Source organism: Gopherus flavomarginatus, chromosome 5 (assembly GCF_025201925.1).
Source record: "Gopherus flavomarginatus isolate rGopFla2 chromosome 5, rGopFla2.mat.asm, whole genome shotgun sequence".
NCBI lineage: Eukaryota > Metazoa > Chordata > Testudines > Testudinidae > Gopherus > Gopherus flavomarginatus.
In genome coordinates, this window is record NC_066621.1 from 150,399,306 (window position 1) to 150,543,484 (window position 144,179).

At 43.1% G+C, this 144,179-nt stretch overlaps 1 protein-coding gene across 5 annotated transcripts; it reads right to left on the reverse strand.

Moving 5' to 3' along the window:
* Positions 1-29,660: 29,660 nt before the first annotated feature.
* Positions 29,661-80,584, reverse strand: TMEM260 (transmembrane protein 260). Of its 5 annotated transcripts, XM_050952567.1 has the most exons (17): positions 80,418-80,584; positions 70,949-70,980; positions 70,043-70,194; positions 58,945-59,064; positions 52,277-52,454; positions 48,473-48,586; positions 45,697-45,876; positions 41,684-41,724; positions 40,581-40,664; positions 39,965-40,082; positions 39,564-39,736; positions 37,705-37,876; positions 35,659-35,807; positions 33,323-33,499; positions 32,120-32,173; positions 31,403-31,493; positions 29,661-30,304 (listed from the first exon to the last, which is right to left on the reverse strand). In XM_050952567.1, the coding sequence occupies exons 1-17, from the start codon at positions 80,560-80,562 to the stop codon at positions 30,032-30,034; spliced, it is 2,253 nt and encodes a 750-aa protein (XP_050808524.1). In that variant the 5' UTR covers positions 80,563-80,584; the 3' UTR covers positions 29,661-30,031. The 5 variants fall into 5 exon arrangements, with proteins under 5 accessions (XP_050808524.1, XP_050808526.1, XP_050808525.1 ...); XM_050952569.1 differs by lacking the exon at positions 58,945-59,064; XM_050952568.1 differs by lacking the exon at positions 40,581-40,664.
* Between the last annotated feature and the right edge of the window lie 63,595 nt (positions 80,585-144,179).

The window sequence follows — 144,179 nt, forward strand, 5'->3', positions numbered from 1 at the left end:
AGCATATTCAGAGCAATCTCCTCCCCCAAATACTTACCCTGCAGTGGCAGGGCCTCTCAAAGCAAGTAGAAGGGGCCTGGTTTCACTATGTGATGCAGGGTCTTTCCCTTTTAGAGAGAAGCTTGAAGTTTCTGCTGTCTCCTCCCACTACACTGGAGAGTTCCAGCCAGCGGACATCACATCACAAAGCTCCTTTCCCATCTGAAAGGGGGGCCTTGGGAGAAACCCATGTGCCCTCTTCACTCTCTGCAGACAAGAGATACACTATCCCGGTCTCAGCCTTGCCAAGGTGTGACAGCTGGCAGATACATTTTGCTGGCCACCTCCACAGCTAAAAGCATGCATGGCATCAGTGTGAGCTAAAGAGCCACGCTCTCCTAGATAAGGCTGTAATAAACTCACATCCTCTGCAGATTGGGTACAGAGGGGGACCTGCAACACATGCTCACCAGCACTCTACAAAGGCATTTTGGGTTTCCTTCGTAATATACACCCCAGAACACATGGCTCGCTTGTAGTTCACAAGATCCCCTAGCCTCCATCCCTGGGAAATTAGAGGCTGCCACATGAAGAGGAAGCTTTCAGACTGTGTACATGCACACACACGGCACTCTGGGATGCAAGCTGCAGGGAAAGCCCAGCTAGCCGTATGTTTTTGAAGAAAGAGACCTGCAGGACTCAGGCAAGTGGGTGTTGGGTACTGCCGGGCTAGGAGGAGCCAACACACCCAGATCCCATAAACAAAGGGGAAGACAGTTTTCCCACAGAGCTGGAGCTGGAAGGAAGCTCCTATGAAGATCCATCACAGAAGGCAGAGGGAGATGGAGGAAGAGACAGAGTCCTGTGCTAGGAGGGATGAGGTCAAGGAGATTGGAGCCACCGTAGGCTCTGGGAAGCACCCACATTTGGGGGTGATTATCCAAGTCCAAGGCAATTTTCTGAAGTTCATCCTTCACTAATACATGTGGCCTTTTGCTTCACACAATACAGGTGTTTTATGGAAATTGTCACAGCCTGGCTCAAATGATCATTGCCATCATCACAGTCTTTCTATACCTGTGTTTCTTTGGAGCTGGGTTACAGGCAGTTTTGATTTCTATGGGTCCACGGGAAGCCGAGACATCCATTTCCTTTTAGCTCACAATCTTTAATATCTTTCTCCTCTCAACACCCGTCAGGGCAGTACAGCCACCCTCATTTTAGAGGCAGGAACTGAGTCACACAAAGGCTAAGCAATTTGGCCAAGATCTCACAGGAAGTGTATGGTGGAAAAGGGAAGTAAACCCAGATCTCCCAAGACCCACACTAGAGCCCTAACCACTGGATCATCCTTCCTCTTTATAAAACATCTCTACTGTCTACTACTAATGCATCTATTCTCAGGCAGCTAATTCCCAATGTTTCTCTTTCATGAGAGAATTCACAATGGAAAAGAATAGAATCACCAGGAGGCCGGTAGCTATTCAAATTCCTCACAAGAAGACAAATGATTAATTACCAAACTCCATTTGATTGTTGACTTTGTTTCCTTCCCTGCTATTTTAGGAATACACTTTTTCAAATTCAAACACATTTTCCTTCCTATTTATATATTCATGTCTGTCTAATATCACCCTTGCATTGCAATCAACATTCCTTTATTCTTTATAATTTGAATACTAGTTTGTGCGAACACTAGTAAAAAGATCGTATCTGCAGCTTTTCATTCTGTGCACACACACAAAAAAACCACAACAACCCTAACCAGCATTAAGTGGATTGTTTGCAAAATCATTTTTGTTCTAAAATGTAATCAACTATATTGGATGCAATGTTTGTATGTGGAAAATAATATAAAAAATAGGGTTTGGGGCCTCCTATTTCCATAAAAAACTATTTTATGGCATTTATAAATATTAGTATGGAATACTAGTCAAGAACAATGCATAACAGTAATGAGAATCACAAAATCCCATCATATTTGACACTGTCATATCACCAGCTTAAGGATTAGAAGATGAATTTTACAGTTAAAAATATTGCTTCCCAATAATAATAATAAAATCAGAATTTAAAAACCCTGCTCTTTGTTGCATTATATATTCCTGATGGTTTACTTCTTATTCTGGAGTTTACAAGATCATTGCTTTGAATACAGGTATTTTAGATGGCTCCTTAAAGAGCTAACCTGAGAATGAGCAGGGAGGTTTTCTTATCTGCTTTCATTCTTGCTTGGCCCAGGCTTTGTTTCCTGCTAACCCCTGACACTGACAGAGTCTAAGGCCTATCAAGTATTGCCCTCATTTCAGCAGGTTTTTTATATATACGCGGAAGCTTCGTTTTGAATGATAGAGTTACCCCAGGTGTCAGTTTTCGCTACTATTTCTAAATACATCTGGTTAAAGGGGGAAAAAAGCAGCAATTTCATTGAAAATCCAAGCTATTGCGATCTAATCGCTGCTTAAGCTGTGGCTTTATTCAAATCTGGATCACCAATAGGGCTTGAGATGTAAATGAAGTGCAAAGAGAAATAAAGCAAGAAAAAGCCATGATAGCCCCTTCCTTCAGCCATTTGATTCCCAAGTCCTTATCAGTCAATTATTGCATACTAAAACTTCAGTGGCAGCATCAGTTTAATAGACCTAATAGCTGCAGCAAGCCCCAAGCATTAGCTAAACAAAACACACTTTCAGCAGTGTTAATATGAGACTGAAAAAAGGTCAAAATAGACAGGCTTTACAGAATAAATCCCAAAGATCCATTCTAATTTCCACTCAAGGATCTCTTAAGCAGTTCTCGGATGCTCTTTATGATACTTTGATCCACACACAGTTTCATTAAAACTTTGTGGCTTGGTATTTTTAAACCTGATAGCTTCGCTAAACTAGTTCTCAAAACGTTAGCTAAGCCGCTATGCATAAAACTACTTTACTGTCATGGTGTCTTCTAATATCACTAAGTGCAGGCTGTTGCAATTTTGAAAACGAACCTTCTCTACATGCACTAGATCTCAATTTGGAAATTTTTGCTCTTGCATTTGAAGGGTGGCTGACATTATAAAGGAAAGGTGCTGTCTTCTCCCACTCCACTCCCTGCTCCTGAAATCTAACACTAAAATTATCTGCTGTACCTTATTTGTTCGGGAAGCAAGTTACACAGAACTTTTATCCACTGTGGTTTCCAATTTCAGGATTAACATTAGATGCCAAAAACTGCCTAGAAAAAAAAAAGTAAATGGTGGTTTGAAATCCAGTTTAATGATGGCAGTATGAACTTCCTAAAGTCCAAAGAAAACAAAAGGTACTTTCCCACCCCTAAAATCAGGGCATGTAAATAAATCTAGTTTCACTGCCACGGATAAAAATCTTCTTCCCAGAGAATGCCCTTTGCTCCCAGGAAAACACATGCAACTTGGGGGGAAGGCGACAATTTTCTCTCTTTCTTCTAGAGCAAGCAGAAGACTTGATTTCTTTAGAAGCTTTTGTGGCCAGTTTGTATTACAGCAGTTAAGAGAATTACAGCAAAAGGATTTCCAAAGAGGCTGAGCTCAATTTTCAAGAGAAAAAATAAACAAAGGATTTACCAAAAAAACCCCTAACGCAGCTCCCATTGGAGTTAATAGTAAAACTCCCATTGGCTTCAGTGGGGCCATTGATTTCAATAGGAGCAGAGTTTGGGCTTTGGAATAATCCCATCCCAAAGTAGTGACATAGCCTGCCTGCTGTTCCAGTTAGGTATGTAGGTGACCACCACAGGTTGAGCAGTGTAGCAGACATTTGAGATCAGACTTTGGGCTTGTCTACAAAGGGAAAGTTAATCTGAATTAACTAAAGGTGTGAATTTGAAGTGGATTAGTTAAACCACATTAAATCCCTGTGTGAACACCCTCATTCAGAATTAAAGTGGCTTAATTAAATTTAGGGTATGTCTACACACTGGAAACTTCAAAGCGCTGCCATGGGAACGCTCCCGCGGCAGCGCTTTGAAGTGCGAGTGTGGTCACACGCGAGCGCTGGGAGAGCTCCAAGCACTGGGAGAGAGCTCTCCCAACACTCCTGGTAATCCCACCTCCAAGGGGACTGCCTACACTAGCACTTTAAAGCATTCAGACTTGCTGTGCTGAGGGGGACGATTTTTCACTCCCCCAGAGCCAGCAAGTTAGAGCGCTACAAAATGTAAGTGTAGACAAGCTCTTCATTTAATTCACTTGGAAGTGAATTAAGACAAACTGAAGTAAGGCCACTTTGATTCTGAATGAGGGTGTTCGCACAAGGGTTTTATGCAGTTTAACCAATCCACTTCAAATTCACTCCTTTAGTTAATTCAGATTAATTTTCCTGGATGTGCCATGTAGACAAGCCCTTGCATTCCAATAGTTGCACTAGCAAAGGCCTGCTGGTACAATCAGTTCAACTAGAGATGTGATTCTTTTTTTAAACTGTCAAAGTTATACTGGTAAAAATCTCTAATGTGGATGCAGTTACACTGGTATAAAGGTGTCTTATAGTTACTCTCCTTCCTATATGTGTGTGTCGGTGATCCCTCAGAGTTTGAGGACTATTATCGTCCATAAAATGACAGCCAGTTATCACTGGTAGATCCACAGGTGGCTAATCAGACCAGTCCAAGATCCACAAAACTTATCACAATTGAGGCAGACATTTCCCAATGGAAGGTGTGAATCTAGATTGTTGAGTTGGGCTGCAGCACATTCTTTCCTCCTTTCCCGTTTCTGGTTCCTGTTGGATCTCGAAATACTGGGATCCTTGCCACAAGGTCCCTTTTCATTTTGGTTGGTCGAGGGCTTGAGTTTACCATCAGTTTATGACAATATTGCAGTTCTTTGTGTTGGCTTTGACGGTGTTTTTTTTTTTTTTTGCTCATCCCTCATCCATTGGCTATGGCTCATTTGGGAGAATACGACCTGACTTGGGAGTCAATTTTCTGGCATTCAAAGAACACGACCAGCCCAACTTTCTCTGAGGCCTACAACTAACTAGGCCTCATACTCAACACCAAGAAAATTAAAGTACTGCACCACTAGGCTCTGAATCACCAGGATCCTGCTTCCATAATTCAGATCAATAAAGAGAACCCTGGAGAATGTCGATAACTTCCTTCACCTCGACAGCTATCTGCCACAGAAAGTCCTGTACGTATACCTGTACTAGCATAAAGCAGTGCAGTGAGGAGGAGTGGCCTCCCTCTGGATTTAAGAGTGAGGGACCACTACACTCTGCCTAGTGGGCAGAGCCAAACCCACCCCACCACCCTTGCTGGAAGAACCAGGGGAGGGCAGGAAGTATAAAAGGTAGGACCCAGCAGCTTAGTTGAGTGGGAGCCAGGGAAGGAAACAAACATCTCCAGCTCACTGCAGAACTCTGGAGCTGAACCTGCACTGTGCAGAACTCTTCCCTTGGAGGCGACCCACCCTGGAGAGGAGTGTCTGGGACTGCCGTCCACAGTGTACTCCAAAGAGGCACAGGACTTCTGGACTACGGACCCCCTTGCTCAGACTGTGGGAGGAAGTAGCCCAGGGAAGCCAGACTGTAGTCCAGTTTTGCTGCCGGAGCAGAGGTCAGCATGTTTCAGAGGATCCCCACTGACCCAGTGGCTGAACCATTTGCCACTGTTAGGGCCCTGGGGCTGGGACTTGGTGGAGTAGAGTGGGCCTGGGTCCTGCTGCTGCCAACCCCACCCTGGGGGTGGCAGCCTATTCATCCGTAGACCAGAAAGCCTGTGCATTGCTTGTGGTTCACTCCAGACAATAGGCTGTGGGCTCCAGACTGTCTGTCTGTGGGCTAGTGTAGCCAGGAGGCTTAGGCTAAAGACTGTTCCCTGCTTTGCCCCACCCAGAGGGCCAGAGCTTCCCTTGTAGATAGTTAATTGCTGTCTACCCCAGCCAGGAGGCTGTGGACTAAAGACAGCTCCCTGCTCTGCCCTGCCTGAGGAGGCTAGAGCTTGAGACTCTTAGTGGCTGTTTGCCCCTGCTAGGAGGCTACGAGCTATAGACTGCTTTCTGCTGGGCTCTACCAGCAGGACCCAAGCCCGAGTGCTGCTGCCTGACACAGTGAGGTGGAGCGGCCTCCCTCCCCACTTGAGAGTGAAGCATCTTGATACAGCTAGAGACAGGCAAAACAAGCTACACCAGTAAAAGCACCGTTTTGCCAGTACGTGTCCACACTAGGGGCTTCTGCTGGAACAGTTGTCTCAGGCTAGGTCTACACTAGAGACCGATGCAGCGGCACTGCTGTCAAAGCTCTTGTGCAGCCGCTCTCTGCCGACGAGAACGAGCGCTCCTGTCAGCATAATTAAACCAGCCTCAGTGAGCAGTGGTAGCCATGGCGACGAGAGAAACTCTTCCACCAACATAGCACTGTGTACGCTACCCCTTAGGCTGGCAAAACTTATGTCGCTTGGAGTGTGTGTGTGTGTGTGTGTTTTTACACTCCTGAGGGATATAAGTTTTGCTGACATAAGTGGTAATGTAGACATGGCCTCAGCCAGGAGTGGGAAGAGGTGTGATCCATCACTGACATCGCTGCAGAAGCCCTTGGTGTAGATGCAGTTACAGTGGCAAAACTGTGCTTTTACCAGTGTAGCTTATTTTGCTCAGGAGCTGGGCGTGGGCAGGTGGCTGTATTATACTGGTACAAACCCCAGCTTTGCCAGTATAGCTACTCCCACTTTAGGAGTGCTCTGCTGGGCTGGTACACTGATATTCCTACGCTAGTAAAGCACTCCCAGGGCAAATACAGCCTTAGTCCACACACACTGGAGTGATATTATAACAGTAGAGCTAAAATGATACAACTTTCCAGTGTAGACAAGACCCAAGTCCCAATCCAATGCTGTAATCACTAGACCATGCATCTGGCTAACACAATTGCAACAACAATAGAAATAAAAGTGAAGAAACCAATGTAATAAGCCTGCAGAGACCATAGACATGTAAAGCATTCATAGGCTTGGGGAAATTGCAGTCCAGTTTGCTGCCTCTAGCAAAACTAGCTTCTGATTATGTTGATGAGAAAAACTGTAAACAAAACAACCATTCTCTGCTAATTAATTCCCTTCAAAGCACTCTACAAACCTTTAATTACATGGGTTGAAAAGCAGCAGTTACCCTATCAGAGCTGATCAGCTTGGCTCCCTCTTCACCAAACCCCACCACCTGACAGAAACATTTTGTTGTTTTCACTGCTTCACACACCTAAGATGGGTTTGCAGTAAATCCTGTCAACTAAACGCCTGACAAAAGTGCTCTGATGTCAGGTATAAAGAATGCCACCTACAGCTTAATGTCTGGAAAAAAAAATTTCTGAGTGCTTCAAACAATGAACGTTTTTGTCTTCTTAATGCCCAGTATGCAATCGAGTGGAAATGCTACTTCCAGCCGTAATCTACAAATGAAATTAAAGTTGTTGAAAGACACATGATAAACCAGGATCCTTTGCTTCTTACAGAAGAGGAAAAATTGAAACCACTAAATATTTGAGCAGATTTACTAAATTTCCAATTAAATCTGGAATTATTCAGAGCACTTCTCTCTCTCACACACACACGCACACACATACAGACATGTTTCCTATTTGAATAAAGTAGGTGAAACGTGAAGTGCCCGATGTAGCAGGAAGATTTATGAAGTGGATCCTATGATCTTTCGTATTAGCACCAGGCCAGCCTTGTGGAATAGCAGCAGCATTTTGAAACGCTACATGGGGATCCCTGGGCCCATGCAGGTGGAAGGAGACAGTAGTAACACAGTTCAGTCTGCCTTGGGGGAGGGAGCCAGATATGCTAGGCAAGAGCACCCTCTGCCAGCTGGCATGAAGGGCTGGCTGGAGTAACATGCGCCCCCCTCGACAGAGGAAAGGTCACGGGAAGCAGCTTACCAAAGACAGACGAGATGAGGACCAAAATCAGGAACAAGATTAGATATCAGTGATTTAAACACGGGAGTAGAAGAACAATGGCCATCACTGTCTCCGGCTTTCTCGTCTTTCCTAGTCCTTTGCCTTTCAAGCGACAGTCTATGCTGTCCTGCAGAGCCTCATTCATGTAAAATTCCAGATGATCTGGACTCCCTGTCTCTGGTGTACGCTGCAGTTTTGGTCCTAAATGCATCCGCAGAGCCAGGTGTCAGCACACCTTTGGAGCTGGTACAAAGAGTGCATGCCGCCAGCTCACAAACTGGTTGGCATTTCACAAAACAACAGGCCTGGTTGCCTGCTCATGTTGGCATCACTGTTCAGTACCACCTCTGCCAGATGCCAGCATTCAGAAGGAAGCCGTCAGCAGTGGTGCTGGTGCACATGCAGAGGGATCATGGTCCTGCTCCCATTTGAAATCCAGAAGGTGATTTGACCCTGGTCTTCGTGGGAGATAGAGCAGGCTCTTAATATTTGGTTGGCTGCTAGAGAGAAGACAGGGATTTCCCCATCTTAGTGACACCACAATGAGGGTCCCCGCATGGATCCTTTCGGCACTAGGTCCCAGCTTACAGGCTTACATCATGGAAACATAGTTCACCATGTAGCACAAGCAGACTTTGACCTTGGGCACCTTGCACCACATTTTAAACCAGAAGAACTGAAACACAGAAAGTGCTCACATCGAAGACAACCAGCCAGATGCTGCAATGGCTGCAAACTGGAGAGGGGGAATGCACAACTGAAGAAGGGAAAGATACAGCCCCAAGCGAGGAGCAGCACTACACCTCAGACTGCTTTCACTTCTGTGCATTTCTCTTCCCTGGCAACCATCCAGGAGCTACAGGGCTTCCCCAACATGGTCATCGCATGTTAGAGTTGGCCTCCACCACCTCCTCCTCCTTCACTGCCTATGTTATGGCACAAGCTGTGGGTGAAATTCACCCCTTTGCCATGGGCTAGCACAACTACAGTGCAGCACTTGAGTCTCACTAAGCCTGAACTGAGATGTAAATTGTGCATAAGTCTCATGTTGGCTCACGGCACAGGGTGGGTTTCATCTGTGGTCAGTGCTGGGGACTGGGTATCTGCGCATCATGCAGACAGACGTTTGTACAAGGTGAGGATGGACCAATCTGCCCATGCAGTCACTACTCCTGCTGTGCTACACCAAGCTTTTTTGCTTCGTCTGTGCAGGCTGACTCAGCTTCGGATCTTCTAGCTAGCTATAAAATGGTACTTGTTGCAAATTTTAGTGCAAATGGTGACCTGTGAGCTCCCGAAAGCCCTGATGAATGACAGTTGCACATCAAATTTGCTCCTGGCTAGAGCTATTCAGTATTTTCCAAAATTTCAATGAAAAGCAAAACAAATTTTTTTTGGGAGGTAGGGTAAATGTTGCCCCCTTTTTGACCCAGCTCATTCTCAGTTTGAGATATTGACTCCACTGAGGACAATGGAAGCTGTTGCTAGGACTAGGATTTCACCCTTTGTAGTCTTGGTGGGACAAACTCTTGTATGAACATTCCCCACCAATGTTTTGAGCCCTGCTATTCTGCTATCTACCCAACACACATCCCCAATGTTTCACAGGACTCTCTCCCAAAGTGGGCATCCCTATCACAGCAAAACAGTGCGATCAGAAGGACTGACGGGGGATGCCCCACAAGGATTGTGTTTCTCATCCCCATCAACCACAGACTACTTGTCTTCATCTTCAAGGTCCTTCAGGACCCATCCCCACCCTATCCCTCATCTCTTATACAATGCTGAGACATGGACTCCCATCACACCTCTGACAACGATGCAGACCTGGGTTGTTCATTTGCCAAATTTTCCTACAACCACTGTTGTGGTTTTTTCCCCATGTGCCTCTTATGCATGGAAGGACCTTCCTATATAAATGCACCCTATTGTCCTCCTGGCTTTCCTGCCACGATACCTACAAACCAATTCAGCAATGGCTATGCAGCTAGTTTGCTGTGACCACTCACACTGATCACTTTAATCTCATTGTCGCCCTTTGCTCCCCCGGCCTGTCTTTCTGTACCCACCTGTTGCCTCTCATCTTATACATAGACTGTAAACTCTTTGGGACAGGGACCATCTCTTTGTTACATATTGTCATGGGATCCCCAGGGTGCAGCCTGGGACTGTGGGACCGCTGTGCCCCCTTAACTCTCTCCAGCCTGGGCTGTCTCTCACAATGCTTTGCTAGTGACAAGCAACAACCCCCTCCAGGCTCTGTTATCACTCAGCACAACAGCATGTGAAGCCCCACACCCAGCTAGATTGCACAAATGCTCCCAAAGCCACTTGTGAGTCACACAGAGAAAGGCACCAGCCAAATCCTCCCAGCTCCCAGCAACATACCTCAGGAAAATACCATTTTGCACTGCTCAAGATGAGCAGTAAAAATTTATTAATTGGTTCACCACTTCACCAATGGAAAGTGGACATAAACCAGCCTCTGCAAACCTGAGCAGATTTACCACACACTTCAGGCAAACTCACTGGGAAAGATAAACAGTAAAACAAATGTATTGACTACAAAAGATAGATTTTAAGTGATAAGTGACAGGCGAAAAGTCAAGTTGGTTACCAAAAGAAAAAAAACATAAGCACGCAGTCTAAACTCTCAGCCCTATTCGACTGGGCAACATCTAGACTAAGCAGTTTTTCTTACTCCACTGGACATTGCAGTTCATAGGACACAGGTTTCACTCTTGAAACCTGGGCCAGTCCCCTCTGTTGGAGTCTTCAGGGTGTCTTTGTTGCTTGCAGCATAGGTTGGGGAAGGAGAAAGGCGAAGCATGCCTCCTCCCTCCCCCCTACCCCCGTTTTCTGTTTTTATACCCATAGTCCCATGTGATCGGAGAACACAAGTCCAGGCATGTCTGGTGGGCATTGCTGACACAAGTCCAGACAAGGTTGAGGTGTGGCCTCATGCAAGTGAGTTACTGCATCATAGTTCCCTTGCTGGACAATGGTTGTTGATGAGTTGTTTGACACCCTGCTCGGGTGCTGGTTACTTCCCTTGCTGTTGTCTCTGGGAAGCTAATAACTGGCTGATTTCCCAATTTACAGCATGGTTGTCACTAAAACATACAACACAATCTCATAACTTCATATGCATTAAAGATATATATATTTAGATACAACAGTGACTTTCAGCCAATCATAACCTTTTCCCTGATACCTTACATTGCCTGCTTTATATGCAATATCACAGTTATATACAGATGAGGCATACGAAGGTTACAAGACACTCCTCCAAGGTATGTCAGATATATTTGTACAGCGCCTAGCACCACGGGGCCAGAGTCTCTGGGGGCTACTGAAACAGAAATAATGAATAATTGTGACAATCAAACAATGGCAGTGACTATACAAAGGTGTAATTTACTGGGCCTCAGTCTCCCCATTGGGTAGCCATTACACCCAAATTGAGTACAAATGCTGGATGTAAGACAGTGGAGAATCTGACTCATAGAAATGAGGCAGCTGCACTTATTCTCCTGATAAAAACCATGAACTTTACAACATAATCAAGGTGTGCAGGTTAAATTGATCCTCTGTAGCTTTGTGATTCTAACCCTGCTGCCCTGGCTTATAACTTTTTTTTCATGCAACTATCATGACTGGGGAATACGCAAAGCACTGTACACTGTCTTCTACCAGTGAAATTAAGTAAAACATACCGTTAGCACAAGTCCAGAGATATTTATGTCTATGACATTCTAATCCACATCCTAAAGAGAAGTATGGTTAAGAGATTGGCATTTTGCACACTGTACACATGACAATTAAAAACTACAGATTATTTGGTAATTGTCTAAGAACTTGAATTCCAGATGCAGAAGGTTTTGTCACATTGTTCCCATTGCAGGGCTAGGAAGGAGAAGTTTCCCTATGGTGGGTTGCTGGGAAGAAAAAAGGCCTGGCAGTGGAGTGGGTCTCCTCCTTGGAGTGCAATTTGGACATAGAAGGCTTGATTTGCTTCTCACCTCTGACTGAAGGGCTGTTCGCACAGCCCCATTTTCCATGCGATGAAAGCAAAACACTGAAGAGCATTTCCAGAAGGAGCCAAGGGATACTCTTCACAGCCTGGAAATGATCAGAACAGAGCCATAATCATTACCCCTCCAAGTGCATGACACCTGGAACTGGAGGGTTTTGAGGTCATGAGAGGGGTACGTCCAGAGTTTGTGGAAGGGTCTCCATCATCCCGTCCAAGTTCAAGTCAGGAGGAGTAGGTGAGGAGGTCAGATAGGGGGGCTTTCCAGAAACAACTGGGAGAGGCTTGGGTCATTTGGTGGGAATAGCAGAGGTGCCCAATAGCTACAGACAAGGACATTTGTCATTAGCACCCAACGCCATTCCCTGAGGTAGGATATTTTCATCTGCAATACAATTTATCTGCTTGCAGTGGTGTAGGGGCTAGTAAGGGGACAAAGGTCAGATTTTTACATTTTCTAATTTCTTTAGCCTCAACACCACCACCACCACGCTTACACAGCACCAAATATCCATGGCCACATTGTATGTCTTTATTCCAGGCATTTAAAAGCTCCACAGGGTTATTAATGATCTGGTGCACCCAGGCTAATTGTGGATGGCCGTGTGACCATTGCCAGTCTATGATTTGGCAATGTCCCCTCCTGACCTCACGTCTGATCTCCAGGGCTCAATGTGCAGGGACTTTGTCTCTGAGGTGGGTTGTATGACCAAAAAGTGCCAGCCAGTGGTGACCGACGGTGACTTGAATCTTCTTGAGGCCAGTTCTTAATAATACCTCCCTATTACCGATCAAATCAAACCACCTTAAGCCCAGCAGATGTCACCAGCAATGCATATGAAGTGCCTCCAGCCTCCTGATGTCTTGTTTAATCAACATCCTAGTTTCAGACCCATATAAGAAGACTGGAAATACACAGGTTTGATAAATTCATGCTTTCATATACAATTTCATCTTCTTTTGTCTCCAGACCCTATTTAGCTCCTATATGGCTAAGGCTGCTAGACCGATTCTCCTTAGGATGTCTGACTTGATGTGCCCATCTAGTGCATCTTCAAGGTTGTTTGTGTCCTGGCCAAACAGGATGACAAATTCTGCGTAATCCAGGTTGGTAAAAGAAGTTGAACTGACAGTTATATTAGCATTTTCGGAGACACGCACCAGGAGCCAATCCATTGTGCAGCAGAACAGCCCTGCTTCACCCCGGATGTTCTGTAAAACTTCTCAGACCTATGGGTCCCTCATCACACCCATCCTCCTGAATCAACACGTAGATCTTGAATTAATCTTTGGAGGATGTTGGGAACACCAGTGCCTCAGAGATCCTTCCATGGGGGCAGCTCAGTGAACAGAATCAACACCCTCAGTCTATGTTAAGAAGAAACTTGGAGCCAAACACAAGCTCATAGGCAGGGCCAGATTATCCTTTTGTGGGCTCGACACCAAACATATTTGTGGGCCTCCATGTAGTTGTTATGGGCTTCTTCTGAGTGTGGGCCTGGGGCAACAGCACCATTGGCACCATAGTAAACTTGGTACTGCTGGAATGGGGATGAAAACATTTATTCAGAAACAAAATAAGATATCTGAAGCCACACTCGATTGAGACCTCCACTCAGCCTGTAGAAAACAAACTGGGCTAGCATCAATATACCCAGAATACTCTTGAATTTGGTTTACATGTGTGGCGGGGGCGGGGTGGTGGTTTGTTAGTTTTGTCTTTTTTGTGTAAACACCCAAGACCTTCTTGGGGCCCTGAACACAAGTACTTAATAAACATATTTATGGGCCATATTAAGCCCAGATGTAGCAGTCAGTGGAGTTGCACCTGCATCTCCCCACCACTAGTTCCTCCACCCAAAGTTGTTTTGTAAATACATTTTTTGAAAGCTGGATTTTCTAGTTTGGTATAATAATGTTTACAAAAATTTTTAAACCATTAGTTTTTTTAGCTTATTTCGCCCTTTGCCGCACTGTCCCTCATGACTTCAAGTGAATCAGTAAAATTATGGGGGTGGAATGTAGGGAGGAAAATTGCTGGGAGAAAGGCCCACTGAAACACACACAAACACACACACACTTTACCACCAAGGCTACCACAATCCATTCTCAAGCCCCTACCTCAACCTTCACACCTGGGCTCTCCCTTCCCCATCCGGCTTACTATTCCCCCTACACAATTAACTGCCACCTTCACACAAGGGCTCTCCTCAACCTCCCAGCTACTGCCCACCTCCCACTTTCACCCCAGGGCTGTCACTTCCCTCCTGTTTACTGACACCCCCCACCCCCACACACAGAACTGTCTGTTACAGCTATCCCCCCATTCCATTTTGTTTCTTACAATGGCTCTTGTTAAATAACTTAAGGGGCCCTCCCTTTGAGAATGGCAGTGGCCCTGGTAAACAACTTAACAGCTAGGGAAGGGCGGCCACAGGAGGAGAACAAAAACAAAATGGAGTATGGGGACAGTTGCCCTTCTCAAAGGGATGGCCACTTGTGCTGAGTGCTAAATGGGACCACTGCCCTGTTCAAAGGGTTAGTCCTGTTATCACCTCGTTGAACCTGGGCTCGGTGTAGGGCAGGCAATGTCCAGAGCTGCAAGACCTATTGTGTTTTTAAGATCCTGGGCATGAGTCATAGGCCTCAAGTGTTTTTGAGTCACTTATTGCACAGGACTCTGCCCAGACATGTTTCTGTGCTTAACCTGCAGTTTTTCCCTGTGCCTCCTCCCCTGTGACAGAGGGAGCCTATCAGGATTACTGGCGGGAAACTGCCTGAGTTTGCCTTTAAAAACAGACATTTTTGAAACAAACATCAGAAAGGTTCCTGCATTGCTGCCTGGTCTGATCAGCCAGGGGTTTTGGGGGGTCCTTTCTCCGCTCTCGTTTTATTTTTGAGCGTACCCCCGTTTTTTGAACCCCCCCCCCACGAAGAATGAATTGCTACCTGAGAGATCTCCTGATTATTGAGACTGTACCGAGCCCTCCTTGCTTCTTCTGATGTTGCTGTTGCTGCTGCCTTGGGGACTGGTAAGAATCCCTCTGTGAAACTTTCCCTACTTTTATTTTATTATTGTAGCTGCTGGCTCTGTTTCCCCAGCACACAGACTCAAGCTAAATCTTGGTCTGTGTCTTAAAACCTCTCTTAAACTCTGCAGGGCTTTGCTGCCAAAAATAAGTTTGTGCCGCTGCTAAGCTCTGCTCCTGTGGGCTTTGCCTCGGGGCTCCCTGCTTTCAGCTGTATCCATTGCTGCAGCCACCCTCCCTTGGCGGCTGCCTTGGGAGCTGTATCCTGGGCACATACCACTCTGCTCTCTGTGACTTCCCCATAGCATAAGGTGCACCATAGGTTTTGTTTTTTTTAGTTTAATAAGTCATAGTTTGTTAAGATTGTAGAGCTTGTAAGTTCACCTGCCTTGTTATAGTTTACTGTTTTGTTACTCTGTATAGTTGCTTGTTATAGTTTTGCTTAGAATTGTGAAATTTGTTGTTTTGCCTAGTCGTTGGTTAAGACAGATAAGGTTTTTGCTGCTTAAATTCGTCTTCCCGCTGTCGCAATCTCTCCCTGAACTTTCCTGTGTCTGTTTTTCCCCCGCTCCAATCTCCCCCTCTGTGTGCTTCTCCGTGTCTCCCTGTTATAACCCTTTGCTGCTTTTTCCCCCACATCTGCACTCTCTCCGAACCTCCCAACTCCTTGCTGCTTCTCCCCCCTAACTTCCCAAAGCCTTTGCTGCTTTTTCCCCCGCATCTGCACTCTCTCCGAACTTCCCAACTCCTTGCTGCTTCCCCCCCGGCGTCTGCATCATCCTCCGAACTTCCCAACTCCTTGCTGCTTCTCCCCCTGTGAAACTTCCCAAACCCTTTGCCGCTTTTTTTTCCTTTGTTTTTGGTGTCCGCTTGTTGCTTAAACCTCTCTCTAGCCCTTCTTTACACTTCTCCGCTGCCCCTCCCCTACCGAAGATCACCATCACACTGCTCCGTTGTCCTTACCCCGCAGGGCTTCAGAGTCTCTCGCTGCTTCCAGCCGCTCGTCTGCATACCACTAAATCACTCACTCCCCCCTCCTGTTCCTTGACCTAGCCTTTAGGTACACTCTTGCAGATTATCTGCTATCCTAGCCTCACAAATTAAGTCATTATTTTCTTTTATACCGTTACATTGCATAATTTCACTTATCACCCATATTGTATTATTGCACTGTGATTCACATTTTACTTGTAATTATAACACCCCATTGGTTGCTTCCATTTTTCTGATATGCTTTGTATTTGCATTGATACCATTGTGTTACATTGTGTATAAAGCCACTAACCACTTAATACATTCTATCTAAGATTGTTGACCATTTTATATAGAAGCTACCATTTTATTTTGCATTTCTTTTGATACGCTTATTGACTGTACTGTATCCCATTGTGCTGAACCCCACTTACTGTACCCCACTGTTAGAACTCCCTACACTGTTCAGTAAGATCAACCCCCCATCGTCTATTGTAAACACCCTATACACCCCATCCCATCGTATTTCATTGTTAAATTCCCACCACTTCCTTTTCCCTTTTATAAAGAAATTAATTGGCACCCCACCAGTGTGGTAATTGCTCCCCAAGATCCCATATACCTGCAGGCAGGGACAAGAACCAACCCCCATCTTCAACCCTGGACTTTTCCCTCCCTCCGCCCTCCACACCCAACCCCCACCTTCAACCCAGACTCTTCCCTCCCTCCCTTCCTCTGCCCATCCATACCCAATCCCCACCTTCACACACCCCTTCTCCTATCCCTCCCAACATGGAGTCACCACCAGCTCTCCTGTCACACCCAAACTCACCCCACAACTACCCCTTCCCCCCTAAATGTGCTCTACCCCCTCCGCTCCCCAGAGGGTGGGGGGCAGTTTCTGGGCATTCCCACTGGCAGGGGGCATGGCAGCCAGCTCCACCCAGCCCCTGTCACTGTGCCCTCACCTCCGGGCACCAAAGATAAATACCCCCACCCCGCTGCACAAAGCTTCAGGTTGAGACAGTCCCCAGGACCCCATGGCCAGGCATCAGGGTCACTGAGGGGCTGCACGCTGGGACACACAGCTCCACTGCTGCCCCACTGTAAACACGGCGCTGCTCACAGGAAGGGATTGATACTGGATATGTAGCTTTCACCTCTGCCTTACAGTTCAATCCAGCCTTGTTTAGTAGTGACTGAAAGCTGTTGCCAACTCATGGTGACCTACGCGTAATGAGTTTGAATTCACAGTCCATTTCCTATTGGACAGGGAACATCATCACAACCTTGCCCCACCACCCCATCCCTGTCAGCACACTCAGAGAGGCCACTGACTGGGCAGGCATGAAGACCTCTCAGCCCTAGATAGGGTCACGTCTGAAGCAGCAGGTTGCGTGGCAGGGTGGTGCAAATTAAACAACGATTGCCCGTGTTGTACCAGCTGTTTGTTAATATTGGGCTCATCACTATGATCTCTGGCTGCATTACAGACAATACAGCTAACTACTGTCGAGAACAGTGCATTCAGAGCAAACCCACTCCCAGCTTCTACTCCCTATATTCAGCTTGGATGGGCTAAATACCCTCTGGCGACGTGACCAAATTAAGGAAAAGCTAGAGTGAACAAAAGCATATGGATAGGACTTCAGGACAAGCCTACATTTAAAGGAAAAACCCCATGTGAACTGCATCTTAAATGCCTCCACACTTGAACTGTGAGAAAGCACAAAAGGCAGATAACTCAGGAGATGTCCTCCACGAACGCGGTGTTCTCCTTCACTTGGGGTGTCAAACTGGGAGGGGGCAGAAAGAGCTTTCTGGTGGGATCACAAGGCACAGTAACAAAAGTAACTTTTCAGACAACCAGGACCCAAGTGATTCAGAAGTTTTTCCTTGCCTATCCTGCTCTTACAGAATGTATGCCATCCGGCTTTCGTTCAGAACCATAACTTTTCCTCCATGCCTGGTAAGGTGACCTTAGAATCCAGGTGGAGGTGAGAATTATCAGCATATCTAGGTATAGACACCACACTGATCACCATGGTATCTCAGTATACTCTGCAACTGTAACCCAAAAACAACTCTCGGCCTCCTACTGCGGCTTCACATACACATTAAACTGCATGTGAGAATCTTACGGGGGTTGGGAGAAATTACCCAATGCAGCTCTTTCAGTCCCCCACAAAAGAGTGAATGGCACCATTGTAAACACAGCCCATTCATCCCTGCCAGGTCCTGTGCATGGAGTAAAGAGTGGGTGCTTCATAATCAAATGTGTCATATGTCACAGAAAGACCTAATAATATGAGCAAGGAGGCCTGAACTCTGTTCACCACCAGGAGAAGACTGGCAGCCCAAGAAATAAGTGCATTCTCCACAATGAGCCAAGGTCTAATGACAGATAGACCACCAATCTGCTCCAAAAAGGAGAGAGCTGAGACATGGGGAAATTGGCAAGGTTAAGAAGAGAAGTTTTCCGAAAGAAGAGTCTCACTACCACTTGCTTTAGGAGAGTAAACAGTTTGTTCTTACGAAAGGAAGCATGAACAATGCCTACTTATAATGGCCTCAAGCATTCCCCAGAAAGGAGAGGAAGACATCTTGCAGGCAGCTGAGGGAAAAAGCTTATTCAGAACATGCCTCTGGGAACTCCTGACGCGTTGAATGAAACTCAGCCAAAGCAAAGGACCATGGTGGCTCCCCTTCTTTCTCTGACACTCCATCTAGTACCTCAGACAAACCTCGAGAGAGATCCTATTTGTGACGTAGGCCAAGGGCTCTTCAAAGCAAGATCAGCTCGGTTCTTTTTCCATGTGGAGACACTTGAAAGGCCCTGCAGGCCCACCACTGCCCTGCTGCTCAAAGACACTATAGGAGAGGAAAAGAATATCCTTAATTTCCATGGCATCCAGAGCATGCAGCCAGAATGTTGCAGTCAATCAGAGTCAGAGCTAGCCATTGCCACAAGTGCTGCAGCCTCCTTTTCTTTCATTTCAGCGTCCTGGGCCATCTACGTATCAGTGACCTACAAGCACTACAAGAGGAGAAGGGGTTTCTAGGACCCAGTGTATACCTGTTTGCGGACAGAAGAGAACTGTGTTGTCCCAGCAGGCTGCATATCCAGCTTCACACACCAATGCTGAGCCTTACCACTTGCCCACCTACATGAGACAGAAACCACTCACATCTCTCCCACAGTGATTATGAAACTCATCAACACACAACAGTCACCTTCTGCATGGACCCATGCGTCACCCAGCATGAAGAGTTTCCAACTCCAAGCATGACAGCGGCAGAGTCATGATTCCCACTTGCTAGTATCATGGCTCCTAAATTCATTTTATCTCAGGACTCGCATAGCCACAGGACTCCTCTTTCAAAGTTTGTCTGTGGTCAGGTGTGAACACCCAATCCCTCTTTTCCCAACCTACCTTAGGTTGAATCCAGTACCCGCTGGCTAGAAATGCACCCATACGGACCCAGCTCAGATAGGCCTTGCTGGCACACATGTGAAAGCATTGTTCTGGTGCACGGGCAGGTTCTGGGGGTAAACAGAGGAACTGAGAGTTCAAAGCTGGCAACCCAGCATCTTTCATCAGCACTTAATTCACTAAAAAAAAAAAAAAAAAAAAAATCCCAATAAGCCACGCCAACCCTTAAAAGCTTTAGAGCTGTATTGCTCATGGATGTAATAATACTTACTTACAATATGGACTCTGGCTGCTCTTTATATAACAACTACTCTTAATCAGCTCAGTATTAGCAGCTCTAACCTGCTCTCATTTCATTTTTTTTTTATTTTAAAACACAGATTTACAATCTCTCAGATTCTCCAGCTTTTAAACCACTCTGCAGAGATACTTTAAAAGTCTTATTTACCTCAGACACACTGGGAAATTACAACCCCTCCCTCACGCCTAAAACACCCCCGTAATTGGAAAGCATTACTTCAAACAATAAATCTAAACCAAAAGAGAGAATAAAACATGAAAACAGATTTTTGCTATGCAAATTAAGTGCTAAGCTTGAGTACATGGAATGTTCATTTGCTCCAAAGATTCTCTCGTTTTACATCTAGAGGATCTGGGAGGGAGTATGTATTTTTCAAAGTCTTTTTGAGAAGATTGCAAAGGTGAACTCGATCTTTTGTAACTGCAAAGGTTGCGGGGATTTTGCTAAAGGAACTTCATTGGTGTTAATTTGGCTTGTTAGAGGATGTCATTGTTTCCATATCTTTTCCCCCTTCTGATCACTTCTACATTTGTGAGAGTTAGGGGGCACTGGAAGTCATTGTTAATGTTTTAAAGAACTAGGATGTCTAAATTAGATTTTACTATGGAGTACATATTTACCATATGCTGCACTATATAATTTACTTAGCGAAAACTACGAGTTGTAGAGTTTAGTTATTCTGAAGATTACATTTCTCTTCAGTTAATAATGTTTACCGAATATAATAAAGAACTATATTTAAGGAAAATGTGTATTTTTAAACTAGTGACGCTGACAAATATTTAAACATTTTCTTTCCATATTTATTACGATTTTCATTTAATACTATTACAAACTTGTGTTTTTTAAACCTTTAAACTTTTTTCCTTAGAGTATTCTCTCATTTCTTTTCTAATTCAAATATAATAGATTAGCCATTCTTTATAGCATAGAATTTGATTTTGGAATTGCAAAGATCTACTTTTTTCCAATATTTATTGAGCATTTTGTTATTTTATATATATACTTTTATACATACACAGACACTTCTATATATAATATATATACAGCACACTTTTCCTGAATAAAATGTGAACATATTCCCTATCTGCATTCTCCCCATCTCCTAACCTTTTAATATTTTTTAGAAATTTTCATTTACACTTTTTAGAAAGTCCATTTAAAAAAAAGACCCTGGGAGATTTTTCCTACTAAGGCTTGGAAAGTTTGAATTTATATTTAAAAAATAACTAAAAAAAATTGCAATAATTCACTGTACTTTAACAATTAAATCCAGCAATTTAACATGGTGGATTTGTAAACATAAAGCTTGCAACAAATGAAAGTCTCCTATGCACTGATAGATCAAAACCAAGTTATAAATCTAAACCCTACATTCTGAATCACATTCCAAAATGTAAATATGCACACAAGCATGCAGCTACATATTTTTACAGAAGCAATTACAAACAAGTCTTATCTGACTCCACTAAGTCAGAAATGCACACAATACTGTACTTCTCTGTTGTGCCCTCTGCTGGATTAAAGTACATAAGGCAAGTAATATTATTTCCCATTAATTTTTGGCATCATCACTCTGCATCTGCTTTCGGAATGCAAAGCGTGAAATCTATAGTAGCAGGTTTAATATTTGATCCAGCCAAAAATATTTTTGCTACAAGGACTTACCTTTGGTAGTTTTTTTCCCCCGTCCTGCTTTGTTTCTTTGCCATCCGGCCTTGTTCACTGTCCAAACGAAAAGATCTGCCACCAAACTCAGTACGTGGCAGGAATAATTTCATGCTGTGCAAAATTTATTTAATTTCACATCCTGTAAGAATAATCACTTAGCTTAATGCCAATTTAAATATATTTCTATCCGCAAATGCTAATGAAACCGCAAAATCCCAAACCATCTTTAGAAAGAATTATGGTATTTAGGGGTCACTCACTCTTCCCAAACGCAGTCTCTCTCAATAACCCGCGGCTGCAGGAAGAATTAAAATGAACCAAAAAAATGTAACTGTAATTTTAAAAAAATTAAAACCTCAAGGATACAGTAAGATCCCCAGAGTTCTGGTGTTTCTAAATAGTATGTTTCCTTTATATACATTATCAAAGACAAATGCCCTGATGTGGAAGCACTTATCCAAGTGTTTAACTTTACTCATGTCAGTAGTTCCCTGAAGTCAATGGAACTTACTCATTTGAGTAAGGTTAATTGTGAGCATCAGCATTTCCAGGATTGGAGCATTACAGTAGCTCACTCCCTTGCATGCTGCAGAGGACAGGAACCAGAGGACCAAACAAGGTTAGATTATCAGAATCCTACAACAGAAAAGTTCATTACTATGGTGACAGCATCAGGCATAACAGAGAGGGATGAGAGAACCAGGTACACAATAAACAGTATTTAGATAGTAAATCTGAGTAGTACTAAGCAGTTTGTTTTCTATTCTAGTAGAATAGAGAGATGAATATCTATACCAGTATTGCTAGGAGTTCAGTAAAGTCATAGTACCTTTTAAAGCATAAACAGCATATTATGAGTGGAGTAAAAAAGGATTTTAATTAAGATCTACTTTACTATGGCTATTACCTGCCCTGATGTAATAATCTTGCTAGACATTGGATACGACTTTTAGTGTTTTTTAAGGAAAATATTCTAAAGCCACACATTATCACAGACTCAGATTTACTACACAAATTTGTTAGATAGGCACAGTGGGTTTTGTACTGTAGTTTTCCTGGCAGAAAAACAAAAACAACAACTGAGGTTAAACTTTAACCAGTTGATTTTTCCATAATAGCAAGTCTAAATAGGAAATACGCAGAGAGAGAAGTAATAGGACAACTGAAGAAAAGAACGTGTACATGCATAACGAAAAGTTTCAAAGCAAATCTTAGGAAAAAACAAAGCAAAACCCTGAACAAGTCAGATCATCCCAACATATCACTGTAATGTGTTGTTCTACCCTTAGAGCCCACATTCTGAAGTCTCTCACAAAAGGGAGAGATGCTTGCATGGATTTTCTGAAACAATCTCTTTATTTAAAACCAGAATAACTGGTGTTTCAAACTGTCTCAGCTGTAAAAAATGGGCTTTTCCTACCAAAACCAAACGGAATTCTTCAAAAGAGTTTAAGTGTGGAATTGACTAATCATGGTAATGCAACTGATCAGTTTCCAAGAATCAGGTTATGAATGTATGGTTTTTAAAATACATTTTCCCTGCTTCTGAACTGCATCTTTAAATCTGTCTGCAAAGTGTTTTTCTGCATGCTGGCAAGAAATAATTCCATATAAAAATGTTTTATGAATTACTTTATTTCTCCTGCATTTTAAAATGCAATGACATCACAAGCCTACACCATAATATCTGGGATGACCTTTATGTTCCTCATTGCCACCAACCATCTTATTCTTCCCCATCCAAAAATGTATGTGGGTAAAACACTAGAGTAAATGAAGAGGAGTCATGAATCGCAGATTCACTGGTGATCAGTATATTCATATCTATAGATCAGACAATTTGGCAGCAATACAAAAAGCAAAACTTCAAGATAAGCCCTGTGTTATATTAGGGAAACAAGATTCTTTGGCATTAAAAACCACCAATAGAACACATTTGAACCACAACCTCAGCTGATGTAAACTGAGGCAGAACCTTCTCTTCATCTTTGGTCGCTCTCATTTTTAAACAAGTTTTTACTGAAATGTCAAGTTTCTGCATGCAACAAAAAAGTCAAGACACACTAAGATATCCTTTCAGGAGTAGCTATGAACAGTAAAGGGGCTACCTTTTCCTCAGACATCAATTGTAAAGGGCTTTTACATTAAGGGATGTGCTACATGAACTCCTGAATCAAAGTCCAAATTAAAAAAAGTAATAATACAAAAAAAAACCCCAAAATGTACCAAATAAGGTTCCAGGTGTGTGGGGGGGAGAGGGGCTACCTCTCTTTTATTTATTTGTTTTCAAGGTTCTCAAAGTTTAGCAGGTTGTTCATACATTTGATCTGCAGCGTTCTCGTGATTCACCCCTAAATATCTTGTGGCATATTTAAGAGCATTCAAAGGCTTTAGAAAGAAAGACCATACTGTGAGGTTGTTCGGATTTGTGTATTGTTTTCCATTCTCTTTGAATCTTAGTAACTCAGCTTTAACCAAATGGCTCCTGATTGTAGAAAATTAGGTCTTGCAATTCACATTAATTTTGTTTTAAATTATTTATGACATCTAAGGACACCAACGTTAAAAGTCTGTAATGCCACTGACTTGCCATTAATATGGAGCTTTGAGAGTAGTAAACTTTCCAGATATGCATTCACAGGTGTGGAGTCTGGAACTTGCAAATAGTCACTATTTTCAGAATGGCATTTAGTAATTCTTTTACATCAATAAATCTTGCCCGAAGATTGTACGCTGGTTTATTGTAAAGGGAAGAGAAATTAAAAAATAAAAAATCTTACTACAGAATTGCAAAGCCACATTTCCTGTGGAAAACTCATAGCTTATATACACATCCAGGTAGGAACATTGCTCTGTGATTGCTGCTCGAATTAGACTTGCCATGCAGATCCAAATTAAACAGACTTTTAGAGGGTACTGACAATGATGTCTTCATTTGATATCATGATCACTGCAGAAGCTTTAGCTGCATGTTTGCTCATGTAATGATGTGCCAAGATCTTGTCCTTTAAATGTTCCCAGAATTCCCTGGAAACATGACTCATTCATTTGTGAGTACAGGCTTTAGAGCTGTTTTGCATTTGTGACAAGTGTCAGGATGAGCAATATGGACAATCCTCCCCCAGCATCTCTTAGTGGTTGCTGCAGTTAACCAGATGACTTAAAGCAAGCCAGCAACTCATCAGGACTTTTTTGTTCAGATCTAAGCTTGTAAATACCATCCTTAAGGCTGAACCCTAGTCTGGTAAATTTCCAAAACACACAAGTTAAGTAGTGAAAATCAGAGAAAGGGTTTTGTGCCATAATGCGTGACTCTGAGGTCTTTCAGGCTGTGCTGGACCATGACATTTTTAGTATAAGCATAAAAGCATTCTGAGACATGCAAACAGTTATTTTTTGTTTCACTTGCTGAGGGAGGAAAACACACAAATTAATTCTATATTTAACACAATCTCTGTTTAAATAAAATTTTGGTTTACAGTAAAAACACCTAAGTGCCTACAGTTATGGATTGGTGGATTCAATCCCTTTTTATGTGTTTAGGGCAGTGGGTCTCAACCAGGGGCATGCGTATCCCTAGGGGTATGCAGAGTAGGGTGACCAGATGTCCTGATTTTATAGAGACAGTCCCAATTTTGGGGTTTTTCCTTATATAGGCTCCTATTACCTCCCACCCCCATCCCAATTTTTCACATTTGCTGTCTGGTCACCCTAATGCAGAGATCTTCTGGGGGTGCATCTAGATATTTGCTTAGTTTTACAACAGTCTACATAAAAAGCACTAGTGAAGTCAGTAAAACTAAAATTTCATATAAACAATGACTTGTTTATACTGCTCTGTATACTATGCACTGAAATGTAAGTGCAATATTTGTATTCTAATTGATTCATTTTATAATTATATAGTAAAAATGAGAAAGTCAGCAGTTTTTCCAGTATTATTGTGCTGTGACACTTTTGTATTTTTATGTCTGATTTTGTAAGCAAGTAGTTTTTAAATGAGGTGAAACTAGGGGGTACACAAGACAAACCAGACTCCTGAAAGGGGTACAGCGGTCTGAAAAGGTAAAGAGCCACTGGTTTAATGAGATCACAGTTGTTAGATATGGTGCAATATCTCAAGATTAAAATCATCACTGGGCAGATGGAAACTATGCAGTATCATTACATTTCATGTACTGTATAAATAATTTCAAATGATTGATATCAACTTTTCCACCCTATAAAACAGGGGTAGGAAACCTGCAGCACACGAGCTGATTTTCAGTGGCACTCACACTGCCCGGGGCCTGGCCACCGGCCCGGGGGGCTCTGCATTTTAATTTAATTTTAAATGAAGCTTCTTAAACATTTTTAAAACCTTATTTACTTTCCATACACCAATAGTTTAGTTATATATTATAGACTTATAAAAAGAGACCTTCTAAAAATGTTAAAATGTATTACTGGCACGCGAAACCTTAAATTGGAGTGAATAAATGAAGACTCGGCACACCACTTCTGAAAGGTTGCTGAACATCACTCCCTGGCCTGTGGAGAACAGCTTCCAGGGAAGTGTGCTGTTTTGAATGGGTAGGTGCTTCTATCGCATACACGGGTATTTAATGGTGATGCAGACACGCAAAATCCAACTCAATCTCAGGAAAGAATATCCTCCTGTTCGGATTCTGGCGCCATGATTATTTTATAAGCAGTGAATGTATGCAGTGTAAGCACAGACCAATTGCTTGCTTAACATTTTACACTGCACTGAACCCCAACAGGTTTGGTTTTGTTTTAAGGTAAACCAAGCATTTTTTGGTTCCTCCCTGTGGAGAAGTTACTTTCAAGTCAGTGAAATTTCTTGGCCCATGATTAAAAGTCTTTACCAATTAGGACTCAACAACTTCAATTCATTTTTTCTGGTTCAAGATGAGCAGGAGCCTAATAAGGCTGTGATAAAAGGGCAAAAGGCACTGAGAGCCAAAAGGGGATTAATGAGCTCCTCCATTTATTTGTCTTCCTAACAGCTGAACTGTTACAACTATTGACACTCTTCAAAAGGTTCCGCTCTGAACCCTACCCAGACGCTGCAGGCTCCAATGGACATCTTCAAATCCAGAGAATGGAGGGGCAAGAGCTTCCCCTGTGTGATGCCAAAACCAACAAAGCCCCACGGATCAGGTAATGAAACTTCAGCTTTTCCCCCTTTGAGATTTATTTACTGGCAGCTGACAAGGGGCAAATTCAGCTCGAATTGTGTAGTCAAGGCCCTGTCAAGCCTTTAGAGGCACCCTTGTCTTGAAGCACCTTCATGACTGGCATTTCACTCAAAAGCCCTCGGCACTGGTCCTTAACAGCTTATGACATCACAAAGGACACTCCAGACAGATGCCTACATGGCATCCTGCAGCATTTTAAAAGAGAATTAGTGGTTTTAATTATGGTCGTAGTCTGAAAAGGAACCATGCAAGCTCCACAGGAGACCTTTGATCAGACCCTTTTGCTAATACAATGCCACGGAACTGTGACTATTCCTAGTAAGGGGCCTTTTCTTGCTGAATGACTCACCAGTGATCTTTGAATGCAGACAAGCTCCTAGCCCTCCCTCTTCATTAGTGAGCATTTCTATACAGAGGCCTATATAGTGCTTGGAGTCTAGGAGCTATACAATTGGGGGGAAAAGAATCCCTACAGATTCTGGCCTCTACTTAGGAAGTGCTGAAGGACTCTGAGTGACTTTATTCATTAAAACAGGTTGCTATTAATTAACTGTCATAATAAAATAAAGAACTATTATTTGCATTTCTTAATGCGCTCCCTTTAGTAATATGTATAAAAGATGCTTGTAACAGAAATGAATTTATAAGAGAAACCCTCAGAAGTCTCCTTTTTTCCATTTAGGCAGCAGGAGTCTGGCTAATTATTAGGACCATTTCTGCAAGAGAACAAACAGAGGTAAAACACACATATGAAAGTAATTAGGAAAATGCAAAATCCTGTTTACTTGGCAACTGATTCGTGCAACTGAGACTAACGAAGACTATATCAGCTTTGCTGGTTTGATAAACTTAAGGGTGCCACCTAAGAGGAGCCGATAAAAATTAAACTTCTGCCAGCATCTCAGAGCATTGCCGTTTAGCATGTAGGCTTTGAAACGTTCTCAGAACAATTGCTTTGAGTAAAAGTACCAGCAGACCTAATCCAAATGGTTTCACTGAACGGAAAATCTTGAATCTTCTGTTGCTTCCAAAGTTTTACCTTCACAGTCTGATGACAGTGATATTTTTCAGCTCTAAATACACACACGATCTCTCTCTATCTACCTACAACATGTGTATTGGGGAATAGATAATGCAGAGAAATTCCCTCCTGACCCCTTAAAATAGCTGTTTGCTTGCTTCACATTTCCAATAATTTTCCAGCCAGGGAATGTATTTTTCTGGGAGAGAATTCTTCTCTGGTTTGTGTTGCTACTTACTAAAATAGAGATGACACATTATTTTAATCAGATCATAGCTGAAATGTCTTTGCGTGGCTCTGCATTTTCCCCAAGTAGGCTTTAGAATCCACAAAGTCTTCAAATTATTTCAGGACGCTGCAGCTAAGAAGGGGCATCTAATCAACATAGAAATTGCCTAACCATATTTACCTGAATGGATTGTGATTAATATAGGGAACAAAGGCAGTCCAAAAACCGGGGCTCCTAATGTCATCCACTGTGCTGAAGGACTGATCAAGAGAAGGGAGAAGAACGCTCATTTTAAAAGGCTGGTATGCAGGGATGTATGATACACTGTAGTTTTATATGAATGCTTTACTTATACAGTAATTGACAAAATGGAAGGGTACTATCAACCTGAAATCTAGTCAACTGCAAAACAATGAGTTAAAATACACCTGAGGACTTGTCTAGAAGAAGCCTTAGCTCGTGGCAAGCTGAGGTGTAAATCAACCCCATGTCATGCATCCAGTGTCTGCTATACGCTAAAAGCTCCCTCCTCCCATGTCAAAGTGAGGTAGATCAAAGCGGAACAAAGGGAACACAGATCAAAGGAAATTTTTAGTGCACAGTAGCAGGGGTCCACATGGATACTCGGCGCATGTGCTTAGTGCATTTAGCACCCCAACATGCTCACAACTAAGTTTTCGTGCAGACAAGCTCTGAGTCACCCTGGCAATTTTTTTGGTTTTATAACCACAAGTTCCCATTCTTCTCAGTGTTTGCAAATCGCCCACCACAAACATCGAGCGACTGACTATTCAAAACGTGCTGCCAAATGTGCACAGTAACCAAAATGGAAAGAAAGAGAGGAAAATATTTTTCTCTAATACTGTAACGGAACAACCGGAGCGTGAGAATTTTCAGCTAGAAGTGTGATCTGTAAGTACTCAGTGTCCACTTAAGCCTCTATGGAATGGAATGAAGCTGTTTCATTGAAAAACACAGACCCTACATATGAAGAATATATGAGAAATATCAGGGCTGGTGCGTGGAGTAACAGTCCAGAATCACATATGCACAGACAGATATATTACATATAGGATATATACACGATATATATATATGAGGGGGGAAATTCATATAATAAATTGCAGAGCCATGTGATAAACCTTTGACCATTTCTCCTGCACTCTGCTCACTGTACAATCTCCACTTATTCTAAGGTTCCAAACCCCAAGGTAGCTTTGATCAGTGGTTACTGAAAAAAAAAAATTCAACCTGCCACACAAATGTTTCCTCTTTCTCCCCCCAAAATTACCTCCACCAAGATTCCATCGTGGGCCAACGATAGCGTCTCTAAATCTAAAAATATCTCAAGGACCTGCAGGGCTAGAAACGGGAATTTATAATCACTGGGAAGGTAAAATTCCTACCTTGCCAGTGGAGGCCCAGCACTCAGTTTTAGCCCTTGAAGGACCAAAGAAAAAGGAATCAAAATCAGTAACAAAATAAAATATAGAACAGGTTTTTTAGGTCATTTTTTGACAATTCTGTTGGTCCCTTGAGCCGGATACAGTTAGATTCATGGTAACCAACTCACTTGGCTCTACAGGAAAGACAAAAAATAGTTCAGCTAAAATGCTCTGAAACATTTCTAAAACTATTCTTTGTAGCATCTGTAACATCTACAGGATGTGTGAAAGTGTCGTGAGGTATAAAGGTTTTACCAGCACTCTTTCTGGATAACTTGTGTAACTGAACGATGGCTTCACCCACTATGAATAATGATCCTACATCCCAAACACCCACACACTCTCTCTAATGGCAGTGTGTAATACTGTACACAAAAAAATACAAAATAGGGATATTTTACATAGCTGGAATGTGACAACAGAAGGAACTTTTTGTAGGAAATGAATTTTATATATTTATGAAGTAATTATACATATCAAATAAAATCAATGGACGTATCTGCACACACAGTATTTTGGACTTCCTCACTTTTTTATTTTTTTAAACATAGTGCTTAATTTGGTAACCAATTTTTTCTATACAAATCAATGTCAAATGTGCGCTGGCTACCAGAACTCTTCATCTGGCAACAGCAAAAGAAAGAACAGTGCTACGTTTCCATCCAGGAGACCACTTGATTTCCTTCCACTATCAGTTCTGTTGTATTTAAAAAACCTTCTCACGTTGTTAATAATGGATTCAATTTTACCTCCCGACTTCAGAGTTTTAGCACTTCAGAAAGCAGGTCCACAAATGGGTTCTATACAGCCTGCCGCTTCAGATTTTTTTTCATTTTTCTCAGCCCCTGCAGCTCTTTCTTCAGGTGTTTTACAGCCTGCAAAATATCTGCTCGCTGGGGATCATCCTCTGCTTTCTCCGTATAGAGGAGGAAATGTTTAACAGTTTCAGATAACAACATTTCAGGGTCCACATCCATCTTATGGAGACGCAGCATCCTTTCGCAAGCTATCGCATAGTTTTTATGCCAATTGACTGGGTGGTTTTTATGTGAATTGATGATTTCCTTGTATGACTAAAAAATAAATAAAATATAAAGCACACACACATTTCTCTCTTTAGTGGCTTTCCCAGAATTGTATAGAGTTAAGAAAACAGACACGATAAACATTATTTTGACGGCCAAAATCTAGAATGGCACGTCTGTGAAATCAATCTAGTAGTAATGCAGAGAATTATGAGTTGGAATAGCACTAGGTGGCAAAAATATGTCATTTACTAGCACTGCTAAGTTTTTTTAAAACGCTGCAAATGAATGATATAATCCCATTCCATGACATAATACTCTTCCCTGAGAGAGTTGTTATCCTACGGAAAAGAGATTCAATTGTAACGCATGGAAAGACATTTACCCAATAGTTCAGAAGGTCGGGACATCTTAAAGAGGACCTAAGCAGTCCATTGACTTCAATGGAACCATTCACATGCTCAAAAGTTAGGCACGTGCTTAAGAATCTGCCTGAAGAGGGGACGATTCAAACTTCAAAATGTTACACAGTAGGGAACAACTTAAGAAAACTATTAATGGTTCATCTGTTGGGCTAAAACGTTCCTCATCTCTACCAATGGAGATTATTAGTTTTGCTACTGTGCATCATTTAATACCTTTACCCATCAGGTACTACCAACTAATGAGCCACTAATGAGGTCACAGCTAATATTTCTAGTGGTGTGAAGTGCAGCACAACTTATTTCCAGAAGGAAGATTTTAGAATGTTTTATTTGCTGGTCCAGCACTGTGGCACAGCTATGCATGGACATGGGGGCTACAGTGCTCAACTGGCATGGGTTAGGAGTACCTCATTCTACAAAACAAGGTGCGAGCTAGATCATTTCTAGCATCACCTTTATTTGCTAACTGAATGACCATCCAGACAGGCTGCTGAAATTGTCTGGGGCAGACTTTTAAAGGGGGAAACAGGACTGGGTAAAATCCCTGAACAATCTCCTTTCAATTTGTTATAGACTTGGTTTGGATGAACAAGAACACATCCAGCACTCATGCTATCTAGCTATGTATACATGCCCTGGGCCTTGCTATGGTATCAGAGCACTAGAGATAGCTCACCAACAACAACAAAAAAAGGAAAAACGGAGAGAGAAAGTTACCTACATTGTATGCAAAGGTATAAAGTTGGGATTTTATATCTGGAGACACGCTAGCAGTTTCTGCAAGGTCAAAGATAAAGAAGGCTGTTTTCATCCTAGAAAACAGAATAAACTCTATCAAGACAATTATAACAACATCAAGTACTTGGTCCTGCTAGTGAAGGTAGGGGGCTGGACTCAATGACTTTTCAAGGTCCCTTCCAGTTCTAGGAGATAGGTACATCTCCAAATTATTAATTTATTTAATAATTTTTTTAATACAACTAGGTCACTTCACATTAACAAGCAAAACCTTCAATATTGTCTCATGGAAGATACATCCCCAAAAGCCCGTTATAATGGTATATGAAAGCCCATCTCTTCTCCACTTGAAAGTTTACTGTGGATTACATTTGACACAAATATATTTTCTCACTCTATCTCCAAACTATACTCTCCTTCATCGAGACATTTTCAGCAAAATCCACATTTCTGCAGGAGCTAGTCAACAGAATTCACTCCGTTCTAACCATTTCATTAAGCTGATGTACAATCCATACGATGCAGGGAATTTTCCTGTTAGGCAAGTCTTCCTCTAGACAGTTATTTTTTTCTGAGGGGGAAATATTTCACTTTGCGGCAAAGCAACACCCGCTATTACAGCACCCACTTTGACATGCATTCTGTGGCAACAAATTGAAATCATTAGCCGTGGGTTGCTGGGAAGTGAAGGGAACCTCACCTGGCTTGCCACATCTCTTCATTTGCTACAGCTTCCCATGATGATGGATCAAACCTGAAAAACAATTCAAGTAAAATTCAACCACACCGCCTACAGCACTGCATTTCATCCATTGGACTCCAAGCATATCATCCACTGCACGATCATCTTGCACTCTACGACAAAACCCCTTCCCCTCCAACTTCTCAGGTTATAAATCACCTAAGCAGAAGGAATGTGGCCACGAAGCCTAGGGCACAGCAGCAAGGAATTCAGAATGAACCTGCTCCTGGATAAACCTTATTTTTCTCTCTAGATATAATCTCTTGCTGCTCCTTTTTTACGCCTCACAGCATGCTGACCATCCTGAGGCTGGGCGGCTTGATATAAGCACCCTTTATAGCTCTGTTTGTGATGCTTTGGGAGTTAGATAAGTCATGTCCTTAATACTCTTGACCCCTGTGAAAAGGGAAAACAACATCTGAGGCCAGTGAGTCACCAAACTGGCCTATGTCACATAGTTTTAACACTGTAATATAAATAGCATCTTTCTTTCAAGCAGGCACTACTGAGATTATAATCTTACACTTTAAAACACCTGACTCTTTTGTTATTAAACTGGGGAACAGAAGTTGTAATTCAGCATTGCACTTAAGCATATGCTGAAATGCCATTGACTTCCCTGGGATTTAAACATGTGCTTAAGTGGTCTACTGAATAGAGATGGACTTAAGGACATGCGCTTTAGTGCTTCGATGGTGAGGGGCCTTTGTGCTCTTGAAGACAAGGGATCACAGCGCTGACTATAACCGGAAAAGGCTTTATAAGCCCCTACCGAGTTGTGTGGTTGCCCCTCAATTTCAACTTAACGTGCCAACAAATCTATAGTTATGAAGTACCTCACCAGTCCTAAAGATCCTCACTAGCCCATTCCCAAACCTCTCATAGAGACACGATTAATCCCGGAGAGTGGTACCACACTCACCATGGTAGAGGAAAACTGTGATGATGCCTCTAAGCTAATTTTCACTCCTAACCTCATCAGTGTTTGAGCCTAGCTCTCTGAAGGAGAACTGCTAAGTGAATTAACACTGCAACACACAGCTCCCCCACTGTTTATGCTGGTGGCAGAGGACTAATTAACCGGAAGACCCAGCACAGAGTCCCTCTTGATTTACAAGGCCAAGAAAGACAAATAAGATTTGAAACAGCCGCGCTTCATACCTTCCATAGTCTTCAGTCCAGTTATAGATACTCCTTGTAAGACGTAACCACTCTCCTGGGTTAAAAGCAGTTCCTGAAGAAACCAATTTGTCACAGGAACCCCATGGCCAAAGTGAATAGCTTTTTCTCCAAGTTGAGTCCCCTTCGTTAAGTCCTATGCACGCAAATGCTTCCTTACTGTCAAAAAACAGAGACCCTGTTATTTGTAAATGCTTTCAGCGTTCTAGTTTTCACTGCGTTACTCACCACTACAGTGGAAAACAGCTCCTCCCGAGTGTCAACAAGTACAAAGCATGGCATCGGGGACAATGCGCAGGCAGTGAACTGGGAGATCTGAAACCAGTGTTCAGTGAGTATGTGCTATTTGGGACTGACAAGAAGCGAGGATTGTTGCAACATCCCAGCAGATAACGGCTCCCCTGCCTGGCGGCTATTCGCATCCACAGCAGCCATGGCGCCGGCAACAGATGGTTTTGTCCTGAGGCTCCTGTTGGCAGCAGTGGTGACAAACAAGTCATCTTCTGACCTCCACAGTGGTCATGTGGGAGAATGGGCCCTGCCGGTGGTGAGCTGGATGATCAGTTTCGGGAGGATGGGTCTTCCTGACAGTCTTGAAATGGGCAGGACTCGACTAACAGGTGTGTGTGTGGGCGGGGGGGAGGCTGTTCCCCTGGATTGTGCTGGTGGAGGAGGCTCCTTATTCAGTTTCCAGGCGGGGGCCAGCCAGGCGTACACTAGCATATAGAGAGACAGGCTGCAGTACCTGCAGGACTTCCACTCAGTGGCGCAATAGCTTGGTCTGTCGTCCTCCTCAGGTGCTGCTGGGGGGCTCACGAAGGAGGGAGGAGACTACAGGAACAGCATGGCCCATCCCCCCTAGAAGCACTGATGTGGGGCAGAAGGGAGCTCAGCTCACACACTGTCTGCTGAGGTTGTAGCAACAGAGGGTGCACTCAAAGAAGGGGCTGCCCAGGGCAGAGTGAATGTAACCCTTTCTATGCCAAAGCACCTTCTCCCCATGCAGCTGCATGTGGGTGTACCTGCCAGTGCTGCATAAGCCACCTCCCCCTCCTTCCATTCCATTGAATCTATTAAGTTATTTCTAGCACCCCTACCACTGGGCACCAGATAGCAAACTGAAAGGCATCTTGCAGTCTGTGAGCTCTACAGCTGAACCAGTCAGGTTGAAAGGAGTGTATCAAAGTCTGAAAACATACAGACGTAGACACACACATGCAGAAAGAGTTTTTTTTCCAGAGATCAACTGTTAAAATACTTATTTTTATAAAAAAAGGGAAATTTGCCAGATCAATATCCTAGGCAAGGTTTTCTATCTCTATCAATTAATGCAGAACACTGTTAGAACTCTGGTGTTAGGAAAGAGTGTTAACTGACTTGCTCAGAATTGCAGATGTAGCCTTTGTCAGGACTGGAATCAGAACTCAGGAGTTCCCAATCCCAGTCCTGTGTCCAGACCATCAGCTCTGTCCTCAAGATCTGCAGCTAGGAGACCGGGCAGTTGCACACTCAGCACTATATTGCCCATCCTTATTCAATGGTCACTCTTATGTGTGTCACAATCTTTATTCATTAGGTGCTCATGGTAATTGGCATAGTGTTGTGGTATGCACAGCATTTGACTTGCTGGGCTTTGAATACTGAAGCCACTGCTATTACATGCCTGTCAAGGCCATTTAACTTTAGAAGGGGAATTTCTGTGGATTAGTTTAATGTTCAGTCCAGTGTTGCACCTCTGGAATGGCCAACACTGGATGCTTCAGAAGTAAGGAGACTCCTCCAGTGCACACGGCCAACTGAGAACCATCACACCATGGAATGGAAACACATTTCTTCCTGACCACACCTGGCAATCGTCTTATGCCTTGAAGCCCTTGCCATGTTTCTCCTGGCTAGTCAAAATGTAGAAGCTATTCTTATTCATGTGAGTGTTTAATCCTTTCTTTGCTCTTACGAGGCTATTTCTGTAAATGTTTATTCCTGGAGTACATTCATTCAATACTACTAAGATGGCCGCAGTGTCATGAAGGGGAAACGACAAGTTTTCTCTCCGCCTGTGGTGATTTCAAGTATGTAGGAGCTTTGCTTTTTTTAACTGAATAGTGCCAAGATCTTACAAGCAGTTTTTGTTAATCACCTTTTATTTTTCCTCCTGAACAATAAAGTTTATAGCTGGACGGTGTTACTTCGGCCTAGATATTCAATTAAATCAGTGGGGAAGTCGGTGTAGACAATTGGTCTTTTGGAATGTAATAGCTGCTGCTAGGCAAACAATTTTAGGAAAAAAAGTTTAAAGGTTTTAGGAAAGAAATGCTTACTGTTTATTTACTTTGAGAAAATGATGGAGATTAAATGTGAGCGTTCCATCGGGTAATATTCCTTCCACAGGATTCCACCGCTTCCCAGGAAAAGAGATGCCTGGCAAATGCTTCGCCATCTTTGGTAAATACCACTCATAAGTCATCATCTACCACAAAAGATAAAAAGATTTAAATGATCTAAACTTTAAGACTAAATTCCCCACCTGCGCGCACACAAAAAATGTAAGTTTGCACAGATTAAAAAAAAAAATTGGCTCAAGAGAGTCTAGAAAAACTTCTCTGCTTGTGTAAATGTATCCACTGACTAGAGATGCGCAAAGAGGCTAAATTTTGGTTAAACGTTAGGCAGCATGTTTTGGTTTTGCAGGCAAATCAAAAAACCTTGCAATATAGAACATTTTACACTTTCAAGCTTTCAGTGCTCATTTGTGACAAAGTGAAATAAGTGATCTCCTTTTCCATGTTGAAAAATTCTTTCCTGCTTCTAGGGCTACAAGGGAATGAAATAAACCCTGCAAACACACCACAGGTATAAACATAAAAGGACTCATTAAGGCAGTTGTATAAAAACTGTACAACTAGGAGCCTGAAAAAATCTCACCCACAAGATTGCAAATGACACAGAGTGCAGGAAAAGAGCCGCAATGTTGTACAAAATGACAAACCCCATCACTGGCATACTGCCGTCAGCATCTTGCTTGGGGTGGGGGCCAGAGGCCTGCTTCCGTCTTGCAGTGACTTGTGGGGACAGATCTCAGACTTGCTCCCCCTTTTAACATTTTCCAGGTGCCTTTCTGCATCCACGGGAGTCTCTCTCTTCACTGAGCAGTCACGAGAGGCTTCAGGTCCAGTAACTTCCCAAACAGCACAAATATTGGCTGTAAGTGACATCTGAATATTTTCAGTTATCTATTACTTGGGCAGCTGATTCCCCCTCCACCTCCTGTTGTCCGTGTTGCTGACAAGAGAACACAGGAGGCAGAAGCACTGATCAGTGTCCCATCACTGCATCTGCCTCTGAAGCACCATTGACTGAGCTTTCCCTCTTCTTCAAGGATGGGGTATGATGATGTCCTTCTGAGAGCTCTCCTCCCGGGAAACTGGTAACGTGGAAGAAGTGGGGGGCGAGGGGGACAGAATGGCAAAAGTGACATGCAGCAAGAGGTATCATCTCACACCAGGGGAGACAGATTGGGCACAAGGGTTGGGGAAAGGAGGAAGCAATCTTTTGCAATAAATGATGAAGCTTCCCATATGATGGCAGTGCTCCATTGCAGGTACAGGGTCAGAACCCCTCTGTGAGAGGGCAAATTGCCATGCTTTCAAGGATCTGCGTTTGAGAAATATCTCATTGAGCATTTCACTTGCCTCATCAGAATAGCCCCAAACTCAAGTGACATGTGGTTATGGATCAAGGCTACTTTCTTTGGGGTACTTTCTATCATTTCTCTACAAACTGTGCAAGCCCAGATCTGTGTTTTAAAGTTATGTGCAGCTAGTCCCAAGGGCAGACTTCACACTGGACAGCTTGTTACCTTGAGAAAATGTATCTTTATAATTAAATTAAAGTCACACGGCTAACCATGTGGAAACCTCATTGGCTACTGCATAAACACACACATTGATACGGGTATCTCCGTATTGACAGGTGAAAAAACACTTCTTTTACATTTACAGATTTGCCATATTCTTCTTCACTTCTCCCTCACACCCACTGGCTATTGTGGTGCCATCTTGTTGGCATACATGTTCCACTCTAAGCCAAAGTTCAAGTTAAAGTTCATGCCACTCTGGAGGAGTGCTGGAGGCACAGCCTTGCAATAGAGAAAATGGGCCTCCATGGTTTGAACATGTCTTCTGAGTTAAGCCCAGTCACTTCAGGTTTCTGAGCTTGGAAACTTCAGTTAGACTCTGAACTAAAGGAGACTATTTATAAAACAACGTTATAAATCAGAAAAATGAAATATAAGGAAAAAATGAAAACTGAACCTGCGTTTGCTTTCTATAGCAAAGTTTTGGATTGCCTCCTACGTATTTACCTACCTCTTGATCCACTAATGTGACATCAGGCCTCATTCCCTCACAGTAATGAAGGTAGCGAAGAGAATTTCCTGTTAGGTCTCCTCTGAGCAAGATTATTGCATCAGGTGGCATGGAGGACAGAAGGTTCCTTGCAAATTTATCAACAACGTAATTGCGACTTTGGTCACAAATGCTTAACAGAAGACAACAAAATATAAACATCTTAGAACAGACATTGGTGAGGCTTTAAACAATTTTATTCGATAGGCAGTCAGAAATAAAAATAATACCCATCTAGCTATTCAGTAGTATTTTTCACCCACAGATCACAAAACCTTTTATGACAATCACAATCCCCATTTTACAGATGGGGAAAATGAGACACAAAAGTTGAAGTGATTTGCCCAAGGTCACATGGCAGGCAAGTGGCAGAAATATGAGCCATTACAATAACTGTAAATAAATACACTGTAACCTCCCATTTTTATTGGGCCATATAACTCAGACAAGCGTTTATTAGTTTTAGCTGCAAGGGCCAGTACAATGAAATGTCTGAGAGTGTCAATTAAAAACCATTTTTCTAGCTTTAAAAAATACCTTATTGTATTGAGCATCTCAGCATGGGACTATAAAGTCAGACGGAGGGGGCAGATTTGCACCAGCTGTTTGTCATTTTAAAAAACAAACATTAACTGGCAGCTCCAACACAAAATGTCTGTGGTTTTCCAAACTGCATAGACTCCACACAGTCACAAGCTCTGGGATAGGCTGTTGAATGACTTTAGAGCACAGGCTGACATGCCTCGGAGGCCAGTAGTAAAATGATGAGCTGTCTGTGAGGAAGGAACTCAGGGATTCTACACTTCCCACACTTCTCTGCTTCTGGCTCTTGCAACCTTTCTCCTTCAGCATGCAGCCACCTGGAGTTAGTTCATACCCAAGCTGGAGACACTTTGGCTTGGTCATGGAACAGGACTCCGGTGAGACCTTAACTCCCCCAAAGTACCCAGAGAGGCAGGCAAGACATGTGGAAAGAGCAGCAGAAGGTCTAAATGGCCGTTCAGGCCAATTGAAATGTGTAACCCTCTTTATTGAAATAAAATGGAAATGTATTGCTTTGTATGTCTGAAAACAATTTAGTTCACTGCCATGTTTTTCTTCTGACGCTCCAGGAGGCCCCAGCTTTCTGGCCCAGAGTGGCATCTCTGGTCCCAGAGAAAGAGTAAGGGCAGACAATGGAGTAGATTATATTCCAGATGGCTCCAGCAGTCAGGCTGGAACACTAGAAGCAGGGGATTTGTTTTCTTGCCAGAAAGGGAGATCAAAGCATAAGACAGCGGGGCAGTGTAGAAGGATGAAAAGGGTGATACCAACAGGGTTGGAGGGCACTCCTTTGCCTGGATCAGAAAGATGGCATCAACAGGACCCAATTATGGAAATAATCTGAGGTCACTTTGGGTGATGGCTCCAGGGACTTAGGTGCTGGGGGCAGGGCCTGCAGGACAGAATGGTGCTTCTCTAGGATGAGTGGGAGGCAATACTGTACTTGCATGTCAAAAGGTCTTCAAGATACTGCCACAAAGTCCCTGGAAAGTACTGTCTCCAAACCCATCTCTGGATGTGGCCTTTGAACCTGCGACCTTCCTTCCCCAAAGCCAGCAAAGAAAACAGCCCCCAGCCTTTTACTGCCTTTGTACGTCCTCTGAGTCCATGCATGGAACCACCCCAAACCCTCCACGCCACTGCCAAAAATTGGTCTTTTAAAGTTTTATAAGCATTTGAGAAGAGAGCAGTATGGTTAGGGCCACAACGAATCTGAGATTAGCAATGTAACAGGACCATGAGGTCCCGTCAAGAAGTATTTCTGGGGTATTTGTTACCTGTAATTGGCATAAATTTGACTAGTAACAAGAGCAGCAGCGGAAAGCCACTCCACGCACTGCAGCACACGGTTGTTCTCAAGCACTGTATTTCCGACAGAGACAAGAGAGGCCAGGCCTAGTCCTGCTAGAACAGCAACCACTGCATTGCTCTGCATCCAAAATCGCTCCACCTACGGCACAAAACACAGCGAGAATGGACCCAGCTGACAGGCTTGTCATTATTATTTATTTGTAGGTGGCAGAGCTCACAGTGTGCTCAGTGAAAGCACTCTATTTCTGACTGAGTTTTATGTGGCACTGTCTAGACCTGCACCCTCTGATGAAGTAAGTATAGATAAGAATAGCCCACTGGACATGACAGGTACCTCTTTGTAAAATTAATATAACACAAAACTTACCACACCCATAAAAAGTGGTTTTGTAATATCCAAATTTGCCCTCCAAGCAAAAAATAACGAATAAATGCATAGCATTCCAGTAAATAGCCATATCATTGATGTCTTCTCCTGCTTAGCCCTAAAAGAAACAATATAACGTTCCACTGAAAATGATTAAAAGGAGAACAGAAAAGTATATTTATCTGGAAAAAACAATATATATATATATATATATATATATATATATATATATATATATTTAAGACAATGAATTGGCCTCTAGATAAACTCAGTCCTGCCATGAGTGCAGGGGACTGGACTATATGACCTCTCAAGGTCCCTTCCAGCCCTACGATTCTACAACTCCCTTTTATTACTAAAGATCAAAGTTTTCTCTTTTCAAAGTGCACCACCAATGGAAGGATTCCAGAGCTACATATTAAACATTAAGTTTAATTGCGAAGAATCAGAAACAAGTAAAGTTTGTCTAATTAAGACACACAAATCAGCAGGTTCCCTGAAAGCGGCCACTGTGATTAAAAATGCTCTGTATAGGCACAGTGCAGAAAAATGTTACTTAAAACTATCAACAAGCTGATAACCAAAGACAAAATAGAGCATATTAATTCTGACTTACTGCATTGCTGTATGTAACCACGCCACGATCACAAGGGCTGGGACAGTAAAGGAAAGTTCTGTTTTCATGTGTGTTACCTGAGAACTATGGAGAAATCAATTTTCATTTCATCCCCCCAAATCACAGTTTGCACAAAATGTCAATGAAAGTACGGCGTAAGCACAGTGTAATTTATTCCTGCTGCAGTGATATAGCTATATGAAATTGCAACCAAGATGTTTTGTATTTCAAAAAGTGGAATGAACATCATTTCAGACGACACAACCAACCATCTGGGTGCGAAGAGAAAAGGAGAAACAGTGTCTTTTCCTGCCATTATTTTATTCATTTCATTATATAGCGCAATGCCTCTCCATTGGTCTGGGTGCTTCTCAAAAAGTGCATTACAGTGCATTTAACCTCTTGCACCACAATCTCCTCACTACGGAGGAAGGCGAATCAGAACAAAGCTTGGTTACTTATGGCTGGCTGACACCAAAGCTACTCTGGGCTAAGCCTGCTCTAGCTCTCAGCTAGCTGCCCTGCTCTTGATGAATACGACTGGTGAGTGGCGGAATCTTGATTTGCACATTGTAGTGATGAGCTCTTCTTACCTGGGATGGTTGGGTGCAGCAACCACAGGTTACTGGAGCCCTAAAGCTGAAGTAGCTGCCAGAGAAATAGCTCTCTCACCATTGCGGAGGCTAGTGGTAAAATTACTCCCTTTGCAGGGCACTCCAGCGCCCAGACTCCTTACTTGAACTGTGTGAAGCGAACGGAATTTAGCCCTTCCTACTCAGGAACAGCACTTTCTGACTTACACAGCGTATATCACGTTTGCTAGGCAGCAGGGAAAAACCCCAGTGTCCCAGCATCCACCCACTTCCTTTGGTATTTTTATTTAATAGAGACTTAACGTCAACAGGAGTCATGTGCATTCATCCCAGGGCCAAAGCTGGGCCCAGAGACACACATCAACATGGCCACCTACTTTCTAAACATCCCCCACCAAAGCTACGAAGTCCAGAAACTCAGAACTACAGAAAAGGAATAATTATTACAAAGAATATTGAGGGAACAGGGATGACCCCACAACTTTGGGGCGCGTGAAAGCTTTTACTCACAGCAACATTTCTCTCATACTGGATCCTGCCTCCGATTTGGCCTAGACACAAAAGTTAGAAAAAACATGTGCTTAGACTGGGCACTGTTTGGGGCGCAGCCTGTGTTTTCATTGTGTAGGTGCGAGTGCTTAGTACAGTGGGGCCCCAACTGGAGCCTCTGGGCATGACCACAATACAAATAATAGCGATTAACTTACATTTTTGAAGACAAAGCTCTAGTGGAAGCTTTGATGTGATATAATCGTCCAGCAGGTTACATTCCTTTTGACATCCAGTTATCAATTGTACTGTATTTCATGCATGCAATGAGAACTTTATTTCAAATACACCTCTACCCTGATATAATGCAGCCCGATATAACATGAGTTTGGCTATAACGTGGTAAAGCAGCACCCTGGGGGGCAGGAATGGCTGCCCACTCTGGTGGATCAAAGCAAGTTCGATATAACGCGGTTTCACCTATAACGCGGTAAGATTTTTTTGGCTCCCGAGGACAGCGTGATATCAGGGTAGAGGTGTACTACAAAATCACTATTTCTTCCATTCTTTCAGAAACATATTATACACCTTAGCAGAATCTTAACTGACAAACATGCATGGTATCCTAGGTCTACTTTCTGACTGTCCTGACAATCCGTGTCACACATGGGTGTTGTCCCGTGCCTAAAACACAGAAAAGCCATTCACAGACAGTAAAAATATCAGCCCAAATGAGAAATATGTTACTAAATGATTTATTTTCTGGGATTTACACCTCCCCGAATTTGAGACATTTGGGCTGCACCTCTCTTCCTGAATACTGGCGGCGGCTCTTGTTTGTCCACGTGCCCTGAGGGCTTGGTCATGCCCCTTCTGCCCTCCTGCCACCCTGTACAAAGCTGCATAGAAGCCCGGGATCCTAGCAGCAGAGAAAAGTGAACTCTTCACAACAGCTCTTCATTCAGTTGTATTAACTACATACATGAACCTGAGAAGAGGCTACTGCAGACGTAGCAACAGAATTTACCTCACCTGCTGTACACTGGGAGAGAGAACAGTCCCAAAAAGGAAATCACCATCTAACAGACTTTCCATTCTAGACTCCAATCCCTATTCTCCTAATATGAGACATTCAGGATGGCGTGAGCAGTAAGGAAAAGCTAATGGAAGAAGAAATAAGTAGGACAGGAAAAAGATCATCCTCTTCTCTACAATTAGCAGTATTTATTTTGCCATCTCTGCTTGGAACGGCGTCCTGCTGACAGATGCTGCTGCTGAAGACTGGAGGTCAAGCCTCTAGAGCAGAGGTTCTCAAACTGTGGTCTGCAGACCACCAGTGGTCTGCAAGCTCCATTCAGATGGTCCGCAGATACTTCCCTCTAAGATGAGCGCCGGGGCGCCCACACAAATTAGGCGCCTGGACCCTGGAGAAGATGCACATGTAAGGTGAGGTGGTGGCCTTGGGGGGAGTAGGGGGTAGGTGGAAGGGGGCATTGGGGTAAGAGGGGATGGGGGAATTTGGGATGTGCAGGGCTGTGGCGGCCAAAGAGGCGACTTTCCCCAGCTCCAGGGCTGCGGCTGCTGGGGAGAGACGGCCTTCCTTCCCAGCCTCACCTCGGGTGCTGATGCGGCGGAGGGGAGAGGGCACATCCATCACATTAGAAAGGTCAGACTACTGATATTAAAATATGAGTTGTGTGCTTTTATTTTATTGAGCAGGGGGTTGGACTAGATGACCTTCTGAGGTCCCTTCCAACCCTGATATTCTATGAATCTATGAAAATGTTAATTATTATTACGGGTTTTTTGATATAGTGCTTTTATCCAAAGTGCTTTACAATAGTTCGCTAACGGTACAAACAACATTTGGAAAGATCATGAAGTGGTCCGCCGAGACCCTCAGCAATTTTCAAGTGGTCCATGAAAAAAAGAAGTTTGAGAACCACTGCCTAGTGCTATATAAAAGGTGTTAGCGGATGAGCATATGGTAGCTTTGTAGGTTTCCTCTGTGGAGGATGATGGCCTTCCTGCACCAGATGATGCAGTGGAAATGTGCTGAATGGATTAAATCTCTTTCTAGAATGAATTTATATGCAGCTGAATATATATTGATTCAGCACTTGCTCCCCTAGCCATGAAGGATTTACATGTTTTCAGACCCATATATTGGGACGGAAAAAAATGAATGAAGATGACGTTCTCCTGAAGTGGCCAGTTCTAGCTAGATAAATGGTAGCAGTTCCTTCTTCATCGACCACACTTTTTCTTTTAAGTGTTGAGGCTTTGGGATAAATGAAAGAAGAAAGCTTCCCTGTAAGTCATGGAAGAAAGAGTTTATCTTGGTAAAAAAAAATTACATTGGAGCACAAAGAATGACATGACCCCTTGTGGAATCATGGAATCAAGCAAGGATCACGCTTTCCAAGAGCAGAGGTTCTAGAGACTCTTTATACCAATATGATTATGATGAGGGAGCACATCTTTATGAAGAGAAAACACAGGAAAAAGGATGCTATCAGCTCAAAAGGAGTGTTATGTAGAACTCATAACACTGTGGTCTGGTCCTAGGGTCAGGAAAACAGGCCTGACTTTTTGGCTGGATACACGTTATGCCTTCAGTTGCCCTGAACTAGCAGGTGACTACCAGATACTTGGATCTGCCTGCGGTTTTTATATTGTGCAGAGCTGAGATGTGGGAGGGTCTTAAGTTCAAATCTAGGCAATCATGTGAGAAACACAAGAAACCCAGAAGAGCTGGAACACTGTTTTCGCCAGGTTGATATTCCTAACTTGACATAAATAAGAGAATCCTGTTCAGTCTCTTGCCATCTATGAAGGGGTGGAAGGCCTGACGATGGCTTCCAGAGTATGTATCACCCTGGGTGAGGATTCTATCTTGGCTAGGCTAAGCTACCAGATGCAGGTAACCTGTAGTGTAGGAGCACGCCATGGGGTAAATTGACCAGGGATTGATTCCTGGGCGTCCAACTTGAGATGGCTTAAAGGGGCCTGATTTTCAGAAGACAGTTGTTGACAAAGTGGATCTGAGGGAAAGCTGAAGAAGCTTCCAAGTCCCTTCCGAAGGTAGCTTCTATCTTCCTACCTGCAGGATCTTTGGTGAATAAACTACCTTCGGCAAGCATTACAGCCTTTGCCAGAAACGCTGTAACTATGCTGCCCTTAGGTAAGCTTGTAGTGGTATTCTTTATAGCAAGGCTGGAGCTTGCACCAAAAAGTTGTGATGTAGCTACTGTGCACACTGGACTTTTCTACACAGACTGTTTGGGTTCTGGGACCCTCTGGAGTTTGCCAAATGAGACTTTAGTTTCCCACTCTTCTCTAATGAATTCTTTGAAGGAGGCATGAATGCAGGGATGATAACCAACTGCTCTCCTCTTGCTGCCAGAAACAGGGAACCTGATGCAAGGATGGAAAGGGGCCTAGCCAAGCCCCAAAACTCCATGGACAAGTATCTAACTCCTGAATTTGCAGGAAGAAGGGCAAGTCAAAATGTTTCAGACTGGGGATGAGGTCAAGAACCAAAAAACTTCTTTCATTTTATGTAACATTTATACTGAGAAATACATTAGAAGTACATTCTTTTAAAGAAAAAAAATGAAAACTGCTTGTGACACTTTTTAAACAGCTGAGATTTCCCCCAAGTTTTACAATTAAAAACCCAACACAACTGAAACTGCATAATTTGACTTAAGACAGGGTAATTTAAAATTTACTTTTCATCCTTTCTTAAATATTATTCTTCATGCCAATATACACTGGTAACAAGACTGCAACTGAATGTACTTGTACATTTTCCAGTAAATAACTGTACCCCGGATAGCATGAAAGGTGGATTATTTTTCCACTCTTCAAGCCACCTTAGCTATCCCAAGAAACAAGCTCCGGAATAAAGTGCTAAAGGTTATTATTTTACATCACTTCTCCTGCAGGACATTGACCTTAATGAATACAAAGGCTTTACTGCTGCATAACTTCAAGAAGACTTTTCTCTTTTAGAAAATGACACTATTTACCAGACTGAATGTCCCATATTCTTCCCTGAGAAAGTGGGTCAAAAATCCTTGAAAAGTCGTCTGGTCTCCCCAGGTCCAACGTGCTCGATTTAGGTAGGACGAGGCAGGCAGATAGAGATAAGGCAGCAAACCAGCCAAGAAGCATAAGCCCAACTTCAGCAAATGGCCAAAGGACAATTCCTGCACCAAAACGTGTCATATTGCACAACGTTTATTTTCGTTTAATCACACTGGAACTTCAAGAACAGATAAAGAAAAACATCAAATAAATTTACACAGAGTTGATCTCTCAATTTAGAGTAAGTCCCTACAAAATGCTATGTTAAACCTTACGATTTTGTGGATTACTAGGAAACTGCATCAAACTGATCTCCTTTGCATGGCAGGGTGAAATTTAAGTGAAGCAAATAATATTAGCTAGGACTCATGAGTCTCATATGCATTGCATCTTTTACATTTAAATCATGTCATGACATGTAGAGATGGCTGAAGCCCTGCAAGGCTGAGATAACCCACTTTCCAGTGATTAAGAGTTGGCTGGTATTCCATCTGGCAAAAAAAAAGAAAAAAAAAAAAAAGCTGTTCTCATGTAACTGCTTACATCACTGCCATCATCAGGAGTCAATTCCGCCATTTATTTTATCATGATCACACTGGCTAAACTGGATCGCTCAACTTCAGGGGTGGGATTTTGAAAATGCTTAAGGGAGTTAGGCGTGCAAGACTTTCCAAAGGACTGCTGGTCCTAATTCCTTTAAGCACTTCGGAAAATCCCACTCTTCAATATCTCATGCTGCTTTTTTGGGGGTCCTTCATTACATTTTAGTCAAACAAAAATATTTCCTTTCCTATTTGAGTTTATTTGGGAGAGACAATGTTTAAAACAACTTTCCACAGACTTAAAAGTTGGTGGCAAAAGTTCCTTAAGACTGAGGTAAAGCAATCTCGGAAGCCATTTTACTAAAGTAAATAACTTGTCTATTATAGGTTTTCTGTAGCACGGAACACCAGGGTATCTAAAGCATTTCTGAGATACACTGAGTCTGTATGGCAAGCTCCCAACTGGAATTCATGAAGTTTTCTATTCTTCACCCATCGCTGGTTAAAAAAAGGCTTTGCTTAGGGAATAGATGTTGATTGTATCATTAAATCAGCATCATGCCAGTTATGGTGGAAACATTTTGGCAAAAAGGGCTTCACAAAATGTGCTGAATATAATCAGATTCTGCATCATTTCTTCTGGAAGCTCATTCCTCTAGAAGATGAGTCCCACGAGCCAGAACATCTTATCCCCAGGTCTAATGCATTTCATCCTGGGCCCAGTACACTGCTTTGTCCCAATGAAGAGCAGCTGTTTTATTGAGTCACAGATACTGATGCAGCCAGGATCTGACCTGTTGACAGGATCAAGATCTTCAACTGGCAGTGGAAACAAACTGGAAGCCAGTGGAAGCACTGAAGCCACGCCAGTGATGTGCTAACAACATCTGCCTCTTATTGCGCTTTGAGATCTACTGATGAAAAGCGCTATGTAAGAGCTAGGTATTATTATTATTATTGAAGTGGGTCACCACACTTTGTGCAAACTGAAGCATCTGCATTCCATCCATATCCAGCCAGAAGCAATGATTTACAGCAATCCAGTTTGGAAGTGAGAAATGTTTGATCTCTGGCTCGATCCTCACCTAGAAGGAATGTGCCAAGTTTCTTAGCAAGCCAGCAGTGGGAGAACATCACTAATGTTACCTGATTAGCTATACTTAGCCATGAGTAACAGAATAGGGAGATTTTATTCAACTTTGGAAAACGGGACTTTGACAGAAGAAGACAGTGTTTCAACTAGTTTTTTAGACCAGCACCACTTTGGTCTTGCGCAGGTTGAGTTTGAGCCAGATGCTTTTCATCTGAAAGCTGATCTTTCACAGACCTTTTGACACCCTTGGGACGGTGCTGGATGCATTTGTGGGAAATGAGATATGCAGTATGGTGTTACTGGTGTATTGCTGACAGCAGAGCCTATAGCATCTTATCCCCCTCTCCAATCAGTTTTAGACAGATGTTGAAGTTGAGTCCTTTTGGAAAGGAATGACTGGAGCCATTTTACTGCTGTGCTGTCTACACCAACCACGCGGTCGGGGGCTGACAGTGTCAAAAGCTGCACAGAGGTTGTGCAGTATTGAGATGTGGCCTCTATTCACTACCAGGAGAAAGTCAGGACGTGGAGACTAGTCCTGTGGGTTAAAAGGATTTCCATGCCACCATCAGCCACCAGGAGTTCTGCGTCATGAGGTCCAGACAGCTTCCACACTTCTCCAATCTCCTTAAGGGACTCCAGTCACCACCAATTTGATCTACTGTTTGCGGAAGGTCATTTTAAACACTGAATATGCTCATACTTCCACATACTCAGAACTTCCGTCATTATCCTCATCACAGTACTAACAATGCTCTAGCTACTTTATAGATGGTCAGAAGACAAGGTCCCTGTCCCAAAGAGTTTACAATAGAAATGGATAGCTCTGAGAATGGTCATGTGACTGTCAGCTTCAAAATCCTTGGCTGTGATGCCAGCCTGATGGATTGCGACTTTATGTTGTCAGTGGATTATGGTTGACTATCTTAGGCATAGCATGAACTGTTGCTATCCATACACATATACTTCAATATAAAAGCAGTGTCAGAAGGGAAAGCAGTAAGTGTTCAAACATAAGAATTACTATCTGCCCTAGAAAAATGACACTTTAACATTCAACTCAGCAACAGATGAGTTACCTACCTTCCCTTTGAAAATTTGGAACAGAACCCATAGTACAATGCACAACACATAAAACACTATGGTGTGCTGATTGCACAAACTAAGCCCACAGCAAAAGGCGCCAACTTTCGATATCTGAAAGGAAGAAAGTACTTACAATTATTCTGAAAAATCTGCAAAATATACACACAGTGAAACTGCATCAATGCTGTAGGGCAGGGGTAGGCAACCTATGGCACGTGTGCCGAAGGTGGCAGGCGAGCTGATTTTCAGTGGCACTCACACTGCCCGGGTCCTGGCCGCCAGTCTGGGGGCTCTGCATTTTAATTTAATTTTAAATGAAGCTTCTTAAACATTTAAAAAACCTTATTTACTTAACATACAACAACAGTTTAGTTATATATTATAGACTTATAGAACGAGACCTTCTAAAAATGTTAAAATGTATTACCGGCACGCAAAGCCTCAAATCAGAGTGAATAAATGAAGACTCGGCACAGCACTTGTGAAAGGCTGCCGATCCCTGCTGTATGGGGTATTCTTACAATGGAAAGGCAGCTACCTTGTGTGTAACATTCAACAAATATTTACAAAGCAAATATCACATATGTCTAGATAGAGGTATGCCACATAATTTACTGGAAATCTATTTAAGAACTATTTGAGACTCAGTTTTTTTTTTAATGATTATATATTGATATCTATATAGGTAGATAGTATACACAGGTATGTGGTGGTGGTATTTATGTCATACCATGTACATGAGGGTAGTATCTATATGATAAATTGCAGAGCCAGAGTGATAAGCTGCCTATCCATGTGGTTAACTTACCTACTTGCTATCTACTGGGAGTGCTTCTACCATCTCCAATATCTTAGCAGCTTCTAACAACCTGCCTTCTTTCCCCAAAACGTGCAGTTCCCCTAAAATTACATTGGCCTGAGGCTCAGCATAAATAATATTCAGTCCTGCACTAGTGACAGGTGTGGGGTCCAATATCTCGTAACCCATGAGGGCTAGATAGGGAACTTTACATTGCTGGAAAAGCGAGATCGCTTGTAGCACTGAATATTCCCCAGCAATCAGACTCTAAAATCATGATTTTACTATAGATGGAGAAACTACTTTAGGTCGTCGTTTCAGTGGTTTTAAAGACTTATGGGTGATGATTTTTCCTCTCAGGTGTGCACAGCTGACATCAGAGTTTAAACATAAGCACTTTTGCTTCATTGGCTAAGGGAATTCAAGACAGTACCAATAAAATACATAAAAACATTTCTAGAATAGTTTTTCTATAAAAAAAATAGCACATCCAACATATACAGCTTAGACCAAAGATTTTAGTGGGGTTGCTCACCATTTCACTACTTTGTTACATGGCCATCCCAAACTCCTGCTGATAGAAGACTTTCTCCCATGCCAGAACATCGCATGTTCTACATACCCCCAAACCTGTCCCACTGAAATCAATGGCAAAACTCTTGACGGTTTCAGCATCAGCCTCATATGAGCATGGGTTCATCACCTTTAATCTTTCCTACATGAACCACAAACATTCCCGTTATTTGAATTCATTGTCTACTTATCTTCTTTGGTCTTTTTGTCTTAGGCTTTGTCTGCAATATATGCCTGCTACCAGCCTACTTCTATTCAGTAGGGTAGATCCTCAGGTGGTGATCCTCAGGTGGTTTCCTCAGGTGGTGAAAACCAACAGAGATTCACTGAAGTTAATGGAGCTGTACCAATTTACCAGTTGAGGATCTGCCCGACATCATCTGCCCTTCCCCACTCCTCTGACTGGTCAGGCACTGTCGTCTCTTGCTGCTCAGGGACTTTTAACATTGAAAATGTAACCATGGCACTGCTTTCTTTGATAGTCCGTTAAAATGGCAGAGATGCGCAATATGAATGTTTGCTTTCACTGAGTGATGAAAAATCATCATCACGGATGTGAGTTTCTATCAATAGTCTGAAATTTTACTTTGAATATGATTTCACCATTAACAAAGGATTTATTTTTTTTTTGCATCACTGAAATACTAACACATCTGAGATTTTCAAACCGGCTTAACAAGTTTGGACACTCAGACCATGTTTTTCAGAAGTCACTAGTGATTTTGGATGATGAGCTTGAGGTGTCAAATAGGTGGGCCTGATTCCCAGAGTGTGCTGAGCACCTCTTTCTAAATACTAACCCCCTTTCAGGTGTACATAGTAGGATACCTCAAAAGTTGAGGCAACCAAAACCATTAGTCACTTTTGAAAATCTTGGCCCTAATTCCCACTGGAAATTGGGTATCTGAATCTGTTAGGCCAGCAGTTCTCAACCTGTGGTCCGTGGACCAGCGGTGGTCCACGAGCTCTGCAGGTGGTCCGCAGATAGTTCCCTCTAAGGTGCATGCCTGGGCGGCTGCACACAAGACAATGAAGGGCCAACCACCTAATTAGTGGAGCTGCGCAGGCGTGGCCCCACTAATTAGGTGCCTGGACCCTGGAGAGAACGCACATGTAAGGAGAGGTGGTGGCCTTGGGGTGTAGGTGAGAGGGGGCAGTGGGGTGAGAAGAGGGGAATGGGGGGAATTTGGGATGTGCAGGGCTATGGCGGTCAGAGAAAGAGGCAACTTTCCCAAGCTCCAGGCTACTAGGGAGAGACCCGCCTCCTTCCCAGCCCCAGTTTGGGGGCTGCTGCGGCGGAGGAGAGAGGGCACATCCATTGCATTAGAACAGTCAGACTACAGATATTAAAATATGAGCTGTGTGCTTTTATTTGTAGAACAAAAAAATGTTAATTATTATAAAGGTTTTTTTATATAAGCACTTTTATTCAAAGTGCTTTACAATAGCTAGCTAACGGTACAAACAAAATTTGGAAAGATCATTAAGTGGTCCGCCGAGACCTTCAGCAATTTTCAAGTGGTCCATGAAAAAGAAAGTTAGAGAACCACTGTGTTCGGTGGCTCTGAAAATGTCAAATGACATCTTTGTGAAATTTAGCAGTCAGTGATCCAGAAATGGTAACCAATACCACAATTGCTCTTTGTGATGTTTAATGCCAAATAAAAAAAACCCCTTCATCTGTATCTATCCAGAGAACATGTATGATTGGAAGACCCATTACAGCAGCGCAGAATTAGTCAACTTCTAAAATTCTGCACTACTTTTATAAAAAAAATTATTCAGAGAATTTATTGTGGTCATAAAAAAGTGTTTATAAAAGAAGAACAGATGTGATGTCCCCATGCTTAGGGAGAATGGAGAGAAACACTATCAGTTTTTAAAAATTGTTTGAATGTGCCATTTTATGAACTATGTAATGTGAAATATATGGGTAAGATTTTCAAAGCTCTAGGGCTGATCAAAATTTCCCATCCAGACTTTCAACAGAAAATTGGGTTTTCAACTAAACAAGGATTTTTGTTGCTAGCGCCTGGGTTCCATCCAAAATACAGACTTTTAACTGAAAAATAAGAACCTGAAAACCCAAAACTTTTCAGTGTTTTGACAAAAAGTTGCACTTTTCTGCAGAAAATTGCAATGAAAGCCAGTTTTTGTTTTCATTATAATTTTCCACCCCACCTTCTGAACAGCACTCAATGACGCCAACTTAGATCCTTAATAAAGGAACGTATTTTTAAGAGCTCGGCGTGGACAGAGTTTCAGAAATGCTCAGTGCCCAGCAGCTCCCATTCAGAACCATGAACATTTAGCACTTTTGAAGATCTGGCCCTTAATTTTTAAGCCAACCAAAATAATTAAAAGCAAACAAGCCATACACATGACAAATAAATTTAAAACCAATATTCACTTTGATCCAAACAGGTTACCTTTGATCTCTCCTTCGCAGTGGCTGCCTCCTCAAAATGTACAGTAAGCGCCATAAGCAGACCCACAAACAGATTGTTTAAGCTAAAAACCTCTGCTGAGATGGACCACTGCCATGTCAGACGAGAAAATGAAAACACCCCCGCAGCAAGGATTCCTCCAGCATATGAGCCAGAAAGCCTGCAAACACAGATAACATGAAATCTTCTTTTCCAAGAAAAAGCGCCTACTTCATTGTCCTTTTTTTAACATACTGTAGCAGCAGAAATTATGACTGCCATCCAGCACCCTTCCAAAACATTATATGGTTAATATGTCACTTCTAATAATTTCCTTGCATAAGATTTCAATTAGGAAGGCCAGTTATTAACCATACCGTATGCTATGAAAGGTAGTGAATGCACTTCCCTCGATGACCAGTGGCTAGCATGCCACACACAATATTTCTTGCAAGCACAGAGAGTAACTTCCAGTATTCGAGTCAGTTTGGAAACCTTGATGAGAGATGACATAGTGGAGCATAGCACACCAAGCCAAAGAGTCATGCTTTCAACCAAAAACTCTTAGCTGGCAGATTTCTGAGCAACGGTGCAGTCTTAAATTAATCAAGACACTGGATAAAAAGTGGATTATAGATATTCATGATGGTTGGCATTATAACACTTTCCTATGGGGGAGCTTATAGTTTCATAGGGCGAGGGTAGGCAATGGAACACTGTGGGCGCTAAGAAGGAAAAGTGCACTTTGGAGCTGGGAGTACGGCCAGGAAAGAGAGGAAACAAGTGTGAATCCCAATGAGGAAGCAAACACAAGCAATGCATGAAGCACCCTGGACGTTTGCAACCTTTCTGTCAAACCCAGATCCCACGACAGTAATCATTGCCTTTCTGACTTCCAGACTGGATTACTGCATGCGCTTCCCATGGAGCTACATTCCAAGACCACTTGGATGCTACAGCTGGTGCAGAAGGCCCATTAGATGGTATTTAGCCCCAAGAAACATATTACATCAGTTCTTCAACACCTACACTGGCTTCAACACCTACACTGGCTTCCTACTCTATTCCAGGGCCAGTTCGTTATTTAATTTGATCTATAAAATCCTGAACTATTCAGAATATGGCTATCTGGGAGACCTTGCCTCTGACTCTGAGTATATTTAAGTGGAAGTATTCTGTCACTTTAAACTTCTGTTACAGCAGTTTGTTTTAATCAAGATGTGTTGGAATCAAACTAACTTTAAATTTCTGTTGAATATAGCCTTTTAGAGTGCATACTGTTAAAATTTTATCTCAATTCTTTATTTTTTAGTTAAAGTAGCTATGTTTGTGAAATGATCCATTTCACAGCTCGTGTTTATAGGAGAAGGATGCACCATAGAATTAGAACTAAAATAATTACCTTACCCTTACAAAGAGATGGATCGTGACATGTTGAATGAAAAATATAAAGCATAACTAGCTGTGGAGCAGTAATGCTAAAGAGGAGAGCTAATTAACAAATGGATTCAGAACCACAAAGTTAGTGATTATGGGGGGAGGGATAGCTCAGTGGTTTGAGCATTGGCCTGCTAAACCCAGCGTTGTGAGTTTAATCCTTGAGGGGGCCACTTAGGGATCTGGGGCAAAAATCTATCTGAGGATTGGTCCTGCTTTGAGCAGGGGGTTGGACTAGATGACCTCTTGAGGTCCCTTCCAACCTTGATATTCTGTGATTCTGTGACTCAGTTATGATGAAAGTGATGTCGGATGAGGCACTCAAGCTAACAGTCCTTAAGATTTAGGAGGTGGCAGCAGGACATTCTCAGTAGAAGACTCTCCTCCTGGAAATTCACTTTCTGAGCTGGTATGACTTAGCCGGAGTGTATTGCCTTTCAGAGCATGGTGTAATGCTCATCTCGCTGCTCAGGATTCTGTCAGAAAAGACAGCTGTTAGTTTATTTGGGGGATTGTCATCTCTCTGCTGCTCCCATTTATATTTTGTTTTTTAAACTCTCTGCATGTCCCTTGAGATGGGGACTTTGAACATTTGATAAGTTAATAAAAGAAAGAGATTTCACCAAGCTATACACTGCTGTTAAGTATCTACTGTATCCCCTGATACTGACATGGCTTGAATCAAGTCATTGCTTATTCTACCTCAATTGTTTCAGTTGTTAGTGACTGTGAAATGCATCATCGCAATGTCTGCTTCCAAAATATTTATTCAAAAATAGTAATGTTGAGATGAGTGTGGGCACACACTCTAGGTACAACTTCTCTGATATAAAAAAGAGAGAGCAGCTGGCAGAACATTCTCTACATAGGCTCCTTTCCTCTGAGATGCTCTCCCTCCCCTGGTTTGAAGCAGCCCAAACCCATCAACCTTGGCAAACTCTGCAAAGCCAAAGGATTTGAGCAGGCTCAGGCAGTTGGTATGGAAGCTTTAAGCCATATTGGATCAATAACAGATGGGAAGCAGTGTGGTCTAGTGACTAGAGCACTGCACAGGGACTCAGGAGACCTGGGCTGTATTCTTGACTCTGCCACTGATTTGGTGGGTGACCTTGGACAAGTCACGTCACTCCCCTGTGCCTCAGTTTCCCCATCAGTAAAATGGGAATAATGATAGTCACCTCCTTTGTAAAGTGCTTTCAGACCCATGGATAAAAAGTGCTGTAAGAACTCGGTATTCTCATATACTCTATTCTGCAACTATTTCATCATGATTGGTTGGGTGGGGGAAGGGGGAAAAGAAGCACTACTGTTGCTTTAACTTACGGTGTAACTTTTTTATTGGGTTTTAAATAAACAAGGGCCCTCACAGCTCCTTCCTTCAGCGTGGAATCCAAAATCTAAATACAGAAAGGTCCAGATCTGTTTGTTTCATTTAACAATTGCTCCCTTCTCTTCTCTGCCAGAGCACAGGACTCCACAGTTAAGCAAACTTGAAAAAAATCCAGATTTTGTCCCAAAATAGATTTAAACATAAAACATGCTTCTGAAGGGGGCATCCCCCCCGCCCTGAGAGGAGATAATTTCATAAACGTGTCTAGTAAATTGATTCCTGAAATTGGTAGGCAAATAAAATCAGCCACTACTGTAATTTCAGTCTGCAGGTATAGTACCACAAGGCCTTGATCCTGAACTGTTGCAATCAACGGGATCTTTGCCACTGCTTTCAATGGATCAGGCTTGAAATGTCTGCAACCGGAACAACTGTTAACATTTGGTGGGAAGGGGAGAAAGCTGGCTCAATGGGACGATGAGCCGGCCTTTCCCTCCCTTTTGGAGACTGAATTCAAATCCTTGCTTTGCTCGCAGGGGAATGTGAATTTGATCTGACCCAATAACCCCATCACAACATTACCACGCAATCTGGCATGGCTGCTGAGAGAGGCAGAGAACAGGAACGGCAGCAGGTTGTTTTACACCACAGGACTGAGATACACTGGCACAAATGGCTGAAGTTTACATAATCCCTGCTGACATTGTGCTGGGCTCCCGACAATTAGATCAAACTTCGCTGACAATATTTGCACTCCTGAAGATTTTACAGGCTGCCTAAATGATACAAAATATTTATTGTAAGTGTCAAATTTAGGGCTTTTTTTGTTTAATACTTAAAATCATTTAAAGGCCAACCTAGTAACGCTTTTATTGTGTGTAATGCAGAACCCCACTCATGGGCCATGCTTACAACCTCAGCACTAGATTTGGACATAAAGCTTTAAAAGGGATATTCTAAACCAGCGGCTCTGAACCTTTCCAGACCACTGTACCCTTTTCAGGAGTCTGAGTTGTCCTGTGTGCCTCCAAGTTTCACCAGACTTAAAAACTACTTGCTTACAAAATCAGACATAAAAATACAAGTGTCACCACACACTATTACTGAAAAATTGCTCTCTCATTTTTACCATATATAATAATAAAATAAATGGGAATATAAATATTGCACTTATATTTCAGTGTGTAATATAGAGAGCAACATAAATAAGACATTGTCTATGAAATTTTAGTTTGTACTGTCTTTGCTAGTGCTTTTTATGTAGCCTGTTGTAAAACTAGGCAAATATTCAGATGAGTTGATGTATCCCACGGAAGACCTTTGGGTACCCCTGGGGTATGCATATCCCTGGTTGAGACTCACTGATCTGAAACACAGAAATAAGATTTTAAAATCCCACCTTGATAGTGGCATGGAAATCACAAAAGTCTTGAAATAACCCTGATAGTTAGCTAAATACACTCACCCATTCATGACCCTATTGTGCAAGATTACCCGGTCACAACTGACAAATGCAGGCATAGCAATCACGTCTCATTGGAGTGGATGCATGCTCCTTCCATAGGCATTTTGAAACTGCATTTCACCATCTCTGCAGTGCAGGAACATTTTTATCACGTTAGGCTGAGACTGTCAAAGGTCTGAGAGAGTTTAGCCACCCAAATCCCAGTGAACGTCCATGGAGATGGACGCTTAACACTGGTCCTTTTGAAAATTGCAGATTTAAAATATTATAACACTCAGCTCTGATATAGCACTTTTTATCTAGATCTCAAAGCACTTCATGAAGGAAGGTCGGTATCACTATAACCATTTTAGTAATGGAAAAACAGTAGTAGCAGCTGCTGAACTTCCTATATGCAAGACACTTTTAAATATGCTCCCACTCAGATCAAGGGTGTTCTTGAAGAAAAAGAAAGGTGAATCCATACTAACCGGAAAATAGGTAGATGAATTTGAGCACATTTATTTACTGTCCTCATGGCCACAGAAAATTCAGTGTAGATTTCAAGTTGGGTTGGTTGGAACTGGCCGTATAGTTTGTTGCATACAGTGTTTGTTCGGGTAGCTGAGTCTATCTCACGTAGTCAGGAGGTGCAGCACAAGCTATCTGAACTGTTTATTTGATGCTGATATCTATGTCTTTGTATAAAATTATCATATACGCACCCAGGCCTGTACTGCTGTGGTAACAGTACCCAGGTCAATCACTGTGGTAACTACTTTTTTTACTTGTCTCTTATCTATTTTGAATATGTAGAAAAGTCCCTTGTGCACAGTAGTTGAATCTCAAGGGAAGATATATACGTATTTTAGGGCAAATGCCATCAAACCTGTAAGATTAACCACGCCACCCTTACCTAAATCACCAAAGTAGTGAGAGCAAGTTTAAGGTGAGGTTCCGACTCTGAAAATAACACAAACATGGCACTGTGGGTTTCCATGTTTATTGTCTTGCAACTGTTTCCATACCAGGTGTGCTCTGTCTCTAACTGCCATCCATGCAAACTCAATATGGGTTTCCTTCTTGTGCAAGTTCAGGTTCTGCAGGCCGAATTCTGCTTCAAGGGACACCTAGGTAACTGCACTCTCTTCAGATGATGCACCAAGTAACACCTGTGTAATTCCAGTGATTTCAAGTGTCTTGCACAAGAGTAACTGACTCTAGCTTTGTGAACAATGCCGTTAATGCACTAGAGTCTAGAAAAACTGATTTTTGTCACTGAAGTCAGCAGACATGACCTGATACACACACAGAGCTGATCTGTTCAGCAGAAAAGGAGTTTTCTCAGACCTTTTGTCTGTCTTGCCTATTTGGGTCTCACTCCTGCAATGAGGTCCACGTGGGTAGACCCTTGCAGAGCTCTATTGATGTCAATGGAGTTCCACACAGGGGCACAGGGTCTGCCCACAGTGAGGTCAGGTCTTCAGCAGTCAGTTGCTGTGTGTGTAGAACACCAAGCACCACGGGACTTATTTGGGACCTCTAGACACTATTATAATACAAAATGAAATAAACAACAACAACAACAACAACAGAAAGGTGCCGTTTTACATAGTTACTTTTTACGGTGGAACAGCAATTTAAAATCCTTAACAGACAAAATGCAATTCTCTTAGTACTCAGGGTAATTAATAATTAAGGTATTCTACCACCAATAATATAATACAATTGCAGGAGTCATTTGACAGACACACAGAAATGGTACTAAATAAAGCTGAACTTTTCTCTATGAACCTTGACCCTGCAATTCTGATAGGTCTGGCTGGAAACACTGAGTCACTGGATGTCATCACATGGACAATGGGCAGAAACACCTGGCAAAGGTTTCGGCCCTGAGGACTCATTGATTTTGCTTTCCTCCTCAAATATTCAAGCGATGTGGCAGTCAGAGCGGAAGAGGAATGATAATGGGGAAAGTTACAGAAATTAAACAAACCAAAGGGAGCGCCTAGTCCTCACCCAACCTCCCTGCAACCCAATGGGGTTGGAAAAGTTGTAAGAGCAGGAGTCATGATCCAGCCACATTGCTAAATAGTGACTCTATGTACTCTCAGCTGAATCTTTTTAAAATTCTCATTTCTTTCTAATTCAAAAAAAAATAGTCTTCTAAACCACCATGGAATCTTTTCTGAGAATTCAAGCCATAAGATCACCTTGTGCTATACACTTCTGAATGTAAAACAAAGATTGAGACAAATTTCCCATTACATTTATTTAGCAATTTGCTCTCATTTTATAAGCAATAAGTCCTTTCTTGGGAGAAACTTCAATGCTGTGTTAAAACCTACATTAGCTTTAAATGTAAAGTTGAACTTTTCTCTGTGGGGGACCAACCTAAGATACGCAACTTCAGCTACGAGAATAGCATAGCTGAAGTTGACGTATCTTAGATCGACTCACCTTGCGTCCTCATGGCATGGGGTCGACTGCCGCCGCTCACCCATGGACTTCACTTCTGCTTCTCGCTGCGAGGGAGTGCAGGAGTCAATGGCAGAGCGATTGGGGATCCATTTATCGCATCTACACTAGACACAATAAATCAATCCCTGATAGATCAATCACTACCCGTCGATCCGGCGGGTAGTGTAGACGTACCCTGAGTCACTGGATGTCATCACATGGACAGTGGACAGAAACACCTGGCAAATTTTATAAGCAATAGGTCCTTCTTTGGGAGAAACTTCAATGCTGTGTAATCCAATGTAGGTTTTAAAACAACTCCCCATTTCCAGGGAGACAAAAAAATCTAAAACCTTATTCTAGTTTATGGAATAAGACTTGGGCAGTGGCTGTTAAACCCAAATGTTAGAGGCTTATCCTAGTTTGTGAAGGGTGGAGCAAAATACTGTCCTTTTTTCCCCTTATCTGAAGAGCGCCTAGCCCAATAGGGCCTTGACCCTTGCTTGACTGGGGTCCTGCTGGTCATCTCCGGGAATTAGCTCTCCAGCCGTTGGAGCGCCCTCTGCAGGCCAGTGATACACCTTACCTCACTCTGGCCTCCGGTGCCCTGTTATCTGGGGTGTTGCCCCCGGCAGTAACCCCACAGTTCTGGGTCTCCCCCTTCCAGGGGAACCCCCACTCACTGTCCCCACTTCGCCTCAAGTCTTGGCTACTGCCCAGTCTCCATCTAGTCCCCGTTCACTGGGGCAGACTGCAGTATAAGCCACTTATCACAGGCAAAGGGGTTTGGACCAGCTGCCTTTGCCTACCCCTGGGCTGCCCTCTGCAACCCCCAGTACCTGTTGGCCTTATGCTAGGCCGCAGCCTGGGGCTTTCCAGGTGGAGCTCCCCAGCTCCTCTGTCTTTCCCCAGCCCTGTTCCACTCAGGTAGCCTGTCTCTAGCTCCCTGCAGCCAGGCCCGTCTCCCTCTGTAAACAGAGAGAGACTGCATGGGCCTCTGGCTCACAGCCTTTTATAGGGACCAGCTGGGCCTGATTGGGGCATGGCCCCAGCTGAGCCTACTTTCGCCCAATCAGCCCAGGCTTCTTGCCCCAGCCACAGCCCTCTCCTGGACTGTTTTAAGCCCCGAAGGGCAGGAGCAGGGGACCACCCCACTACAGGGTCCTTAGCTGTTACTGCAATAAAAACAAACAGTCTAAAGTTCACAAGTCCTCATTTAGAATAGATTTGGTTTTTCCAAAAGCTGAAACAAGCCTTAAAATGCTTAGCAGCTTCTAAGATGGATACGATTCTTAGTTCGGAACATGCCTCAGTATATACATGGCTAGAAACACATGATGGCAAAGACCAGAGTAAGGATTTCCAGCCGAGTCACTAAGCACTAGTGTCCAATTTATCATCAATACTTTGAAATAAGTGAAACCGAAGCAAACCCCACAGGGATTTTATGAGAGGCAATGAAGGCTTGATTTTCAAAAGGGATGAGTACCTAACGGCTCCCCAGCCAATCAGCTAGAGACAGACTTGGGAGACCAAGACTGCTGCAGGTAGAAGTTTAGAGCATCACACTCGACAAATTCCCTGCCATCCATGCACCTTAGTCCCTCCTGTTCTCCCCTTGTGGCGCACAACAGTTTAGTCTTCTGAGGGCTCTAACACTTGGTTTAATTCTGGTTGTTGGGCTGGGTGCAAGGGTGGCTGGGTGGTGTTAGTGGCCTGTGATATACAGCAAGTCAAACTAGATGACCTGATGGTTCCTTCTGGCCTTAAACTCTATGACTAATTAGTGCAAAGTAGCACAGACAGGACGGACAGACCCAGGAGATGTGCGTTTAAAGTGGCTCTCTATAAGAAATGTTCCTTGCTTATCTCCCTAGATTTATTAGCCTTTTCTCTCCTATCTACCTCTTTCGTTTTTCCTTTCAACCACAAAGGAGCAAGGGCATACAGTGGCAACACACCTCCATAGAGCAGAGAAGGGCTGGGGAAATAAGGAGAGAGGTAAAGTGGAACCTAAAGGCTTCAAAGCCAAAACTTTTGCTACCACATAACTGCAGCATCTTCCTGTCTGATACTGGTCGTTAATGACCCAGCAGGTCCAGATGACTTTATCATATGTCGGTTCCCTAATCTAATAGATGCAAGCTGAAGGCCTGAATATATTAACAGCAGACAATGAGCTTCTCTCCTCAATTAAAATATTTGGACCATCATTCTTTCATCACCACCTTTCTCTTCAGTGCTCCTTTTAAAAAAAAGTTTATATTCTTTTCCCAATGATTAGTAAAAATGGAAGCAACTCAAAAGTGCTCACGTTTATTTTAACTAAGTTATGTATTTCAATAATAAAATGTAAGTACTTTAAAAGCAAATTAAAGTGAAATACGAGTTTAGAAATTCTTTCCTTATAGCGATAATAGTGATTATACAAAACCAGCTCCTCTTTTCGAGTGTCTGCTATGTGCATCTTCTAATCACACTTACTTTCTGAAAAAAGCAAGTTTCTACATCTCTTAGCACTGAGTAGCCAAAACAGATACTATAGGGAATACTAAATTAGACTGCATTCTTCCTCAAGTATCTTCAGTTGAATTGCCACTGCAGAATCTATTGCTCAGGAAGAAGTAAAAGGCAGAAAGAACACAGCTTGAGTTTCAGATCTGAGGTTGAATCTGCAGGGCTGACACTCAGAAAAAAACATCTTTTGATATATAAATTGCACAAATGAAAGAGAAGCACAATCATACTTTTGTAGTCACTTTAACTATAGTTACAGATTTTAAAATGAAAAATTTTCCATAACATAACTTAGCATTGAAAAAAACCAAAATTACCATAAATTAGAGAAATCAGAAATTAAAATTTAGTCTGGGTGATCTGTCAGCACAATTTATTAGTTATTCTATGCAAATTGTGGGGGGTGTTGTGCCAGTGGTGGCGGTTGTTTTTAGTTTTTGTTTTGTTTTCTTGATTGTCCACATTAAATACCCTTAAATTTGTCCAACTAACAGAGGAATTTTCAGTCAGCTCAACAATACAGAGGATCACCAAAGGAGACTCTATGGTACTGAATTCCTTCCCCCTCTTCCTGATGCAATGCTTGATTCAGCAAGGTCAAAGGAAGAACCGCTTTATGCTGGCAGTGCACACTGCTAGTGCAAAAGTTAACATCACAAAACAGATGAACCAGTTCTTACAGAGTTTCCTCCCTGCCCTCCACATATCCTCCACTTTTTTATTTTGTAAGGCTGCTTGTCATTAGAGGGGTGGAAAAGACTTCTTTGTCTTCAGTCAAGAACCGCAGACCCCCAACAATTGTTGTTATTTTTGTTGAAGGTCGCACTAGTATAATGGTGATAGATAGATGAGACTGGACAACGAACTCCTCTAGTTAGAACAGGTAAAAATAAGGCCACGTCCAGACTACCCGCCGTATCGGCGGGTTAAAATCGATTGCTCGGGGATCGATATATCGTGTCTAATCTAGACGCGATATATCGATCCCCGAGTGCGCTTATATCGATTCCGGAACTCCATCAACCCCAACGGAGTTCCGGAATCGACAGGGAGAGCCGCGGACATCGATCCCGCGCGGTGTGGACGGGTGAGTAATCCGATCTGAGATATTCGACTTCAGCTACGTTATTCACGTAGCTGAAGTTGCGTATCTAAGATCGATTTCCCCCCCGTAGTGTGGACCAGCCCTAAGGGTGGTGGTATTGTAAGTTTCTCAGCATTGCCCTAGCATGTCTCATCTCTAGAGATGAGCAGGTAGTTTAATCCTGACACGAATTCAAACCATAGCCTCTGCTGACACTGCCAATAAAAATACTCTGATGGTGGTTTTCAACCTGTGACACATTAACTTCAGCCATTGCCTCAGAAGGGCAGATTAATATCCTCAATATGCACAAGAGACATCCACTGACACCAATAGGAACTCCAGGTGGAATCCTGGCCCCAGTGAATGAGAGTTTTGTCAGCAGGGTCAGGATTTCACCTTCTGTGCACCAATCAAGGGAAATTCAGTTCCTAAAACAACACTCAGCTCAGGTTGTTTCCATTATTGGCCATTAAAAGGAAAAGTACAGCTATTTTAAAAGCAGACACACAAACCCTGATGGACAGTGTATGCTCAAAAGGCATTGCCCTGCTTGAGACAATAGCTTATGACATGAAGAGTGATAAGAGAAGAGTCTTACGCACAACATGGCCAACCTCCTTGTGCCCATGTAACTAACTGGTGCTTAAGGCCAGTTAACCTGTCCTCTCCTCAACAATCTGATTAGCCTGCTTCATGGGCTACTCCCTGCAAAATGTTGTAAAACACATAGCTAATAGCTTTGAGTTGCAATAATGGAAAACAGTTGGATAAACTCAATGTTTGGTCCTACTCCCACTTAAAAATGGCCAGAACAACCTCAACATTTGTAATAAAAAAGACAAGACACCCTGAGACGAGAGCATTTTATTCCAATTGCTTAGAATCGGGCAGAGAGCAGGTTTTTGGAGGTGTTTGTACAATGGGGTTCAGATATTACAGTGAAGGCACTTGTGCACTGAAGCGATAGGGGCAATATAAATACCTAAACCAGGGGTTCGCAAATGGATTTCCATAATGGAATCTCTCAACCAAACCCTCATCCCTATCTAACAATATTTGACAGGCAGGGTGGTTATGGTAGAATGCCCATGACCTAGATAGGAGGGAAGTATCTTCTAGCTGCTACTGCAACATGAATATTCATCAAGAAGAACTTTCAGCCTGCAATGAATGTTTTTAACGCAGGTATGTCTACATACCATGGAAGACAAGCCTTTATTATGCAAATCTTAACAGAGAATTAGTTTTAGTTATGTCAATGGGCTTTGATGTACTATTCATACAGCGAGGAGGAGACAAACTGCTACTACCATAGGCCCTGATCCTGCAATTGCATTGTCACTGGGACTCTGCATGGGCAGAATGATCTGCATGCATGGATCTGATTACAGGATTGTGGTCTGAGGGGCCCGATCATGCAGACTTTTGTAATCAGTAGTAAATGGCTGCAGATCAGGGCTATAGGTAAGGACTAGTTTGCAATGAATTCCTTGGGATGTGGAAAGTTTAATTCACAAAAAGTCTTTGAAGTATATAATTATTAATACCAAAAATACCCTGTTTATTACAGTCATAAACTTTCAAAGAAATAAGACAGATGAATGCTTAAAATCAATGGCTTGACAAACTATACTGAAGCAACTCAATGAGCAGCATTAACCAAAACAGTACAATACTCTGCATATACGCTGAACTTCATAAAGAAAAATATTTCACCGTTAATAGCTTTCTATTATACAAATTATAAGAACAGTATTTCAAGTTGCTAAAATTCAGAGGGGAATTGCTTTCTTTATGTCTTTGTAAACAGCCCGGGTATATTAGTAATGATCTATTCTTTGATTAATAATTTTTTTAAAAAATCTTTAGAACATGTACATTTATCACTGCAACCATAATAAGTGGTGTCTAGCTCCAGTGGCAGAAACTCTGTAGGAAACAGATTTAGCAATTTAAATGTTTTATAAGTTTTTGTAATTGAAGAAACTTTTCATAATCTGACATTTGTTAAAACCACTTATTAGAAATTATGCAGCACAGTAGCTGTGGAAATATGAGCTCGCTTCACAATTATAAAGTCAGCCTATGTAGCCCTTTTCTATTGTATGAAGTGGCATAAACCCCACGGCGGCCTATCAGCTAACTGGCAGGCAGGGGGCTGCTCTATTCAAAGTGAGAGATACAAGCTGCAGGGCAAAAACCTGGCAGCTCCCATCTGACCCCACAATCCCCTACTGGTGACAGCTCCAAGCTCCATAGCAAATTAGGCCTTCTCATATTACAATTGGAGAAGACAGATTCCATTAGCAGTATCTGAAATTGAGTGGAGAGCTGCACTGTTATCAGACTTGACTCATAAGCACTGCTATTAATCAGAGCTATGATAGCATTTATATATTTCAAGCTATCTGCTGCCGCTGTGATATTCTGCTACAAAGGGTTGATGGGACTTAGGAAAGTGAACAATAGAGCTTTCTGGGAAAAGCAGAGTAAATCAAGAAAGTCTATGACTTCCGCACATTCTGAAGGGATTGCGGTTTACATAAATTTTCTCCCAATTGGAGACTGAGCTCTTCCTCATCTTACACATGGGATTTAGTTGTCACTCAATGGTAACAGCTGTGAAAAGGTGAAGCGGCCCACCGCTCAGAATATTGCCTTCGCTTTTAAAGCAATTAACCCATGAACAGGAGGATACCTGGTGATATCAAAGGGATTAAGCTAGGCAGTGCATTATTAACATTTCCTTGAACTAATTCTAACTCTGACTAGCTGTCAGAAAAGACTCTTCAGTCTTTAAAAAAAAAAAAAAAAAAAAGGAGTTTTGCCCTGCTTTTTTCTTCAGAATGAAGCACAGCTATTTGAGCCTAATGTGCCTACTTTATAACAAAATGCAAATGAACAGATCTGTTAATGTCCTTAAACAGCCTGAACTCAATGCAATTTTATATCAAGTATGAGAAAAAAATATATGATCAATTAGCCAGGGGTCACGGCAGATAGTCTTCTAAAAGGAAGTTAATACTTGAGTACTTTCCATTCTTCTATCCCTATTAAAACTTGGTAACTACTTGTTACTTATGCATAGCTGCTTTTGAAATTGTGAAGATTTTCATATTATGCTATAATAGCAATAAACTAAAATAATCTCTAATCTGGAAAATCCAAATATACCTTAGTCAGAAAATTCCTCATTCTCTAAGGTACTGTATTTTAATTTTCTGTTCTTTGCTGAATACATCGGTGGTCAAGGGTGTAACAACTGGGGAAAAAAATAGGCTTTCTGATTGCAGTAAAGTACTCCCCACTGACTCCGGATTAATAAACTAAATTTCTGCATTATAGCTGTGGAATATTTGAAGTCGTTCCTGGATCCCTATACTACCGGTAATGGAAACTTTGATAAGTCAATTTGTCTGAAAATGAACATAATCAAAATGTAAATGTGTAAAATGCTCTAAAATATAATTTCATCAGCTCAGTGCACTGTAGGGTCAATGTATTAAATGAACCTTTATCTCTCTACTGTATATGGCTGCTTAGTTTCTATGCTTTTGGGTTAACTTTGACGGGCAATAAGGGAACACTTCTCTCTTACACTCAGGTCTCTTTTCAACTCCATCAAAAACGTTCAACTCCCTACTGACTATTCCTGCTGGAGCAAACTGATACATGAAGCACCCAGGGGGCGGAAGAAGAGGTTCCCCAACAGTTGATGGCCTTCCGGCTCTGTTTTTGTTTTAAGGAAGCAACATATTCTGATAAAACTGCAAGATAACTTTCATACAGTTTTTTGCTTCTGCCTCCTGCTATTAACCACCAGTGCACTTTAGCGAGCACAACAAAGATCACAAATCTTGCTAACTTTCCAACTCACATGATTTGCAAGACTTCTTCTCCAACTGCAGACCACAACCTCAGAACATAAAATATCGTGCAGTGAACCTCAGAACGTTTAATATATTAGGTTCCATCTACATAATACAAAGATGATTTCATAAGAAAGTGTTCCTTGTTTAGGGAGGGGGCTTTGTCTCAGATTTTTATTTATGTTCACAGTTTCTTACAGCATGAATTGTTTTGACATATATTAAATGAACTTCACTTAGTGCAACATCACTTGAGAATGAAGCTACAAAACATAAAAGAGACACTTTTGAAACAATGACTTTTACTCTAGCACTATGACTGCAAGTATAACTGCTTCTCTAAAGACTACTACACACTAAATATGCAACTCAATATAGGTAATTAAAATACCCAACGATGAAATGAATACATAGAAAATATATACTTAAAGCAACAAAATGCATAATACTGAACTTCTTTCTACAATAGAGAATACATCTTCTATGCAAAACAAATTACACTTTGGAAATCATATTATGCAAACACAAAAGATTCTTTTGTAAAATGAATGAATATTAACTGAAAGGAATCATTCATACTTTCTACATACTGAAATTATAATATAGTTTCTCGGTATCACAAAGCAAAAATTAATGAATTATTGACTTCTATTATCAACAGTCTAACTAAAGAATTCTTTCTAAATACCACTTTATGGACCTTAAAAGCAGTATGTTAAGAAATGTAAAGAGAAAAAACGATATTTTGTAATTGTAGCTCTAAAGAGTAAGCTGCTCATTCAGTAAAAGTCTTGCTTACTGAAAACAACTTTTTACATCAACACATTTCAAGTGGCCTTTGTTTTAAGAAACAAAATCTGTGGTAAAAAAGAAACAGGAGTTCTTTATATGTACCCCAGCGGTAAGTACAGAGAACACCATGTGAACAATTACCTGGTCGAAGTATAAATCTGTTTAAAGAATAAATGTACTGAACACCATTCAACACTAATCCCGTATGTACTGTAATGTCCTCTTAAATAAGAAAGAATGCCACTATTCAGAGACTCAAAAGCCTCTCATTAAACATGAAAATAAATTCTTCTGACCTGTGAATGAATAAACTCGTGAAATATCTCAAACAAATGCCTGACAAAGGAATAACCCTCCTAAAGGAATAAATTTCCAGTACACATAGGCTGGAAAATAACAAAACACAACAAAAATTAAAAAAACAATGTTTCACTTTAGTGGATGTATAAGCAAACGTGCCCTGCTGGTGGTTTTACGTTCACAGAAGAAAGGTTTTTAGAGGTTAGGTTCAGGTCACACGACAAATGAAATTGTAACAACCCAACTGACATTGTATAATGTCTTCTTCCACTCAATCAATAGGGCACTGTTAGTCCTATTTCCATAGAGATGGCTTGCTCCTTTCTGAAGGGGGCCTATTGTTTGAGGAGAGAGATTTGCCACTTGAACCGTTGTTCCCAAAGGATACGTACTTCATCAATTATTTGTATTCTAAACATCTACATATTTTCATATTAACATCTGCAGCATACCTACAGCAAGCATGAGCACTTGGCTGTTTTTCTCTTGACCCTGACAAGTTTTCAGAAGCCACTTAATCAGCTAAATTGTAATTAAGGCACAAAGATGTAGAAGGATTTGATACACTGTTTTAGAGAGCACAAGGTGTCTAGAAACCTCGTTTAAAAAATGCAACAACCCATAAAATTTTAAAGCTATTAAAGTAGATTGTGTCAGTACATTTTCAGAAAAATGTATAAATGTGTAACAGACCCAGACAGCAACAGTTCTTTGTTAAATAAATGTCTTAACACTAAGAATTGATTTAATAAAAAACCACCAAACCATACTTTTGAAATATATTTGACACACAATGCCTCAAAATGCACTTTATCAGTGGTCACTGATGAGCTTCCATGATGTTAACAAAGATAACATATTATTAAGAATTATGAAAAGTTACTTTAGAGACAGAAAAGATTATGGCTGATTGTTGACTTGGCCATTTCAAGAGATTCTTGTTGCTCTTTTAAATAAGTTTTAAATATGACTGAACTAACAAAATTAATTTTAGAATCTCTGGTTTTCCTTTAAGAGTAAAAAAGCACCCAAAGCTAGTTCGCCATTTTAATATTGCTTTCGTGTAAGAAAACTTTTTTTAAGTTATTGGGAGGGGGAGAATTACAAGGCTTCATAGGCCAAGTTTCAGCACATAACATATGTCTTAGTTATAAACTAAGAACCAAGGAAGATCCTTAATGACAGTGCAATAATAGGAACCATAATAATGATCAATCAGAAAGATTTAGAGCATAAAAGAAGGTGTTCTTCTTGCTAATTAATTCAAGTGTTATGATGTTTTGTGCCCTGACACTGTGCATGGTGCTGTACATAAAAGAAATGACAATACTTCCTGCCCTGAAAGTTTACACTCTAAATATACTATTACAAACTGAGAGCCTTTTAATTAGAAACATTAACTAGATTTATTATTATTTAAGGATAAACATGTATGAAGGACTATGTTTGGTTTTAAGGTACATATCTTATGTTAAAATATCAATTTCTCTTTAACAAAAGAGAGCTTGTCGAATGACAGGGGCCATTCCTGTGTGGAGCTGAGAGCTCTGAACACCTACTGAAGTTTGTCCGAGTTCAGGGTATTCCAGCTCCCATAAGCCCAAGTCCAATGTTAATTTCCTTATATATATTTTAAGTTACATTTTGTGCTTCCACTCAAAGAACGTATTAAAAATTCTGATATGATTTGGTAACATTGTCAAGTCATGAAGTATGCCCTATTTTTCTCTGTAAAAGAGAATTAGAAATTGTTTATATCTTTTGCCATAATCCTCTCCGATATGGGTCAGGCTAAGGTTAAGAGTATAGGGAACTATCACATCAAAGACAACCAGGGTTAACAAAATCCAGAACCACGTGCAATTCCAGCTGTCTTCTTGTTACAAGGTTAGAGGTCTAGAGAAAATGGAGAGGTTAGAAGGTTCTGATTCTCCTGCAGACCGCAACGCCTACAGTGGGAGCAAGCAGTAAACCACTGTAATAGATGCAGCAGCCAATATTGATCTTTGCTGTTCACATTATCCTTCTTGCAAGTATTCTGGATTAGAATGAATATCCATTACAGCGATGTAACTAGAATGCAGCACAGGAATGAAGACAAATCAGGTACCACAGACAGGTATCTGCCCATAACCTCTAACATAAGCAATTAAATTAAATTTACAGTTTACCAATAGGTAAAGCTCATCTTGCTAATTTAAACGGACCATCTGCCTCTTTATATAATGACAAACTTCATTAGTTCTGGTTAGTTATCCTGATCGATGATTTGTAATAATGAGACTGAAAAACTTGTCAATCCTTTTTAAGAAGAGTGCTGGGTTTTTTTTAAAGGAACTTTTGTGAAGGGACGTAGGCCAAATTTAGATTAAACTATTGCTAGTTTAATCAGATGAATCTATTACAGTTCAAAACTTAAGGAAGAAAATCATGGTTAAAAAGGCCCGGAGGTATTGCTGGCTAATCTAACCCACATTCTGAGATGTGGAAGAGAGCTGGGAGGAAAAAAGATAAATACTAGCAACTACTTTACCTGAAAACTGTGTAATAAAGCAAAGATGCTGTTGCTGCTCCCAATAAGCCACAGAGAAGATTTACTCGGTAGGCAATGGAACCAAAAGGGAATAGACCAATGACCAATTTGGCCAGCAGAGTGAACAAAGGGTAACCAGGAGGATGGGCAACCTACGGACAAACCAGAAATAGGTTCACAAAGTTTCCATACAGCTAAAATAAAAATTGCAATGACATTCTAACCGAGAAGTATCTTCTTTATTAGCCTGGTATTATACACGATGGTCTATCATCAATAACTAGGGTCTTTGAACAGAAGCTTCTCTGTAACAATCTTTTTGTGCCAATTTTAACTTAGCAAATATTTTCTTTAGTAGATTTGGCTACACAAATCACCCACAATAATGACTCACTTAGAAAAGAGGTGACACATTTCATTATGATTTCTTAAACTGCTTGTTGTATGGGGTCACAGTATATTAGGGTCATTCAAAAGGCTGTTTTTAAAAAAGCAAATTCTGAACTATTTTATTGGTTAGCAAGTTGAAAGACCACACTGCTATCGGATTACCACCATGCTGACAGTCCTAAGGTCTTGCCTAAAGGGATCATGCACCATAATAAAGTTTATTAAATAATAAAACTTATTAAAATTGTTAACCCGATTTATTTTATTCTCCCCAGCTTATACAAAATTTGGGTTGATAATAAGCCAGCTACTGTATATACAGTAAAGCCTTTGCTTTATAATTTAGTTTAATTGGATTTAAAACTTGAAGTAAATTGTCGCGTGCTGTACTTATAAGTTAGTAAAAACTGTGGTTTGAAAATAAATTAATCTACTTTACTCCATGCTTAATTAAACTTCCTTAATTCCTAAAACTGTTAATGAGAGCATTGATTAAACAATAAAACTAATACTTACTCCAAGCTCATATGCGGCTGTGATCAGCTCCCCTGTGAAAAAATAATGTAAAACCAATAATTACTATTAGGAAATGACACTCCTCCAAAGTTTTCAAAATCCAAATGCTTGCATTGGGGTTTTGCATTAATTTGACTGGATAAAACTGTAAATCTGTAGAGATTTAACAGCATGAAATTTTCTAAGAATATTTTCTCCCTCTGATGTCGTTGCGCAAAATATCTTTTGTATGTTTTTTGCAAGACTCTTATGGGCAGATAAGCGAAGGTATAGGTAGGCTGCATTAAAGGATGGCCTGATACGTTCAAGTTACAGACATTATTTTAACAAAATATTAAACCGAGACTGCTTGTTTCAATAACTTTCAAGGAAAGCATTACAGTTTGTATAGTTTATACTGCATTGTTTCTTAACAACCTGGTTATTTCTCATGAAAAAATACAGTTTTATATTTTTAAATAGTGCAAAAAAAATCATTGTGCATGTATGCCTGGGTCAGTTTATTTAAGAGACCAGCTATAACATGGTGCAATTTGAATCTGCACCATTATTTATTCAAAAAGTGACCCTTGTTCCTGCTAGGAGATATTAGACTCAGCTGACATCTTCATTATATGATATAGTTTAGATTTTATATTTCCTTTGTATTGCCTATGATTTAAAAAAAAAATCAAGAAAGAACTGTGTTAGCATAATAATACTAGCATTTCTACAGTGCTTTATATCATCAAAGCATTTTACAAACATTATGAAGTCATATATATTAAATATATTCAACACACAAATACATTTAAACAACAGGAAGACAACAACACAAGTAGTCACAAAATTCAGACTTAATGCTGATATTTTATCACTAAATGGAACATCAAGAATCTAAGTCACCTTGAGTAGTTTGCTACCTGACATTCTAAATCAGTGATGTGAACCTTGCCTTGAATTTCTAGTGCCTTTCTTAAACGGAGAGCTGCAGTCTCTCTGCTGTACTAAATGTTACTGGTCATTATTATTACCATTATTATACACGTTTTAAAGTGCTGGTGCAGTCTTTTAAGGTGCAGTCTGTATGGCAAAAAGATACATGATACAGAGATAATATGAACTGCATTGCTTCTTGCCGTATAAATGGCTAAGTGTATATTACAACCGTTTTTTTCATTTTCAAATAATTCTATAACAAAAATAAGAATTATACAAGAAGTTTTTAAAAACCATCCAGTTACAGTGCACAATTAGGAAAAAAGGTGGTAGTCAAGTTATACTACCTGTTAATCACTGATGTGAAATCAGGGATCTTAAAGCATTTGAGAAACCCCGAGGCAGCCCCTGCTAGCATAAAAACCTCTCAGCCCTTGGTTTTGTAGTGCTATAAAGTAAGTGTTATTTTTATTACTACTCTATTTTAGGAAAGTTTCCATATAACGGAGGATCTACAAAAACACAGTTCAGATTTGGAATTTACTCATCCCCAAATTCAAGTTAATCCATAATGGCTACAGCATTTCTGAGGTATTATAAATCCAGGAAAGCCAGCAGGACTTGGTTCTGCATGAAAATGAGCAATGCAGAGGAACTGAGCGTTCTTGCTACCCAGAGCATACTAAATAGGGTGCACACCTAGCTGCAACTTGCTAAGCCAGGGTCATCTCTTTTCTTCTGCAGAGAATTAGGTAGAGCTGGGAGTGGGTTTAGAGACCTGGGGTGGAATCCTGAACTAATGGGACTTTTGTCATTGACTTCAGTGGCAACAGGATTTCATCCCTTCTACTTAGATGTGAACATATAAATTTAGGTTCAGTGCCAGTGGTTTTATTGTTCCATAAAAGTTACTAGAGATCTCACGAGGCAGAAACTCCTCCTAGGTGCACACTCAGCAACAAGACTAAGATGTTCTGGAAAGCACAGTGCAAACCCCAGTACAGAAAGTTTAGACAGCACTCGCCAAAAGCTATCATAACCACAGCCTGAGGCACGTTAGCAAAGCAAACCTCTGTAATTTGTTCCAAGTGATTCCCCAATTTTGATTACGACCATCGTCTAAGGTCTCCTTGTTTTCCTTTGCAAACAGAAACGTATGAACACCTGCAGCACACTGCGTCCTGGAAAGCAGAGTCGTGAGGTTCAAAATTAGCAACCATTGTGAATGTGGCTAAAGGTCACACTAATAAAGGAACCCCTGAATTAGGCTTCCTGCCACTTTAAAAGCACTGTGATAACTGCATACCTGCACAGTTGCTAAGGAAGCTGAATTATCCAGACTTCAACTTGTTGGATTAACAGCAGGTACAACCAGGCTCAACAGAGTTGGATTTTTGCACTAACCTGTAGCCCAAGGGTCCCCAACGCAGTGCCTGCGGGCCCCATGGCGCCCACCGGGGTGTCTAAGTGCGCCCGTGTACTGGCCGGCGGACGAGCATCTGCCAAAATGCCGCCAAGCAGCGTCATCCAGAGGTGTCGCTGCCAAAATGTCTCTGATTTTTGGCAACAACGTCTCTGGATGACACTGCTCGTCAGCGGCGCCGCCTACTGACGTTGCCACGTGGTGGCATTTCGGTGGATGCTCGTCCACCGCCACGGTCCTCCGTGGCGCCAGACGAAAAAGGGTGGGGACCACTGCTGTAGCCAAAAGGCACAGCCCATAGGACTGAGCCAAGAATAGGGCAGCATCTGAAACAGTATCACGAACTATATCTGAGGGCATGTCTACACTACCTGTCGGATCGGTGGGCTGTGATCAATCCAGCGGGGATCGATTTATCGTGTCTAGTCTAGACACGATAAATCGACCGCCGAGTGCTCTTCCATCGACTCTGGTACTCCATCGGCACAAGCAGCATAGGTGGAGTCGACAGGAGAGCAGCAGAAGTTGACTCACCGCAATGAAGACACCACGGTAAGTATATCTAAGTACATCGACTTCAGCTACGTTATTCACATAGCTGAAGTTGCGTAACTTAGATTAATCCTCCCCCGCAGCCCCGCCAGTATAGACCAGGGCTAAGAGATGGCTAGGGACTCAATTATATCTTTCTAGGATATTGGGTAATGTATTTGTTGAAAATGCCTATTATTGACAAGAAAGATTATGCACTATTATGCTGATACATATTACTATGGTATTGATCCATACTGTGGACAAGAACAACATCAAGATAATATGTATGTAAACTGCTAAGAAAAACTGTGTGAAAAGTTACAGGATGTATAGCATTGTCAGTTGTTAAGAATTAACACAGCTTTTAACAAAAGTGTTAATCAGAACAAATACCAAAACCTCTAAAACACTTTATGCACCAACCTTCATTTGAAAAATGAAACAGTATAAAAGAGACAAAGAAAGTGCTGCTGCAATCTTGACAAACTACTAGGGGTATGTGATTTGTAGGTCTGCACACAGGACAAGGAGCCAGGAACAACTGGATTCTAAATTGGCCTCTGACCCTGCCTAATTCTATGACCTAGAGTAAATCATCAGCCACTTAAATCTCTCTTCCTCCATTTCCCTGGCCATCTGTAAAATGCGGATAATAATGACCTACCTCACAATCACGCTGTGGGCATTAATTAATGTTTATAAAACACTAAGCAGTATTATTACATAACAGGATATATGTGACACTGATATAAAATCAAGACATGAACATGAGCTTAACTTTAAAAAGAGAGGACAACATGGTGTGTCTTGAGGCTCAGAATATAGAGTGCTGCTGTCTGAAACAGAGAGAAACATTCTTTTCAACTTGAGTTTATCTGATCCGTTTTAAGCTCGTTTAATGTTTGTAGATGTTTTTGAATTAGTTGTAAATTTTATTCTCTCTTTTTATTATTATTATTATACCAGTAATGGCAAAACACTATGAGAAAGCTGCCACTGAAAATATCTCCATCATTCTTGGCATTTACATTTTATGATTACAACACTTTAAGGACAATTTTTAGAAAATATAGTATTTTGAAAATATTGGGCTGCCTTTCAAAACTAAGTATGATTTTAGACCCCAATCCTGCAAATACTTAAGCACTTGTGCAACTTTACTTAAATGAGTAGTCCCATTGACGTCAATGGAACTACTCTCATGACTAAAGTTAAGTGCTTGCAGGATCAGGGTCTTAGAGCCCAGATGCTCAGGGACAAAATTTAAAAAGGACTTGTTTGTCCAGGGGTGGGTTGAAGGGAACTGACCTAGTCCTTAAGCAGAAGTGCTTATCACGACTGTAGTACTGCATTTATTGATTCAATACGCTGTAGTTTATCGCTATCAGTCACTGTTTTGGAAGGAAAAAACCTGATCCTCCCAGTGGGTGTGGTGTGGAAATGCTGGAATCCGAGATGCACATATTCAAATATTTTAAGTGGAGGCCCGTGTAGAAGGCTAGGAAGAGCAGGGATGGAAATGTCCTACGCCTCAGCAAGATCCAGCTGCCAAGCCCCAACAGCCACAGATGGTGTAACTGGTAGCTGACTCGGAATGAAATGGAAAGAACAAGGGAAGAAGAGACACTATCAGGCAGACTACCAGAGGGACATGCTACAGGAGCACACCTCACATTAACTGCTGCTTAAGCCTCACAACACATGCAAAGACTGTCACTTATGTCTTTGTCTTACTCACCACCTCAAGTGGAATCTATTGCAGACCGCCTTTAAGGAATCTCTCTTGCAGTGTATCAAAGGCAATCCCTCTGAACTAAAAGCAGGCATTTCCATGCAGCTATCTTGGTGGCAACACAATTCTTATTAAAGTTCGGGGCCTCTTGTGATCAGTCAGCCAATCATGCTAAACTGGGCAATGGTGTTGTGACACAACTTAGCACCTGCCTCTGGAAATTTCCATTACATGCATCTGACGAAGTGGGTATTCACCCACAAAAGCTTATGCTCCAATACGTCTGTTGGTCTATAAGGTGCCACAGGACTCTGTTGCTTTTTACAGATCCAGACTAACACGGCTACCCCTCTGATATTTGACATAGTACAGTGGCACTCGTAATATGCTAGGTTATTAGTAGCAGAATTGTGGTAGTATCTACAGACCACAATCACAGATCAAGTCCCCTTCGTACTAGGCACTGTACGAACACAGAACAAAAAGATAATGCCTGTCGGGAGGATAACGCCTGTCGGGAGGATAACGCCTGTTGAAATATCACCAACATAAAAAGACACGGGGTGGATAAAACGAATACAACATACAAGCAAACAGGTCTGAGGTATGAATAGCACATGCCTTGTTGTATTTTGGGTTTTGCTGCTGTTGTTTTTGATATACTGAGATGTAATCAACGCCCAAAGAACTAAACTCATTTTAATTTATGGTCTAATCAGCAAGCAGTATTATAGAATCACAGAAGTGTAGAAGTGTCTATCCCCTGTACTGAGGCAGGACTAAGTAAACCAAGCCCATCCTGGACAGGTGTTCGTCTGATTCTTAAAAATCTCCAGTGACAGAGATTCCAAAACCTCCCTAGATAACCTATTCCACTACTTAACTATCCCTATAATTAGAAAGATCTTCCTAATGTCTAACCTAAATCTTCCTTGCTACAGATTAAGCTGATTACTTCTCGTCGTCCCTTCAGCAGACATGGAGAGCATGTATATCACATTTGCTATACTTCTTTTCATCCTGGATACAAAAAACTGAGCAAAATCCCAATCAAAACAGCACAGAACTGTTCCATAAACTGTAAACATGCATTATAGATATAAACCACAGGCATTGTCTAAGGTAATACAGGTATGTATCCCAGCAGGGATTATTTTAGAAGATGAAAAGGTTATTATTGTAAATATATTGTTAATTCCAGATTAACATATAATATAGTTAAAAAATTTAAACAGGCAAAGGAAGATGCTTAAAATTAAAATAAATGTTAAACTGAATGAGAAGTCATCGAATTGTGCCCTAGCTAGGCAATGAAATGATATTGTTACCCCATTGTCTCTCCCTCCACCCTCCCATTGTCTGCTGAACTCACTTCTTCCATCTTGTCTTAAATATAGTTTGTAAACTCTTTGGGGGCAGGGACTATCTTTTTACTTGGTGACTATACAGCATTTAGCACTACAGGGGCCCAGCCCTCATTGGAGCCTCTAAGCATTGGTATAATGATAATTACAGCCCTGCAGCCAGCTTACTTGCAAGGCATGCAATGTAGCTGAGGACCCAAATGTGCACTTTATTAGGAAGACTTTTGTGAAGTGAAACAATTCTGTTTTCTACTGTCCTTAAATCAAGTACTTATCATGTGAAACACTATTCAGCTTTGTATTAGTGTATGCACAGTTATGCTAAGTATATATTACCTTCAAATTTACAATCCTGCCAATGTAAAACATCCACAGATTAAGCAGGAAATATTGTACTTTGCATAACTATCAGCCCACTACTAAAGAAATCAAAGGCAATTGACCACAAGTCTAGGAAAAAAGCATTGAAAAGTATAATTTAAGATTAAAATTAAAATATAGTTCTAATTGGTTTTCCATTCTAAAATTACTTTCTCTAATTAAATCCCAATTTCCAATAGGGAGCAATGACCAGGGACAAGAAACATCTTGGATTCAGAGGTTAAGAGGCAAAGCCTTGAATAAACTGCTCAGCTCTTTTGGAGGCTGGGAAAGAGAAAGCAATTTAGTCTGTAAGTCCCTTTAGGTAATGAGCATACCATCCGACACACACTAACTCAAACTATCAGAGGGGTAGCCGTGTAAGTCTGGATCTGTAAAAGCAGCAAAGAATCCTGTGGCACCTTATAGACTAACAGACGTTTTGGAGCATGAGCTTTCGTGGGTGAATACAGACATGCATCTGACGAAGTCGGTATTCACCCACGAAAGCTCATGCTCCAAAATGTCTGTTAGTCTATAAGGTGCCACAGGATTCTTTGCTGCTTTTACTAACTCAAACTGCAGCTGTACAGGCCACATGCAAACAAGAAGTTTAAGCAGGACGAGCCTTACAATTTGCAAGTTCCCCAAGGAACTGGAGGAAAGATGACATTTTCCCTTCCTATTGGCAGAAAAAGAGAGAGTTTGTTTCCCATCTTCCCCTACTAGGAGGACAAATCAGTCTAGTCAATACACTGCCACGTCGAATATAGCCAGACACGTGCTCAAAAGAGTAAGAGCCCAAGCAATCCCATATTGTCTGCAACACTGGCTCGTCTTGGACACAAATTGTCCCCCCAAGGCTGCTTTCTAAATCCCTTATTGAAAGGCAGGACACAGACACAACATGTCACAAAACCTGACATCACATGAAATCAGCATGGTTTGGGGTGTGGCTCCAAAATAAATCTGAGAGTAAGCTGAGGTCCCAAGAGGTTTCGGAACCCTCCTCCACTGCAACAGAGCACAGCAACCGGGCACAGAGGAAGCAACCATGCCTGACCCTGAGAGATCATCCCTGGAGTGGAGGGAAGAGGCAGGAGAAGGCTACATAGCGCCTGGACGGTAGTCTTCGTAAGACTTGTTACCGCTCATTACTGCCTGGCTATGGTAGATTAGGGGTACAGGCATGGGAGGGCTTCTGGGCCTGTTGGGGAGACAGTCTGCATATACTCTTCTCAATTCTCACTTGCTGGGGTGAGACTCTCCTCATTCATTCCCACCCAAAGTCTCTCCCGGGGAAAAGGAAGTGGTTGCTGTACAGGGTTCTCTGCTTAAGGTCCCTCTGTAGAACCCTGACTTTGAACCTCTGACTCACACCCCCTGCCTGTTTTCTCATTTGTTGTCCCACAAAATCAGCTAATCCCTCTATTCTCTTTTGGCCCTTCCCCTCTGAAGAGGGGCAGGCCCTTCTGATTTGGCAGTTAGATCCTCAATGGTGAGCCACAGAATCATAGGACTGGAAGGGACCTCAAGAGGTCATCCAATGTTGGAGATTCCACAACCTCCCTGGGCAGTTTATTCCATGCTTAACCACTCTGACAGTTAGGAACTTTTTCGTAATGTCCAACCCAAACTGCCCTCGCTGTAATTTCGGCCCATTGCTTCTTGTCCTGTCCTCAGAGATTAACGATTTTTCTTCCTCCTCTTTGTAATAACCTTTTATATACTTAAACTGTTATGTCCCCCCTTAGTCTTCTCTTCAACAGACTAAACAAACCCAGTTTTTCAATCTTCCCTCATAGCTCATGTTTTCTAGATCTTTAATCATTTTTATTGCCCTACTCTGGACCTCCTCCAATTTGTCCAGATCTTTCCTGAAACGTGGCACCCAGAACTGGGCACTGTACTCCAGTTAAGGCCTAATCAGAGCAGAAGAATTATTTCTCGTGTCTTGCTTACAGTATTCCTGCTAATACATCCCAGAGTGTTTGCTTTTTTTACCACAGTGTTGATTCATATTTAGCTTGCGATCCACTATAACTGCCAAATTTCTTTCCACAGTACTCCTTCCTAGGCAGTCATTTCCCATTTTGTATATGTGCAAATTACCATTCCTTCCTAAGTGGAGCATTTTGCATTTCTCCTTATTGAATTCCATCCTGTTTACTTCAGACCACTTCTCCAGTTTGTCCAGATCATTTTGAATTTTAATCTTAACACCCAAGGAACTTGCAACCCCTCCAAGCTTGGTATCATCCACAAACTTTATAAGTGAACTCTGTATGCCATTATTTAAATCATTAATGAAGATACTGAACAGAACCTGACCCAGAACTGATCCTTACAGGACCCCACTGATTATGCCCTTCCAGCTTGATTATCAATTACTGATAACTAGTCTCTGGGAACGGTTTTCCAACCAGTTACACACACACCCATTTAGAAAACAGGAACCAAATAGGGCACCAGGCACCATCTAGAGTTTTCTGCTTGGTGTCCCCATCCAGAACCTTGATTTTGACCCTTTGACTTCACTCCCCTTCCTGTTTTCGCACTGGCTGCCCCCAGTACTTACTGATGTTCTGGGTCTTACGTTCCCCCTCACTCGAGGGGTGAGCCTAGGCCTGCCCTCCCCAGAATCCAAAGAGCAGGGGAAGGTTGTACACAAAAGCACAACTTGCCGCCCCCCACCCCACCCCGCCCCGGTGGTTGGGGGGCTGTTCGTGCTTGGCAGGCACTCCCTTCGGGGATGGGGTGTAGGTGTATGGGGGGTGAGGGGTTAGTCAGTCTCTCCCCATGGAGATCTGAGCCGGGGGGGGCACACCCGCTGCAGTATCACCGCCCCCGGGCTGGGTATCCCGCTGCGCACTGCAGGAGCCCGGGCTGGGGCAGTGGCGAGACGGGGGTCGCTGAGCGACACCCCCAGGGGGATGCCCTGCTGGGGTGCGACGGAGCTGGGCGGGTCCCGTGTTCCCGAGGGTGCAGGAGTCGCTGGCCCAGCTACAGCCCCCGGCCAGCGGGAGGGGGCCCCAGCCCCAGCCCCGTCTCCCCTGCAGGACGAAGCGGTTCCCGGGCCCGGACGCTGCAGGCTGGGCGGGGGGGGGTCCCTACGCGGGGGCGGCCTGGCTACTTTACCCGAGTCTCCCCCGGGCACGGACGGTGGCAGCGTCGCCGCGTACGCGGCAGCCACGGCAGCGCCCAGCGCCCCGGCGAAGCCACCAGCTCCATGGCGCTGGGGGCCCCGCTGCCTCCCAGGGCAGCTGCCGGGCTGGGCACCCATGTGCAGGCAGCCAGCCGCTCCTTCCGGGAGAGCCGCGGGGCGGTACCACTGCCGCAGGTCGCGCGGGGGGGGCCCACAGCGGAGGAAAGGGCGGCGCTGTGGTCCGACCCTGGCCCCGCCTGATCTCCCCCTCCCCGGTGTTGGTACATTCTGAAGGAGGGGGCGCCGCTGTCTCCCTGTGCCCGGTGCTTCCTGCGGTGATGAGAGGTACTGCGGGCGGGAGAAACCACTGAGCGGGGGGCGGGAGAAACCACTGCGGAGGGGGAGCATTGAGGAGGCTGGAGCAAGGAGGAAAGTGGGGGAGAGATGAGGCGGGGAGACAGACTGGAGGGAAGGAGGAGGAGGGGCACAAGGAGGGAGTGGGGGCGGGGCACAAGGAGAGACGGGAGGGGAAAGAGACTGGGGGAGGGGCACAAGAAGAGTAGGGGAGGAAAAAACACTAGGGAGGGGCACAAGGAGAGGCTGGGGGAGGGGCACAAGGAGGGAGTGGGGGAGGGGAAAGAGGCTGGGGGAGGGGCACAAGGAGGGAGTGGGGGAGGGGAAAGACACTGGGGGAGGGGCACAAGGAGAGAGTGGGGAAGGGGCACAAGGAGGGAGTGGGGGAGGGGAGACTGGGCAGGGGGACAAGAAACGATGGGCAAGGCAAAGGGTAGGGATTTATGGAGGGATGCTGTGGGTACCAGTCTGGTTCAGTCAGGCATATGGGCTCAGCTGTCACCTTCCCACCTCATCTCCTCGGTGGCATGTCTGACCCTGCCCCTGGCCCATGCCCCTGGTTGGTGGACAGCTCCTCACAGCTGCTTTGCCAGCCCCTCATGCTGCAGGCTGAGCTGAGCCCTGGTTTACACCCGGCTGTGCCCAGCTGACAACGCCACAGGCCATCCCCTCACCCCAGCGACAGGATCATCAGGAGTGGCATTCCTGCAGCTGTTAGAGCCTGGTGCTCCCTCCACTGCAGCTCCTGTCAGTCACCTCTTCCTCTCCTCTTGCTGGCACAACCTTAGCTTATGTTCCGCTCCTTTCCTGCCTGGCTAATCTCCCTGCTGGGCCACTCCTCTCCCATCTTCAGTCAGAGCAGAACAAAGCTGCCATGAGCATCACGCTCTTTCATCACTGATCACATCTCCCTTCCTCCCCCCGTTATTATTAATGGCAGAAGAGGGGGTGTGTAGGGTAAATTCAACAGCATAGTAGACAGCTGCACCCATATGAAGGTGGTTTGCTTGCAGTTGGTCCTGGTGCCTCACTCATCTCACACTAGTGACTTCAAGCAGCTACAAGTGCACTGTAGTGTCCTCAGCCCTGGCACCTTGCCTCAGCTGGCATGCTAAGTCTAGTGAAGGTAACTAGCTGGGGCAACGCAAATGAAGGACATGACAGGTTCTCCAAGTGCATGCCCAGGAATTGTGATCAAACATTAGACCATAGAAACTAAAAGAAGAACGGAAATTTGGCCCCCTTGTCGTTGAGCTGACAGATGGGGATTGAAGAAGAAGAAAGACAAAAGGGACCATTAAATTCACCTGGTCTGAGTTCCTACATAGCATGGTCCATGGAACCTCGCCCTGTAATCTCTGCATCAAGCCCGTACCTTCTGTTTGAGCAACATCATAAATGTTATATGTACAGCGGTGGCACCTAGGATTCCAAGTGATGGATTAAGGCCTCATTGTGCTAGGTGCTGTACAAACACAACATGTTGTTGAGTCTTTGCACTGACGTCCTTTGGTCTTCTGCATCTCTTACAAATTCCTCTTGAATTTCTAAAGTGTGTGAGAGCTCTGATTCTGCCAACACCACAGTTTGATTCCCTCCCACATCCCCTTCCATTCCCAAGCTTGTCCCCAAATGTCTCTTCTTTCTATCTTTGTCTTCTTTCCCCAGCCTGATTTCAAACTTTTTATGCTGCCTCTTAATATTGGAACATACTCCCAAATAACATACACTAAGGGTATCCCCATAACTTCGTCCTCCAAATCTCTTTTGGAAACACCTGTTCCTTGAAGTTTACCAGTCTTACTGCCCCCTGCCACTCCAGTTGTTATACGTACAATTCATGACCTTAGACAGAGAAGGTAGGCTCCTCTCATCTGACATACACCTGTGTAAATCAGGAGTAAAATCAATGATGTTGCACTACTATTAGGAGGTGGACAATCAGGGCCTTAGAACAAAGATTCTGTTATGTGGTTTTTGTTTTGAGCATCTTACCCACTGAACAGTTAAGGTGCTGTACAAATAAGGATTTATGCCCTGAACGGGCATACGTTGTAAAACGCTGATCAAGGAAAGGATTGCAGGTTACAGTGTACAGAACGTTAAAAACACCAGCTCACTGTGTGGTATTTGTTAGGGAAAGGAAATAGAATACTGAGAGGTATCGCTAGAAGAACAAAACATCTGCAGAAATCATTATGGGATTGTACAAAAGACTAGTGAGGCCATACCTGGAGTATAGAGGCAGATTAAAGAAGGGCTTTTGAATGCAAATATAAAAGGTATAGAAGAGGGTAAAGAGGATGATAAACAGTCTTATGGATTATATCTAAGTGGAGATGTTGGGAAAATTAGGTTTGCATTCATTAAAAAAGGAGATTAAGGACTGACATGATTGAAATACTGTATATCAAAGAAGGTGGATACTGCAAGACCATTTTAGAGCATAACCAGCTCAGAAACAAGAGGACATGAATTGAAATGAAGAAAGTTATTCAGGGAATTTAGGAGATATTTCTGTGCAGAGACGGCAAAAGAAGCTGCCACTCTACTGTATTCAAACAGAAGTTAGATTGCCAGAAGGAACCAGTATTTCGGGATATAAACACTGGCTGAGTAAGATGAAGGGACCAAATGGCTGCCTACCCTCCACAAGTGTTACTACTCTTTGGATCTTTGGTCACCAAGTGAGTGTCAACACACTGAACTCCTTGGCCTGTTTCAGATGTTACTGGATGAGGCTCATTGGGGAGAAGGGAAAAATAAGTTGCAGTCCTCAGCCAACCATTGTCACATTGGTAATGGGAGTGATCACTGTTCTTGCACAAATTGTAATGTACTGTTAGCAGCAACGTGAATGGTCAATTCACTTATGTATCATAGATTATCAGGGTTGGAAGAGACCTTAGGAGGTCATCTAGTCCAACCCCCTGCTCAAGGCAGGACCAATCCCCAAACTGATTTTTGCCCCAGATCCCTAAATGGCCTCCTCAAAGATTGAGCTCACAACCCTGGGTTTAGCAGGTCAATGCTCAGACAACTGAGCTATCCCCTCCCTCCAGGTGGGGGTGAGGCTCTTTCACATCAGCTGACAATGGTAATCATGAGTGATTACATTATTACCACACCATCAATACCTAAGTGTGCAGTAGGACAGTAGTTCTCAACCAGGGGTCCGAGGCCCCTGGAGGGGGGGGGGGGAGCCATGAGCAGGGCTGGCATTAGACTCACTGGGGCCCAGGGCAGAAAGCCAAAGCCTTGCTGCATGGGATTGAAGCCCAGAACCTGAGCCCTGCCACCTAGGACTGAAGCCGAGGCCTGAGCAGGGTAACTTCAGCCTGTGGGATGAGGCCCTGGGCAACTGTCCTGCTTGCTACCCTGTAACACCGGCCCTGGCTTTTATATGCAGAAAACCAGTTCTTGTGGCACAGGGGGGCTGTGGAGTTTCGTAGCATGGTGGAGGGCTCAGAAAGAACAAGTTTGAGAACCCCTACTGTAGGATATGGTAAGGACAAACTGTTCTTTAATTGTCCTATAAGTTATATTTGTCATGCAAAAGCTACAGCTTTTAGAGCACCAGGAACAACGTATGTTGATCCAGCATTGGAGGGGAGGTTCGTAGAAGCCTTTATCTTACTGAATAAATATTACATTGTCAAGGCCAGGGTTACAAACATATCTTCACTGTCGGCACATGCAGTTTGGAGAGTGGGTTTACATTTTGATTCAGAAAACTGAAATGTAGTGATCAATGATGTTTGACTTTGTGCCTGATCTTGCACTTCTTTCTCAGACATCATGCCTGCTGAGGTCAATAGGAGTTTTACCAGAGCAAGATCTGCAGGACTGAACCCTCTATTTTCATTTTGACTAATGCGATGAGCTATGCAATTTTTACCAATGCATTTTGTCTGGGCACAAATGATGTTCCTGAACCAAAATATTTCATCTGAATACCCTTGAATTCATCTCAGTGTCCCTGAACAACTCAAACCAGCCCCCTGGATTTTAGGGAAGTTTAGATTTGAACTTTGGAACATGAATCTATTTCTACTAAAAAGAATACTCAAATTAAAAGCACAAAGACAACTGAAACCCTTTCCAGATATGTCCTCGTGCTGTACACGTTGGTAAAAATTCTGGACGTGGCACTAGAGCACACTCTAGTGGTAGGTAACCAAGTAAATACTTCTGATTGTGTACAGTTTGAATGCTATATTGGTAATGAAGTGCGTTCTGTGTTTAAGAGGAGAGTATTCCTTTTATTTCTCCTGTTACAATAAAGCACCTTCATTCTTTTCTCTCAGCACATTAGGAAATATCCAAGGCAAAAAGAAAGTAAACAGGAATTTGTAAAGTAATTTAAAACACAGCTTGAGAACACATCTCCAAAAATGGCTATGTACTTAGTTCTTTTTGTCAGGGTCTATTGCAGATTTACTCATAAAAGACACAGTTTAGAAGAGGCAGGAGCTAGAAAGGGAAGAGTAATACTTAAAGCAAATTCTGTTCACCCATGGCAGTGTCATTACAAAGTTGAATGAGCACAGTTATTGCAAATAAACAAAAACAATGGACCAGAACCAGTTTTACCTAAGAAAATACTGAAATGCTATTAAATTAGTCCAGAGCTTTAGTTAAACCTTTTCTTTTGCCCATCAGATGATAACGTTACTACAGAAAGCACTCAACTGCTGTACTTGTGTAATAGTCAGCATCCATTTAACAACTTTACATATAGACGCATTCAACAAAGCTTCAATATTGTCGTCATTGGACTGGTACAAGAATTTAAGTAGCAAAAGTTAACTAGACAGCCCATTCTTAATTGTTAACCGTATCCTTATATAATAAAAGCACCTACTCTTGAACAAATTGTAACAATATAAACATTATTTAAACAAAACATTTAACATTATGTGGTACTGATACTGAAAATACAGGACTGTTTAAAAAGAACTAAAGAAATTATTATCTTTGAGTTTAATTTGTTTCAGTAAGCATCAGTTTTGCAGCTCAGATAACATGGGTGACTGACTGAACTATTTTGACATGCTGCAAGTTGTCTCTGACCCTAAAGGAATGGATTGACTGAAAAAATGAGTGTGGTTGAAATGTCTCAACAAGCGTCATTCTGACAAGAAGCTGTCTGTGATCTTGGGTCCCAATCCTGCAAACAGTTATGCACGTGCTTAGCTTTACATGTGTGTGCAGCTTCATTGGCCTCAATGGGACTACTTCTATGTGTAAAACTAAGAGCATGCATCAGTGTTTGCAGGATTGGGGCCTAGTTTGTGATATATATTTTGTGATATTTCCATAACCAATTTAAACCTCCTCCTCCAACATGAAATAGGTTAACCTCATTTCTCTAGAGGCAAATCTTATTTTCCATAATTTTGCAACTTCATAAAATCTGCTTCATGGTCTTCTTCTTGTGTACTACAAATGGCTTCTTGTGTGCAGCTCTTTACATGTATCTCATTATGGGCCTGATTTTCAGAGGTGCTGAGCTGTCACATTTCTCATTGTCTCAGCTGGAGTTTTGAAAGCTCAACATTTTTGAAAATCAGGCCCTACATTTTTACACCTGATTTCCGTAGCCGCATGTAACTTAGTTTTCACATGCCTTAGTTAAATAATGTTGGGCCTGATCCTGATGTCCGATCTACACAGACAGAGCCCCGTTGACTTCATTGGCACTCCATATGGGCTTAAGCATGTGCCCACATAGATCAGGTTGCAGGATCATGGTCTTTGATGGCAAAAGAACTGACCATTTCCAGCTGCAACAAATAAGATCTAGTGATTCTCAACCAGGGGTACATGTACCCCTGGGTGAATGCAATGGTCTTCCAGCCGGTACATCAACTCCTCTAGATATTTGCCTGGTTTTACAACAGGCTACATAAAAAGCACTAACGAAGCCAGTACAAACTACAGACAGTGACTTGTTTATATGGCTCTATATACAGTACTATACACTGAAATGTAAATACAATATTTATATTCCAATTGATTTACTTTATAATGATATGGTAAAAATAAGAAAGTAAGCAATTTTTCTGTAAGTGTGCTGTGACGCTTGTATTTTTATGTAAACAAGTAGTTTTTAAATGAGGTGAAACTTGGGGCTATGCAAGATAAATCAGACTCCTGAGAGGGGTACAGTTGTCTGGAAAGGTTGAGAGTCACTGATCTAATGAACAAAGCAAGATTATTGGAAATAGATACCTAAAATCCCCATAATCCTCAAAGGGCCAAACCCTGCTTGCTTTACTAATGTGAGTAGTTCCATTGAAGCCAGTGGGACAATTCACATGAGTAAGAATTTATCACAGTATAATCAGCCCCGCTGTCTTACCAGGTTTCAGAGTGGTAGCCGTGGTAGCCTGTATCAGCAAAAACAATGAGGAGTCCTTGTGGCAACTTAGGCCTGGTCTACACTTGTGGGGGAAGGGGGAAAGTAGATCTGATGCAATTTCAACTATGAGAATAGCGTAGCTGAAGTCGACATATCTTATATTGACTTAGAATCACTTACTTCACATCCTCGTGGCGCGGGATCAATGGCCGCCGTTCCCCGTTGACTTTGCTTCCACCTCTTGCCGAGCTGGAGGTCAGCAGTCGATGGGAGAGCGATCGGGGATCGATTTATCACATCTACACTACACACAATAAATCAATCCCCAATAGATTGATCGCTGCTCGCCGATCCGGCGGGTAGTGTAGACGTACCCTTAGAGACGAACACATTTATTTGGGCATAAGCTTTCATGGGCTAAAATCCACTACAAAAACTAATTTCCCCCTGCTGATACTCACACCTTCTTGTCAACTGTTTAAAATGTGCCATCTTGATTACATTGGCCTCATTAGCACTACTGAAGTGATTTTTTTCCCCTTCCTTGGTATTTACACCTTCTTGTCAACTGTTGAGATTAGCTCACTTCCACCTTAATTGAACTGGCTCGTTAGCACTGACCCCCCACTTGGTAAGGCAACTCCCATCTTTTCATGTGCTGTGTATTTATACCTGCCTACTGTACTTTCCACTCCATGTATCTGATGAAGTGGGTTTTAGCCCACAAAAGCTTATGCCCAGATAAATTTATTAGTCTCTAAGGAGCCACAAGGACTCCTCATTGTTCTTTTTTACCAGATTCAATGGTGCAATGCCAGTTTACAGCAACTGAGGCTCTGGCCCACCAAATGTAATATTATGTTAGACAGATAAATGCGATTATTTTCAAAAGATCCCCAGTTCTTCTGATCTGCACTTTATGGGTTAAATTCATCCCTGTTCCAAGAATCAGCACTTAAGCCCCCAAAAAAGGGTGAAGTAGGATTTAAGTGGTACAGTAGTCTTGTGCTGATACTCCACAAAGGGAGTGTGTTTCATCCAGGGATGACAGTTACAGTCCCTCAAGAGTCATTCTCCCCTAGAATCATAGGATTAACCCCCTGTCACGATGTAGGATTTGTTGTGTCTGAACCATCCAAGATAGATGGTTCCAGCCTCCTGAAAACTTCCAGTGAATGAGCTTCCACAGCCACTGAAGGCGTTTGTGCCATTGTCCTACTGTTCTTCCAGTTAGGAAGTTTTTACCTGAGATTTAATCTAAATCTGCTATGCTGTAGTTTGAACCCATTGCCTCTTGTCCTGCTGTCTATAGCAAAAGAGAACAACTTTTCCCATCTTTTTTATGGGAGTCTTTCAAGTATTTGAAGACTGCTGTCATGTCCCCCCTCAATCTCATTTTTTTCAAACTAAACATACCAAGTTCCTTCAGCCTTTGCTCATATGTCTTGCATTCCATCCCTTTGATCATTTTTGTTGCTGCCTCTGAGTCCTTTCCAGTTTCTCCACATCCTTTCAATACATTTTGACCAAAATTGGACACAGTGCTCCAGCTGAGGCCTAACCAGCGCCGAGTAGAGTGGTATTATCACCTCCCGTGACTTGCATGCTATGCCTCTGTTAATGCAACCCAAAACTGCATTTGCTTGTTTTGCAACAGCATCACATTGCTGAATCATGTTGCGGTTGTGATCCACCACAACTTCCAGATCCTTCTCAGCAGTGCTGCTGCCAAGCCAGTTTTCCCCCATTCTATAACTGTGCATTTTGTTTTTCTTCCCTAAGTGTAGCACCTTACATTTGTCTTTGTTAAATTTCAGTTTATCTACTTGTGTTTACTGCTGTCTTTGCCAGCTCCTCCTCTACATTTGCTCACCATATTTGTGCTGTGTTCTGGTTGAGTTTAAAACCCTGATCCTACAGTTGCTGGTTCAGTGCCTTGGATTGTAAAGCTTCTCCAGGCTCACTATCTTGTCTGTTACCTGCTTGGAAAGCCCTGGAGCTCCAGAGTCAATTCAATAAAATCTGAGTCCTCCATCAAAGCCATTATATTTGACACCGTCCCTTGCTGCAAGGCCAATGGTTGTTTCTTCTACCTTCTCCCTTAAGCCATCCTGTCATATTAAGGTCCATGGCCAGGATCACATGGAGTGGGAAATGTATCCAAATCTGGTGTATGTGCTTATGGAGTGTTAAGAACAGTGGGTGGAGTTTTTCTATTTAGCATGAGGATGATGTGGGAGACTTCTTATCAACACTACCGAGGCCTTAGCACAAAGTATCCCATAGCCTATAAACCATGCACTCTGAAGTATGAGAAGCAAAACTTCCTGCTAACACTGCAAACTGGCCCATGCAAGAATAGGAGTCCTATGACCTTAGGGTCCCCTTCAGCTGCAGGTTTGGCAACATTGTCTCAAGAGCCCTGGGGGAGTACATTTCAATGCTGCCATTTCTGCCCATAGTCAAGGTTGCCTGAGACTTTCTCCTGGAAGACCCTGTACTCAGTTGCTCATAACTTCCTCAAACTTTAATTGTTTGGGCTGAAATGTTCCATGCCAGGTATCCATCTCAGGCTCTTTTTGGAAGGTTTCAGCTAAAACAGCACAGCTGCTTCTGAGAGTGAGGATAGAGAAAAATACCTGGGTTTGCCCATGTTAACAGTCTTATAACATTTTGTTGGGATGCTCTAGTGCCTCCATCTTTTGAAGCAGGGACTTGGAATTTGGTGTGGAAGGTTCCCTGCTGTCAAAAATGTGCCTTTTGCTCTCTCCACATGAAAACCTGTGCATGTTAAAAGCCTCCAAAACAAACAAACAAACAAACAAACAAAACCCTCAATTTGCACATGCGCAACTCACACATATTGGAGTTTGGCAGCTACATTCTCTGAATATACCAATTGCACCGAGTGTACTCCAACCCCTATGCACCACCTCAACAGAGAGATCAAGCATGCTCCAACCCAAGACTCCAAGGTCTGTGCAGGACTCTCCCTGCTCTCGGCAACCAGAGAGCTGCTGGGCCACTGGGCACAGGAACTGAGAGCCAGGACTGCCCGGGGGAAGGAGCTGCAAGTGGGGCAATTTGCCCCGGGCTCTGCAGGGGCTCCATGAGAATATAGTATTCTATAGTATTGCAACTTTTTTTTTTATGGAAGGGGCCCCTGAAATTGCTTTGCCCCAGGCCCCCTGAATCCTCTGGGCGGCCCTGCTGAGAGCAGAGAGATTGTCTTTCCTGTGCTGTCAGTGATCTCCCTGCTGGTGCCCAGGCAGCAAGGAGAGGAAGGAGAAAGTGCCTGTTATAATGCAGATGGGTGAGAAATGAGGGAGGGAGTGCACGAGGGGGGGCAGGAACAAGGAGATGGAGATGGAGAAGGGGAGGGGCGGCAGATAAGAGCAGAGTGGGACAGATGCTTGGTGGGATGGACACAATGAGATTGGGATAAAAGCAGAGGGGATCATGCAGGCATCAGAGGGGCAGAAAGGTATATCCCTAAAGGCTACTCCCCTCCAAAACCTGGCACTGAACCCAGGAGACTGGAGTTTCTACATTCCTCTGTTGTCAGCAACTAGCTGTGACAATTGCTGGCAAAGCTTATGTCTCAGCCCCCTCTAGTGGCTGGTCCACATGGAGGATAACAGTATACTACTATTAGTTATTTGGTTAGGTCAAGCTGCAGAGGTCTGTGCTGTAGATCTAAAGATGTGGTACGGTGTCTGCCCAGACCACCAGATCACACTAGGGAACAGCATGACCACTCTCCTACACACCTATCTATAATATGTAGGGAAAAGGAGTTGCATGATTACAGGAGACTTCAATTTGAGTGCAACATGCAGGAGGTCTCAGGCTGCCAGCACTAAAACACCCTTGGAATTTATAACTATTATATATGACAATTTCCTAACTCAAAAAAGTGTTGCAGTCAACACGGGGGAATTCTTTATTAGATCTTGTCCTAACTGGTTAAGAGGAACTGATAAGTAATCACAGAATTAAACATGAATGGTAATGTAGGTACAAATGGCCATGACTTGATCACATTTATCATGTGCAAGCAAAATAAAGTCCAGACCAGCAATATATATGCTTGGTGCTTCAGTAGGGTCAATGTCACAAAGTGGACAACAATGATGAGGCAAATCAGCTGGGAGGAAAAATTTAATCAGAAAAATATAAATAATAATTGAGAATCATGTAAGAATTCCTTACTAGATGCCCCAAAGACCATAATCCAACAACTGAGGAAGAAGTCCTGCTGGTTAAAAAAAAATCCTGATTTAGAGGGGAAGTGAAGGCAGCTATAATTTTTTTTAAATGTAACAAATGGAAGAAAAGAGAATTTGATAGTAAAGAATATAAATCAGAAGTTAGAAATGGTAGAAAATTGATAAGGGAAGCAAAGGGACATTCGGAGAACTCTATGGCCAGCACAGTTAAGGATAAGAAGAAGATTTTAAATATATTAGGAACAAAAAAATAATCCTAATAGTGACATAAGTCCATTACTACATGGAAAAGGTAGAATTATCAATAAAAATGTAGAAAAGTCAAAAGTGTTCAATAAATATTTCTGTTCTGTATTTGGGAAAAACACATGATGTAGTCTCATCATACAGTAATGATAACACTCATTGCATTCCATTAGTATCACAGGAGGATGTTAAATGGAAGCTATCAAAGTTAGACATTTTTAAATCAGCAGGTCCAGATAATTTGAATTTAAGAGTTTTTAAAGAGCTGGCTGAGGAGCTTCAGAGAAGAGCCATGAGAATGATTAAAGGATTAGAAAACCTGTCTTATAGTGATAGACTCAAAGAGTTCACACTATTAAACTTAACAAAGAATGTTAAAGGCTGACTTGATTACAGTCTAAGTTTCTACATGGGGAATAAATATTTGATAATGGGCTCTTCAATCTAGCGGAGAAAGGTACAGCATGATCCAATGGCTAGAAGCCGGAGCTAAACAAACTCAGACTGGACATAAGGCATAAATTCAGTGAAGATAATTAGCTATTGGAACAATTTATCAAGGGTCAAGATGGATTCTGCATCCCTCACAATTTTAAAAATCAAGGTTGGGTGTTTTTCATAATATCTTCTCTAGAAGTTATTTTGGGAAGTTCTATCTGACTAGATGATCTCAGTTGTCTCCTCTGGTCTTGGAATCTGAACCTAGGGAAGGAGTAAACCTGCTAATGACTCAAGATGGTATTCAGTATGGTTCCACATGGTAGAAATTTGGGCTATTTAAGTATTTGGGCTTAATATAAGGGTATCTGGGTACGGCCTAATGACCTGTTGTATACAGGAGGTCATATTAGACGATCTGATGGTCCCTTTTAGCCTTAACTCTATGAAATTGACATTCTGTTTGTTTTTAAATAGGAAATCATACAATAACCCTAAGGTAAAGGACATTACGATTGAAAAGTCAAACCCTCAAAATTTAGGAAGTGCCAAAATTAAGGTTGCCAGTGCAATCCTAATTCACTCCCTTGTACAAATATATTGTGATACTGTCTTTACATAATCACATACTGTTTTTTCCAGAGGACCCTTCCCTCATTCGGTGCAATGGATGGATGATGCTCCGGGAATGAATTAGTGTTCTGTAGTTATGTGATGCTGGGTAGGAGAGACTTAAACCATACTTGCAACAGGTGATCACTAGTGTGTGTTCCTCATTTTCTGGATGCCCAACTTGCGACCTTGGCATATGATTTGCAGAAGTTTGCTGCCACCAAAGTTAATGAGAGCAGTGCTTTCAACATATGAACTGCTATATAATGCTAAGGTCTCAAAAATCAAGCCTTAGGCATCTCAAATAGGCACCTAAAATCTGTGTCTCAGTGTCTCATCTGAGAAATGGTGATAGTACCATCCTCTCACACCACAGGGATGTTGTGAAGATGACTTCATTATGGCTGTGAAGGACTCAGATGTTACACTATAGAACACTATAGAAAAGCCCAGAAGGAAATTAATAATTCTATATTCAGAGCAGGGTTTGAATAGTGAGCAGTAAATAAGGCCTGAGGCCACACATTGAACAACAAGGATAAAACACAATATTGACTAGCTACCCAGTCAGTGATAACCATCCATCTCGTGCACTGAATGAGGCCAGGTTTCCATGGGAAAAAAATAATACATCATTATGTAATTAAAGACTGTTTAAGGCAACCTTAATCCTGGCATTTCCTAACTTTTTGAGTACTTGACTTTGCAACCTTAACATTCTTTTAACAAGTTTTTATGCGATATAACAATACAATGGCTCCTCTCAATCATTAAATAGGTGTTAACAAGTATGCCATTAAAAGAACCTTTAACATAAAGCTGGGAACCAAGGCCTTTGCAAGAGATGGGGACATTTCCTAGAGCAGTTATTTCAAGCATGGACAAAAGGAAATACCATTATGTTGTGCCTCTAGGTTAAGTAATGAACCTAAGGTCATGTCTATATGTACAGTGCTGTGGCTGCACCAATGCAGCTGTGCCGCTCTGGCACATACAGTGAAGACGGGAGAGAGCTCCCTCATCGGCATAATAAAACCACCTCCACGAGCGGCAGAAGCTATGTCCGTGGAAGAAGCTCTCCTGTTGCACACAAGCACTTCTGTTGGGGTAACTTATCTCACTCGGGAGTATAGACATAGCCTTGGAGACCAAACGCTGTATTTAATATTCATTAATATGGAAGCAGCTTCCACCCGCATTTAAGAACCCAGGCTAGGACGGTCTCGTGGTGTTACAGAAGTGAGGAGTCAGTTCAAAGTCTGCGTATGATAAAGCACCTGAACTGCTGTTACTTATAATATAAGAGCTGTTAACTTCACCTCTGCTTTTTTGTGCCATGGCACATTCTGGGTCCTCACAAGCCAAAATGAGTAAAAGGAATCTCATTTTTCAAATGCCGGAACTGCTGGTGCAGAAAATAACTAAATGTTAGGGACCAAATTCTGCCTTCAGTTCCATTAGCATAAATCCGATGTAATTCACTGACTTTGGTGGAGTTACTCTCCAGATCTGGTGTAACCACAAGCAGAATTTGGCCCTCGCTGTTTTTCTGTGACACTAAGGGGAATCCTACAAAATATTTAGCCGGGATCAAAATCTCCCATATTGCACAAATCTATCAGAACTCTGTATTATAAAAGAGTGCACGTACGCACTCAAGCTCCTTGCGCTGGAGTGAGGGGCTTCCCTTTTGGGTTGCCAATGCTCCCAGGTTGGCTGGGAGTCTCCCGGAATCAGAATCAATCTGCCAGTGGCTACTGAAACCAATCCGGGAGATTTTAAAAGGTGCTAAAAGTCCAGTTGGCAGTGCAGCAGGGCTAAGGCAGGCTCCTTACCTGCCCTGGATCTGTATGGCCCCCGGAAACAACCAGCATATCCAGCTCCTAGGCACAGCAGCAGCCAGGGGGGGTCTCTGCGCGCTGCCCCACCCCGAGCGCCAACTCCGCAGCTCCCATTGACTGTGGTTCCTGACTAATGGGAGCTGGGGGGCTGGTGCATGCAGGCAGAGGCAGTACACAGAGCCGCCTGGCCACGGATGAGCGTAGGAGCCAGACATGCCGGTCGCTTCCAGGAACCACCCAAGGTGAGCACCGCCTGACCAGAGCTCACACCCCTCACCTCATCCTGCACCCCAACCCCCTGCTCCAGCTCTGAGCCCCACCCCACCCCACACCCAACTTCCTTCCCAGAACCCTCACCCAACACTCCAACCCCCTGCCCCAGGATCAGCCCAGAACTCTCTCCCAAATTCTGAACCCCTTGACCCCAACCCCCAGGCCAGAGCCTGCACCTCCTCCTGCATCCCAGCCCCTGCCCCAGCCCCATGAAAGTGAGTGAGGGTGGGGGAGAGTGACTGACGGGGTGGGGGGAGATGGAGTGAGTGGGGGGGCAAGGCCTCTGAGAAGGGACAGAGCAGGAGCATGGCCTCAGGGAAGGGGTTGAGCAGGGGGGCGGGGCAAGAGTGTTTGGGTTTGTGCGATTAAAACAGTTGGGAACCCTAATTCCCTTGCAGAAGCCACAGTGCATATAGGTTTGTGAGTGAGACATTAGATAGAAGAAACACAACATGGGTGTCATGATCTAGAATGCTAGACCCCGCTACTAGACCTCCCCATCACAGGGGTATCTATGGTGCAAGTTGTGTAGTCGTGCCAATGCCCAACCAGCAGTGGGCCCCTACTGGGAAGTGCTTACCCCCCTCCCAGCTGCTCCCCACCCTTGGCAAATGTAAAGCAGGCACTGAGCAGCTGGAGATGGCGCCTGGCTAACCACACTGTGGGTCCTGCTGCCCTGGCAGTCCCTGGTCCCTGCCACCCTCCTGGACTCATGCTGTGGCTGCTACTTCAGCAGCAAGGAAATCATCCAGAAAAGTGCATGTGACGACTAGGTAAGTGGAGGTTGCTGGAGGCCAGGTGGGCAGTGCAGGGGATGGGCTGGGAGTGTAGGGGGGGTAGGCAGAAGGTGCTTGGGTTCTGCTGTGGTTGAGCTGAGCAGTTCCAGGGGTAGTGGGCAGATGGGGAGCTGGTCCTCAGTCCTGGGGGTGGAGGATGAGCAGACTGGCCAAAGGGGGCCCTAACCCCCCAACCTGTTTTTTGCACCAGGCCCTCTAGGGCCTTGTTACACCACTGATCCCCATGATGCTGCCGCCAAGGACGTGTAGGTTATTCATCATGTAAACACCAGCCACATACATTAGAACTACCCAGGGGCTAATCCAACCAGCAGGGATGACATTTGAAAGACGCTTTTCTTCTTTTCATGAACCTTCTGGATTTTTGCATCTTCCTGAAACTTGTGCAGAAAAAGGGCCATTTCATGACCTTCCCAAACAAACCACATGTGGATGTCCACATGTGGCAGATAATGGAGGCTGGGGGAAGATAAGCCCCCCCCAAAACCTCCACTAATGCTCCATGCAGCAGACCTGGGGCCAGGCTGTGGTGGGGCTCAGAGCTCCTTGGGGCGGCTCAGGCTCAGGGCTCAGAGCTTCTCTGGGTGCTGGCTGGGGCTTGGGGCTGTTCCAGGTGCTGGTCAGCCCAGGCTCAGGGCTGCTCTGGGCATTGTCAGGCTACCTATGGTTCGAGGCTCCTTGGGTGCTGGTGGGCAGGCAGACCAGCCAGGGAGATCAGAGGGGCAGTGCTTCTATATCGTGATGCCAATTTTTCCCCAACCTACTGCTAAAAATTTCCCAAATCTGGTGAAAAATTCCCAGATAAAGTTTTTTTATTTCAAAATCTCAAAGGAACGTAATGTGTGTTTTTAATAACTATACAATATATATTATATCCAACTTATTCGTTCAAGATATTTCACATTTATTATAATTTTTATACATATAGACATGTCTTTCAATTTTAAACTTATGTTACTCATACAGTAAACAAAATATTTAATGCATGAAGAGTAGGATTGAAATTATAGAAAACATATTTTACACAAATTTCACTATTTTAAAAACCAAAGTATTAATAAGTACAGCATGTGCCCTGCAGTGTACTGTACATCAAAATTACTTTGAAAAAAATAAAAAATAAACCTATTATAAAATAAGATAGAAAGGCAAACAGAACAAATAACACTCTTTCATATAATTTTCCTTATTATTATAATCTGAGTTTTATCCATTTTCTGACTCACAGTCTGAGTTGTCACTAGCAACATCATTACCATCATTAATATTTTACTAGTTTTATCACTGTTATTTTTACTGTACTTATTTTTACAATGTAAATACAAGTGCTTAATAGTAATTACAAAATCAGAACATTTCTCTTGCTTTGCTTTCAAAGCTGACTTTATAACTACACTAGAATTGAGTGTTTTGGTTGTCATACAGTTTCTTTTTATGTCAGTTACCATGGAAAAAATTCTTTCACATGCTGCATTTGAATGCGGTAATGTGAAAATCTTTTTAGCCAGTTCAGATATATTTGCAAACATGAATTGACCTGAATAATCTAAATTCATTAACTCTCAATTTTCTGCAAGTTCCTCAGTCTCAGTTTGCACCAAAACATTGCTAATTATACCAGTACATTTATCTTTCTTTAATGTTACAGCCTCAGCAATTTTGGAATCAGGGAAACATTTTTAAATGACTTCAGTCAAGTGTTCTACAGATTGAATACTGACATTGTGTTCAGCAAAGTAACAGGCCATTCTAATCTCTGCATTTTTAACTTGCTCTTCAAATGTTTGTGCTTTTTTAATTTCACAATCTTGTTTATTAAACATATTATCAATTTTCTTTGTATTAGATACTGTCTCAACCTTTTGTTTATGTTTTTTACCATTAGCATGCGTATCTAACTCACTAGTATGTGCCTGGATTTTTACATCACCACATTTGCAATAAGCAAAAAAACGATTGTTTTCTACTTTCTGCAGCCAGTCCTGGTATTTACCTTATTGAAGCCATGAGTCTTGAAAGGCTTTTTTGAAAGTAGATGGCTTCTCTTTTGGTGGAAGTTCACCCCGAGTCTTCAATACTCTGTCGGGGGTGCTCTCCCATTGTTTTCGTTTCGACGTGGATGGATCTTTGTCTCCTCCTGCCATCCTCTTCCTCTTCTCACCAGCCTTACCAGTCTCTTTATTCATTTTTTACATTAGCTAAAAAATGGAAAGAGATCTCTGAAATAATGGAATGTGATAATTAGTATAATGTATATTTCAATTTATATTTAAATCAAAGAAGGGAACGTATTATATATTATTACCTAACACAGTAGGCAAAGATATTTAATATTTGCCTGGAGGAAGGTGCTGTTACAAATTTATGAACAGCCGAACCCTCTGGTCCACATTCTTTGTGCAAATGGAAACACAACATACAAAATTGTAGAAGTTTAATGACAGATCAAGAAACTAATCATAATCAGTAAGTATTGCAATATATTTAATTATTGGAAGAAACCTTACCTAGAAGATACATTTGATAACCATCTCCTCATTACCTGCCAGCCAGCTGTTGCTGAGGTTGGTTTGCTGTGAGTGCATGTGCGATATGGTACGTTGAAGCACCACCAATAGGAGAGCAGCACAGCCCAATTATGAAAATCATGTGACAAATATTCACCAATGGAAGAACGCATTTTGAGGGAAATTTAAAAGAAGCCCAAATATTATACTTTTTATGAAAACTTCCCAGGATTATTTAGGTTTTGAATGAAAATTCCCAGTTTCCCAAGTTGAAACATTTTACTCAAAAATTCCCAGATTTTGGGACATTTCCCAGGATATAGAAGCACTGCAGAGGGGGGAGGCAAAAGGGGCGAGGTGATTGCAGAATGGGCGGAGCCTCAGGTGGAAGGGGCGGAGCAAGGGACTAGCCTCCCTGAAGAGGGAGTGCACGCACAACCCATGGATGTCATGTAAAATCTACAGGATTCATGAATCCATCTACATAGTTCTCTAATAGGTTCTCTTCTGCAGCTCATTAGCTGACAACAATATCGGAAAAACTGTGAAAGAAACCTTTTAAAATGTATTTAGCATTAGTACACAAATAACTTAGAAACATTAGCCCTTCAGTTCTGTGGGATAGGGCATTGCTATTATCTCCATTTCACAGATGGGGAACAGAGAGACAGTGACTTGCACAGGGTCACAGAGGAAGTCTGTGGCAAAGGAAATAATTGAACCTAGATTTCCCCAGCTCCCAAACCACAGGATCATCTTTCCCCATTGCTCTCAAAGCACGTTATAAAGATGACAAATATCATTATCCCATTTTACGGATGAGGAAACAGAGAGGTGCAGAGACTTTCCCAAGGCTTACTCCAGCAGGCCAGTAGCAGAGTTGAATACAACCCAGGTCTCCTGAGTCCAAGACCAGTGCTCACTCCACTAGGCCGCACTGACTCCAGGCAAGCAGCTACTGACTTTAATTTGCCCCATGGGAGTGAAGAGCACAGCATCATGCGGATCAGGCTCACAGTTACCTGATCGCCAGTTAAAACTGGACAAACATCAACAGGCATATTGCACCAGAGGGAATGGGGAACATTAAATCTCTGAGAACATAATTTTTTTTAAAAATGAGAAACAACTGGAGCAAAAACTTTCCTATTTTCCAATAAGAGACCTTTTATTTTTAGAGCAGAGAATTTCAGATTAATTCTTCCGTTACCAGATCTATTTCTTATGAGCTGAAGCAGAGCACTGGGACAGCAATACAGCCTTATGGCTAACAGATGTCCTTCCATTGTGCATCTGATCACAGAAAAAGACAGTGCCATAAAGTCCATGGGGCCTGCTTCTCCTCCGAGACCACCGCACCTCAGCAGTGATGCCACTGAAGTTATGCAGGTGTAAAAACTTGCAGAGGTGAGAGGAGCACAAGACCCCCATGTCACTAGCTGCAAGCAGCCTCTTTAATCCCCTGCCTCCATAATCAGTTTTAAAATGGCCATCAAATCTTTCCTTTGCCACTAATTGAAAAAGTAATGTCAGCAATAATCTGCTGCCCCTGTTTATCTCCATATATCTGGACAGTTTCTGCTAATGCATTGTTTCATAAACATATGTTCTAACACATATACAAATAGAGAAAGTCCCCAACTCCCTGCACCAGTCACGGAGGCTAAATGCTTTAAATATTACTTTTAATACTAATGTCAGATTATTAAAAACATAATCCAGTCCACTGATTGGACCTCATGTAAGCAGGAGGATAAGAGGGTTTCCATCCATGCATTAACACATTTCAGGGAGAGCAAAGCCACTTTCTTCCTACTAAAACATAAGGTCATGAACTAATAGGAGCTGTACTTCAAGTGAGGCTTTTTATTATTATTACATATAAATAGTTTAGTGAAAGTTAATCTGTCAAATGGACTAATATTTGTTGTGCTACAGCAGAGCAAACAAGAACTAACTGTAATTTATGTCAAATGTTGCTATTTTGCTCTTAAAGACCTATCTGGGCTCTTAAAAACATGGATGTTTAAATAGAACAGAGCCCAACAGTAAGAAGCACTCAGCCCAAAGCAGCTTTATTTAAATGTGTTGTAAGAGACTAAAATAAAGTAAGCTACCGAAATCTCTCAAAGATGGACCGATAAAGGGGAAAAGGCTCTGACCCCCGATGCTTTTCTCCCTCCTGAAAGGGTGTTGTTGCCTTTTTTATTTTTAATGCTCTTCCACCTCTTTCGTTTTCACTGACTTTCTCTCCCTCCCCCTAGGGACTAGCCCATACATCTGTTTCTGCCCAAGCAAATGCCCACTCTCGTGGACTGTTTGGCAGAGGAGGCTAGGGGGGCAGCGTTACTGGCATCCTTGTCCTAGCGAGTGAGCTTGTCACCTCTCCATTCTGCTCGGCTTCTGCCAGCCTAGCGCCTGGCAACCTGAGCATGCCCTGGGACCTGGTTGTTTTCCTAATTCCCAGTGCAGTGGCCTGCAATGCTTCCAGGGACTAGCTCACTGCTCCCACCTCCTTCGGATTGAAATGGGAGAGTGACTTGGAAAAACGGAGCAGCTAGTAATACTGTATATACCCAGAAAGGGTCTATTTTGTATGGGTCCAATAAGTTGGCTGAAACTCCATTTTAAAACAGACAAAATGCACAGCTATCTGAAGTGAGCTAAGGCCAGCTGATTGACCCAATTGCAGCTCATTTAATTGCTTAACTAGGGCTTCAGCGTCTGGCAGGGGTTTCTGAAGCTAAAGCCTTGGATCATGGAAGCAGAACTGTCTCCTTCTCTCTGCTTAAAGCACTTGCTTCTAACTGATCTACTGAGTGACTCTAGCACCCGGGTCCATTCTATTCTCCTGAGTCAGTTGCTGGAGGTGCCACTGGCAGGAAGGGAAACCCGGGGTCAGAGTGAGCAAAGGGGGATGTAGCCATGCATGTTGGTGCCCTGTGGGAGCTGGCACCTCAGATTCCAGCCACTGCCAGCGCTTTAAGCTTCATAAACAGGCATCTGCAACCAAAACAGGATTTACAGCAAATAGATTTTGTACATTCAGAGAGGAAGAAAAAAGTGTCCACAGATGCACAGGATCAGCATAATGAGCATATGCTCATTACAGCTTGAGTTCAGATTGAAAGATAGGTTACTTGCATGCAGGATAGGAGGGAAAAAACTAGACCACCCCCATTCCCTCCCCTGTAACGTCCCTCATTACAATGGTCCTGTTTAGCTTAGATGCATCAGAGATCATTTTTGTTATCAGCTTTTCCATATGGACCTTTTCTATGATAAGGCTCATACTAACAGGATGGTCCAGTGGTTAGGCACTAGCTTAGAACTTAGGAGATCTGTATTCAAGTCCCTGCTCTGCAACAGCCTTCCTGTGTGGCTCTGGACAAATCACTTAGTCTCACTGTGCCTCAGTTTCCCATCTGCACAATACCGATGTGAAGTTAAAATTTTGAGGCACTCAGATACTACAGTAACATGAACTGTATAAGTGGACTTATTTAGATAGAGACTTAAGGAGGGGTCATTTTCAGTCTAAGCTAAAACGGTGCTTTATAAAGAAAGGCAGGACTTTACAAATAAAAAGATTCTCCTGTGTTTAAGCACCGGACTGGGACTCAGGAGAGCTGGGTTCTGTTCCTGGCTCCTCTACAGGTTCCCCCTGAAACCTTGGCACAGTCACTTTTGTACCTCGTTTGCACCCTGGGTATGTCTACATTGCAGCTGGGAGCAAATCTCCCAGCCTCGGAAGACAGGCTCGTGCTAGCTTCCCCTGAGACACAGTGCTAAAAATAGCAGTGTGGACACCGTGGCCCAGAGGGCAGCTCAGGCTAGCCACCCGAGCTTGGACCCAGGGGATCGGCCAGGGTTGCACTCAGGCAATAGCCCAGCCACCTCCCGTGCTGCAATATCTACACTACTGTTTTTAGCATGCTAGCAAGCGGAGCTATTGCCAATCTGTCCTCCCAGGCTCCTAGGCACTGTAGAGATGTACCCTGAATGTACACATGGTGCTAATACTGACTGTATTGGTCTGTACAGAGTGCTTTCAGATCCTAGCATGGAACATGCCATGAAAAGCATTCTTACAGGTTTTGATTTAGTAGCATATTTATTTTCATTTGCCAGCTGTGACATAGCTTGGAATGGACAAACAGCAACTCCCCGCCTCCACCAATCACAGAGTTCTCTCATCACAAGGAGACGGCAGGAAATGGATCAGAGTTGGGCAAAATGCAGCTACTGCACATTTCTAACTTCATAGCTCAACCAGACAAAGGCAACATTTCACTGAAGGTTGCCAGGTCTCCTGACCTTCTTGTCACTGGTGTTCCACGGCCTACTGCCAGCTCACACAAGGAAGAGCACGAAATCTGGGGAAAGCAAAACTTGTCGTCTCTTGTCACCACTATGGACAGGCAGAGACAGACTCAGGAGTGGTGAAAGATTCCTAAAACTGGGAGGTGAGGGGAAGCCACCGGCGCCTGAATTGTGGCCCTGCTCCCCTCTGCTCTGCCCCAGGGCCACCCAGAGGGGGGAGCAAGTGGGGCAATTTGCCCCGGGCCCCACAGGGGCCACCACGAGAGTTTTTCAGGGCCCCTGGAGCAGGGTCCTTCACTCGCTCTGGGGGCCCTGGAAAACTCTCGCGGGGCCCAGGCCCCCAAAGCTTCTTCCACTCCAGGTCTTCGGCAGCAATTCGGCAGTGGCGGCGGGGGTGTCCTCCTGCTCCAGAACCCACCACCAAAGTGCCCCAAAGACCCACGGCGAGGGGTCCTTCTGCCCCGGGACCCGCTGCCGAAGTACTGGGTCTTCGGCGGCAATTCGGCGGTGGCGGCGGCCCCCCCGCCACCAAAGACCCCAGGCCCCCTGAATCCTCTGGGCGGCCCTGCTCTGCCCCTTTGTCCCGAGCCTCTGCCCTCACACCACCCCTTCCCCTGAGCCCCTGTGTCAGCCCCTTCTCCCTGAGGCCCAGCCCCCATACGCCTCTTCTCCTCCCTCCCCAAGACCGCACCCCCTGCTTGCTCCTCTCCACCTCCCATTGCTTGCTCCTACAGCCCCCATTCCGGTGCCCCTAAACAGACTCACTCAACAAGAAACATAATTTGAAATCTCAGCAGATGCCCAGCTCTAGAGAGCCAGGCTACTGATAACTTTACAGAAGAGCCATTCAAAAGACAGACTAAAAAAGCTTAAAGCGATTAACTCACTACGACAGGGCCAGATTCTGTCACTCGCACGCCTACCGACACCAAAGGCACTACTCACAGGTAATGTACTACTCACTGGGAGTAAAGGTTGCCCCTGGCAATTAAATTGCCACACACAGTTCAATTTACAGGCCATAGAGTACAGTAGATTTTTTGTTGTGATAAGAATCAGAAATAGCAGTATACATAAGTGCCTTGAAATATCTTCTTAGAGGCCCAAATCCTGAATTCTTTATGTTGGTTTTACTCAGTCCTCATTTTATTTTTAAAATTCATCATGTTTATTGGAGTTCTGCCTACAGACAGCCCAAGAATGGGGCCCCATTGTTCTAGGCACCACACAGAGAGAGGCAGACAGTCTGGGCTCCTTACAATCTAAATAGACAAGACAGACACAGGTTAGGAGATAGAGGGCGTAACATACAATTTACTCAGGCAAAACTCCCATTGACCAATTCAGGATTCAATCCAGAGATTTTAGCACATTTTCCCCTGAGGAGTAGTTTATAATGCATGTACCCCTGCACAGTGCTAAAGTTTTGAGTAATTTTTTTTTCTTTTTGTGGATGGAGGAGGAGTTTTGGGGATACGTACAGAATTCTTGGAGTTCCAGCAAACAATTACTTTTTTTTAATCATTGTACATTTTTCCAAGCAACTTTTAAAATATAGCTCAATAAGTATCCCTGGCTGAGTGAATGGCTGAACGTACCATTTATATGCCATACTTTAGCAGCTATGGATCGTACTCTGGCCTTGGTCTGAGCCAATTCCTTTTGAACCCACTGGAAAGATTCATTGTTTTCAATAAAGGTTGGGTCAGGCCCTAAGGTCCATTTCCTCAAAGGCATTTAAGACACCTAATTACCATTGGACTCAACTGAGTTAGGCACCTAAACCCCTTTGAGGAACTAGGCTTAAGTTATCACCACAAACTGGCCGCCCATGTGTGCTACATTCGGCATCTGACTGATTCTTGGGCGAGCCAACTCCACGCTCCAGCCTCTTTTTGTAGTGCTAGGTAACCATCCATTGTACCGATGGAGCCACCTCCACAAATGCTCATTTAGGTTTACCGTCTATAGAAAGTTGCCAGGGTCAAAGAGAGCTAAGAACAATGCATAAGCCAAACACAACTGCCACCCGTGCAATGAGGTAGCAGCAGGTTGGGATATGAAGTGGGAGATGGTGGGTTCCAATCGCCAGGCTATGGAAGATTGAGTATCTAATGAAAAATAAGCTGTGATGATCCGAGTACTGAAATGCACCAGCCCAGATTCGGTGCTACTTCTCCTGAGAGATGGGGCCCACACAGTGCAGCCTGGGAGATAGCGGGGAGAAAGATGTCTTTATGCCGTGTTTGCACTGCATTGATCTAAGCTACTGCAGGGACCCAAATGGTTCCTGGAATAAGTTACAGCAGCCCCTGGGGTTAAATTTATAAACACCTGTCCCTGTCTGCCCATGGGCTGCTTTGCAGCCCAGAATCTCCATATCACCAAGCACTCCCTTCTGGACACGGCCCCTCCCTCTGTTTGAAGGGAGAGCAGAGTAGAGTGTCAGCCCTGTACTGCACCGTCATGGGTGGAATTCTCCCTGACCCCTTGCAATGAAATTAGAGCCCCTATAGGCTGGAAGAGTGTATGGGGCCTGAATCATCCCCTCTGAATATGAGAATGATAGTGCTGGTTCTCAAAAAGCTCCAGCTGGTGGGAAGTGCAGCAGCCCACCTGCTAAACAACACAGGATGCACATGTGCACATCTTGCCAGTGCTCCAGTCATGGTGCTGGCTACCTACTCAACACCAGAGCTGATGCAAAGTTCTGGCCCCCTCCTTGAGAGTCCCCAGTAGGATGGGGCTAGGCCACCTATCCAGCCATCTCTTTCCATGACCTCTCACAGCTCCTACATTCTGCAGGAACAAGGGAGTGAGACTGTACCACTGGGGCAGGACACTGAGCTCTCTCCATGGCTCACCTTCCACAGGCATCAGAACTCCCACTGCTTTGGCTTAGCTTTCCCATTGGAATAAGCCTACCCATTTGCCCCTCACAGGTAAGGCAAGAGGAGAGAACCAAATACAGAGTGATGGTGAGTACAGTATATGTCGGCTAAGGTATTTTTAAGATACGGCACTCAGATGCTATGGTGATAAGCACAGTATGGATGGACACATGGCATAGGTTAGAAAGGGAGCGATCCAGGCACCACAACTGCACAGCCAATTGATACCAATTCATTTCCATAACACACAGTGGTGGAGCCAATCCCATGCTCACTTAGCGCAAAGAAGTGTCACCAGGAAGGGAAGGACAGAAAACAAGGGGAAAAGGAAGGATAAAAAAAAAAGTCACATGAAAAACACAAGCTGTTAAATTTAAAACATTAACAAATTTGGAAATGTATCCTGTTCAGCAGATCAGTGAATAGTGAAATAAAATGGGGCCAGAAGCTAATTATATGGAAATATGTCTATTTGCACATTTCACTGGAAGGCAAAGCAGAGAGTGCATCTAATATAGCTTCACAAATGACAAGAATATTAAGTTTTCTATCATTTTCCCAGCTTGGCTACCTTTCTCAGCGTGCATTCTGGACTAGTTCCTATTAAGGTGAGAACAGAATCAAACTCATTAATTGTCTGCATTTTAGATATGATAAGAATTTAGTAGCTGGTGTTAATTAAACTACAAAACAACTCTTCTAGCTGTGGTGTGCATTCCAAGTTGGAGCAATTAATTCACTCACTTACACTGATCAAGATTTAATTACCATCACTCTGTGCAATTATTCCATAATTAAAGTAATTTGGTTCATTCCACTTGCTGACAGTGTCATTGAACAGCCATTCATACTACCAAAAGAGGTGATAATTAACTTAAAGAACAGCTCAAGGCAGTTTTACACAGTATAGGTCACTTTTTGTTATCTCTAAATGTACATGTGCTGGAGAAAGAAACACCATAGAATACAGACGGGAGACCTATTAAAGGATTTGGTGGTTTCATTTAAAATAAGACACACATACTCTAACAGATCCATAGCCACATAGGGCTTCCTGGTTGTCACTATACTGCATGTTGTATAATTTAGAATTCCATTGTGACAGTGGGAACAGAACCCACCCTTTGGCTCCAGAAATACACAGACTCGTCCCACTGGAGCTAAAGGAGACTCTTTGTTAGATATGGGATACACGTACAGATGTCACCTTGGCTCCAACCTGTAAGAAAAATTGGGCTTTGTGCACAGAGAGCTCTCCAACCATCCAAGGAAGACAGACAATCCTTGGAGATTCAGTACTCAGAAGACTTGAAAGAGCATTCTGCAAGGGACAGGTGGACAACAGGATACTGTGCTGTCTTCCTGGAAACCAAGACATGAGACATCACTCTAAGATTGTATAGGCTTCTGAAGTTGACTGCCAAGGATCCATTGGTGATGGTTCACATTGGCACGAATGACGCTGCATCATGGGATATCTCACAGACAGTAGATGACTTCAGGGAACTTGGAAGAATGCTGAAGAAGTCCAAGTTATCTTCTGAGAGATCCTTCCTGTCTTCTGAGCAAAGGAAGGCAGAAGAGACTGGGAGTGAACGGCTGGTTGGGTAAGGGACGGAAGGTGGAGGGTTTGGGTTTTGTAGAACATTGGTTCACCTTCTATGACGAGAGGGGGCTGTGTAGTTTGGATGGCCTCCATCTCAGGAGAAGGGGGCCAGTCCCCTTGGGGACAGGCTGCTTAGAGTACTCAGAAGGGTGTTAAACTAATATCAAGAAGGGAGGGTAAAAAGAGGGAAGTTATGAGCCCTCAGCACGAAATTCAGATGTTGAGAACAAAATTCATCAAGGAATCAAAAGACATGGAGAAGAAATTCTTGAAAACATGTTTCAGCTAACATGGGGGAATTCTTTATTAGACCTTGTCTGAATAGAAAAAGAAGAGCTGATCACAGGAACTAAAAATTAAGGGTAGTTTAGGGAAAGTGATCATGATTTGATGACATTTACAGTGTGAAAACAGAATAAAGTCCAGACCAATCAGACCATTTATACTAAGAAATACAACACTAGGTAATAAAGATATCACATACGTGCTGTGCTTAAAATAGATGACAATAGCAGACAATGAGATATGGCACACAAATATTTCCATATGTACCAATGAGTATTTTAAATAAAGAACAAATTCTAGTTTGTTAATGTTACTGGGAAATTTCTTTCAGATCCAATTTTGTGCTTGAAAATTCTGGAAAATGTGTTTGCTTGCAGGAATATTCCCTGAGACACAGAATTTTGAGTAACTTCTGTAGAATAGTTTCAGAAAAATTATGCTTATTCAACTGAGGAACAGAGAAATACAATGTGACGTGTGCATCCAGCCAAAACTGCTCACATTTTCAATATCCAATATTTCACTACAAACAGCTCTCAAACAAGCTACAGACCAGAAATTATGCAGAGATAATAAAAACAGCCATACTGGGTCAGACTAATGGTCTATCTAGCCCAGTATCCTGTCTTCTGACAGTGGCCAATGCCAGGTGGCCCAGAAGGATTGAACAGAGCAGGAAATCATCAAGTGATCCATCCCCTGTTGCCCATTCCCAGCTTCTGGCGAACAGAAGCTAGAGACATCATCCCTGCTCATCCTAGCTAATAGTCATTGATGGATATATCCTCCATGAACTTATCTAATTCTTCTTTGAACCCTGTTATAGTCTTGATTTTGAACAACAAATAAGTTTGAGAAAATGGCAAACTATTCATGGAGAATTCACAAGTGTCAAGTAAATTATTCATTACAATTTATTTTCCTAGCCCCAGTATACTGTGCATATCATTGTACCTAAGCAGGATCCTGGAGGATCACAGCTTGTGTTATGCACCAGCAAAACTTGCAGATATCAAGAAATCTGTGACACAATGGTTCATGTGAGCCTTTCAGGCTCGAAATAGCCAGACAACCTATCTTTGGTCTCACTAAGTGTCTGTCTACACTATCACACTTAATGGTATTTAGAGCTATTTTCAAACATCCCAACAGATTTCTAATTAGAGCTCTGTATAAGCTTAAAATCTTATCTTTTATTGGACCAACTTCTGTTGGTGAGAGACATTACCTCATCCATCTTATCTCTCTAGTATCCATATCTAACATATCCGTATCATATCTAGTTTGTCTTGGTCCTGCTTTGAGCAGGGGATTGGACTAGATGACCTCTTGAGGTCTCTTCCAACCCTAATATTCTATGATTCTAACACAGCTACAAACCACATTCAGAAACTGTGCCAGACCATAGATTACTGGGTGCCTGTAGCTTTATGAACTGTGATAACTTCTTCATTGTTTTGCACATATTAGTTTTGGAGCTTGCTTTCTCAGTGGCAGAATTCAAACTGGGGCAGTTGGAAGTGACCTCTGACCCTTGGCATGGACTGCATGGCGGCAATACCACACAGTCTCCCAGTCTGCTCATTTTGAATCGTGTGTTGATGTTATTGTCTTGTTACCTTTTCTATTATACAGTTAGTTAGCCATTTTGTTTTCTGGTCGGGCATGATGGCTTAGTAGGTGTGTGGTGACCGTGTGGAGTAGCTGTTAGTGTTAGGTTAAGGTGTTGAGTGTGGCTGAAGAGTTCAGAGGGTCACTCCCAGGGCCGGCTCTACCATTTTTACCGCAACAAGCAAAAACACACTACGCTCGAACTGCCGCCGCCCGAATTGCCAAAGCAGAAAAAAGAAAAAACAAAAACGGTCGGACTGCCGCCGCCCCACGAATGGACGGAATGCCATCCCAGGCACATGCTAGCTCCGCTGGTACCGGGAGCTGGCCCTGGTCACTCCTCATGTAGCAATGCAGGGTGCTGAATGCTGACCAGAACCCGTGCAGCAGCCAGGAGCAGGTTTCTGTTTGCACACTGTGAAGTGTTTGCTTAGCACAAGCTCTTCTTGCCTGAATGTGAAGATCACCACAGAAACACAACTACTCGTAGACGAGCAAACAGTTTGACTTCACTGAGACTGGCTGCTCAGTAAAACACCAATTCACAATGGAAAGGGAAACTAAGCTATAACAAGCGCAGAAGCATGTTTTTGAACATGGCTGTTGATAGCATAGCACGGCTCAAGCTGTCGTGTGACCAGGGCATAAACAGACAAAGAACAATCTCCTTTTATTTCAACATGCAATGCAAAATGTTCTCAGAGATCCTAGTTATAGAGAAAATTATTCTCAGACTTTTACCATTTATACAGTATGAGAAAGAGCTGGTATTTTAGTAGGGCTCACAAACAATTATTTATTAGCCTTCTGTTGGCTAAACACTAGCCATGTTAATATTATCTCTACATGGGGGCAAAAAATCAGTTTCCCTTTAGTGAAAAAAGGACATTTATTTTTAAGCTTCTAAAAGGGTATTACAAAGGAATGAGAAGCGAAAAAAACCCTGCCTAGCCGCATCGTTTAAAAATAGTCAGCAACATAATGCAACAGGTGGACATTAATTCATGCTAACCTTGCACACCTAAACACCATTAATTCATCAAAACTAATAACATTAATTCTTTCAAAAATGAGATTAAAGACAGGCACCCCTTGCAGTCATAATCTGTGACTGATGGCACTAAAATGAAACTTGCAGTACACAATGCTACCAACAGAGCTTTCAGAATCTAATAAATTGCAACTAGCAACCAATACATGAATCCTCCAGACAAGTACCTTATCTTTAAGGAAGCATGTACTTGCATACCAAAGAAAGCAAAAACACTTATGATTTATCAAACTAATTATTTCTTTTCATAAGAAAATTCCTCCATTCAGGCTTAACTAAATCAGTAAGAACAGTACAATGCTTAGGACACACACTGAAATCACTAATCTGACCTCAGTCCTCATCCTCAACGGACAGCTGCACAACAGCTTCAAAAGATGCTAACTTAAATTCACACCTACTCTAGACACCAAAAGTCAAGGACTTAGACCCTGGATTTTTGGCTCATTACAACACCCACTAACTCACCTTTGTCCTGCAACTGTAGAGGTATTAACTGTCCAATTCACCATGAATGATCTCCGGCAACATGGTTTTAAACTCCTTATCTGTTCCACCTTGTATTTATCTGTGACATTCAAGAACCTTCCCCAGACCCGAAGAAGACCTCTATGTGTGAGCACGAAAGCTGGTCTCTCTCACCATCAGATGTTAGTCCAATAGAAGATATTACCTCACCAGCTTGGATGGGAGCGTAACAGAAATCTTTTAGCCACACAAAAGGTGCAGAACAGGTAGTGGTAGTATAAGCTATGCCGTGCAGTTTTCATCTCTAGGGAGTGAGAATGTAGTTTAATATCCCAGCCCATTCGTTTTTATTGTTTTTATATAAAATATAAACAAACACATACACAAGATGGAAACAGCATGTAAATAACAAAATTCAACACTCAGTATTTGCAAAAGTTGGAATAAAAAAACAAAAACCTGAACCCGTAGAGGTCATACAGGACATCAATTATAAAAGTGACTAAATAGATAAATAAGTGAGAACATAACCTCTGAGTATCAGACGCTGGTATATACTAACGGCAAAGGTATGAATAGTTTCATGTGTGACCAGACAGCCTCATTTTTTTCCCCAAGTGTTTCTATTTGACAGTCATTTTTACCATTAAGCCAGTCTGTGTATGAGCGAGTCTAGCAGATCGAGCACTCTCCGGTGGGGCACCTCCTGCTGGTCATCTGGGAATTAGCTCTTTTCCAGCCTTGGAGTGCCCTCTGCTGGCCTCAGGCCCCAGGTCCCTCCCGGACCCCAGTGCCCTTTACCTTGGGGTTCTGCCCACAGCAGTACCCCAACACTCTGGGTCTCCCCTCCCAGGGGAACCCCCACCCCCTCTGCCTACCTTGCCTCAGTGGCTACTGCCAGATGTCATCTAGCCCCCTTTCACTGGGGCAAACTGCAGTCTGTAATGGGCCCTCATCATTGGCAAGGGGGTTGGACCTGCTGCCTTTCCCTATAGCCCCAGTATCTCCTCTGGCCTTTAGCCAGGCCTCAACCTGGGGACTTGCCTGGCCCAAGCTCCCCAACTCTGCCTGCCCTTCCCCAGCAGTGCTCTGCTTGAGGTACCCTGTGCTCCCAGGCAGCTAGGCCCTTCTCACTCCAGGGCTGGAGCGAGACTCTCTCCAAAGCTCGAGAGAGATTGCCTTCCTTTAGGCCCAGAAGCTCTTTTATAGGACCCAGCCTGGCCCTGATTGGCTGCCTTCCAGCCTCCCTCAGCTGCTCTTAATCCCCTTTTTTAATTGGGTCCCACCCCCAGCCCTCTCCAAGGGCTGCTTTTAAACCCCGCACTGAATGTGGTGTTCCAGAACACATGCATTTTTTGCCATGCATAGAGGATATGTGAAAGGTTGGCATGTGGCTGTTTGCATCTCCAACATTTGCTGTGTGTTGCCAATCTAGCTGTAAACAAATGTTCTGGAGTCCAGTAGCACCTATTTAATATCTTGTTCTGGAAGAATCTTCCACATTAAGCCAGATATCCTCCTAGATTTCTGTTGAGATAATAAAGCTAAGTTCTTTTCCCTATTTTTCTTTAAGGCGGAGACTGAGAGGGAAATGCAAAGCATTAAGCCACCTATAAGTAATTCCCACAAAGTGACTTTTGTTTCCATATTTCTTAACATATTCTTCTGGAGACGAGAGAGTTGAAACAGATCACTTCTCCGTTATCCTTGCCTGAATCCTTGAGCACAGCCACTGAAAGAAGGAACTGAGAGACAGGGGTAGCTGGGATTTGTTACACACGTACAGTAACTCCTCACTTAACGTTGTAGTTATGTTCCTGAAAAATGCGACTTGACATCATTTAACCTAAAGTGAATCCAATTTCCCCATAAGAATTAATGTAAATGGGGGGGTTAGGTTCCAGGGAATTTTTTTTTTTGCCAGACAAAAGGCATTGCATACATTTTAAACAAGCAATTTAATACTACGTGGCGGGTGGGGGGGAAGTAGTGTGCACATGCTGTGTTTTTACAAAGATACTGTACATACAGTACAGTACTATAGTTGGGAGACGCCCCCACCTTACCTCACACAGGCACAGCCCACTGGCACTGGAGTTGAGGCAGGCAAGGAGAAGTATGTTGCGCAGCAGTGGCAGCTCCCCCTACTCTGCAAGCACCAGGGGCGGGGGGGGGGATCAACCCTCAGCCCGCCCATTCCCCCCCTTCCCCCAAGTACCCATCCTTGACCTGCCTCTTCTCCCCCCCATCTCCTTCCCCTTTACTCCCCACGCTGCATCTTCGCTCCTTCCCCCTCCCTCCCCTCCCTTCTAAACGCTGCAAGCCAGCCAATTGCATGCCCAGTCCTCCTGGGGCAATCAGCTGGCTTGTGGAGTTGGGGAGGCAGGAGGGGAGGGGGAGACTGCATGCCAAGTCCTTGCTCCTCCCTCCTGCCCCCGAAACGCCACAAGCCAACTGATTGCCACAGGCAGGAGGGAGGGGGGAGAAGGGGAAGGGGAAGTCGCTGATCTGTGGGGTCTGTCGGCGGGCAGGAGGTGCTGTGGGGAGGGGAGGCGTAGGGAGGCTGCCAGCTGTGGAGAAAGCAGGCAGCCAAACAACATAAGAGTGCAGCATTGCACAACTTTAAATGAGCGTGTTCCCTAATTGATCAGCAACAAAACAAACGTTAACCGGGATGACTTAAAGGGAGGAATTACTGTAATCAAAGGATGCCAGTCTATCATCTTGTATTATATCTTTAATTTTTGTTGATCTTTTTCCCATCCAAATTGTCTTAAGTGTGCAATTGGCCTTGATCCTGAGGCATGGGTTATGCCAGAGTGGTATGAACAGAGAATTAGTAAGATTGGATGCTGTAATCATGTTAACGTGTTACAGAATGCCCCATGTAGATGCAAAAGACTGGATATTCCTTTAAGGTGTGGGTAGCTGCTTAGACTATATAAAAGAAGAGAGGGAATCAAACAGTATAGTTAACCTTTCTTTGGTCTCAAACCAGGCTAGTGTGTATATAGAGCTACTGGAGGGGAACCACCGTACAACAGGACGCATTTGGAATGCTATTAATATAGATACAAATCAAGCAACCCCATAACTCCAGTTGCCCAGGATTTTTTAAGGGTCTTGTGCGAGAAGGGAGGTTGTTTTTTATCCCATATAAATTGCATGATAAGTCTGTTGAGCAAAAAGCAAGAGAGTGACTTTGAAAGGCAATAGCTTAATGATATAAAAATCAGTCTTGGGCAGATATTCATTTTGGCTATTTCCATTCTCCCTAGGAAGGATACAGGGAGGAGACACCACCTCTCTACATCCTAAATGTCTTTTAATATATAGTCCCTATTCATAGAAACAATTTTGGGAAGATTAGGACAAATCTTAACACCTAATAAGTTATTTCCTTGCATATTTGACGTGGCAAATACTGAAACTGAGAAGGATCTGATCTTCTGGATATATCCTTTACTTGTGATTAATTCCAGTTAATGCAAAAACCAGAGATCTTTCTAAGAGTATCAACTGCATTCAATAACGATGGGATTGATGAGGATGGATTCATCAATAGTATAAAAAAGTCATCAGCATATAAACTGATGTTGTACTCTTTCCCATTTATAGTCATACTTTCAATGGATGAGTGCTGACGTATATACATTGCCATCAGTTCAAGAAAGAGAATAAAAAGGAGAGTTGAGAAGAGAAAGCCCTATTAAGTCCATCTTTCTAGTTGAAATGTGGGAGAAGTAGTTCCATTAGCTGATAGTGAAGGGAGGAGAGAGTTGTATAATACACTAGCCCAGTTCAGGAATATTGGTCCAAATCCATTTTTTTGTTTTGTTTTAGGACAACCATTAGGTAAGGGCATTCAACCCTATCAAAGGCTTTCTCTGCATCTAGAGATAAGACTATGGAGGGAACGTCTGACATCTGAGCTTGCTGGATCAAGGGACTGATTTTTCTCATATTATCAACAGCCAATCTGCCTGTAATGAAACTAATCTGATCTGCATGTATAATTGATGGGATGATGGTGTGCCATCATGTTGCTAAATTTTTTGCAATTATGGGGCAATCTGTATTCAACAGAGATATGGGGTGGAAGTGGTCACAGTTCTGACCATCTTTGTTCTTCTTTAATATGGAAGTAATTCAAATAGTTCTCATGTCACGAGACATTCTTTTTTGGGATGTTTCAGTGAAGACCTTTGAAAGACTAGAAGATAGCTGATTACAAAATATTTTGTAGAAATCTGCTGGAAAGCCATCCATCCCAGGGTTCTTGTTGGAATTTTTTTTTTATTTTTTATTTTTCCCTGTTTGATCTTGTTGTGAAAGCTTTGTGTATAAACAACACTTGTTCTGAAGTTAAAGGTAGGCCTTCAATGAAATGATCAGATGTATTGGAGTCAAAGTGGTTGTCTGATCTGTATAAAGCTTGATAGAATGGCTTAAATTATTTGAATCTATTGGTTCAAGAATGCCACTTCTGTCTTTTTGTAATATGGAAGAAAAGTTATTGTTGTCTAGTTCCATTTTAAGTCTCCTGGCAAGAAGTTTACCTGCTTTATCTACCCATTCATAATATCTTCAATCCTGTTGAGCGTAAATTTGACTTGGGTGGATAAGCATTCATTATATATATATTTGACATTGATTAGAGAACATAGGCTTTCATTATTTGGGTCACTCGTGTGTGTTTTTTTGCAACTCATCTATTTCTTTGGCCAGAGAGTCTAGTAACTTGAGTCTCTCCTTTTGGGAGGCACGCTTTATGCATTCACCCTTTACAGTAGCTTTCAGTGCTTCCCAGAAGATGATATCTGAGTGCTTATTTTCTTGTATCAAGTTAGAGATGTCTGAATCAACTGTGGAACAAAAGTTTGCATCTTTTAGTAGCAGAGTGTTCAGCTTCCACCTAGAAGATTTTAATTTTATTTAATTTTATTTTAATCCAGCATCTATGGGAAGTATAATTGGAGCATGATCTGAAATCATCAATAGTTGCTTCTAGGCATGCTGGAATCAGATCTGAACAAACAAGAAAAAAGTCAATTCTGTAGTAAGATGAATGTACTTTGGGGAAATATGTATAGTCACACTTCTTGCGTCTGATGAAGTGGGTATTCACCCATGAAAGCTCATGCTCCAATACATCTGTAACCCTTCTGCCCCTCTGAGTTGGCAGCAACAAGGGCCGGGTTCAGTATCCAGGGGTTCCGTTTCAATAACACAATGCATAACTGGCTCGAGCCCCAGTGACCTGGGACACTTACATACCACACTCCCCTGGGCGCCTCTAGCAGGCAATACTTCCCCTCTCGCAAGCATGGAGTCTGAGTGTAGCAAAATCCTTTTAATAAAGGAAGGAAACAATGCGGCATCCCACTAGAGAAACACCACAAACAGGATTATAACACAAACCATTAACAAAACCCCACCTCCAAGTACGTTTGGCAATGTCCTTTTCCCCTTAGGGTCTCAAGTCCAATCACCCCAAAGTCCAACAACCCAAAAGTCTCTGGTCAGTGCCACCCCAGAATTCAAGAGTTTATCAGCAGAGTTTTACCCTCCCCCCTAGCCTGGGTGGAAATGGTGGGGGAGTCCACACAGGGTGTTAAGGGGCACCTTACATGGGCCAGGGCCAACTGCTCCGCCTCTCTGTGGAGTTCTGCTGCAGCCTTCACCATGACCAGCTCCACCACACCAGCTGTGCCACTCCTTCAGCCATCCCTGCAAACCGCTTCACTCCGCTCACTGTTCCATGGGCTGCTCCAACACGCTGCAAACTGCTCTGCTCTGCCAGCTGCTTAACAATAGGTCTTCAGGCTCCCCCACTAGTTAACACGGCACTCAGTGATCTCAGCTCATTCAGTAATTTCAGCTCTTAGTAGGGGAGCCCTGGTGCTGGTGCACCATTGGCCCAACATGAACTCAGCTCAGCAGTCTCTAGATGGACTCCTAATGGAATCAAAATTAGTTCTACTTTTTTTACAGTGGAGAGAGGAGGCTGTACAATTGTTGTTCCAGGCCCCCAAAAGGGGCCCATCCCATCAGGTACACTCACCAGTCCCCAGCCTCTCTCCATTCACTGGGAGTTGGAACCCATGTCCCTTGTTTAGCAAGTGTCACGTCAGTTATATTGAGACATCTGTCATAAAGCAGTCTCCTAGTTCCTCATTCACATAACCAGCTGGCAACACTTTATTTATCCTGCCTCAATAACAAAGAAATTGGGGATCCCAGAGCTGTCAAAATAACCATCCCAGGCTGCATTGGCCTATGCTGGGCGTGCCCATGCAAATATCTGAGAATTCACAATTCTGGAAATTCTTTCCGCACTTCCCATAATTCACCACCAGATGTCAGGGTAGAGCTCATCCTGACTCTGCTTACATATCTGTTAGTCTATAAGGTGCCAGGGGACTCTTTGTTGCTGTTTACAGATCCAGCCTAACACAGATACCCCTCTGATACTTGAGTCCTTGGGGTATCAGTCTCCACATAGCTTTTAAATCAAGTTCATTCATTAATAATGAAGGATGGGCTATTGTGTTTTGAGATCTGGGTCTCATGTAATTGGATTTGTCCAAATATCTGTCCAGCGCTGTATTATAATCATCTGCCGGTATTACAGGAATGTCTTTCTTACTAGAAAGAATGTCTGCAATGCCTTTGAAAAATTCAGAATGACCTCCACTTAGATAGTAAACGCTTCCCAGCCCATTTAGCCCTTTATCTCTGCTGAAACTGCCAAGATTAAGATGCCAAATCGTGCCTAACGTGGGCTGTGGATGAGAATACATGTCTGCTGGGAACTAGTTGAGGCTCCCAAACTCATTTGACATAGATCACCATACTGCTATCAAGTGGCAACAACTTTCAGTCATTACCAACCTGGGCTGGATTTTAACTGGCGAAATAGAAAGGAAGGTCTCCAGTGGTGCAATCCAAAGCCCAAGGAAGTCAATTGAAAGATTCCCACCGACTTCAATGGGCTTTGGGTCAGGCCCTATGTCCTTTTACCAGGTTCTCCATATTCATAGACTCACTAGATTTGAAGCCCAGAAAGGCCCACTGTGATTGTCTGTTCTGACCTCCTGCACAGTGCAGGCCATGGCAGTTCAAAGTGTATTTTCCATTTCATGCTAAAGTCTAAATTCTAGTAGGCTGTTGGCAGTTATGCTACGGCATGAAGAAAACATGCCATATACAATTTTATATACATTTGTATCAGATACAGCTCTATGCTGAACTACCAAAACTTACCCTGTACACTTCATCTCTCCCTCTTTGCCCCTTAGCTGCTACCTCCTCTAGTGCCCTGCCTTGTGAGTCAGAGGCGATGCATGGTGGGGGGACATGTGGCGTTACGTGACCTTCCAAAGTTGCTGTTTGGTGTGTACTGAGCATGCTCACGCGCACTCAGCATGCTCAGCAACATCTGCTGAAGCCGCTGCCCTCACTCTGCCTTCCCCCCGCCCCACTATTGGCAGGTATGCCGTCTCTGCTTGTGATTAGTTAAGGCCTTGAACCTGCAAACATTTAAGACAAGTGCTTTGCTTTATTCACATGAAAAATCCCATTGAAGTCAAGGAGAGCATTCATGTAAATTTAAGCACATGCATGAACAGTTGCAGAGTCGGACTGAGATTATATGCTTTTCAGGACTACTAGATTATATACTTGGTATCTTTACTCATATATATAAAAGCACCATACACCCCTATGGGACTATATACATATGTTAAATCATGATAGAATGTGTAAGCTTACTTTATGTGTATGTCAACAATTAACATGCTATCAAATTACAAATGCAAAAGACTAGACCAAAGCAAAAATCAGAGGAGCTGCAGGCATTCTGCACATCTGGAATTCAAACCAACATTAGACTCTAAACAGAGAGTGGCTAACTTTCAGCACCAAGTTGGGGTATTTTGGCCAGAGTGTCTGCTATATATTGAATATATTTCGAGACCTTGACTACATCATCAGCAGAGAAAAGACGGATCATGCTGACTTTGTCCCTTTGGCAAAGGATGCAGAAGGGTGAGAATGGGTGAACAGCTGGCATCAGGTCAAGCAGAACTCAGCTATTAAGTGTTTTCACCCCAAGGGCCTGATGCAAAGCCTACAGAAGTCAATAAAAAAACTCCCTTTGATTTCAGTGGGATTTGGGCCAGGGCTCTGATGACTGAGTGGTTGCAAAGTGCCCATCTTGCGAAGGGTGGCCTTCGGTTTACATAAAATAACTATTAGATTAAATTGTAATGGAGCATTCATATAAATCAGTGCACAATTCCTCTTGTTCTTAAAGTATGTGACAGACCTAAATCTTCTGGATAAGATGGGAAGGGTTTGGAGCTGCATCTCTTTTCATCAGGTTTTGCATCACTTAAAATAGTCTCACTATATGTCAGGGGTGGCCAACCTGTGGCTCTTCAGAAGTTACTATGCAGCTCCTTGTATAAGCACCAACTCCAGGGCTGGAGCTACAGGCGCCAACTTCCCAATGTGCTGGGTGGAGGGGCTCACTGCTCAACCTCTGGCTCTGCCACAGCCCTGCTCCCACTCCACCCCTGAGCCCTCTGTGCCCTCACTCCTCCCCCCTCAAGCCTCCTGCACGCCACCAAACAGCTGATCAGGAGGGGAGGGGAGGAAGGGGGAGGCGCTGATTGGCAGGGGCTGCCGGTGGGTGGGAGGCACTGGGAGCAGGATTGAGGAGCTAATGGGGGGGACTGCAGATGTATTGCTGTGGCTCTTTAGCAATGTACATTTGTAAATTCTGGCTCCTTCTCAGACTCAGGTTGTCCACTCCTGCTATATGGCTTATTATATTCCTCAAGTATCAGAGGGGTAGCCGTGTTAGTCTGGATCTGTAAAAGCAGCAAAGAATCCTGTGGCACCTTATAGACTAACAGACGTTCTGGAGCATGAGCTTTCGTGGGTGAATACATGTATGCATCTGACGAAGTGGGTATTCACCCACGAAAGCTCATGCTCCAAAACGTCTGTTAGTCTATAAGGTGCCACAGGATTCTTTGCTGCTTTTATATTCCTCAAAACATTTGCAAAGAAGGGGCAGGAGTTAAAGCACTCCAGAACTGGCTGCCTTATCTTAGTAATTTCTCAGTATGGTCACTCACCCTCTTCTTGCCTTGTTCTGCTTGAGTGGAGGACTTCCCCTGAGCCTTCTTTGCAAACTGGAGCGACTGCCAGAGAAAGGCAGTCTGTCCCCAATTCTCGTTACTTGTACCTCAGGTCTCAGGTCTACATGATTGATGTCAGGATGCTATCTCGCTAGATACTTATAGTAATTGCAGTAGTAGATTTGCGTCTCACAATATTTAATGTATTTAACCTCAGCATTCCTGCGTGGTAGGTAAGAGTAGATACGAACCTAAAAATGGCCATTCTGAGTCAGACCGATGGCCCATCTAGCCCAGCATCCTGTCTCTTACAGTGGCTGGTGCCAAATGCTTCAGAGGGAATGAACAGAACAGGGCAATTTCAAGTGATCTGTTCCCTGGCATCCAGTCCCAGCTTCTACCAGTTGGAGGTTTAGGGACACCCAGGGTATGGAGTTGCCTCCAGAAGCGACACCTAACTGTGGATACTAGTGCGAGGGGGGCACAATTTAAAGGTTTGTGGGGGCATGTCTGCCTCACGCGTTGCCTCTGCTTCTCCCCCTGAAACTTGATACATATGAAGACAACATACACTAGCAACTACCTGCTCCTCCTCCTGCTCTCTGTCCTGTGGCTGCCCAGCCCCTTGCAGAGCTTGCAGGCCTCCCTCCTGGCCAGAACTAGCCCCAATCAATTTAGCAAGTGTTCAAAATGAGACCAACACAAGGGACAACACGGTTGGGCTGCACCATCCTCCATGCACCCACAGGGTGGGTGGCAACAGGGTGGGATGGATCATCTCAGTTAATGAGAAGTTGGAGAATTCTCCGTCTTTTTTTTGGAGGGAGGAATATGACACCCCCAAGTTGCCTTCTCCTTAATAGGCACATTGGGGGGTGCTGCTGGGGTGCACTGAAGCAGCAGCAGCAGCACGGTCCGCCTGCCCTTTCTCCCTTCCTCCCCCTCAGCCAGCTCCCATCAGTCACCCCCGGGGCTCTCGGGCTGGATGGGGCTCCACCGGAGCAGCCTGGCACTGAGCACCACATCGCAGCTCCTCTTCCCAGTCGCTAAGATGCCCCCCGACTCCCCCCAATGAACGGTCTGCAAAGCAGGCCGTGGGAAGCACTGGGGCTCCAGCAGCAGGGAAGGAGAAGCTGCACCATGTGGTGGGGCGGGCAGGGGGAGCTCAGCCCAAGGCCAGCCACCGAGGGTGACCAGATAGCAAGGGTGAAAAATCGGGATGGGGGGGGATAATTGGCACCTATATAAGACAAAGCCACCCAAAAAAATCGGGATTGTCCCTATAAAATCAGGACATCTGGTCACCCTAAGCCACCCTGCTGCTTCCTCCTCCCCACTCTTCATGATCACACAGTGCGTGACGCCACCAGGGAGAGCCACTGCCTCCTCACTGCTGAGCGTCCTGGCAAGAGGAATCCTGAGAAAATGGGGGGAGGGGCATGACCCTGCGTGCTCCTCCGTGCATTTCCTCCTGTTGCCTCCTTGACCATTTCAGCTAATAGCCACTGATGGACCTATCACCCATGAATTTATCAAATTATTTTTTGAACCCAGTTATACGTTGGCCTTCCAAACATCCCTGGCAAGGAGTTCCGCAGGCTGCCTGCCCATTGTCTGAAGAAGTACACGTGTGCACATGCAGGGCAAGCAGCTCACGGCCCTCAGGGTCTGTCAACATTGCAATAAAACCCCTGCCGCTGGCCCATGTCAGCTGATTCAGGCCTATGGGATCCCAGAGTCTGGGCTCCAGCCTGAGCGTCCACACTGCAATTTTACAGCCCTGCAGCCTGAGCCCAAGCCTGCTGCAGGGGTTTTATTGCAGTGTAGACATACCCGCAGAGACACAGTACAGGCTCTTGAGGCCAGAGAGGCTGAAGTGGAGGAGTTAAAGGAACTAGAGAAGACATTCAGGGAGTACAATAGAGCAGTCCCACCCCCAGTCTGACAGTCTCTGGTTAAGGAGGAGGAAAGTCTCAGGGAAGAAAAGCATCACGATGGAGCAGTGGGGACTTTTCAGCTTGGAAAAGAAACGGCTAAGGAGAGATATAATTGAGGTCTATAAAATCATGACTGGTGTAGAAAACGTAGATAAGGAAGTGTGGCTTACTACTTCTCATAACACAAGAATAGGGGTCACCAAATGAAATTAATAGGCAGCAGGTTTAAAACAAACAAAAAGGAAGTATTTCTTCACACAGCACCCAGTCAACCTGTGGTACTCCTTGCCAGAGGATGTTGTGAAGACCAAGACCATAACAGGGTTTAAAAAAACAAAACCCACGAATTAGATAAATTCACGGAGGATAGGTCCATCAATGGCTACTAGCCAGGATGGGCAGGAATGGCGTCCCTAGCCTCTGTTTGCCAGAAGCTGGGAACAAACAACATGGGATGGATCACTTGATGATAACCTGTTTTGTTCATTCCCTCTGGGGCACCTGGCACTGGCCACTGTCGGAAGACAGGATACTGGGTTGGATGGACCTTTGGTCTGACCCACTAGGGCCATTCTTATGTTCAGGGAAACCATCCCATAGTTGGAACCCTCCTTCCAGCTGATGTCATTGTGTCCTCTCGCACTAAGGATACTCCTCCTGGGGAGGAAACGCCAGTTACTAGGTAATAGTAGTGGGGGATTCAATTATTAGAAATATAGATAGCTGGGCTTATGATGACTGGGGAACCACATGGGGAATTGTCTGTCGGTTGCAAAGGTTGCGGATCTCATGAGACATCTAGACAGACTTATGTGCAGTGCTGGGGAGAAGCTGGTGGCTGAGGTACATGTAGGTACCAATGATGTAGGGAAAGGTAGGGGAGAGGTCCTGGAGGCCAAATTTAGGCTGCTAGGTAAGAGATTAAAGGCTTGATAGGAAACTGAGGTAGAGCCACTTGCCCTAGGGCACAGATGAAGCTTTAGGGAAGCAGAGAATTGAACCCAGCTCTCACAAGTACATGGCTAGTATCCCAGCTATTGGACTAGCCTTCCTCTCTGTGCCAGTCTGCCGTACCAACTGGTCTTTAGGACAGGACCTTTTCCTTTCTATTCCCCACCCCCACTGAATAATAAATAGCTGGTTCCTACCAAGCTTTCACCTCCTTTCAAGAGGACTTAGCATCAGCCAAGCCTCTTCGCCCAAGGCTCTGTTTTAGCATGACAAGAAGTTGGCTAAACTTGCCAGCGATCGATCGTTTGCTGATTGTCCCAAGACGGTGTAGTGTGGCACTCAGAACGCTGAAGCAACAGCTGTTCAAGAAATAAATGAGGCGCAAGTAGAAACTGTGAGAAGAGCAGGAGTACGGGGGGCTGAAGGCAGAGCCCAGAACGGCCCTTCCTTTTCAGATGTTAGTATTTAAATATGACTTTTTCATCCAGCACATATTGTTGCAGGAGACGGATTTCCTTAACAATGGTGGCTCTTACTAAACGAAATAAGAGTGAGTGCATTGTAAATATTCAATGCATAGCAACTTTCATCAATGCAGGTGTCATTTTCAGGCCCTAAAATAACTCAGGCCATGATCCTATATAGATGGATTTGTATGCACATATCTAGTCTCCCAGGCTGTCTCATTGACTTCAATGGGATGCTGCTCAGCAGTAAGAATGCTCACATGGAGATCTGTTCAGGGAAAAATCAGGGACCGTGGCCCAGATTCTCAGAGGTAATTAGGTACCTAACTCCCATTAAAATCAATTATTTCAATGGCACTTAGGTACCTAAATATCTTTGAGAATCTGGGCCTATATTACCAACTCCAACAAAATGAGATCCATTTATATGCATAATTCACTGATAATACTTAACATCTATATACCTTACATTAACTCTCCCCACGCTATGGGTGATGGTTTGGGAAAATGTATTTGCAGTGAATCTGTAACAATAAAACCTCAGATTAAGCCTACTGGTTAGGTCCTGGACTAGTTTCCAGTCGAGCCAGGAAGATCTTCTTTATGGAGGGCGAACCAGAGGATGGAACTTATTAGAATAATGTAGTTGATTCAGAGATTCTGAGGGAAGATGAGATCATCTTCTAACCTCCTATACAACACAGGCCAGAGAACTCCCCCGAGAATAATTCTTGTCTGAAGTAGAGCCGATGTTTTAGAAAACCATCCCATCTTGGCTTTAAAAGTTGCCTGTGATGGAGAATTCACCACCACCACCGGTAAATTGTTCCAGTGAGTTAATTCCCCTTACTGTTAAAAATTTGCACCTTATTTCCAGTCTGAATTTGTCTAGTTTCAACTTCCAGTCACTGCATCTTTTCATACCTTTTTCTACTAGATTGAAGAACTCATTACCAAATATTTGTTCCCCATGTAAGTATTAAAAACTGAAATCATGTGACACTTCCCTCCCTGAACCTACCCCCCCCCCCCCGAACTTCCTTTTGTTAGACTCAAGGAGCTCAGTCTATCAGTATAAGGCATGTTTTCCAATCGTTCTCATGGCTTTTCTCTGAAGCCTTTATCAACATCCTTCTTGAATTGTGGACACCAGAACTGGTTACACAGTTGAGAGATCCCATGCAAGGGGCGGGGGAAAGCAAGTGATGCACTTACGGCACATCCAGTCAAATTGCCATTATCCATTCTCATACATAAACAGTTTTAAAATACTCAGATACTAAATATGGCTTATATTAATATACCGTAAGTTGAGTATACAGGCTCAAGCTGCTCTTTGGATCCAGGATCATTTCTTTGTTTGGGTAAATTTCTTCTGTTATTACCTCCTGTGTAACCCGACATCGATTACTGAGGGTGAAAAATTGCTCATAGTAACTGACCAGTAGAACTGAGTCAAAGTTGTCTAAAAACCAGCACTTAACAGATTGTGGTCTATTACATGGGTTCCCAGTAAAATGCCACATATTGTCAACAGAAGTACCCAGAAGGTTTATAAATATAGCCAAAGAGGAGTATGGATTATTAGCTCCTCCACTCAAATTATTTCAGAAGCTTAACAAACTGTCAGGATGTGCATTTGCACTAGTATGACATTTCGCCAAGGCTCCTACACTAATGGACATGGTTCAGAAAGGAAGGAAGAACATAATCACCCAGCAGATGTTTTTAAAATCCTGTGTTACTAATGGAGAAGTGATAAAATGATTTTTAAGCCATTTTAATCAACTGCCTTTTCACTTGTAAGCCTGTCAAACAGTCTACCAATAGCTATCAGGGCAGTTCTCCCTCCACTAACACATGGAAAAATTCAATCTGTTACACTGAACCTTTACATAAAAAAGTCAAAACAGAACTTTCCTGCACCTACTTCCGTCCTCTAGCAGAACATACTGTCTGTGGGCCAAATAAATTCTGCCCTCAGGTGTGTACGCGCACAGGTTCTGCTAGAAGGCAATCGGAGTTGCAAGAATATGTGAGCTTTAAGTCATTGCTTTGTTTTAATCCCTGAAAAAAAATGGAAGTGCAGTTGTGTGTGTTCACAAGCATGTATACATAAATGTATACATGCATTTACTGTTAGACATATATATCCCATACATGCTGTAGTATGTGTAGGTTTAAGTCTATAGAGCTTTTTCTGCCCTATAAGAAAAAATCCAGAGGTTCTCATTGTCTTTTGAAGAAGGACTGATTTTAGTGAAATTCAGAAAAAGTCTTTGGATCCAATTAGAACAGATGGTAAGCCAATATAGAAAAGAACAACATCAGTCACAATAATTCAGGGGATTTATAGTTCATTTACAGATCTGTGTAGAATTTGTCCAGGATTAGATATAGCATTGAAATTGGCACAGAATTCAATGTCTTCTATGTATTTTTTCCTTCTAATGTATTAGCAGTTCAGTGCCTCCTCTACTGCTATCCTTGTTTTTCTGTTTGATAGATTTTTGGAGTAGCTCTTATTGTAACTTCACCAACCCACCCTTCATGCATAACCCTATGGTGGGCTGTGATATTACTTGACTGCATGGCATGTTTTCACTTCCTATTGACTGGCTGTGTACTTCCCTTGCGTTAATCCCTCGTTAATGGACACTTTCTTTGAGCCAGCTGAGATCTGAGTTACGTTGGCTTTGTGGTTCTGGCAGATTTTATTACTTTGATATCTTTGTTTTCATTATTTTGAGATGTGTGGATTGTGTTTGTTTCATTTAGATTGATTCTCTCAGTCAGAGAGGGGCTAGCCTCCCACCGTTTGTGTTTGTATTTGATCTAGGAACAGTAGGAGGGAATCCTCTGGCTGCAAATATTTCAGTTCTACACTTCATCTGGGAAAGCCAGAATAAGAGACATCATCAACTGCTTTTGCCACTGAAAATAGATGGAGGTTGCTTTAAATATTAGCCAGCATGCCAACTCCTTGTCATTTAAGCTGAGTCTTAATGTTGGCTTGCATGGCCCCAGGCTCATTTCCAAGACAAAGCGACTCTCCAAGGAGCTAACCCTCTTGTGAGCTGTGTTAGAGCCACTAAAATTTCCCTTCTTGAGTATTTGCAGGTGAAACTATTTTAAACAAACAAAAAGTAAGTTTTGTCCAATCTTTTCAAATCGTGAAATTCACTGAAAATGGTGATAGTCTCTTTTTTTGCGAATTAGGCCAAAATAGAAATTCTCTCCTTTCTCAGTAAAGTGATTGTTTTTCCCCTTTGCAAACCCCACCTCTCATTTTCACCAAATAATGTCCAGCTCTTGCCAAAAGCAAATGATTAGCCCCCACTCCCCATAGATTCCAATTTCTATATTTGGCGTAGGAAGGGTGCCTGTGGTTGATCGGTCATAGCTCATGTGACAATTTATAAAATGGCTGCAGATCTACTGAAGTAATTGATGTGGCAACAGTGATTTGGGAGCACAGAAAGATACCAGTCGTGACTGATATCCTCCCTGAACTAATATTTTTCACTCTATGAGATGGAAGTTTATATTTACCTGGCCCAGAACCAAGTTACATCTGCTGGTACCATCTAGTGGCGAAAGTTAGGTATTATACCAGCTGGCTACACAAGTGTTCCTGTGAAATAATGGGCCAGATATTCTGGGAGTATAAAATAGCATAGCGCAAAGGAGTTACTGATCTGCACCCACTGAGGAGCTGTCCCATTGTATTGAAGTATCTCTTTATAGTACTCTCCCTCTCCGCCAAGTGAAAGAAGAATGAACTTGTGGATAAGACATCTGAGCCCTTCATTCTAGTCTCCTTGTGTGGTCTTGGTCAAGCCACTTAAACACTTGATATCTCAGTTTACTCAGTTGTAAGATAGTGATAATTCTGCTTCCCTGTCTCACAGGGGGGCCCAGTGGCTGGAGTAATTGATCATTCCAAGGCTAGCTGAGATTCGGAGATGGAAGATATTTATTGTTATAGATATCAGGTCAGATTCTCCACTGCACTCAGTTTCTGCTGAACACAGCAGAGTGGGCATTTAGGTGAGTGTTAGGCCTTCCTGATTCTCTGCTCCAACTGTGGCACTAGTGCAGATTAGGTAAACTTGGAAGGATTCAGTTTTAATCAATGTTACTTTTACTATATACAAACAAATCATTTAAAAATATTTCCATCAATAATCAACTTTTACCAATTATAGGTGCCACAAGAAAATGTAGATTGAGAATTTAGGATTAGATTTAAGGGTATTTACTTTGTATATTTTGACATCTGAGGTTTACAATTTATGGGTTATAAAGCCTTAACTTTTTGAATTTCAATGTTGGTCATTAAATAATTACCATCTGGCCCTTCCCCCTCCTTAAATTCCTGCAACTATGAAAAGGTGCATAGACGCAAATGAAAAAACGCTTAAAAACCAAACCATCACTATGTTTCAAAATTATTTTTAAAAAAAATCAAATTCTGCCAAGCCTAAGGTGATGGCAGTGAGGGGTCTGGAATGCAGCACACAGGGCCAGGCAGTGACTCCTCCTGAATGTTGAGAAAAAGCATGCATGAAAGGAGAATTTGCTTGCTAATTCTCATGTATCTCCTGGGGATGCTGGAGGGTGGAGTTCGCCTTCAGGCTGCTACAGTTCAACTGGAGATCAATTTCTTTGAGAGGGTTTTACTTATGGGATGTGGTTTTGTTTGTTTGTTGCTATTACAGATTTCTGCATTTAAAGCCAATTAACAAGAAAAAAATCCAAAATTTGTCCCCCTAGTTTTGTACCTGCAAAACCCCCACATTGACATATGCAAATAGGGTGAGAGGTCTCATGACCTGAAGTGTCTTCTGCCTGGGTAACACTGAACCCAGATCTCGATTCCAAGTCATGTGCCCATGGAACATTGGCCCATTGTTGCTGTTTTGTTATGGTTAGTTCTGATTGTCCCTGGGTTTAAGTTTTCATATGGAACAGTAAGTGATTTTTTTCTTAAAGGAAAATTGTTTTGACTTATGAACTATATCTGCAATTCACAGGCTCAACTTCCCCTCCTGGTAACAGGCTGCTGTTGTGATCCGATAACACCTGATTTTTTCCAACAACCCTTCAGTGTTACATGCCCCATTCCTATCAATACTTGTCAGTTTCAGCTTTGCTGGGGCCCAAGCATGTTATGTGGCTTCAGAAACACAAATCTCCAGTTTAGTAAAGGCATTAGCAGCCCAGGAGGGGGAAAAAGATGTTTGTTAGGAACACACCAGTGTGTCTGGTGATTTGCACAATTCCTGGTATTTACACACATTTTGAATACGACGCTACAGCCTGACTTTGTGCCTTCAACGCCACTGGAGCCAACATCTGAGCTATTTGTTCTGCACATCTATGTTTGATAAAGTCTAGAGGAAGGATCTCCTTAAAGCCTCAGTTTTCCTGGTAGGGTGGAAGACTGTGACAGAGAGACTAGAATGAGGGCATTTGTTACGCTAAGTGAAATATGCTACATTAAAACTTTGTAGCATAATCTGGTGATACCACAGGCGCAGACTCCATGGGTGCTCCAGGGCTGAAGCACCCACGCGGGGGGGGGGGAGGGGAGAAAAAGATTAGCCAAGCTCCCCTCACCCCCCACTCCATCTCCTCCTCTGCCCCTGAGTGCACTGCTTCTCTGCTCCTTTGCCTACCTCCCAGCATTTCCCACCTGGCCGCTGCCAAACAGCTGTTTGGTGGCAATAGCATGCTCTTGGAGTGGGGGGCGGGGGGAGGAGCAGGAACTTGGCACTCAGGGGAAGAGGTGGGGCCGGGGCGGGGATTTGGAGAAGGAGTCCAATAGGGGCATGGAGAGGGCGGAGTTGGGGCAGGGACTTTGGGAAAGGGGTTGGAATGGGGGCTGGGAAGAGGCGGGGCCTCATGGAAGGGGTGGAGTGGGGGCAGGGGCAGGGGCGAGCACCCACAGGGAATAGGGGAAGTTGGCACCTATGGGTGATACACAGCCCTGGCAGGTGATCAGTGGCCCAAACACGGATGGTACTGTGTAGAACGGCCACTGGCACCCTCACCAATCACCAGAGAGCGAACATGTTCCTAGTGCATCGCGCAGCTGCTGTCATGAAGAATGTGCATGCAAAGCAAGCCAGCAGGCTCAAGGAGTTTGTTACACTCCTGATGTGCCCCAGGGAGCAGCGTCCAACACAGGGAACCCCTAGTGGAAAGAAGATCCCACAAGAGAGAGTTCAGCGAGGAGGGAGGTCTCCCACACGGACCATAGCCCAGAGGTGGTGGAGAAAGGCAGCAGTATGAGGAGGCAGAACTGTTGCCCAAGCTATGGATTGTGTATTACTTACTTAAGAATTCCCAGTTACCACTGAGGTTTGATAGGTTCTTGTCCCAAGATCAGACCCAAGATTATTAAAATTATTGTTCAGATGGGAACCCCCATGTGCACGGCTGCAAACACCCACACTTAGGAAAACCCTTCTGAATTTGTAAGAGTTTTATTAATACAGGTAGCAAAGTCACAAACACCATAACGCAGCAAGGTAGAGTAGAGAATACAGACTGTACCCCTGAACATCCATACACTCACACCATCCCTTGACTAACATTTCAGATTGTTCTGCCTCACCTTCCTCATCACCATCCCCAGTGATTGTTATTCTGGCAACTCCCAATGGCTACATCTCTCCCTCTCCAACCACACAGGGGGGGATGCAACTTTTATAGTGTATACACTGATGCCACTATGCCTAATGTATATTTAGTAAGGGTTTCTCCCCTCTTACGTATTTGCACTTCCTAACCCCACTAATGTTGGGATGTCCTCACCTATAGGTTAGTATATTAATGATCTCAGTTTATTATCATATGTCAATTTGTTGCCAAGGCAAGTTTGTGGTTATGCATCTGTAGATGTTCTTATCCTAATAATATCCAAAAGCTGACATCTTCCCATTGTGGAGAAGCTAGATGAATTCAGTCTTCACTGCAGACGATGTGAGGGAGATTCCCACACTTGGGCCACTCTTTTTAGGTGACAAATCTGAGGAATTGTCCCATATTGAAGTGTCAGTGGAGGAAGTTTTGAAACAAATCAATAAATTCAACAGTAATAAGTCACCAGGACCAGATGGCATTCACCCTAGAGTTCTAAAAGAACTCAAATATGAAAGTTGCAGAACTTCTAACTGTGGTATATAACCTGTCACTTAAATCAGGTTCTGTACCTGATGACTGGAAGATAGCTAATGTGATTAAAAAAATTCTAAAGGTTTCAGAGGGGATCCTGGCACTTACAGGCCAGTGAGCCTGACTTCAGTACTAGGCAAAATTGGTTGAAATCTACAGTAAAAAAGACAGACCTCAGACACAGATGAACATGGTTTGTTGGGAAAGAGTCAACTGGGCTTTAGTAAAGGGAAATCACGCCTCACAAATCTAATAGAATTCTCTGACAGGGGGTCAACAAACCTGTGGACAAGGGTGATCTGATGGATCTAGTGTACTTGGACTTTCAGAAAGCCTTTGACAAGTTCCCTCACCAAAGGCTCTTATGCAAAGTAAGCAGTCATGGGATAAAAGGGAAGGTCCTCTCATGCATCAGGAACTGGTTAAAAAGACAGGAAACAAAGGGTAGGAATAAATGGTCAGTTTTCAGAATGGAGAGAGGTAAATAGTGGTGTCCTCCAGAGACCTGTATTGGGACCAGTGCTGTTCAGATTCATAAATGAGCTGGAAAAAAGGGAAAACAGTAAGGCTGCAGATGATACAAAATTACTCAAGACAGTTAAGTCCAAAGCAGACTGGAAAGAGTTACAAAAGGGTTCTTACAAAACTGAGTAACCGGGCAAGAAAATGGCAGATGAAATTCAGTGTTGATAAATGCGAAGTAATGCACATTAGAACACATAACCATAGAATATCAGAGATGAAAGTGACCTCAGGAGGTTATCTAGTCCAACCCTCTGCTCAAAGCAGGACCAATTCCCAACTAAATCATCCCAGCCAGGGCTTTCTCAAGCCTGACCTTAAAAACCTCTAAGGAAGGAGATTCCACCACCTCCCTAGGTAACCCATTCCAGTGCTTAACTATCCTCTTAGTGAAACATTGTTTCCTAATATCCAACCTAAACCTCCCTCACTGCAACTTGAGACCATTACTCCTTGTTCTGTCATCTGGTACCACTGAGAACAGTCTAGATCCATCCTGAAAGCAGCTATCAAATCCCCCCTCACTCTTCTCGTCTGCAGACTAAACAATCCCAGTTCCCTCAGCCTCTCCTCATAAGTCATGTGCTCCAGCCCCCTAATCATTTTTGTTGCCCTCCGCTGGATTCTTTCCAAATTTTTCCACATCCTTGTAGTGTGAGGCCCAAAACTGGACACAGTCCTCCAGATGAGGCCTCACCAATGTCAGATAGGAGGGGAAATGATCATGTCCCAACTCTACATACCAAATGATGGGGTCTAAATTAGCTGTGACCACTCAAGAAAGATCTCAGAGTAAACGTGGCTCGTTCTCTGAAAACACCCACTCAATGTGCAGTTGCAGTCAAAAAAGCTAACTGAATGCTAGGAAGCATTAGGGAAGGGATAGATAATAAGACTGAAAATATCATAATGCCACTATATAAAACCATGGTAAACCCACCCCTTCAATAGTGCATGCAGTTCTGGCTGCCTAGTCTTAAATGAGATATTAGAAATGGAAAAGATACAGAGAAGGGCAACAAAAATCATTCAGGCTATGGCACAGCTTCCATACAAGGAGAAATTAAGACTGGGACTCTTCAGATTAGAAAAAAGAGATGGCTACGGGGGATATGATAGAGGCCTATTAAGTCATTAATGGAGTGGAGAAAGCCAGTAAGAAAATGCTACTCCTTTGTATAACACAAGAATCAGGAGTCACTCAATGAAATTAATAGGCAGGAGGTTTAAAAAAAAAAAGGAAGTACTTTTTCACACAATGCACAATCAACCAGTGGAACTCATTGCCAGGGTTATGTTGTGAAGGTCAAAAGTATAACTAGATTCAAAAAAAGAATTAGATACCTTCAGGGAGGATAGCTCCATTGCTGGCTGTTAACCAAGATGATCAGGGATGCAACCTCACGCCCTGGGTGTCCCTAAGCCTCTGACTCTCAGATGCTGGGACTGGATGAATCACTTGATAATTGCCCTGTTCAGCCAATGCCAGGTGCTTCAAATGGAATGAACAGGTGTTGGAAGACAGGATACTGGGCTAGATGCACCAATGTTCTGTCCCATTATGGCCGTTCTTATGTTAATATTCCTGTGGTTACCTGGTATTATTTATTTTATACAAAAATCCCCTAATATTCACCTAGTATTCACAGTTCCCCAGTAACTCAGCCACTGCTGGCTAACTCACTCATACTCAGTCTTATGCCAACTGCTCAAGATAATGCCTTACAGGGTGTAGGACTGTAGGTTTCTTGCACGACTGCTACATAAAACACCGTTTAGCTAGCTCCATGGGCTACAGACTAGGACTGTCGATTAATCGCAGTTAACTCACGCAATTAACTCAAAAAAATTAATTGTGATTAATTGCAGTCTTAATCGCACTGTTAAACAGTAGATTACCAATTGAAATGTATTAAATATTTTGGATTTTTACATTTTCATATATTATATTCTGTGTTAGCAGCAAAGAATCCTGTGGCACCTTATAGACTAACAGACGTTTTGGAGCATGAGCTTTCGTGGCTGAATACCCACTTCGTCAGATGCATGCATCTGATGAAGTGGGTATTCACCCATGAAAGCTCATGCTCCAAAATGTCTGTCTATAAGGTGCCACAGGATTCTTTGCTGCTTTTACAGAGTCAGACTAACATGGCTACCCCTCTGATACTATATTCTGTGTTGTAACTGAAATCAAAGTGTATATTATTTTTTTATTACAAATTTGCTCTGTAAAAACGATAAGAAATAGTATTTTTCAGTTCACCTCATACAAGTACTGTAGTGCAATCTCTTTGTCATGAAAGCGCAATTTACAAATGTAGATTTTTTGTTACATAACTGCACTCAAAAACAAAACAATGTAAAGCTTCAGAGCCTACAAGTCCACTCAGTCCAACTTCTTGTTCAGCCAATCATGAAGACAAAACGAGTTTGTTTACAATTTACAGGACATAATGCTGCCCTCTTATTTACAATGTCACCAGAAAGTGAGAGCAGGCATTTGCATGGCACTTTAATAGCCAGCATTGCAAGGTATTTACATGCCAGATCTGCTAAACAGTCGTATGCCCCTTCATGCTTCAGCCAGCATTCCAGAGGGCATGCTTCCTTGCTGATGACACTGTTAAAAAAATGTGTTATTTAAATTTGTGACTGAACCCCTTGGGGCGAATTGTATGCCCCCTCACTCTGTTTTACCCATATTCTGCCATATATTTCATGTTCTAGCAGTCTTGGATGATGACCCAGCACATGTTGTTCATTTTAAGAACACTTTCACTGCAGATTCACAAAAAACGCAAAGAAGGTACCAATGTGAAATTTCTAAAGATAGCTACAGCACTCAACCTAAGGTTTAAAAATCTGAAGTGCCTTCCAAAATCTGACAGGAACAAGACGTGAAGCATGCTTTCAGAAGCCTTAAAAGTGCAACATTCTGATGCAGAAACTACAGAACCCAAACTGCCAAAAAAGAAAATCAACCTTCTGCTGGTGGCATCTGACTCAGATGATGAAAATGAACCTGCATTGGTCTGTACTGCTTTGGATTATTATCAAGCAGAACCCATCATCAGCATGGATGCTTGTCCTCTGAAATGGTGGCTGAAGATGGAGGGACATATGAATCTTTAGTGCATCTGGCATGTAAATATCTTGCAACGCCAGCTACAACAGTGCCATGCGAAATCCTGTTCTCACTTTCAAGTGACATTGTCAACAAGAAGCGGGCAACATTATCTCCTGCAAATATAAACAAACTTGTTTGTCTTCGCGATTGGCTGAACAAGAAGTAAGACTGAGTAGACATGCAGACTAAAATTTTAGATTGTTTTATTTTTGAATGCAGTTTTTTGTACATAATTCTACATTTTTAAGTTCAACTTTCATGATAAAGAGATTGCACTACAGTACTTGTATGAGGTGAATTGAAAAAAAACCTATTTTTGGGGGGTTTTTTACAACACAAATACTTGTAATCAAAAATATAAAGTGAGCACTGTACATTTTGTATTCTGTGTAGTAACTGAAATCAGTATATTTGAAAATGTAGAAAACATCCAAAAATATTTAAATAAATGCTATTCTATTATTGTTTACCAGTGTGATTTATCGTGATTAATTTTTTTAATCACTTGACAGCCCTATTACAGACCCAACAGCAGTATGGAAAGGTATAAGATATGTAGGGATGCCAGGTGGTAACTCTTAAGGGTTCAGTGCAGAGGAAGGGTATACCCACCAAGCTGGTAGTCATACAGATAGAAAACATGATCTCAAAAGTGGGTTGTGAAGGTCAAGCAAAGGCCTCAGAGGGAAGATATCAATGTGGATAAGGGGTCAGATCTTCGAGACCAGCCCGTCTCCCCCTGGCACATCTCAGGGGAGTGGGGGGGAAAGAGCTTTGATCTAGTTCTGTGATCTTCAGGCCATAGGGCACTAGTCCAGTCTCAAGGGACCACTTAGAGCAGTTGCAGGTCTGCTCTAAATTACACCAGTTGCAACAGTCTCCAAGGAGTAACTGTAGCAATCAAGGAATTGCCAGAGTTCAGTGACATTCTGGCCATGTTCCTGATGCCTGGGATGGAGGGAGAGGATACTGTAGAGTCCCCTGAAGATTCCACTGCCACGAAGGTAGGTGGAGAGAAGAGGAGAAACATAGGTGGGGTCAGTGTGGTGCAGGATTTTGACGGCAAGGAGGAAGAACTCTAATCTGATGTGGAGTTGGAGAGGAAGCCAGTGAAGGGCAGAATCAAACAGAGACAAGGGATGTCATTTAGGGCAGAGGGAGACAGCATACCATACAAAAGGAGGCTGCAGAAGTCAGTTGCCGCTCTCTTGCCAGGAGAATTACAAAGTAGATGAGATTGTCTAGGCAGCAGTGGCGTGTGAAGGTCTGCTCTACACGTTGTGTGAAACTGTGAAATAGTTCCCACAAGATTTGCTGTGACTTACTAAAGGTTTTCTGTACCTATTGAGTATAACATGAACCCCGACTAATAAAATGTTCTAGTCCATGCACATTGCTATCTTAGCATACAGGGTCTCATATGCCACCCTTACTCACCTTGAGGAGCAGTATTTTACTTCTACAAGTAGTCCCATGAAAGTCCAGTGAACTACTTCAAGTCAATACTACTAAGAGCACTGGTGGTAGACACTGGTCCACAATTAAGACTATTTCGTAACTAAAGTCTTCTAAGAATTCAGACTTGATGGTCAGAGATTATGGACTGATTCATTCGCTGGTGCAACCTGTATCAGCTTCAATAGAGCTTCATTGATTTATGCCAGCTGAGAATCTGGCCCTCTTTCTTTCAGAGTGCTGTAATGCAAGACAGCATATGAGATAACTACCCCCAAACACAGTATGTTGGTTAAGTAGTGAGCACTTTATCTTTGCTCCTTTTTGCTCTCTGCACCCACATCTCAAAACAGAGAAAAAACATCTGATATTTTGCTGCTTAATGATAAAAGTTACATCTGTCAGTGACCTTTCGGTTAAACAGCAATAGCCAATGTTAATAAAAACAGCCATGAAATAATAGGATTAATCTAATGCAGCTGCCATTTCATCTTGCACTAAGCGAATTGAAGTTCTCAGCTGGGGAACCCCACACTTACATGTGTAAAACACTGATATCCACAACATAAATCACCCCTCCCTTTCTCCTGAGACTGCACACTTGATTCTAGGTCTACACTGTGAGTGACAGAAAAAAGGCAGCTCAGTGTCAGAAAGATAATCCCACTCCAAGTCATGGACACAGGCGACAAAGTTCAGGAGGGTTTGGATCTTTGCATTCTTTATTTTTTTAAATAAAACTTTCTACACTTCCTGCAAGCCTGTGGTTGAGAGAAGGAAGTTTGGCCTCTGATCGCAGAACTCCACTGTAATTGTCAAGGCGATAGCTTTAGCTTTACATATTAACGGGGTGCTATTCTCAGACTAGCATCCCACAATAGACTGAGGCTAGGTGCAAAACATTTCAGCCTTGACCTAGCAAAGCACATGAATCTCCATCCTTAGCGGTTTTTAAGACTGGCTTGAGAAAGCCCTGGCTGGGATGATTCGGTTGGGGTTGGTCCTGCTTTGAGCACAAGGTTGGACTAGATTACCTCCTGAGGTCCCTTCCAACCCTGATATTCTGTGAGGACATGCTTAACTTTAAGCAAAAGGGGTGATCCCACTGAAACCAGTGGGATTACTTAAGTGCTTTGCTGACCAAGGCCTTAGGCATAATTGGGAAATATAATCTCACTATTCTCTTGCTACCTCTGTTGGTTAGAAATACAGCTAAGGCCATGGCTACACTTAAGCTTGCAGTGGCACAGCTGTAAGATTGCTTGTGTAACCACATTATGTAACCATTTATGTCAGCAAAACTTTTGTCACTCTAAGGTGTGAAAAAAACAGCCTCCCAAGCGATGTAAGTTTTGCCAACATTAGTTCTAGTGTAGACATGGCCCAAGTTATAGTGGGTGGTTAGAAACATCAAGGGCGACTTGTCTGTTCCTTCTGGCCAAAGGACGTAGCTACCACATGGAGCATGTTTGACAGAGGGAGAAGTGAGGGGACTCAAAGAAGTAAATCGATGGCATTCCTTTCCACTCCCTGATCTAGTTCATTACTCAGAAAGAGGAGGAAAATGAACAGTGGCCAACCTCCCTGGTCACTCAGTTACAGACCTAAAAGTCTCAATTCTTCAACCAAAAACACTTCAAAAACAGACTCCAACGACAAACTGCAGAACTCAAATTAATTTGTAAACTGGACACCATTAAATTAAGCTTGAATAAAGACTGGGAGTGGATGAGTCATTACACAAAATTAAAAACTATTTCCCCATGCTAATTTTCCCCCTACTGTTACTCAAACCTTCTTGTGAACTGTTTGAAGTGGGCCATCCTGATATCACTACAAAAGCTTTTTTCCCCTGCTAATAATAGCCCACCTTAATTGATTAGGTCTCGCTAGAGTTGGCATGGCAACCCCCATTTTTTCATGTTCTCTGTACACACACACACACCTTCCTATTGTATTTTCCACTGCACGTATCTGATGAAGTCGGCTTTAGCCCACGAAAGCTTATGCTCAAATAAATTTGTTAGTCTCTAAGGTGCCACAAGTACACCTCGTTCTTTTTGTGTTAACACTGGAATTTCTTGATGTTTTGAAACCTCATAAAACCCAGCAGTCATACCTCTATGGTAGAGCACCTTTGGAAACCCTTGCCAGGTTCCAGCCAGGCACTCCCATTGTCCCAGCTTGTGCAGCTCTATTGAGGAGTGACCCAGTTGAGAAGATTGCTTTTCTTCCAAATCTCCCACTGCTTTCTCCAGAGCCCCTCTTTAAAAAGGAGTCAAGAACATGCATCTCCCCCTTCACTCTAGACACCTTAGACCTCTAAGGCTGGGTATCTCTCTTCAACACAAGAGCCTAAGGTCCCATTGTCCATTTAAGAAGCCAGTTCTACAGCTGTCCTCCAGGACTGCGTCCGCTTCTTCAACTCATTTGTCCTTTACAAGGTGCTGTGGTTTAAGAACGGGTGTTAAATCTTCTGCAACAATCAATTCAAATATACAAGTTTGGCTATTCAAATTACTTTTCCAAAAGTTATTAATTGCCTGCTGGCACTCTAATCAAATGGGGAAATTGACATAGCCAGAGGCATATATTTTTGTGGAAAGGAAATTTATTTAAGAAGAAACAGCAGCTCTTACTGCTTAATTTAAACTGAGAAAACTGTGGAAAATCAACTGCTATGGAAAATTAATAAAACATTTCCAGCTGCAAACAGTGACTAATTGTACAAGATGAAGACTGCCTGGAATTAATAACTTGCAATCTTCTGTATGAAGAACCCCCCACTAGTTCAATTTACTGGGAGATTAAATTACTTCTAAGTTTGCCATATTAAAACAGAACATGAATAAAACGTTAGTGAAAGCACATCTATTATTTACTGTCTGTGATATGGATATAATTATTTCCAAACAGCCACAATGTGACGTGACCAGCAATATTTAAAATTACTCTCTAGCAAATGTAGTCATACCACCTTGGTTCCTATAAAAACAGCCCAAATGGGCTTCTCCAGATGGCACTTCCCTGCCACAATGGATTATTTGCTGCCTTCTGAAGTGTGATGCTCTGCATCCGTGTCTCTCTGTTCTTTTAGCACCGAGTCTGATCTTACAGCACTTCCCCAAAGCCTTTACCTCACATGAACTCACAAGCTCGTTTGCTTTGACTGATTTTAAAACAGTAGCTAGCTGATTCCCCCGAGCAGAGGGAAAAAAGAATGCAAATATAAGCATTAAAGGCTTCAGATACTGTATGGAATAATCAGAAAAGCGTTTTTCCTACCTGAATGGGTTCATGGCTGAAAGAGCCCCAGAAAGCTCACCCGTGGAGACAGCAAGCCCACACTGTCGCTTTAAAAGCTTGCCAAGTTCACAGGGTGCATAAGCCTATTTTATAGGAGCAAAATAATAGTGAGGGAAAGGGCAAACAAAGCAAGGCAAGAGGATTTAAAAAAAAATACAGGATTTTAAAATAGTCTAGGAAATCCAGGAGACGTATGGGCCGTTTGATTCAAGAGATGTCAGGTGCGATGTGCAAACCACAAAGTCCCCTAGGACATACAGAAGTAGGGGAGTGACTCACCTGTGTGTTCATCCTTTCAAGGAGAAGGGTTGAAGTCCTATTTAGTCATTTGCTCTTGGATACTGAATGCATCCAGAGATGGAGACAGCAAAGGAACTTGTCTAACACATAGTCTAAGTGCATAATTTGGGGATTGCCATAAAGTTACAAACAGTTAATCTGGGTATTCTATTAGTTTCTAGGGGTGCCAGCTCTGTAGTGCTAGGCGCTGCATAGACACTCATTAAGAGTCAGTTTCTGCCCCCAAAGAGCTTCTGTTCTCAGCAGACAAAGGGAGGAAGAAAGTGAGTATTACTTCCCCCTTTGTATACATGGAAAACTGAGGCTCAAGAGGGTCTAGTCAGTGACTTGTCCATGATCACACAGGAAATGTTGGGCGGAAACAGGGACTGACTCTAAATCTCCCAAGACCTCATTCAGAGCCTTAGCCACCCCTCAGCTCACTAGGTTTAAGACAGAACCCTGCCAGATCTAGGGCACAAGGCTTTCTACAATCTCGACAGCAGAAAGAACAGAGTTAGATCAATGGTGCAAAAGAAAAGGCTCCCCAACCACATATTCATTTCTAAATGGGTTCTCTTTGGCCACGCTCACTCCCCCTTGGCTTTCTGGGAACATTCAGGCTATAAAGTTTTATCGGCCCAACTGCTGGTGGACAGCAAGTGTCAGTGTTCTACGTATGCCCCAAATAGCTCGTTCCACCAGGAGTCTTCCCAGAGGAGGAGCTAGCTACCTGTGCAGTCAGGTACTCCTCAGGGCAAGTGAGGGCATTTCAAGTAACGGTGACCCAGGCTGCACACAGCTGTAAGTGTTACGTTTGCAACATACACAGCGTGTTAGAAACAAAAAACACACAGACTCTTCCTGAAAGGTTGCAATGTAATGCTACTTTATTTCTTAGAATCCATAAATCTAACAACCCAATAGAGAGGGAGCAGGCTGCTCCCTAAGGCAGAGAGCCACAACTCCCCTACTTTGCTCCAGACTAGCTCTTCGAAAGCTGAAGATCCAGGTTGCATATTTCCCTGCAAGCAGGACCAGGAAACTCCTTACAAGCTTAAAGTGATATCTTGTCATTTTAAGCATAGTTTACAATGCGCCACAGAAAGCTGGTGAATGTCACAATGTAGACTTCACTGATTCTCCTGATTTTGGTTTTTGGCCAGCAGAAGTGGAAGGACAGGGTGAGTGTATGCATTGCCAAGGAGCTGAGGACCCCTCTGGATTATTTAATGATTAAAAAGCATACATTGCATGGCCTGCAAATTATTATGAAAAAAAAAAATCAATCGAGGACTGTCACTTGACAACAATGGGCCAGACCCTCCACTGGTCTAAACAGACATTTTTGTTGAAGTCAATGGAGCTATGGCAGTTGACACCAGTGAAGGGACTGGCCCATGCACTCAGGGGAGGGGGCAGATCTGGGTGGAAAGAGGTGGGGTGGGAGCAGGGCCAGGAATTGAGCCCCCCCACGGGGCAAGGAGGAATTGGCACCTGTGCTGGCTAGCCCTCAAGTGCCTTTGGCCACAGCGCAGCACCCTACCCCACCCCACCCAACCCTATTCCATCCCTAACCCTTCTGGCCCTAGCCAGGAACTGATCTGCTAAGGCCCTGCAGCTCCTTTAATCTGAGCCTGCTGGGCTCCGACTGGCTGCTTCCATAAGGCCTCTCTAGGCAGACTTGTAGGATCCACCTATGCTGCTCCTTTCCAGGAGTGGGGTGTAGCAGGACCATGGGGCCTCCAATAGGGAGCTAAAAAGGCCAGATGCACCCCGTCACAGGCCCAAGTTCCAGAGAACACGTAAGCTCATGCCTATCCCTATTTAGCAACGCATGTAAGCACTGTGCCTAATTTTAAGTATGTGGTTAAGCTCAGTGGGACATAAAGATGTATGTAAGCGCTTTGCTGAATAGGCATGATTTCCTGAAGGAATGGGAGGGAGGGAGATACTACAGTGATCCACAGTATACAATAGCTAAGGTAGATAGAGAGAATTCAAATACTCGTCACTTATATAGCACCCTATCTTCAAAGCACTGTACAAACATCAATCTTAATCAACTAGTAGTGTGGAGTTACATTAGTGCAATTAACCAAAGCTGTCTAAGCAACAACTTCGACTCTCTGCAACCAAAGAAGAACTATTTCTTCTCTTCTTTAAAAGTTTTGAGTAGCACCTGCACAAGAATATCCAGGGGTCACTGATCTCCTCTACCCATCCTTGTTATATTGGACTAATCCTTTTAAAATCCTGACAAAGGTTTTGATGCCCAGTGTCTCTTGTGGTGAGTTCCCCAGGTGAAGTCTGCATTGCATTAATAAGTTATGTCTTCTTAGTTTTAAGTCTGTTGCCATTTGATTTCATTGGATGTCCCTTTGCCCTTTACTAGAAAGGGTCAGAAGGGTTTATCTGGCCGTGTCCCCACTTATTCATCTCCTCTTCAAGTGCAAGTTCCAGCCTTTGCCGTCATCTCCTTCTAAGGAACTCGGTCCACGCAGCTCATCATTTTCAATCACCAATCTCTGGACCTTTAAACTGGAGCTGTGCACCTCCCCCTTTACGGAATATTCACAGCTTTACAAAATGGCGAAGCTCTTTGCCAAGTTTTGTAGCTGGTTTTCATTTTGTGAAGCACTATGATGCTTCTGAACAGCGCTGTTATTGCATCCTGATTTACTGAACTTAAACATGAAAAAGTAGTTTCACACAGAGGTGTAATAGCAACTGCTCATTTTTTGTTTGGAACAACTCAAGTTCTCAGGCATCTGAATAATTAGAAGACTTGCTCACATATCCAGAGCCGTATGTAAGTTTCATGATCTGCTAAAAAGCATCCACTGTGTATTATTAGCAATAATATATTAACACCTTGGGGCCCTGAAAACAATCAGGGCCTCATAGTATGAGACAGTCCAAGCCCAAAGAGCTTATAGTCTCAATAGACAAGATAGAGAGGGCAGGAGAAGAAATAGAGGTTGGAAGTGATTTGCTCCAGGTCATAGAGCAGTTCAGTAATAGAGCTGGGAAAAGAAATCAGGTCCCAAACCGGTGCCCTAGCTCCTGCTGCCTTACAAATGATTAAGGTTATTGCTGCCACAGACTATCGAGAATTATTTAGTAAGTCTTGTGGGCTCTGTAGCGCCAGTAATAGCTTTCCATATAGGCAGCTAGTATAGGGTAACTGCACATTTTTGGTGTCACAGTGTGACGGGGTTGGGACTCATCATGGTGGCACCTCCCGATGGTCGCTCCGGGAATTAGCTCAGTTCATGGGGAGCACACTCTGCTGGTGGTGTCCTGCCCGTCGTCTGCTCCTCGCTGCTGTCTGGACCCACGTTGCTCCCCGCCCAGCGGCATCCTCTTCAGGCCACTGCCCTCCAGCAGTGCCCCCTAGTCCATCCTCACCCCTTTCCGGGGTGGGGTGGGGGGTGGTGTTAGCAACAGTCCTTGCACTGGCCTCAGTGGCCAATCACAACCTCCAAAGTCTAGCCCCTTGTCACAAGGGCCATTTGCAGTTTGTTTCAGCCCCCTACTGCATGGCCAGGTGCACTACAAGGGAGAAGGGGGGGGGACCCAGGCCCACCCACTACTCTGGGTCCCAACCCAAGGACCCTTTAGTGGTAGCCTCCCTGCCCTCCTTCTCTCCCCTTGTCCATCTGTCCCTGGGCCACTTCCCCTTTGGGCCATTTGCACTGGCTAGGCCCTTCCCTCAGGGTCTACAGCCTGGCAAGTAGTGGCTGGAGTTCCCCTCTACTCCCCCAAGCCGAGCCTGCACTGCGCTATCCCTGGTGCTGGTCTCCTGCTCTGGAGACAGACCTCCCCCCATGAAGATCTAGGGCAGACTGCCTGTTGCTCTTTTGGGCAACCTTTATATACGGCTCAGCCTAGCCATCATTGGCTGGCTCTAATCTTGGCCCTGATTGGCTCTCAGTAAGCCCTTTCCTGATTGGCTACCAGCCTGCGCAGCCTCTCTGACCTACTCTAGTCCCCTCTCACACGGGAGTGGGGCAGCCACCGCACCACACACAGCAATAGAAAAATCTTCAAGAATTATGTAGAAAATGGCCAAAAAAAAGTGTTTTATAATGGGATCTTCTGGTTACTCATGTGGACCAAGAGCACCAGCTACTGCATTTGTAATATGCAATTAAAAATACATCTTCTTTTAGCTATGAAAGATCTAATTCTTTCCTGACTCCTAATCTTGTGTCCATAAAAAATGGAAATCAATCATAGCGAGAACCAGGCTTTTGCAGTATGGTACCAAGCCTTGTGTACTATAACCAGAGTAATTATCATCATCGGTCATTATACAATAATCCATTCTACTCTGCCCACAAATAAATTAGTCATAGCTAAGATCAGTGAGGTTAATATCCAGTACGTGCATGGATGGGAAAGTTTCCCAAAGACATTTTCACATTTCAGTAATTGAGTGTGTCACATTTCATTGTAACAGTCCTTTCCCTACGCAGAACTGGAAACCTTTCCTCTTGCTATCAGATTAGAGCTGATTGCATAATTACATTAGCTGGATAATTAAATAGAAAGTTAGTAGCCTCGGCATTGTACAATATTGTGGTTTCATTTTCTAATAGAATTCGCCTGCCTTTGGTCTGAACTGCTCTCAAAGAAACAGATCTAATTACTTAGTGACACCATATTAAATTTCTCAAGCCCTTTTTCGCAAAGCAATGGCATAGGTAGGGCCACATAAAAAAAAAATTATATTCAGAATGCCTCCTTTGCCTTGTTCTGGCAGTTTGGGTTAGAAAGGAGAGTTGGCCAAGACTCCTGGGTTAACTCCATCTCCCGCCCAGTGCAGGGTTGTTCCCTGCAGTAGATTCTCAGGAGTTTGGTCTGGTCACCTTTTAAGTGACTCGGGCCCCAATTCAGCAAGCTACTTAAGCATGTGCTTCACTGTAAGCACCTGAATTGCTCCTTTGAATCAGGACCCCAGATGATATGGGTTCCACTACAGATCGTAGAGGTTACTTATAACAACACTATCAGGTTCAAAATAGCTGACCAATAGCATCTGGAGATATTGCCAGGTTCCTGGGTTGCAGCCACATCAAAATGCAATGCTGCCAGGTGTCACGTCTTATTTCACCAAATGATGGTAATTAATTCACACAAGTGGCGAGCTCAGAAAGCAATGAAATCCCAGCAGCACCTCCAACAACAGGGTTTAATTTGTGTGAGTCCAGGGCACCTGAGTTTAAAGGCTGTTTCCATGCTTCCAGCTGGGGGTGTGATTCCCAGCTGGGCGAGACCTACTTCTGATTGAGGCAGCTTGACATTGTGGTGGGAGGGGCATGCCACCCTGAATAAATTCCCATGGTTTGGGATGGGAACATGCCCCATCCCACCACCGTGGTTATATTATTTGAAGCTTGCTAGCTTGTTGAGAGCTAGCGGGAGCATGTCTCCTCGGGCTGGGAATCACACCTTCAGCTCAAAGCACAGAGAGGA

Coding starts and splice junctions, on each gene's coding strand:
- TMEM260 (XM_050952567.1), bottom strand. CDS start 80,562: ATGGGTGCCCAGCCCGGCAGCTGCCCTGGGAGGCAGCGGGGCCCCCAG. Junction 41,725..45,696: donor AATATGGGACATTCAGTCTG/GTAAATAGTGTC, acceptor TTTTGTGTCTAG/GCCAAATCGGAGGCAGGATC. Junction 32,174..33,322: donor TGGACTGAAGACTATGGAAG/GTATGAAGCGCG, acceptor ATTGTTTTTCAG/GTTTGATCCATCATCATGGG.